At 41.1% G+C, this 112,876-nt stretch overlaps 10 protein-coding genes, 1 long non-coding RNA gene and 3 pseudogenes across 18 annotated transcripts; 8 read left to right on the plus strand and 6 right to left on the minus strand.

The window, feature by feature from the left end:
* Positions 1-3,139: 3,139 nt before the first annotated feature.
* LOC115691636 (PLASMODESMATA CALLOSE-BINDING PROTEIN 3-like) lies at positions 3,140-6,963 on the minus strand (annotated as a pseudogene).
* Positions 6,964-10,856: 3,893 nt separating this feature from the next.
* LOC115691629 (DExH-box ATP-dependent RNA helicase DExH14) lies at positions 10,857-36,954 on the plus strand. Its single transcript, XM_030618332.2, has 50 exons — positions 10,857-11,074; positions 11,214-11,275; positions 11,379-11,565; positions 11,921-12,362; positions 12,492-12,557; positions 13,785-13,889; positions 13,995-14,291; positions 14,829-14,945; positions 15,041-15,100; positions 15,486-15,557; positions 15,722-15,838; positions 15,918-16,079; positions 16,639-16,704; positions 16,798-16,950; positions 17,084-17,167; positions 17,501-17,575; positions 17,667-17,798; positions 17,885-17,950; positions 19,274-19,339; positions 19,423-19,545; positions 20,773-20,922; positions 21,376-21,588; positions 21,844-21,999; positions 22,089-22,313; positions 22,388-22,489; positions 22,967-23,047; positions 23,126-23,206; positions 24,094-24,297; positions 24,440-24,556; positions 24,654-24,776; positions 25,687-25,776; positions 25,855-25,980; positions 26,052-26,114; positions 27,414-27,502; positions 28,616-28,706; positions 29,262-29,411; positions 29,484-29,675; positions 29,813-29,878; positions 30,858-31,013; positions 31,090-31,233; positions 32,247-32,314; positions 32,430-32,595; positions 32,679-32,741; positions 33,900-33,995; positions 34,087-34,254; positions 34,415-34,585; positions 35,127-35,276; positions 35,360-35,491; positions 36,118-36,313; positions 36,587-36,954. The coding sequence occupies exons 1-49, from the start codon at positions 10,965-10,967 to the stop codon at positions 36,199-36,201; spliced, it is 6,279 nt and encodes a 2,092-aa protein (XP_030474192.1). The 5' UTR covers positions 10,857-10,964; the 3' UTR covers positions 36,202-36,313; positions 36,587-36,954.
* A 205-nt stretch (positions 36,955-37,159) lies between these two features.
* LOC115691630 (flavonoid 3'-monooxygenase-like) lies at positions 37,160-40,106 on the minus strand. The gene is made up of 3 exons (XM_030618333.2): positions 39,608-40,106; positions 38,436-38,888; positions 37,160-38,061 (listed from the first exon to the last, which is right to left on the minus strand). The coding sequence occupies exons 1-3, from the start codon at positions 40,049-40,051 to the stop codon at positions 37,414-37,416; spliced, it is 1,545 nt and encodes a 514-aa protein (XP_030474193.1). The 5' UTR covers positions 40,052-40,106; the 3' UTR covers positions 37,160-37,413.
* A 4,374-nt stretch (positions 40,107-44,480) lies between these two features.
* On the minus strand, positions 44,481-47,750 carry LOC115691637 (chaperone protein ClpB1). Its single transcript, XM_030618338.2, is given in 7 exon segments — positions 44,481-44,831; positions 44,916-45,117; positions 45,205-45,484; positions 45,586-46,107; positions 46,109-46,206; positions 46,295-46,476; positions 46,598-47,750. Coding segments are annotated over 7 exon segments (2,763 nt in total). The 3' UTR covers positions 44,481-44,505.
* A 4,299-nt stretch (positions 47,751-52,049) lies between these two features.
* On the minus strand, positions 52,050-54,552 carry LOC115691631 (flavonoid 3'-monooxygenase-like; annotated as a pseudogene).
* A 2,255-nt stretch (positions 54,553-56,807) lies between these two features.
* On the plus strand, positions 56,808-58,790 carry LOC115691634 (UDP-glycosyltransferase 83A1-like). Its single transcript, XM_030618335.2, has 2 exons — positions 56,808-57,600; positions 57,844-58,790. Exons 1-2 carry the CDS (start codon positions 56,925-56,927, stop codon positions 58,740-58,742), a joined length of 1,575 nt encoding a protein of 524 aa, XP_030474195.2. The 5' UTR covers positions 56,808-56,924; the 3' UTR covers positions 58,743-58,790.
* A 463-nt stretch (positions 58,791-59,253) lies between these two features.
* Positions 59,254-62,939, minus strand: LOC115691635 (biotin carboxyl carrier protein of acetyl-CoA carboxylase 2, chloroplastic-like). 2 transcript variants are annotated; one of them, XM_056319386.1, is made up of 7 exons: positions 62,673-62,939; positions 62,435-62,590; positions 62,204-62,313; positions 61,605-61,935; positions 60,455-60,526; positions 59,888-59,953; positions 59,254-59,791 (listed from the first exon to the last, which is right to left on the minus strand). In XM_056319386.1, exons 2-7 carry the CDS (start codon positions 62,525-62,527, stop codon positions 59,768-59,770), a joined length of 696 nt encoding a protein of 231 aa, XP_056175361.1. In that variant the 5' UTR covers positions 62,528-62,590; positions 62,673-62,939; the 3' UTR covers positions 59,254-59,767. The 2 variants fall into 2 exon arrangements, with proteins under 2 accessions (XP_056175361.1, XP_056175362.1); XM_056319387.1 differs by lacking the exon at positions 60,455-60,526.
* A 2,755-nt stretch (positions 62,940-65,694) lies between these two features.
* Positions 65,695-67,587, minus strand: LOC115691633 (UDP-glycosyltransferase 83A1-like; annotated as a pseudogene).
* Positions 67,588-70,174: 2,587 nt separating this feature from the next.
* Positions 70,175-72,117, plus strand: LOC115663785 (40S ribosomal protein S19-3-like). Its single transcript, XM_030585760.2, has 4 exons — positions 70,175-70,343; positions 70,673-70,763; positions 71,087-71,270; positions 71,833-72,117. The coding sequence occupies exons 1-4, from the start codon at positions 70,257-70,259 to the stop codon at positions 71,903-71,905; spliced, it is 435 nt and encodes a 144-aa protein (XP_030441620.1). The 5' UTR covers positions 70,175-70,256; the 3' UTR covers positions 71,906-72,117.
* A 3,971-nt stretch (positions 72,118-76,088) lies between these two features.
* LOC130140320 (uncharacterized) lies at positions 76,089-76,910 on the plus strand. The gene is made up of 2 exons (XR_008818330.1): positions 76,089-76,247; positions 76,604-76,910. It is a non-coding gene; the product is annotated as an uncharacterized LOC130140320 (long non-coding RNA).
* A 6,912-nt stretch (positions 76,911-83,822) lies between these two features.
* Positions 83,823-90,769, plus strand: LOC115663786 (diacylglycerol kinase 1-like). 2 transcript variants are annotated; one of them, XM_030585763.2, is made up of 8 exons: positions 83,823-83,971; positions 84,300-85,695; positions 86,581-86,947; positions 87,731-87,807; positions 88,159-88,278; positions 88,861-89,025; positions 89,501-89,638; positions 90,436-90,769. In XM_030585763.2, exons 2-8 carry the CDS (start codon positions 84,529-84,531, stop codon positions 90,583-90,585), a joined length of 2,184 nt encoding a protein of 727 aa, XP_030441623.1. In that variant the 5' UTR covers positions 83,823-83,971; positions 84,300-84,528; the 3' UTR covers positions 90,586-90,769. The 2 variants fall into 2 exon arrangements, 1 of the variants encoding a protein (XP_030441623.1); XR_008818349.1 differs by lacking the exon at positions 90,436-90,769 and having other exon boundaries at positions 88,896-89,025.
* A 53-nt stretch (positions 90,770-90,822) lies between these two features.
* On the plus strand, positions 90,823-96,373 carry LOC115691653 (uncharacterized). Of its 3 annotated transcripts, XM_056319461.1 has the most exons (5): positions 90,823-90,943; positions 91,033-91,210; positions 91,303-91,712; positions 94,098-94,246; positions 94,623-96,373. In XM_056319461.1, the coding sequence occupies exons 4-5, from the start codon at positions 94,105-94,107 to the stop codon at positions 96,044-96,046; spliced, it is 1,566 nt and encodes a 521-aa protein (XP_056175436.1). In that variant the 5' UTR covers positions 90,823-90,943; positions 91,033-91,210; positions 91,303-91,712; positions 94,098-94,104; the 3' UTR covers positions 96,047-96,373. The 3 variants fall into 3 exon arrangements, with proteins under 3 accessions (XP_056175436.1, XP_056175435.1, XP_030474220.1); XM_056319460.1 differs by having other exon boundaries at positions 91,033-91,712; XM_030618360.2 differs by lacking the exons at positions 90,823-90,943; positions 91,033-91,210; positions 91,303-91,712 and adding an exon at positions 93,263-93,350.
* A 4,788-nt stretch (positions 96,374-101,161) lies between these two features.
* LOC115691617 (zinc finger protein ZAT9-like) lies at positions 101,162-103,859 on the plus strand. 2 transcript variants are annotated; one of them, XM_056319415.1, is made up of 2 exons: positions 101,162-103,487; positions 103,579-103,859. In XM_056319415.1, exon 1 carries the CDS (start codon positions 101,639-101,641, stop codon positions 103,175-103,177), a length of 1,539 nt encoding a protein of 512 aa, XP_056175390.1. In that variant the 5' UTR covers positions 101,162-101,638; the 3' UTR covers positions 103,178-103,487; positions 103,579-103,859. The 2 variants fall into 2 exon arrangements, with proteins under 2 accessions (XP_056175390.1, XP_056175391.1); XM_056319416.1 differs by having other exon boundaries at positions 103,582-103,859.
* Positions 103,860-104,987: 1,128 nt separating this feature from the next.
* Positions 104,988-110,571, plus strand: LOC115691618 (uncharacterized). Of its 3 annotated transcripts, none has more exons than XM_030618318.2 (9): positions 104,988-105,146; positions 106,273-106,378; positions 106,676-106,735; positions 106,836-106,938; positions 107,480-108,083; positions 108,793-108,910; positions 109,182-109,349; positions 109,430-109,554; positions 110,133-110,571. In XM_030618318.2, the coding sequence occupies exons 2-8, from the start codon at positions 106,298-106,300 to the stop codon at positions 109,484-109,486; spliced, it is 1,191 nt and encodes a 396-aa protein (XP_030474178.1). In that variant the 5' UTR covers positions 104,988-105,146; positions 106,273-106,297; the 3' UTR covers positions 109,487-109,554; positions 110,133-110,571. The 3 variants fall into 3 exon arrangements, with proteins under 3 accessions (XP_030474178.1, XP_056175393.1, XP_056175392.1); XM_056319417.1 differs by lacking the exon at positions 104,988-105,146 and adding an exon at positions 105,420-105,441; XM_056319418.1 differs by lacking the exons at positions 109,430-109,554; positions 110,133-110,571 and having other exon boundaries at positions 109,152-109,353.
* The last annotated feature ends 2,305 nt before the right edge of the window (positions 110,572-112,876 follow it).

Genomic DNA, 112,876 nt, shown 5'->3' on the forward strand with positions numbered 1-112,876 from the left:
TGCCTTGATAGACCTCGACTCGAGTGAGCCACTTGGGTTTAGAGCAAGAGTGTTGGCATAGACCTCATGTCCACGGAAGCCGAAACTCCGAACCCAGTGCCCGTGCATGACTTCTTGGAGCCTAGGCTCAGGTCCCTAGAGGCCGGGCCGAAGGCCCTGATGCTCATACTCAAATCCCCCAGGTCCACAAAAGCCCAGCGCGGGACCCTAGTTACCTGGGTCCTCAGCTCTCGGGCTCAAGTCCCCGACACTTAAGCCTCGGTCCATCGAGGCTGGCCCAGGGTTGCCGGTGCAAGTGCTTAGATCCCCAGCAGCCCGGGTCCATAAAGCCGAACGCAGGTTCCTAATGACCTGGGTACACAGCTCTCAAGATCAAGTCCTGACACTCGAGCCTTGGCCCATCGGGCCTAGCCTAAGGACACTGGTGCTCGTGCTTGGGTCCCCGAGGACTAGACCTAGGTCCTTGGTGATCGAGCTCAGTCCTTGGAGGTTGGGCCCTAAAACCTTTGTCGTCGAAACTCGGGCCTGACATAAATGGACACTGCCCTGGGCGCGCGATGTGTCGGGTCTTGCCTTAATGGACCCGAGCACAAGTGCCAAGGTCTCGAGCGTCGGCCTTGTTGGACCTGGGCTCGAGCGTGGGGGATATGAGCACGGGCACCAAGGTCCCTAACCTTGCCTCGATGGACCCAAGCCTAAGCATTGAAGACCTGGGCACCGGCACTGGTCCCGGTCTTCAACTTAATGGACTTGGGCATAGGCACCATGTACCTCGGCCGAGATAGCGAGGACCCAAACATGAACACTAGGGTCGCGGGCTCAGCCTTAACAAATCTGAGTCCAGTGCCGGGGACCCGGTCCTAGATGCTAGGGACCTAGAAATTATCATTAGGGTTCTCGTGCCCAAGCACGAAGTTTCTTGTCCAATCACTAATATATAGTCATGTATTTGAAAAATGATTTCCTTTTTAAAAATAGAAAATCATTTTTCTGAATTTAAGTATAGATTTTTTATTGACTTGTTTTCCTCAGCAATCCAAACATTGGAGAACGAGAAAAAAATTCCCACGAAACAAACAGAGCCCTAATTCAAGTCAATTAGCTGAGTCGAGTTTGAATGCTTAATACAAGAAAGCTTGAGTTTTTATATTTTTGCCTTGATTGCATTTTGTATATTTTTTAATCGTAATATATTTGAATAAAAAATAACGATTTCATTGCATTTTTATTTACTCTCCGGACTTTCGTATTTGAGCTTGAGTTAGAATTGAGCATAACTAGAGTTTAAACTTAAATTCATCGAATAATCAAGTAGAATCAAGTCGAGCTCAAACTAGTTAATAACTTATTTAAGACAGCCTCCGTACAAAACTTATAAAAAATGTTTCGAAATACTAAATTAAATTCCATGCTTGCATTGTTTTTAGACAAAAAGTTATATTCGAATAGGAATGCATAACCGCTCACGCGATCAAGTCGATTTTCTTAACCCCCGTCGATACGATGTTTTATCTTAAATTAGACTAAATAGACCTTTTCGAACAATGCTCAATCGCAGCTACGTCAAAATGAGGCCCCGCGCATATATAGTAGTCCAAGCTTTCCCCGTAAATATTGTTAGAGATATTATCACTCTCAAAACTCATATTAAGTCTCTTCTCAATAGTTGGTAACATTGAACGCGATTGGCGTGTCATTCATTTCAGGAAAAATGACACCAACAGTCTTTGAACTTTAGTCAAATGCGTAATATGATCCATTAAATTTTAATTTATTTAATATGATCACCGAACTTTTAATTTGTTCGATTTTGTCCATGAACTTTTAGTACATGTTCAATTTAGTCCCTGCACTATATGAAAATGTTCAATGTAATCATAACTCCATTGAACATGTACCAATATTGAACAAATTAAAAGTTCGGGGATCGTATTATATATTAAACTAAAATTCATGGATCACATTATACGTTGGGCCAAAGTTCAATAGTCATTTGTGTCGTTAACCTTTCATTTCATATTCATGAAGCATTTTGACTAACCTCAATGACCCGTTAAAAAAAAAAAAGAAAAAGGACCCAAATGTAAAGGGGGCCGAAGAATGTTCTTCAGCACGCATCCCACGTGGCTCTCCATTTTCTCTGAGTTTTTATTTCGTTTTATTTTATTTTAAAAAATTCATCTGATTCCTTTCTCTGATTAAATGAGGGCACTCGCAATAGAAAATTATTTCTATCCCCTGCAATGCACGGTAGACACGAACATTCTCTTAACGCCGCTTTATAGTTGGTAGATCTCAAGTACATATTTAGCATACATCTGCAATGGCATAACATGATTTGGGGATGAGCAAAAGGAATTGTTCAGATCGAACCGTGCCGGTCGGTTCTACCAATTTTCTTTAAATTTTTTAATACCTTAAAAATTTGTAAGAAAACCCTAATTTATCTCTCGTTTTACAAATGAAGGCCTTCAAGGCCGGTGCGGCTACGCATACTTATACACGTAAGTAAGATGATAAGAACAAATCAAACACAACAATAATTGCTCATTCCAACCAAATTGTGTCATAAATTGAAAAAAATTCCGTGAAACCTACAATGTTACACGTAATTTACTAATTATAAAAACACCTCGATTATCAAGAATATATTCGATTTCATCATGAACATTAAAGACAAATTAAAAAAACAAACCGAATATGCCATCGGTTCATCAGCCCACTCGGAGCTAGACTGGACCGAACAAAGGTTCATCTGGTCCTGTTCCAAGGGGCACCAGTCCAGTTCACAATTTTAGAAGCCGGGAACCGGTCCTTTTAGTCTGGTTCTTAGACGGGAACCAGACCGCACAGGAACCAATCACCCCTAAAATGATTCACCAAGAAGAGAAATGCAATCACATCGAATCAGGATGAGTCCCCTTTAATACTTTACCCATCTGAACCATGTTACTCAGGAACTCAAACCGGTTCAAAACGGCAAAAAATAATCCACACGAACCGGGGCTAACGATAGTCATTGATCATGCAGCGCTCACAGAAACAATGTTTTGCAATCACACTCGGTCCACGAATCGCGGTCCGGGCAAGTATTTCCAAACGTATGGAAGGGGAAAAGGTAAATGGAAAACCGTGAAAATGGTCATTCAGAAACAACAGGACAATAAGCTCATACAGATAGTAGTATGCTGCTACAGTCTTACATATAGCTTAGGAACAGGGGGACTGCCAAATCCTCCAGACCTAGAGATCTAACTGATACAGGAATCACATGAGCTGCCCCACCACTTTCCAGGAATCCAAGGTCTTCCCTTCTTGTTTCTTTTTTTTCCTTTTTCCACCGAGTAATATAGAAAAGGAAGGACAAGAAACCCCAAAGAAAGAAGAAAAGTCTGGCAAATTTTCGTCCTTAAAGATGGAATCCTACAAAAAACACAGTAGAGTCACATGCACTGCATAGTCATACCCACATATGCACAAACTATGTGGAGTCTCACTCGTTTCTGACTCACTCCCCCCCCCTACCCCACCTTTTGATCTTCACAGGCTCCACAGTTTCGACCCTTTTGACCCTTCAATTCAGTTCCACAGTGGCATGAGCCATGAGCCAGGAAGAGGCCAAAAGGGCAGTGAAGAAACAAAACCAGCAGCTGCTGGAGAGCCTCCTGAACCCAGCGCCACTGACGTCGGTGTTGATGCCCGTTGGGCTCATGCCCGTGACTCCTCCGACGACTCCTGTCGGGGTGGCCGTGTAGGGGGTGGCCGTGGTGGTCGGGGTCCCGGTGGTTGTCGTGGGAGTGGTGGTGGACGGAGTGGCGGTGGACGGAGTGGTCGTGACTGGAGTTGTGGTAGTGCTACTCGCGCTGAACCAACGACAAACAAAGCGTGAGTGATCAAATGTCCTCAGACCAAGTGTCCAAGAAGAGAGGAGATACTAAATGACTGCACATTCATGTCCAGAGAACAAACAATACCAGCTCCATCAAAGATGAGGCCTATTAAGTATGATCAAACCTCACGAAAGGATCAGTATCGCTAAGTTCACGAAAGTGTTTAAACTAAGCCTCGCTTCGAAAGAACATGTTTTTCTCTTCATATTTCACTACTCTTGAAGACAAAAAAAACACGTCTAAGACAAATTTACACCACCAGTTCTCAACTCAAATGCTATTTGGCTACAATTTCAGATCAAGAGGCTGCAGTATGGCCACTTTATTCCCTGGCGCAATACCAAGAATCACCATGTTCACTTTATAGGGCATCGGTCCTTGTTTAGAGGCTAGAAATCATCTAGAGCCTTGCTCATAAAATCCCAAGACAAATGAAAAAAGTTAAGGGGATGAAAAAAGCTGGCTCGAGCAATGTAAAAAGAACTTTTTTTTGGGTGAGTCGTGCACAGCTTTCTAGAGACCTCAACCTTATAGTCAAAAAGCCGGTTCAAATCTCAAAACAATGGTCTACAGCGTGATAGATTGAGGCTCCTGCTACAATCAGAGAGTCACAGTCATCAATGCAATGGCCCTACCACAAATTAAAGTTGCATTAAAATTGACTCCCTGCTTCTTCTGTAGTTTCCATGTACAAAAAAGCCTTATTGTCCTGTATTTTGGACTGTTTACAAATGGGCATCTTGCTGTCTCTCTCTCTCTCTCTGTTTTTGAATTAAATGAATGCATACGCACTCTTCACCGTGTATTCAAATGGTCTCAGGTGTATTCAAATCTTGGGTTAAAGGCCTTCAGGCCCAATAATTGGGGTGCCTTTATCAAAAGTTTGAAATAAAGTCCCACCCCTCAGAGTTGATGGATTCGAAAGAGAAAAAGATGACAAATGAATGACACGACGAGTCAAGAAACATCATCATGCATCAAATGACAAAAAGAGAACGGTTCAGATTGGATCAAGAAAAGATGAAAAAGCAAAGCAAAGCATCTGACAGAGAATTCCCCTGCATTCAGACTTTGAAAATCATCACCGCGATTAAAGGCACGTGAAAGATAAAGAATGCAGTTGATGGTGAAAAATCTTTAAAATAAGCAGGCAATTTTTTTATATGGAAAAACCAAGATACCCTTTCCACTTGAGCGAAGAATGATCCGGCAAAAAGAAATGCTTTTCATTCAAAACAAGACAAAAAATGTTGCAGCTCAAGGACAGATCACAGCTATTGGTTGGGACTTATTATGAACAATGGAACCTAAGCTGACATCGAATTTTCCTGATCTACTTGACGAGGTACAATATTTTATTAAATGAAGGGTGCACTCTTCTTGAATGGGGAACCCATGTTGCTGAGCCATCAAATAATAGAGAAAAGAGACGAATTGAATCTTTAGCCTGAAGCATGCTGGAATAGCTAACCCCAGCCAATGAATGCCTGATTCCGGTTCAAAAGTGGTTTCTGCTTCCACATCTAAAGATCAAATTGAAACAAGAAGGCATGTTTAGGTTGTTCTAGTCGAAAACCCATCAGGAAAAGATTTTGGAGAATTGAATCTAGCCTGAAGCATGCTGGAATAGCTAACCCCAGCCAATGAATGCCTGATTCCAGTTCAAAAGTGGTTTCTGCTTCCACATCTAAAGATCAAATTGAAACAAGAAGGCATGTTTAGGTTGTTCTAGTCGAAAACCCATCAGGAAAAGATCTGTCAAAAAATTTTAGGGTGGGATAGTTTGTTAGAAGGATAAAAGCTAACATGTGGTTTCCCACTAAAAAGACATAAAAACACTAACGTTTAAAAGCACCCCAAGCGCACACATTTTCTTTTCCAATCTGCACAAGCAGTGGCCCTATACGTATAAACTGCAGAATGCAAACCCTGTTCTTACTCTGTAGAGAAGATGGTGAAGGTGATAAAGATGTCAGAGCTGACAACCCTATAGAAGCTCCACGAGTAAGGGTAGAAAGCTACCATAAAGATTGGCAGTACGCCAATCCTTCAACCCACAAATTAAAGAACGAAGGAAAAATTAACATGGCAACGCGAGTGAAGAGATGAAACACCTGGCACTGGAAGGGTAAACGCAACCACTGGCACCTGCACAAAAACAAAGGCGTAGTGAAGTGAATGTAGCTCGAGAGTGAGACTCTGCAAGAGGGTCGCAGTGAAGTGGGATGGTTATAAGTGAACGTGAGTGGTTGGCTTACTGGGGTCCGAGGTGGAGATAGCGGCGGTGCCGGCGAAGTCGCAGGTGCCCTGAGCCTGGCCCTTCTTCTGGAAGAAACTGTTGACGGCGTAGGAGCAGTGAGTCCTCACCGTGTTGGGCTCGTAACACGCCCCGTTCTGCTTTGTCGGCCCACAGTCAGCTCCTGCTCCACAGGCGTAGTCAAGCGTCTTCTGCAGCACCGCGTCGCTCAGCCCCCCCTTGCACACACACCAAGTCGCACCTAACACGCACACACAGGGAACACACACAGAACCAGCCATTAAAAAATCACCTATATCATCAAAAACAATGCGTCAACGCTCGCATCTTTTCCTTTTTCTAGATCCTTCTTGGTTCTGCTTCGTTATGGGCTGAAGATACGAAAATGGGGTGGCAGAGAGGGGAGGTTCAAGAATATCCAAGAAGCGGAAATTGTTACACAGGAGCAACTTCCGGGTCCTCGTCAGGTCTGCTTGGAGGGTGAGGTTTGGAGGGTGACACGGGAGAGGAAAAAAATCCACGAGGAACCAAGAAGAAACCGTTGTTTATGCACTAACTTCGACCCACGAGGAGCAAAATGCGAAAGCCCAGATCTTTGAAGCGAGCGAAGCTTCTCTGTGGGTGCACAGAGAAGAAGGAACAAGAGAAAAACAGAACAAAGAGTCAGGTACTTACTGGAGTGGCCAGTGGAGGCAAGCAGGAGAACCGCGAACAAGAGGAGCGCCATGTGAGTTGCAGGGCAGCTTCAAGAATGCAGAGATGGGCAGCGAAGTCTCGCTCTTCCGCAGCTTCAAACACAGAGCAAGAGAGAGAGAGATATCGTTGGAGGAGGAGGGAGGAGGGAGGAGGAGGGCGGTGGTGGTGGTGGGATGCGAGCCAGTGGAGTGTTGTTGTGCTGCTGCTGTCTGTCCTGTATTGTACTCTCTGTTTTCTGCTGCGTTTTTTGCCCTTTTCTCTTGTTACCGTTTTCCCTTTCCCTTTCCTCCCCTTCTTTTTTAATTTTAAATTCGAATTCCGAGCTCTTTTATCGAGGAGAGGAAATTCGGGCCTTCATCGGGAGTCGCGAGCGTCGGGGCGAGGTGGCGGAAGCTCTTTGGTCCGGCCGAGGGAACGTGCCTTCTTGTACTGGTTAGGGGCCCATAGGTCTTGTTCGATAGGCCTTGTTCATGTTCTTGTCCGATCGGCCGTCTTTGTTTCTCTTAGGCCCATCACGGTCGCTCGTAGCGAAAGAGGAAATGGTGCGAATGGTCCTTGAGCTTTGCCTCAACTGTGCGGTATTGTTTCCCCAAAATTGCTCCCAACGTGGAGTGTGATCCCCGCGCTTTTGATTGATTTAACGCGATTCTTGAACTTTTAATACTTGTTCAATTTGATCCTTGGACTATGTAAAGATATTCGATATTAATGTTGTGGTCTATGAATTTTTGATTTGTTGAATGTGGCCTTTGAATTTTCTTTACATGTTCAAAAGTTCGAGCCATCACGTTGAATAAATTAAAATCTAGGAACGACATTGCGCATTAGACCAAAGCTCGAAAAACCATTTGTGTAATGTCACTAGTAAAAATGACGGTATTTTCGTCCGGCCCAGATTAAAGACTAGTCCAACCTCCTCCTTTCCTTTCTCTCTCTACCAGTTCAACGATGGCCGCCGTTGAGCTCCAATCCCCTCCACAGCCCTTGACATCTCCGCCATGGGGTCAGTCCAAAACGAGCAAAATCGGCAACCACCGTGACCAAAGCCCCAAGATCCCCCTTGTCAAGGCCAAAACCCGACCTGCATGGCTCTTAATTGCTATTAGACTTGTTAAACTGAGGGGTCAAGTCGAAAATGATCTTATCTAAATTGACCCATTTAGCCTGTTTTGATCCATTTCCATGTAATACAAAAATCTTGTGACCCATGCTCAACTCAACTTATACCTGACTCCCACCCCATATTACCAAAATACTTCTATATTTAATCAAATTTAGGAAAACTCATATACAAACTAAAGTAAAAGCACGAAGTGAGTGAGCGCGAGATCTAATGAGAGCAAGAAAGGGTGAAGAGAGACTTATAGAGCTAGGTTAGATCTAAATAAGTTGTAAACCCATTTAACCCCATATTAAACCCATTTATGACCCATATAGTTGGATCTAAATCCATTCATGACCTATTTACAATAAGTAACTCATACTGTTACCAAACCCATCAAATATGGGTTAAGAAATTAATCTATGACTCATTTGACATGTCTAATCTCTATATATCATTGGCAATGAGGGATGATTGGGTTTAGCCCTAAGGGTACGTTTCTGGTTCCACCCGAGAGTCGACCCATTTTTATGTCTTGGGTAAAAAAAAACCAAATTTTTACGATTGAATATAAAAGTCGCACTATTTTATTACAAATACGTCTGCTGATCAAGCATCCATGTTTTTTTTTTTTTGTGACCCAGGGAACCCCCACACGGCCGACAGCCGGGAGGTAAACTCTGGGGGCGACACGTGCTAGCCACCACACACGTGTACCGGTTAAGTCACCCTGCGGCACCCGGGATTCGAACACTCAACCTTTTGCGAGAGGAAGAGTGCGCGCTCCAGCAGCGCCATCCAGGCGGGTGGTATCAAGCATCCATGTTATTGTGTCTTCATGTCAAAAACCCAGGTGCAACAATATATTTTTTTCTCTCTAAAAGAGAAAAAACCGGCTCAACCTTAAAACAGAACCAGCCGAATCAGTCTTACCGAGAACTAGTTTCGACCTGAAAATTGGAGATCGAACCGATCGCGAGCCAAGGTTCAAGGAATCGGGAAATCGAGCTCGCTCTCCCTACAAGCGGCCTTAAAACCAAATGGTCCAAGTCAGTTCGCTCCAATTCCCGAATTAAACCGGACCCAATAGTCGCCCCTAGCAATGGTGGAACCTAACACACTTTCGAGACAACTTGTTTTTGGGGGACTTGTTGTCTTTGTTATTACTTGGCAAAAGGACACCAGAAGTGCCATAACTTGTGTACGGAGATCACTTTGATGCCATAACTTTTTTTCGGATCACTTTGGTGTCAAGTCGGAGGAAAATATATCACTTTAGTGACTCCGGCCAAAATTCCGGCAAAAAAGCTGACCTGGCATTTATATTAAAAAAAATGATCTAACTTGTACACGTGGAAATTATGTGACTTTTTTTCGAATTTTTTAATATTTTGATTAAAAAAAAAACGTTGCAGTAGCGGTGAGGGAGCCCTCGCATTTGCTGCCGCCAACCCACCACCGCCGAGAAAGACCGGCGGTGGTGGGCGGAGTGGTCGGCGAGGGCTGGATCCGGCGAGGCGAGACCTTGCCGTCGCCTAGGTCGCGACGGCGAGGGTTGTCAGGCCTCAGCCAGGGGCCGACGACCCTCGCCGACCACTCCGCCCACCACCGCCGGCCCTTCCCGGCAGTGGTGGGTTGGCGGCAGCAGCGGCGGCGAGGGCTCCCTCGCCGCTGCTGCAACGTTTTTTTTTTCTATATAATTAAAAAAATTTTTTCTAAAAAAGTACACGTCAGTAGGCTAAACGACGTTGTTTTTGATTTTTAATGCTGACTAGACCTCTCCGGCGAGCCGTGGACCTCTCCGGCGAGCTATGTCAGCGCCACATCGGATTTCCAGCGAGCCACGTCAGCATTGATACTAAAATGATCGTTTTTCAAAAAAGTTGTTACCAAAGTGTTCCGAAAAAAAGTTATGGCATCAAAGTGATCTCCGTACACAAATTGTGGCACTTCTGGGGTGCGCATGAATACCATTATGTGCCCGGGAACTATTTCTGAACAGAAATGATTTTTTTGATTCTGTGCTCGGAAACAATTTCCGAGCATTTAAAGGCATTTGATAAATTGTCCAAAATTTCTATTCCTAGAGTAGAAAAGAACAGAAATGCGTTTGGTAACTACACAAAATTTCTTTTTATTAATAATATTTTAATAATATTTTGAGTTGTTTAATTTTTTTTTTCTTTCTACCCATTTTCTTCTTTGGCCATGGCCGGTCTCCGGTGGCCGGCCACAGCCCAGGGCCGGCGAGGGCGTCACGGCCCTTGCCTCCCGGCGGCGGAGGCGAAGGTCCCCTTTGCAGGCGAGGGCGAAGGTTGGACCCTCGCCGCTTGGGCGAGGCGGCTCGCCGTCGCGACCCACAGTGAAGCCGACCTCGCCGTGGGTCGCGATGGCGAGGCTCGGCCTCGCTAGATCTGGGCGAGGCCGACCTCGCGCCATGACCAGACGGCGAGCCGCCTCGCCCGAGCGGCGAGGGTCCGGCCCTTGCCCTCGCGGCAAGGGGGGACCCTCGCCTCGCCGGTGGCGGCGAGGGCCGTGACGCCCTCGCCGGCCCTGGGCTGTGGTCGGCCGCCGGTCGCGCGCGACCGGCCACAACCCAGGAAAGAGCAACACAAAGAAGAAAAGGAAAAAAGAAAAGAAGAAAAAAACCCGATTCTCAAAATTGTCTTAAAACAAGAAGCAACTTTTTTTTACTTCTTGTTTCTCTTCCAAAACTATTTCTGGGCACAAATTTTTACAAAAATGTGCCTGGGAGCAAAAGGTTTACCTAAAGTATTTCTATTTTCAAATTATTTCTGAAAACAGAAAAACAAAAATTTTCGCTGTTTGACACGTTACCAAACCGGCCCGGCGTCCTTTTGCCGTTATTACTTGGTACCCAAGATCGGCCTACTCAAGAGTCAAGCAGCCTTACTTGCTGTGTCCAAAGCTATATAAACTCTAAAGAAGACCACGCTGCCATCTCTTCGTGTCGTCGTCGAAGGAGGAGAAGAAGAAGCAGAAGAAGGAGAAGAAGAAGATGCTGGTTCAGCTCCCTCGCCTCACGAGCTCTCTCCGGGAGCCTTTCGACGCCGATCAGGCCTACCTCCGCCGCCGAATCCTCCTCCGGAACCGCCGCAAGCCTCCCAAGTAAAGCAAAAAACGAACGAACGAACGAACGAATGAAAAAATGAGTTTTGCTTTGCTTTTACCGTTGCTTTGCTTTCGCTCAAGCGATCGCCAAGTGGGTTTTGTTTCTTAGCGATTGGAGAAATTTCTGTTGCTTCAGCTCTGCGGATTCGGTGGAGGAGTCGGAGCTCGCGCGCAAGATCGTTCATCGGTGGGAGGAAGGTGCGCCGCTTCAGCTGAATTTGACCCGAATTTGAATCGAACTTGCGGCATGCTGTTTTCGGTTTCTGTTTGATCCGTCTTCTTTGTGCCATTTGCGCTGCAGCTTCTGCAGAAGTGAGGCAGGCGTACAAGCAGTTCATCGGCGCTGTGGTGGAGCTGGTGGGTAGGGAGGTGACATCGGAAGAGTTCCGCGAGGCGGCCTTGGGAGTGTATAGTCTTTTCGGAGGGCAGTCGGGTGGTGGGTCTGTAGAGGATGAGGAGGCGGCGAAGCAGAGAATTGCGGAGAAGAAGTAATCTTGTTCTTTACCCGCATTGTTTTTCTTACCTGCATTTCCGCGTTCTGTGGTAATTTGAGAAATGCGGCGAGGGTTGTAAAGGGGGCTCGGTATTTTTATTGCGATGGCAATGCTGTAAGCTGTAGCACATTTTTTTCTGGGCATCTTGAGATAGTGTAAGTCGAGAATTCTTTGTTGGGGGGGGGGGGGGGGGGGTACTTTAGAAGATGAATACAAAGTAAGAGTTCATTTCATAGTCTTCATTCACTTGGACAGGAGCTTGACAATGATTGGATTTTCAATCCTGTTTTTGAGGGGAATATCTAAGTAGGTGTGGTTTTTCATATTAAATTTTGGATATTTTCTACAGGGGAGAAGTGCAAAAACTTGTTGGCCAGGCGGTTTCGGAGACGTGCCTGCAGAAAGTTGCTTCTCAGGCTCAGAGGCTCTCAGGCTTACAGCCAAGAGACCATAGGGTTATGGCAGAAACAAATGGGGATATCGATGACATTGAATTTGGTGCTGACCTTGCATTTCATCCTCCATCGCGTTTTCTGGTCGACATGTCTGTGGAGAATGGTGAATTACTTGATGAGGAGACCTCTACATCTTTCTCATCTGTTCATGCTATATGGCAAGATGAGGTAGACTACAAACATAGTCACAAAGCCGGTGGTGGCAGAAACTACGATTTAAGTTGGTTGAGAGATGCATGTGATGGTATAGTGAAGGGCAATAGTTCATCACTTTCTCGGGATGAACTGGCAATGGCTATTTGTCGTGTGCTTGATTCAGATAAACCTGGTGAGGAGGTAAGTGTTTTAGTCAGTTTTCTGTCACATTTAGTTAATGAAACTTTGGAAGCGGTTGGCCCGCGACAAATTAGATGGAATATCTCAATCTTTATTTTTATCTCTTTTCTTTCTTTTGGCTCGGTGAAGATTGCAGGTGATTTATTGGATCTTGTCGGGGATACTGCATTTGAAACCGTTCAAGATGTCATAATGGTCAGAAGTTGACTCTTTGTCAAGCTTTTTTAAAAATCGTGGTTTCTATTCTTTGTTTCTGTTCTAATAACAATGTAATTAATCTAGTCTCTTACCATCCTTTTGCAATGTCACGTAGAATAGCTAATATGTCTCCTCTGCTTTTCATGTCTTAAAACTAATTTGTTGAGAGTGTGAACTTGCTTAGAAGCGCTCTGTATGGGTTGTTTATTCTTAGTAAATGTAGTTCATGTTTTTTTGAATGCCTCTTAGCCTATATGTATCCGAAGATGCATTTTTGGCTTAATGCATTCTGAACTATATCCTTTGATGTTACTTTTGTGACACGAGTCCAGAATGACAGGTATCATAATTTTTCTCGAGTATGTTCTGTCTTGAAATCTATGTTCTTGAGATCGTCAATGCTATGCCATATTCACAGGTTCAATCTTTTAAACAAGTTTCTTGTTATATATTAACTTATGAGTCATTACTATTTGGTGTTCAAAGGTTTGGGGTGAGCTAATGTGTTTCACTGTTGTGTGAACTAAAAAACCATCATTAGTTACTGTCATAAAATAGTTTCGACATTAGGTCTTCGTGAGATTGATGGTTGTGTGATGAGGTATTTGGGATTATGTTAATAATTATTTAATTTGTCCACCCGAGCCTAAACTAGGATCCTCTGCAATTGGAAGGAGAAAAAAAAAGAGAGAACAGTTGCCAGCAAATTGTTTGCAAGTACTACTGCAATCTGCATTATAGCCTCATAAACATAAAAGAAATAAAGTCACATGTGGCTTATCCCGAGTAGAACTGTGGGATGCAATCATTTCTTTATATACTTTCATATTGAAAACCCAATGCATTGAAGGACTCATCTTTCAAGTCAAGTCATGATTGAGTTGAACAAAATAGCCAAGTGATTGTTAAATACCACCATCTGGAGTTGTCAAACTGGAGTCACTTCCCTAAGTTACTTTATGCTACCAAAATGGTAATTAGATTCCTCACATCTCATTAGTGGATTCGTTAGGGATAATCGTCAATGTGACTGATTTTCTTCATTCTGGCAGCACCAGCTAAATCAGTCATCTTCATAATTTCTTGATTTATGGTATTCTGATGTACTCTTTTAATTTTGCTTTGAACTGTTTTCTTTGGAGAAATGAAATTTTATGCTCAACTGTTTATTTCTTCTTCTTTCTCTTGGAGAGTATAACCACTAAGAGTCTTTAATCCTGTCAGCATCGAGAGGAACTTGTTGATGCTATACGTCACGGCTTGTTGGTTTTGAAGTCTGATAAAACAGCTTCAAATGCACAAGCACGCGTGCCAACTTATGGTACTCAGGTACTCCCCGATGCCTACTGGTTTGACATTATTATACTCATTAGATAATTGGCGACAAGCTTCATCACACGCTTGCTTTTTTTTTTTGTTTCCCCTTTCTCTAAGGTGACGGTGCAAACAGAATCTGAACGGCAAATTGACAAACTTCGGCACAAGGAGGAAAAGCGACATAAGCGGGGACCAGACTATGTGGCTGAAACTGGCTTGTCTGCTGCAAGTTTTTCCTCTTTACTCCAAGCTAGTGAGAAGAAAAATCCTTTTGACGATCTCGTCGGAACTGGCGAACACTTGCTGCCCGTTCGTGAACTTCCTCAGGGAACTATTAGGAAACATCATAAGGGATATGAAGAAGTCATTATTCCACCGACGCCCACAGCAGAAATGAAATTGGGTGAAAAGCTGGTAACTCCTTCACTGCCAAATTACTTTTGCCCTTATCATATGATAGGTTAACTGTTAATATTAAAAATTAATTTTCAGCTTCTTGGCATCACTGGAACAGTCAACATGTCTGGAAATGTTTTCATACTGTAGATCAAGCATATTTCTTACACTGCCTCTTGCACGTAAGCTGGATCTAACATGTGAAACATAGGATCTAGATGTAACCATATTAGACAACAGCGGGAGGACGAATGTGAATAACATGCATAATGACCACAAGAGAGAGTGCCGAGATTCCAAACCATCTTGGTCACTGTTCCTGACAGCTTAAGCTTTTGTGAAAAACAATGTTCTAACAAAACCAATGAAGAAAGAGTGAAAAAAAAGTCTTTTTTGTATGGATACACATCTTTCCTCAGGTGAAATGCTGAGCTATTGTGAATGTACTTTGTGCATGGTTCTGATTGGGAAGTGGGGTTGCATTCTTTGCTTATCATGTTTGCTGTTTGCTTATTTATTCTCTTACTGAACCTTTTCATTCTTATTCTCCATCAGATTGAAATAAAGGAGCTAGATGACTTAGCCCAAGCCGCTTTTCATGGCTATAAAAGCCTCAATCGTATTCAGAGCCGGATATTTGACACTGTTTATCATACAAACGAAAACATATTGGTGAGAATTTTATTCTAGTGGATTTTTAACAATTGAAATTGTATTTCCAAACCATTCAACGAGTATTCTCTGATTTTAATTCTATATACTTGCAGGTTTGTGCTCCGACAGGGGCTGGTAAAACAAACATAGCTATGATTGCTATTTTGCACGAGGTATGCATCTTTAGTAGCCCAAACTTTGGAGTGTGAGTGAAGTTGTTGATTGTATCATTGTAGTCCCAAATCATCGCTTATGGCCGTAGATCGAATTTTCTTCGCCAGTTTATATTGAAAAGATCACTTGGTTGTCATATCATAATATGGCACTTGAAGGCAGACTCTACTGGTGATCAATCATGACCTTATTATGAGTTTATTATGGCATGTGCATCCCTTGGTCTTATCTTTGTCTTTTTCTGGTTTTTTTTTTTTTTGATTCTTAGAGTAATAACTTTAATTGGATTTGTTTAGTGGTTAGTGTAGATCTTATGCAGGACAAAAGTCTAATCTGAGATATGCAATTGGAAATGGACCTTAGTTTCTTGATGATCTTTGGCAGGTTGGCCAGCACTTCAAGGATGGTTACTTGCATAGGGATGAGTTCAAGATTGTTTATGTTGCTCCAATGAAGGTAAGAGCTGCCTTTGCTCCATTACTTTTTCACATGCATTCCCCTGAGACTCTTGCAATTGCAATGACTTCTGTTGCTTAGGCACAAATATTTTCACTTTTCAGTAACGAGTTGTCCTTGATTGGCCTTGGCCCTCTAGTTGATGTGTTCTGCTCCCTTGTTAGGCATTGGCTGCAGAGGTCACATCAACATTTAGTCATCGGTTGGCTCCACTTAATGTTACTGTGAGGGAACTTACTGGAGACATGCAACTTTCCAAATATGAACTTGATGAAACTCAGGTTGTGGGTTCTCTCTTGTGTGTCTCTTTGGTAGCATGTCTATGAACAACAGTGGCTTGACTGTTATGCTTATCATCAGATGATAGTAACTACACCAGAGAAATGGGATGTTATTACACGCAAGAGCAGTGACATGTCACTTTCTATGCTGGTGAAGCTCTTGATCATTGACGAAGTGCATCTGTTGAATGATGATAGAGGCCCTGTAATAGAAGCACTGGTTGCTAGGACTCTTCGCCAGGTACATATCTAAAGCATTATTGTTTCTTTTTGGCTGACAATAGGAACTGAATTGGCAATGAAGAATTAGAATGTTGAATGAAGTTTTACTTTATGCGTTGTGGAAAAATTTGGTATTGGAAGAAAGTACTTCAATGACTCTAAAGTGATCAAATTGGAGGAAATATGTAAATTACAAAATGCAGACTTTATCTTTTTATTACAGTTTCTGTTTTCCTTAGTATGTTACCTTTCATGAGGATATGCAAATTATTCTGACTTGATTAGCTTTTTATTTTGTATGAAATGCGTATGTATCTTTCACTTTGAAGGCACATAATCATTATTAGTGTCACAGTGCAGAGTTTAGGTTAAAGGAACTTAAAACTGTATCCTTAGTTGTGCACGTCCTCTGAGTACATATGTGCTGAACCTTTTTGATAGCAAAGGAGTTTTTGGGCGTTGTAAATTGCAATTGAACATCAGACACTTTTTAATCGACTCTGATGGATTTTTAAGAGACCCAGTTTGCTTCTTCCAAATATGTACCTGGATATGAGTGAATCTGATTATGATGGCAGGTGGAATCAACACAGTCAATGATTCGCATTGTGGGCCTTTCAGCTACCCTACCTAATTATCTCGAGGTGTCGTCCATGAATAAATTTTTAGACTTTGCTTGTTGAGTTCTCTATCTCCGAGGCTTCTTAGCAGATATTGTCTCTTTCTTCACTGTCCAGGTTGCTGAATTTCTGAAAGTGAATGCACAGAAGGGGTTGTTTTTCTTTGATTCTAGCTACCGTCCTGTGCCTCTTGCTCAACAGTACATTGGGATTAGTGAGCACAACTACTTAGCTCGCACCGAGTTGTTGAATGAGATATGCTACAAGAAGGTATTCTCTATTTACCCATCTAGATAATATATTTTCCTTGTTAAATACTTATGCTCCTGAAATATGTGATTTAGTAGAGATCCTTAAATGGTATTTTTCGTGGTTTCAGTTCAGTTGATGCTTTTAATGTCAGGTTGTTGATTCACTAAAGCAAGGTCATCAGGCAATGGTATTTGTGCATTCGCGGAAGGACACTGCAAAAACAGCAGAAAAGTTGGTAAGGCTATTGTAAGAATGAGATTTGTCCATTTCGTTATCCGAGTATAGATGGATTTGTTCTGGTAAATAGTACTTTTGGCTTACGTGTAAATGTTTGCTTCAGTTGAAAATTTGATAAACCACCGAGAGTCAAGTGTAACTTGGGATATTTCTGCCTTTAGGGCATAGCTATGTTCCAATCTCTGAAAGGGAAAATGGATTTTCTGCTGTTGTCTCTCATTTAATCCCAAATATTACAGCAATTAGAACATGTAGCTTGTGCATAAATCTAATTGCTGCAATGACCTCTTTGCATGCTTAGTCATCCTATGCATTTTCGAATGTTGAGTAGGTTGAACTTGCGCGAAAGAATGATGAGCTGGATCTCTTTAGGAATGATGATCATCCTCAATTTTCATTAGTCAAGGTAAGGTGCAAATTATCATAATTGATAAATACTCTAAGGTATTAGTCATGTTTTTTTCGCAAATCACATTCTAGTACTTTATCCTTTTTAGAGGGAAGTCTACAAGTCCAGAAACAAAGATCTTGTTCAACTTTTTGAAGCTGGTGTTGGTGTCCATCATGCTGGAATGCTACGTGCTGACAGGGGGCTGACTGAACGCCTCTTCTCTGATGGATTATTGAAGGTCGAGTATCCAACTTGTAGTGTGATATTCTCTATTTGCGCAGTTATTGTAACTATCTTCTGAGATTCTGCCATGTGCTGTTTTAGGTGCTCGTTTGCACTGCCACTTTGGCGTGGGGAGTAAATCTTCCAGCCCATACAGTTGTCATAAAGGTTGACTTCCAATTCTTTAGTTCCTCTAGTTGTAATCCTAAGAATTTTGTTTGCCGTCTTTATAACAATATTGTTTCACATGGAGCGAATTATAATCTGTGCAACTCAAGCACTTTGCTTCTTCTATGTTCTGAGCATTATGGGTCACAGAATAACTTTCTTCATTTTCTGCTATCTGAAACATTGCCCATAGAGTGAAATGTTCAAGAAATCTTTGTAGCTTTGTTAATAAGCAGAAGCGCTTTTTAGGCCTAAGATGATCGGTTTTCTTTCCTTGGGTTCACTGCTGGTGCAAACATTCCAAGTCCATGTTCGAAGATCGTCATACCAATGTACAGATACTCTGTGCTTTGCATCAAGATGGAAATGAAAGAGATATCCAACTATTTCATTTAACAAAACAGAGGATGATTCTTCTTCAGTAATACATGTTAGAGCTTTTAATATAAAACGACGCTTTCTTAAGCGCTTTTAACTTTTAGTGAGTCAGCAATGGCATCACGATTCTAGATTATATCGGAGCTGGATGTCTGGAGTTCGATTTCTCAAACTTCCCATGGGTCTCCTTTCTTTTTTCGACATAGATTTTCACATACACCTTAATCCACTTGTATCGACTTTGACGCTTCAAGCTTTGGTCGTGCTATCATCATTTGTGTGAGGGAGAGTGTTAAGCGTGTATGTACGTGGGCGTGCGTGCATGCATGCTTGCTGTTTTCTGACATTTTAATCTTTTAAGACATAAGGTCTCGGTTTCACACTCAACTTTAGAATGGTAAAAATGCTGGAAATCCTGTATTGGACTCTCTCCAAGTTTCCGCTTTGCGTAATTTATAGTAAGTTTACATACTTTTGTCTTAGGCAAAACTACTAGCTTACATGCGAGAGCTTTTTGATAGTAAAGCACCCTTTCATCTAATAGCTTCAAGCTTTTCCGAAGATGGCAATGGCTCACAATTCTACCACACGTCATTAGTCTTTCTGAAAGTTGCTAACTACTTTAGAATCGACCTGGAGGTTCATATTGGAATTTTCTTTCCTGGTTGGTAGTTTCAAATGTCTGTTTTTGGTTCTTTAAATATAACTATTTCTTTTTTTTCCCTCTATTCGAAACGTCAAGAAAAGTTTTTCAACTAATTAGTAAAACATAATAATGGCTGCGTGCTGTTGTAATGATTGTTGATTGCATAATTATTTTCGCATTGTATTGTTCATGCTTGGCTCCTAGTTTCACACTTGTATTACAGCTCCTCTTTGCAGGTCACAAATTTCGTATTGACATTATTTTACTTTGTTTGAGCCGATATTTGGTGTTTATCCCAGGGAACCCAATTATATGACCCCAAAGCTGGTGGATGGAAAGACTTGGGCATGCTTGACGTGATGCAAGTAAGATCCAAATTGCCACATGTTAAGTGTGAAATATACATCATTCTATAATTTGACTTTGCTCTATGAAATTATTACTTCAGATATTTGGACGTGCTGGGAGGCCTCAGTTTGATAAAAGCGGTGAAGGAATCATAATTACGTCTCATGACAAATTATCATACTATCTTCGGCTGCTGACAAGTCAGCTTCCCATAGAAAGTCAGGTACAGTGTACTAATGTTTGACTTGACTTCTTTAACAATTTATAGTTTTGTCCTTGTCAAGGTTGTCATTGTTTACTTTCTACTTACTGGATGCTGTCACTTAAAGTGCCTTCCTTGCTGTTCGTCTCTATGTCTCTCCCCCTTTGCGGAGATGGGGTGGGGTGATACCATGTAATGAATCAGATGGAAAAGAATGGCAAAGGAACATTTGTTAAAGTCTCCCATGCTAATATGTAGACAGGATTTTTGTTGAGTTTGTGGTCTTATCTAAGCATGCAGTTAAAGTAGGTTACTTCTAGTTGAGTTAGTTACTAAGTTACATCATGTTTTATGCTTGACGAGCAAACACTTCAATTCAAACTTGAAAGAAGCTAGATCATGTTAAGTGCCTGGGTTATACTTTGAAGTCTTTTCTTGAATATTTGGATTTAATGCGGTAGATCTGACTGGTAAAGGCTATCATTGTTTTGAGATAATGGTGCTTTGAACTGTTTATGATTAAGTGTTCTGCACAACCAATTGGTAGCTAAAACACCAAAGTGGGTTTATAGTTTGCATAGCTTATGAAATAGTGATCATCATCTCCATGGCCTATTTGACAAGATTGATTGATAGAACTAGAGTTTAGGCACACGCAACCTAACAATTTTATGAGATACGCTTACTCATAATTAGGTCAAAATGCTCCCTGTGTGAATACTTCTTAAAGGAAAAAATATGCCAAAATAGATGGCTTTATTTCTTCTCTGTGTAAGCAATGTTTTGCGCATTGCTGGCTATACTGACTGTGTTGCCTTATAACATATTATATATGTTAAGTCTTGTCTTTCTCCTTTCCTTTTGGGCCTGAATTCTTGTTTGCATTGGAAGGCTCCTAAAATGATATTCCAGATCTGCCACTGCCCTAGAGAGTTTGGAATGGACTATCAGACTTTTGTTCGATTGGATTAGATGATTCTCCTTCCTGTCATATATTGTTGAAATTACTCTCTTGGGTTGTCTTATTCTTTGTCATGGCTTTTTTTATAATTTGCGTTGTACCCAATGATCGTTGGTGCTACAATTTATATCACAATCACTGCGGACCAAGAACTTTAGGTGTGGGAGAGAGAGGGGGGAAGGAGGTCCAAAGTTTTGCTAGAAATTTCATGAATGTTGCCACCCGCCACCTGCTTTTGGAATTGGTTGACATGCCTTCTTTACTGATGCTTATGTCATTTTTTGCAGTTTATTAGCTCTCTGAAGGATAACCTAAATGCAGAGGTGGCTCTTGGTACTGTGACTAATGTTAAGGAAGCATGTGCATGGCTTCGATATACCTATCTTGCAGTGAGGATGAGGTTGAACCCTCTGGCTTATGGGATTGGATGGGAGGAGGTACTTTAAGATTTTAGGAAATCTATTTGAATATTTCAGGCTCTTAAAGACAGTTCTGTGGTACTTTGTTTTTCCTTTAAAGAGAGTCAACTTTGTGATAAGAACTGTGAAAGAGGCATTTTGCCTTTCAGTTGAGGTTAACATTTGCTTTGCCCGCTACATAGTGTAGACAAATCCATAATTCTACTTCTTCCATCCCTTCTTTAGTGAAGTAAGAATCGTGGTAGCATGCTGATTGGTTTGCTTGAGCAGCTGAGAATTTAGTTGAACTTTTATGTCGGAAGAATTATGATACACACAGGACTATATTATGCCTGCAATCATATTTCTCAGTAATATAGTAAAACAAAAAAAAGTGTAAGATTTTGTAGTAGTAACATCAAATTCCTGTATATAAAAGGTCATTCAGATGACTTGGATTATTAAAAATATGCTGTTTTACTTGGCCACCAGGTTGTTGCAGATCCTTCTTTAATGTCAAAGCAAAGGGCTCTTGTGACAGATGCTGCTCGTGCACTTGATAAAGCAAAAATGATGCGGTTCGATGAGAAAAGTGGCAATTTTTACTGTACTGAGCTTGGCCGTATTGCAAGCCATTTTTACATCCAATATTCTAGTGTTGAAACGTACAACGAAATGATACGACGCCATATGAATGAGAGTGAGGTTAGTGATAATGAATTATTACTTTAGTCGATGTACTTCAAGATTAGCACAAAGAGATAGGGAGCTATCGTGACCTTGCAATGGGATTTCAAATGATCGCTTGTCTAAAGTGACTGGCAATCTGCTTATCGAGCTCGGGCTTTCATCTGATGTTGTACTTATGGTGCTTGTTGTCTTTTTGGATATTTTAAGTTTCTAACTGGCCATAAGTTGTAAGTCCCGCATGGCGGGGTTGCCTTTTTGTTGGCTTTGTAGGTCATTAACATGGTTGCCCATTCTTCTGAATTTGAGAACATTGTTGTACGAGAGGAAGAGCAGAATGAACTTGAAATGATGGCACGCACATTGTGCCCACTTGAAGTGAAAGGAGGTCCTTCAAACAAACATGGGAAGATATCCATTCTTATTCAGGTTCTCCCTTTTGTCTCTTCTGGCTCTTACTTTATTATAATCTTGGTGACCTGTTTTGATGACTATTTTTTGGATTGCAAAATTTGCAGTTGTACATATCTCGTGGCTGGATTGATACATTTTCATTAGTTTCTGATGCTGCATATATAAGTGCAAGTCTGGCCCGTATCATGCGAGCTTTGTTTGAGATTTGTTTGCGCAAAGGCTGGAGTGAGATGTCTCTTTTCATGTTGGAATATTGCAAGGCTGTGGATCGCCAAATTTGGCCCCATCAACATCCTCTCAGACAGTTTGACAAAGATCTTTCTCTAGAGGTCTGTACAACGGTGGCAAGACTACCACTGTAGTGGTTCTTCACACAGTCTGATAAAATATTCATTTTTGGTAGGTCTTGCGGAAGCTTGAAGAACGGGGTGCTGACTTAGATCACCTGCTGGAGATGGATGAAAAGGATATTGGAGCCCTGATTCGCTATGGGCCTGGAGGGAGGGTATGACTTTTGTGGACATAGAATGTTAAGGATTGTTAATCCCCAACCTATCTACATTCTTAGGTCCTCACTGATGACTCGATTAAAGACTGAAACTAAAACATCGGCACATGATAAGATTAAGCATGTTTAATAACACTAACTAGTTGTGACTGAATAGATAAATAAGTTGAAATTGACTTAATGTGTCAATTAAGGAATGGGTTGCTTAATTGATTTAATGGAAAAAAATCAATGGAAATATAATCTCACCAATTATGTTGTTAAAACCTACTAATAATGCTCAATGTTTGGTAAGAAACTAGTAACATTCAGTGTCTATTTTCGACTATCATCAAACAAAACTTTACTTCCATTTTCAGCACTTTATGTTGTTGACACTTAAAATTTAGAGCTTAAACCTTTCAGTACTTATCTTTGGGTTTATCATTCAATCCCTTACTGCAGCCTATTCTCTTTCAATTGTGTTTTGGACAGTTAATCAAGCAATATCTGGGTTACTTTCCATCGATACAATTGTCAGCAACTGTTAGTCCAATAACCAGAACCGTTTTGAAGGTATTGCAGGACACCATTTGTGCATCATTTGATGGTTTTGGGAAAGCAATGCTGACCTAGTTGCATTTTACTACTCAGGTGGATTTGCTTATTACACCAGACTTCACATGGAAAGAACGATTTCATGGTCAAGCAGAACGTTGGTGGATCCTTGTTGAGGTTCTGGCTTAAAAGCATGCTATTTCTTTCAGTATATGTTTGATAACATTGTTTTGGGATTGTCCCTATGAGTGTTTGATAGGTGAAGTTTTGTTTGAGCAGTTGTTTTTGTGAAGTTCACCTCCTAATTTTTTATTCTAGCAGTCACTTTTTTTGGCTTGTTTTGTGCAAAATGAAAGTAAATCATTCTGTTGTTAGTGAATATATGAATTATGCAAGACTGGCTGGTAAAGATATGTCCTCTCCCAAGTGTCAAAAGGGCTGTGTGCTTTCTCATTGTTTGTTCTTTGTTGGAAAAATGCTATTATTTATTGAGTATGGTGACAATCTGTAGGAATTACATCTGTGTTGGGTATAATTTTGTAGGTTTGGTCTACTTTTCAGGTAAAAGAGTGTTTCACCTCTTTTTTGTGTTAGTTATAGGTATCGGCACGTGCTGTTCAACTCCTTTTGGGAGGAAACGAAGAAAATAACTTTTTTTGTGTTACTTTTTTGCTTTTGCTATGGTTTACTATTATTTTAGAGAAACAAAGGAGCAATCTATGTAATGTGTGTAGTTAGTTTGGTTTGGGCCACACCGGTCAGAATGCAGTTAACTTGAGAGCTGATTCCCCAATTGATATTTTTTAGCAAATAGGCTGAAAAAACAAACTGATTTAGGATCTTACCAAAAAAAAAAACAAACTGATTTAGGACAATGAATAGAACTTTTGGCTTCAGGGCGGTAATTTTCTAGGCCCTTATCTGATGATAGTCTCAAGTATAAAATTCCAGTTCATATGTTCTTTTTTCAGTATGTCATAGCTGTTGGCTCCACATGTATGATACAGCAGTATTTTCTGTTGGTCATCACTCTCACCTAGAGCTTGGTGAATTATTGTCCACAGGATTCGGAGAATGATCACATTTATCATTCAGAGCTGTTCACTCTGACAAAGCGGATGCCTAGAGGTGAACCACAGAAGCTCTCATTTACTGTTCCAATCTTTGAACCTCACCCTCCGCAGTACTACATCCGTGCTGTTTCGGATTCATGGTTGCACGCTGAGGCTTTCTACACTATAACGTTTCACAATCTGCTGCTGCCCGAGGTGTTTGATTTTGTGCTTTTTATTCTGTGGATTAAAAAGTTAATTGCTTTTTATCTTCGTTATGGAGTAGAATGCCTTTTTTATTGACATTAAAGTGGACTATTATTGTTGAGTTTATATTGAAAGCTGCTAATTTTTCCAGGCACGTACTACACATACTGAACTTTTAGATCTAAAGCCTCTACCAGTTACTTCACTTGGAAACCCTATCTATGAAGACTTGTATAAATTCTCGCATTTCAATCCCATTCAAACGCAGGTTTGAGTCATTTTTTATCTTGGTTAACTTGGTTTCTGTCAATCACTTTTCTTACTATCATCTTTATAAAGTGGACTTTCTTCTTGAAAACTGTCAGAGCTTTCACATTCTCTATCACACGGACAACAATGTTCTCTTGGGAGCTCCAACTGGAAGTGGCAAAACGATATCAGCTGAGCTTGCTATGCTTCACCTTTTCAATACTCAGCCTGATATGAAGGTGCGTGTCTAGACTAACTTATTGTGTATTGGCAATGGAGGATGTAAAAAAAGGGCACGTTTGGCTCTCCTGGAATATAAACCGGTGGGTCAGTTCTATCTAATCCATATGAGCATCACTCATTTGATGTTGTGAAAAAACAAAAATAATTGATTGCTAAGAGGAGAAAGCAAAATTTGTAAAACCTATCTTAACCTAGAATACCGGGTGCGATGCTCAACTGTCATTGCAAGTCGAGTACATGTATCCCAGTTGACGACTTTTTAACCTGTTGTACAAGATAGTTTGCTTGACTAGAATGGTAAGTAGTATATGTTATATAAATGCAATGTCACCAATTTTGTTACTTGTGGGAGTTCAGCTGTTGTTTGATTTGTCTCTTGAGTCGATGCAACTGACATAAATATTGAAAAAGAAGTCACTGTAGAATTTGACCTACTTACTGAACACTGTGTAGTTTTTCTTAATGCAAATCGATGACTTATACTGAAATGTGAGAAGTGTTATGGGTGGAACGAAATGTGACGTCTGGGCCTAGTCTCACCGTAGGACCAGATCTCATGAGGATTTGTAGCTTCACGTCTCATATTGGTCTCAATATAAATAATCAGAGTTAAATGGGAAGAAATTAAAAAAACGACACGGCCTATCGGTGCTATGGTGTGGGCAAATGTAATCACATGGACCTTACTATTTTTCAAGTTGTTCTCACTTTGCTAGTCCTATAGCAGTGTTCTATGGGCAAATATGAATCTGATGCAAAGATACTGGACTTAGGAAATAGTTTGATCTTTGGCCCAAAGAAAAGACACTTGTTGATTGCCACCAGTTATTTTTTTCGATTATCTAATTTCCTTTTCATGGCGTATATGAAGCTTCATCATGGTCTAATGTGTTTTTTTATCTTCAGGTTATTTACATAGCACCTTTGAAGGCTATTGTTCGAGAGAGAATGAATGATTGGAAAAAGCGTCTTGTCTCTCAGCTTGGGAAACAGATGGTGATTATATGGTTATTGATTACGATATGATATGTTGAGTGTGACTGTTTTTTAGGTATTTACAATATTTTGTATTAGGTGGAAATGACAGGAGATTATACTCCAGATCTTTTGGCCCTGTTGTCTGCAGACATCATTATAGCTACTCCTGAGAAATGGGATGGTATTAGCCGTAATTGGCAGAGTAGAAGCTATGTTACCAAGGTGAATTTTGTTTAGTCTGTTAAATATATATTCTTTTTACATTCAACACATAATTTGTGTGTAATTAATAGGTTGGACTTATGATTTTGGATGAGATACACTTACTAGGAGCTGATCGTGGCCCAATTCTTGAGGTATGTGTTTTATCAAGTCTTATCTCATGTACATACCTCTGCCTGATCATGCTTATGGAACTCATGACTGTGGTGACTTTTTTCTTTTTTCTATTTTTAAATGGCATGAAAGAAGTGCTGGTAATATTAGGATGAATAGTGCTTGCACTGTTAGGATGTCATTTCATCCAAACAATTGCTGAGTGTGACCTTGCCAGCAACTTTGTTTCATTTGGTGCTTTATACGGTTTTGAAGTTATTGACCATGGCATTGCGAGCAAAAAGGCCTTAAATTTACCAATTATATACAAAACAGAGTGGACTCAATTTGTGGCGCTGCTTTTTAGTACTGATCTAAAACTGTTAAGTCTTTAAGAATTCATGTCTTGGAAATGAAGAAAATCCCTTGGTTCGTAAAGCAGAAATTGCTGCCTATCTCTGATCAGTCTAGTAGTGCAGCTCTTTCAGTAGTATCTTTCTGATAATTTTTGATCTTTTTTCGTGTATTTAGTTTTGAATACGTACCTTGTGCTCTTTTACTATATCTATCTTTATTTCTTCCAGAAAAAAAAAAGCTCAAATCATCAGGTGGAGAGATCAAAGTGAATTAGGACACGCTAAATGTAGTCCTCATCAAAGCATTTCTGACAAATAAAGCTTAAGATCGTGGTTGAGACGTGTAGTTCATAAACCAATATCTATGTCCATCAGTGTAGATCTAGTATAAGCTTGTGGAAGTGTATTTGTTATTATAGGGATTTAGTTGGCAGATAGATATTTAATCAGGTAGTTAGGGTTCTTGTGATAGTCTCCATGCTCTAAATAGAGAGCTCTATTTAATTTTCTGTAAAGCTATTTGAGTAACAATGTAAGCCATTTGAGTAAGGATATAGTCCTTTGGATGTTTCACTCCGCCTTTTTCTTGCAATTCTAAATCTTCACAAGGCTGGCTATGGGCCTAGAAGTATACTGTGAATATGTGCTGTTGGCTTATGACGTGATTAAGGACCTTCTTAGATAAGGAGATTTGTCTTAGCGTATATATTAATTCTAGGCCTAGTACTTTCTCTGGGGATTTTATGAAGAGTGTACAAGTGTGCGGTTGAACTTGAGAAGTCACGGGTGGCATCTTCCAACAAAGGTGTAAATAGGACTGTTAACTAGTGCCATTAAGGACACCCGCTAGGAGAACTCTTTCTTGATTAGTTCTGATATGGATACAGACAGCGAGTCCATTATCGTCTTATTTAAAAAGAAAACTAATCCATGATGATTTGACTGTGAATAATCGAGTATCTGATGGTGATTATTTGACTCCAGGTAATTGTTTCAAGAATGAGATATATCTCATCTCAGACAGATCGAGCTGTGCGGTTTGTTGGCCTTTCTACTGCTCTAGCAAATGCAGGGTATGTGTAGCTCTTGAATATCTCTAGTTTTGTTTGATCTAACATGTAGTTGTTTCTTTCTCTGTAGCTCTTCAATGAGGCTTATCTACACAATTTTTTGTAGATTGGAGTCTATACTTGCTTTTTGGAGTATTGTTCATTGTAACATGAAGCTTTTCTTTAATTATATATTTTTGATTGCTGGGTAGAGTATACCTGCATTCTATTATTTAGTCTATGCAGACTGATAATTCGTGAATGACTTTATTCATTTTGCTTGGGAATCTTGAAAGATTAACAGCAGCAAATTTATATACCTAGCAATGGGCCCCACATATAGAGTTTCAAAATGTTATTTATGTTGATGAACTTGTGCAACAAAGCTGCTTCCTGCCACTGGTTTGATAGGGAGAGGCGAGTAGTTTTCAATTCATTACAATAATTGTTATATGCTAATGCGATGGATAAGTGGAATGATAATATATTATCAATGAAACTGAATTACAGTATTTCTTGTTTGTGCAGGGTTACTATGTATATAGACCGCTTTTGTCTTCTTCATTTTTGAGTTCAGACAAATTTTTTTTAACTTTTTGTCCGTTTTTTTTTGTCGGAACTTTTTGTCCTTTTACTTGGGCAGATATGTAATTATAACCTGTTTAAATGTACTTCAGCTGTAAGTGATTTAATTAGATCAAAATTCGCTCACTTACTGGGAAAGGCTTTGACAATGGTCATTGTTGCTACATCAATCATATTTTGTTCGTTTTCAAATATATATTGTGTACTGTGTGCTAATTTAAACTTTGTTCTTGTGCTTTATCTGCTAAAATTTGCTTTTCTTACTAGTGTAACCTTTGAACAGACAATATCACTTGTTTACGAAGTTCGCCTTTTGTCTTTGAATTTCAAATATTATCCGTAGCTTTATATACTCCTTAATGTTTCAATATTTCACGATGGGGTTAAGTTGCATAGTAGTAAGCCCGACTTCTTTATTCATGGAGATAAGCTTGTGTGAGATACGAAATTCTTTGTTTCTTGATTTGAGATGATTGCTTCTATTAAGAAGATCGGTGAATACAACTGGGAAGCATTCTCTGATCTTTGTTATGATTTTCTTGCCATATTTAGTGATTTGGCTGACTGGCTGGGGGTTGGGGACACTGGACTCTTCAATTTCAAGCCAAGCGTGAGGCCTGTACCTCTTGAAGTTCATATTCAGGCAAGTAGAAGCCATGCTTTGAACCTCTTTCCTTATATTCTTTTTTTTTAAATCTTTGTCATAATTTTTAATCTCTCACTACTTACATTACATATTAAATTTGTCTCTGTTGCTGATATATTGCTCTGTCCTATTTCTTTTAAATTCCAAATAGTGAGAGCAAACAGTCTCTCCATATAGGGTGACAATTCCTTCAAAAGTATCTTAAATAAATAAAAGGGAAGCAATCGAAGGGGAAGATAATTTCTTCAGTTCATACCAATATATATTGCCAAGAAATGACTGGGTAGAGGGCTTTATGTTCGACAATAAGGAACCATATTCTCTTGTAATTTATTATGCCAACAGTTTCGCTCTGATAATCTTACTTTCCACTCTTTTCCTGAATCACATATTTGTGAAACATAAATTATATCAGACCACTTGAGCAAATCATAACTGTAAAAATTAAACATCCTTCAATACATACTAGTTTGATTGTGACAGGATGGGGATGTGTACCCTTTCATGGTTGCAACAGGACAACGGTTTGACTGCTTTTACTTTGTTGAGCAGGGGTATCCCGGAAAATTTTATTGCCCCCGAATGAATAGCATGAATAAACCATCATATGCTGCAATCTGTACTCATTCACCCACAAAGCCAGTTCTTATATTTGTCTCATCACGGCGACAGACACGGCTGACTGCATTGGACCTTATTCAGGTAATATTTGAAATTAGTGGAGACATTACGTTTCTGTGACACTTTACTTATACTCAGTTTTCATATGACCAGTTTGCAGCTTCAGATGAACATCCTAGGCAATTTCTTAACCTGCCTGAAGAAGAGCTGCAGATGGTTCTCTCCCAAATTACGGATCAAAACCTGAGGCACACCTTGCAGTTTGGCATTGGGCTACATCATGCTGGACTCAAGGACAGGGATAGATCCTTGGTTGAGGAACTTTTTGCTAACAACAAGATCCAGGCAACTTTCATAAACCTAGATGAATTCACCTCTCTCTCTCTCTCTCTCTCACACACATACATATATATATATATATATATATATATATATATATGTTGGCTCATCAGACTTACAAGGTCCCCTTCATTCATCAATAGGTATTGATATGCACCAGTACGTTGGCATGGGGTGTGAATCTTCCGGCTCATCTTGTTATAATCAAGGTATGCTGAAATATCAGATGTATGGGAGTCCCATAATGTTTGATCTTAACAAGTATGATTAGACATGTGGCAGTTTTAATATGATTATTTACTAAAAGGATTTTGTCTAAGAAAATATTATCATGAGCAGCATCTGGCTTACTTCATACATCTCATGGAATAGGTTAATACAGCTTTCCTATTTTCAACTTCAAGCTGTTTATAGGCATGGAAGATTATCCTACCAGTTTGGTATCTGCTGGAAGGTCATCTGCATTTAATGAAAGGGTAAAAGGAAGAGAGGAGGAATTAACTTCCGGAAAATAATGAGTTGTTGTTCCTTTTAATTTTCAAATTAACTAAGAAAGTGTATTAGGAAAGGCTAAGTGGATTATAAATTATAACTGTCTCCATTCAATTAACGAAGCCTGCCGTGATTATTCACATGGGGCATCTCTCTGTGGGATTAGTCATAAAATGTGAAAGGAGAAAAGAACTAAGAGGGAAATTATATACTCTTGGATAGCTTTTCTGATGATTCATTGCTTCCTTTACCCAATATGGGAGTCCTCATGTTTTCTGTTGCCTCTGAAACAAGACATGTTAGATTCAACTATATCAGCTAGAAGAGTACCTGAACATGGTTCATTAAGGCATAACAATCTACAGAGAGCACGTTTCTTCCTTGTTCTGTAAATTTCAAAGTTGGTACTGTGGTTGCTGATACTATTGCTGATACTAACCCTTGTGTTAAACTTGTCCCTTTTCTAATAATTGTTTAAAGAAGCAATAGGCAGAGTGGCTATAGTAGATTTTCACGCTTCAATGCTTCATAATTATTCTTACTCATTCACCCATACTTAGAAATTTTGAAATTGCTTCGGTTGTTCTTTTATTCAGAAGTAAGGTTGCTGGTAAATCGTTCACTTTACCTTCACATTTCATATCATGTGCATTACTTTAGTTTGGTTGGGTAATGATTTCTTGGCTTCATTTGCAGGGAACAGAGTATTATGATGGAAAATCGAAGAGGTATGTTGATTTTCCAATCACCGATATCTTGCAAATGATGGGCCGTGCTGGGCGTCCACAATATGATCAACATGGAAAAGCAGTTATCCTCGTCCATGAGCCCAAGAAAAGCTTCTACAAAAAGGTGAAAAAAACTGATTTGTTATTGCTCGTCTGTTCTTTTTAGAGCTGAAATACCCTACCATGTTTATCCTTTGCAGTTTTTGTATGAGCCATTCCCGGTTGAAAGCAGTCTACGAGAGCAATTGCATGATCATATCAATGCAGAGATTGTTTCCCGCACAATTTGCCATAAGGAGGATGCGATTCATTACCTTACTTGGACTTACTTGTTCCGAAGACTGGTAAATCCTTAGCCACTTCTAGAAGCTTGTTCTATAGTTGACTTGACTTTTGTGTCTCAATTGCTCAGTGACATTCTGGCAGTGGATATTTTCTTACATAAAGTAATGAATTTTGGCATATGAGGAACTTCACATGTAAATTGTTGGAAAAAGGGAATTTGAAAAGTTCTCATATCCTGCATTTTAATGCTTTGATAGCTGGAGCTCTCCGAAAGTACGTGAGTTGTTTAAGTTTCTTTAAATGCAGAACTAAGATTCTTCTATTATGCTTGTATTGATTTGCTCATCCAATAAGACTACGAGTGATTCTTATTTGCAATAAGATACCCTGGAATAATCCTCCAAATTGATAAAAGCAATACGTATTCTTTCTTTTATCTTAGTTGTCGCTTGCGGAACTTCTTTTTGGCATCAATTGCGTCATATAGAGCTTTTGCCTTTTTGTCGTTTTAACAATGAAACAGGGTATCATAAGCTTTTTCCTGGGCTAGTGATGGTATTATGAACTTTCTTTTTTCCTTGCGATGGTAAAACCCTAATGTGCTTATGTACTGGAAAATGGGGCTTTTGCTTTTCTATAGCTTTAAGAAATTGACTGTTCATTTTGTTTCAATCAAGCCTTTGGTGTGCACTGCTGCTTAAAAAGTAGTTTCCACGGTGGTTTGATTCATCTGACCTCTGTATAGTCACAAGTTAATTCTCTCAAATCATGTAATTAAGATTATGGACCGTTTTCCACCCATCAAGTTAAGGTACTCTAAATCTTATACGATGGCTTTTCCTTTTCTGCCCTGATTATTGCAGTTTTTTCATGCATTTTTTTGATGCTTTGTAGATTTAGGGATGGCAATTTCTTTCTTCCTATGCCTTATGGGGTTGAGTCTTGAATTTATCTGAGTAGCACATCCAAATGGCATCATCTCTTTCCTATTTCTCTTTCTGTTCACTTGCAAGTTCTGGAAACTAAGTTATCCTGATTTGCTCTAGTTCTAATGAGGCTGTCTTTCTCTCAGACAGTTAATCCTGCTTACTATGGGCTAGATGAGACAGATCCCGAAACTCTCAGTTCTTACTTGTCCAGGTAATCTAGGGATTATGGAATTCAATTAATATCCCGACACTTTTGAACCTCTTTTTCTAGTAAATTACCATTAGCAATCCTTTTACAAATTTGGCTGGTGGTGGTTGTCTTCTAGGTTAGTACAAAATACTTTCGAAGATCTTGAGGATAGTGGATGCATCAAGACGAATGAAGACAGTGTTGAACCAATGATGCTGGGATCAATTGCATCTCAATATTATCTCAGCTACTTGACTGTATCAATGTTTGGATCCAATATAGGACCGGATACGTCACTTGAAGTGAGGAGTTAGTTCCAATAGTGTAGACCGTGAGGTCTTAATTGGTCTACTTTTGTAGCCACTTACACTGTTCCTCATTGCAGGTGTTTCTGCACATATTGTCGGGTGCGTCAGAATATAATGAACTTCCTGTTCGGCATAACGAGGTAATTGCAAACATAGACTATTTGATGACACCTGTGATGATTTAACTCTCCCATGAGCTATATTTCTGAGCCATGTTTTAGTTCTCCGCTCGTTACTTCTTCCAATGATTTCAGTAACAACTAAGATTCTGAATTTGTGGTAATAACTTGTCGATTCCTTGGGACTTTAGTCACCCCCAAAATGTCACAGTGGCAAATTCCTATTCGGATTCTGACCTCTGTACACTTGTGCTATCTAGATGTTTGTCGGAATCTTAACACGAATCTCACAAAAATAATCTTTAAGATGATACTGAATTTCCTATACCATGTCTGATCTATTATGCATGGTAGACATTACTCCGGCATGAGCCTGCTGCTATGTTTTATGCTTTTTTCAAGAGTTTGGTAGTTGTGATTTACTTCTGTTTGCCGTCACTTAATCCAAGATGTGTTTAGAGTCAGACAGCTACCACCAGGTTATGATACCTTCCTACAGCTTCTATTGAAACCAAATTGACGAGCATATGCTGAGACTTTATGTGTTTGCAGCTTTAAAAGATATAGAGTAGTCATGTATCGAAACATAGCTAGGGAATGGCATTATTTTATTTGTTGATAGAGGTATTCCAACTTTTTTTTCTTAGCTTTCCTGCTTTTTTATTTCATATATTCTTGACCAGTCAAGGGATGTTTTCGTCTAGGTTACTCATGGTATGGTTTGAATATTAGTTAGCATTACTATTGAATAAGCTTCTTTAAAGGGAACATCCCTTCTTGTTGAATTCATACTTTTCCTGGGTTTAGATTTAAGTGGAGAGACCTTTGAAGACATAAATTCACAATTAAGGGAATGGCAGGGTCTATTGATGCCATATTTATGGTTCATGAAGCTAATAATGCACTTTCATTCTTTCTACACTGGATTCATATAGAGGTCCACCTCACGGCATGACCGCTTGTCTCCTCTTTCCTTTTGCAGAGTAACATGTCGTCGTTTTTATTCTATTTCAAGTTCTATGAACTTATTAAATCACTTGAAACTCGTAAATTATAGTATGTTCCTAATACTTGGTGTTTGATGCAAAGGCTTTGCATTGCATTTATTCCCTTAAATTGTTATATTAAGATTATTTGTGGAGCTTCTCGGCTTTATATTGTTTTGTCCTTTTCTTCCAGGAGCTTCACAATGCTCAGTTGTCTGAGAAAGTCAGGTATAAGGTTGATAAGAATCGCCTAGATGATCCCCATGTTAAAGCCAACTTGCTATTCCAGGTTCTTTCGTGTTGCTTCTCCCGGCTTGACCAATTCTTTTCTGTTGTTGTTTGTTCCACTATTTATATACCATAAACTTCTTGGGATTCAGGCACATTTTTCACAGTTAGAGTTACCAGTTAGTGACTATGTGACCGACTTGAAGTCGGTGCTGGATCAGAGTATTCGGATCATCCAGGCCATGATAGATATATGTGCAAACAGTGGATGGCTGTCAAGCTCAATTTCTTGCATGCATCTTCTCCAAATGGTTATGCAGGTATGGATGTTTGTGCGATAGATCAAATTCAACTATTCATGATGCAATGTGAAGTGTTTATTTGTTTCAAAATTTGATCTCTTTATGCAGTTGATTTATCATTGAAGCAATTGCCTTTGCCCCTCCATTTCTCTCACCAAAATTCTTAAAACTCGTTTAGGGCTTGTGGTTTGATGAAGACTCTTCCTTGAGGATGTTGCCCAGTATGAATGAAAATCTCGAGGATACCCTTAGAAGAAGAGGAATTGCAACTCTTCAGCAACTACTGGACATTCCAAAGTCGTCCCTGCAGAGTATAATTGGAGATTCTCGCAATCTAAGATTGTTGCAGGTATGGAATATTCTGGACATTGTTTGCATGGTTGGATGCGTTTCTTGTGCAAGTGCATATTCTTCTGTCACCACTTCTTAGGGCAATGAATGTAAATGTCGTTTTGTATCTGATTACAATATTATGGAGTTTGCCATATTAACATTATTAATACACAATAAATCTATGCTTCTGCTAGAAGAGATCTACATTAATTAACTTTTTATATGTCCGACATTTTACTGTTTAAGTAACTTAGCCTTCACCTTTAAGCTGTTCAGACATATAACCATAACGTAAGTGGCTGTGGTAGGTTTTAAAATCACGTAGAAGATTAGACAATTCGGCAAACTGTAATACCGACACGGATTGCAAAAGATTAGGTCCATCATGTAAACAATCTGAAATTTAGAAAGAGGGTTCTATTTATCTAGTGCTCGTCTCCCTAAGGTTAATTCATGAGGTGATATAAAGATATCGATTCATTTCAATTCCTATGTTTTAAGATTGGACTATACATAAGTTTACTCCCTCAGTTTCCTTTTCTATCATGTGTGTTCAGGAACTCGAGTATTTTCCACAAGTCCGGATGAAATTAAGAATTCAGAGGAAGGGCAGCACTGGAGAAAAATCTCCAACTCTGGATATTAGATTGGAGAAGACCAACAGGAGGAGAAGCACATCAAGAGCTTTTGCCCCTCGATTTCCCAAGGTATTATTTCACATCCAGTGCTCTAGTGAAGAACTTTAGGTAAAACAATCTTAATTTGGTTTCTTACATGATTGTTTTGGCAGGTGAAAGATGAAGCATGGTGGTTGGTACTTGGGAATACCTCCTCTTCTGAGTTATATGCAGTGAAGAGAGTTTCTTTCACGGATCACTTAGTCACCCACATGAAGTTGCCCTCAGCACCGACTGATATGCAGGTTCAAATGAATATCCTCCCATCCTAGCCAAACAATTTATTTCCATTTCTTGTGCTGAAAATTTCTTTCTTTCAAAGTTGATGTTCTGCAGTGTCAATAGTCTTTATATATGGTCACAAAAGTATAGTATTTTGGTCAAATGAAAGGATTACCTAAATATTTGGAAGATAAGTGTTGCGTGAGATTGGGAATGATAGCACATTTTGAAGGATTAATTGTGTTATAAGGGTGATATATTCTTATCTGAAACTCTGGATATACTGCAAAAAAGTCGTTTAGTTGTTAGGTAGACATACGAGTCAACTTTGACCTGTTGGTAATTGCCATCGGCGTTTCTTTTTGTCATAATTAGCATTGCGAACTCACCTCGAGTATGTTCTGAAGCTTTTGTTTGATATTATTCTGGGTAGGATAAATTGGTAATACTATGCCCTGAGGACCTAGGAGAGAATTTGCTCTGCTATTGAATGATACGTTTTTCTGATGCTAAGCTATCTTTCGGCTTTATCACTTATTATCATGGGCAAGCAACAATATTCTTCTTCTCTTCCTTGGTTACACTATAGAGTTTGTGTTTTATATTCTGTAAATGTATCGACTTACACAGTTTATTGTTCTTCTGACAGGGGGTCAAATTAATACTCATTTCGGACTGTTATCTTGGGTTTGAACAAGAGTACCCCATTGAAGATCTTCCTTTCAGCACATAAAAATGGACAACAGCTAGACTCAGCATGCTAAGCATCTACGAGTGCATCTAGATTTTCTATGGAAAGGACAACATTTCTTCTTCTCTGAGAACACAACGGAAGATGAAAAGAGGTGAGTGTTGGGTGCAGTTGCTGATCGAACGTCTTTTCTCATCACGAGTTGTTTATAACGTGTAGCTTGTAATGATTCATACAATACAATCAGTTATTTAAGGGAACCATTGCTATCGAATAACTTTCCTTCAAATCATGTAGACTTATCAATATCTGAAAAAGAGTCATTTTCAGTAATATTCTGAGTCCCTCTGCTGTGAAATCTGGATAAAGTTCCTTTGTAAGAGAGATGTTAGGTGCCTTTTCTGAATAATGAATTACTATTCTGCAGTGAGATGAAGGTGATTTTTCACCATTATAAATTGTCCTCTGAAGCTCTCAGAGTACATAGTTCTTCCGTGCTTCATTGGCGAAGACGAACACCTAAGCTTGTTGGTGCGAGATAACCAGGCCCGCGCCGTGCTTTTTTTTTTTTTTTTTTTTCTGTTCATTCATGATATTACGTGAAATATGAGATATCTTAAACAACCAGCAGTTTATTGTACGGAAAACTTACGGGAAACGCTCCAGAGGCTGAACTTCAATCAGCCTAAAATCAAAGCTGAAAATGCTGTCTTTTGTAGATAACAATCGATGAAGTCTGAAATTTGGTCGGATCTAATTAATTTCACAAAAATCAAATGAAGCTTTCTTTCTGCATTTCAGACTTCTTGAAATTTTGATGCAGTTTGGTGCTTTTTGAAGATATTTCGGTGTGAAAGGCGAATACTGATTAATGGCTGCATAAGACAGGTGCCTCTTTGCTGTTCAAATTGAGAATCTCTCGTCTTTGCGATGTCAATTTTGGAGATCCAACGTATGAAATTGGCTCGCCAATGCCAGCTTTGAGCCTGGAGAGCATCCATTGTTGTTCTCAATTAACTCTTTTCATTCAGTTATTGATGAGTTTTATTTGGTTTTTTTACATAACTTTGTGGACCATCTTTGCCAATACCCTGAATCTTTTTCTCATAGAATCACCAGCACACAGATACAACTTGCGACCGAGATGCAAATTGCTCATGAAGAATGTGACCTGAATCTGCATCCATGCAAGTTGCCCTCTCTATTCTATCAGCCAAACGTGTGAAACTGCCAAAAAGGATGTTCGCGAACGCTTCAACTCGAGGCCTTGTAGGCATGTGAGGCGAGTCTCGGTTTCGGGTGGACCAACAAAGGCTCGGCTCGCTGTAAGGTGAGCCCATAAGCTTCATCCATGTTAAGCTTCTCCGGCAAAACTCCGTTGGCCAACTCCCAGTCGAAAGCGTGGGCTAGCGTCGCGGTCATGAATTGGACCATCCTCAAGCCCAAGCTTATTCCTGCGCATATCCTGCGTCCGGCCCCGAATGGAATGACCTCAAAATCGTTACCCCTGACGTCGACATTGGGCTTCTCGCCGCCCGGCAAGAACCTCTCTGGCCGGAACACCAAGGGCTCGGCCCAAGTGTCGGGGTCGCGGGCTATGGCCCACACGTTGACTAGCAGCGTGGCACCTTTGGGGATGTGGTAGCCGTTGATCTCGCAGCTCTCGGCTGCGATCCTCGGGAGGGATAGAGGGGTGGACGGGTGGAGCCGGAAGGTTTCCTTGATCACTGCTTGGAGGTACGTCAGGCGAGGCAGGTCGAGCTCGGTTACGAGGCGGTCTCGCCCGACCACGGAGTCGATCTCTTCCTGGACTCGGGCCAGGATTTTGGGGTGCCGGATGAGCTCCGCGATGGCCCATTCCGTGGTGCTGGAGGAAGTATCGGTGCCAGCCGTGAACATGTTCTGCAACGCAACAACACACGATGAGACAACTTCACTACTTGGAGTTCCCAACTTCATAACAAAACATGAGTTACACCACTTGGTTACACCACACCACCACGTGATGTCCTTTCTTACCCACTTTAGTTAAAGCAATCTACCATGTTAAAGAAATCAAAATTAATGTTTTGCCCCTTCAATGTTCATAACAATTTGCCTACGTCCATACTTGTGCACGAGCAAAAGTTATCGGATCCGATTCGTATCAAACCGACATGTACATAAATCTCGTTTAGACCAATACGTGTTGAATGGGATACGCCTAATCTAACGATCTAGATATGTTATATGAGTACTATTTGAGAGAGAGAGAGAGAGAGAGAGTGAGATTTTACTAGAAGCAATGCTTTGATTTCGGTATCCGTGAGCTTCCCTCCTTCCTCATCGGCAACATCCTGCAGAGAGATCAAAGTACTCAACAAGTCATTGTGCTTGTTCCCGGGTTTGCCCATGTTGGCCTTGTGCTCCTCCAAGATGGCCATCAAGAAGGCATCGAAGCGCTTGTGCAGCTTCTTCATCTTGGCCGCGACCCCTTGGAGGTCGAGCCACTCGAGGGCCGGCACGAAGTCGCCGATGTTGAACACGCCCGCCAGCACCATCACCTCCACCACCATCGACTTGAACTCGTCCGCCTTCGGGTCGCCCCTGCCGCTCCCGTCCCCGAACACCCTCTTCCCCATCATCACCCGCCCCAGGGCATTCACCGTGCACACGTTGAGCAGTTGGGCCAGGTTCGCCGGGGCCGAACCCACACGTGCCAGCGCACTTGTGAGTATCGCGACCTCTTCCTATTACATTGAAATAAATAAGTATATAAATTGTAAGTTTGTGTGATGTTCATGCCAAAGAGAACTTGACATGGTCCAATTTTAAAGAGATGCCGTGGACAAGTTCAAAGTGCGACACATAAATTGCGTTAAATCCACTAAATTCGTGCCCTACGTGACGTGAAAAGAGTAATGATAGATGTAGACGTTGATAACCAAATTCGTCCCCTATTTATTGCTTGAAAATGGTCCCATTCATTGAACAAACCCTCAAAGTCAGTAACTTAATTTTTGGCCAAATCACAAAATTAACAACTTTCTTAATAGTTCTCGGTTTTAGTATAATAATTTTGAGTTCTTCTGAAAATTAAAAAAAAAACTAGAAAAGGGCCCTTTTAATGAAAATTCGACCGAATCTTCTAGGGCATAGATTTGATACGAGTTCAAAAGGTGGGGATCTATTTGGATAACCCAAAAGAGTTGGGGATAAAATTGAAAAAAAAGACAAAAGGTGAGGACTTCTGTTGCAATTTGGCCTTTATTTTCACATAAAGTTCTTTCGTGTGCTCTGGATCCTAGCTTTACTAAAAAGAGAGCGGGCATTTATTTAAGTTATGGGTCCCGCAGAAAGGACTAATTTTTAGTCATGACCCCAAGGAAAAAGTTACTTTATAATAATATTGAGATCGCATCAAATAATTTAGTACTCACATCTATGCTTAGGCATATAAACTGCTCACCTGCCGAACATGTCTATAATCATCTAGAGCCTTGCCGGAGAAGAGGTGGACGGAGCTAATCTTCCTCAGCATCCGCCATCTCGAGCCGTAGGGCGCGAACACCAGGTCCTGGTAGTTGTACGCGATGTGCTTCGCCCCGGAGTTGGGCGGCCGGCTCGAGAAGTTGGCGTCGTGGGTCTTCAGGAACTGGGCGGCCACGGAGGCCGACGCGGCCACCACCACGTCGACGAGCCCGAGCCGCAGGTGCATGAGCGGCCCGTAGGTCCGGGCCAGGGCGGCGATGGAGTGGTGGGGCACGGCGCCGAGGTGGGGCAGGTTCCCGACGAGGGGCCACGGCCTCGGGCCGGGGGGGAGCGGGCGGGCTGGCCGGCGGAGGTAGCCGAGGAGGGAGTAGAGGAAGATGGATATGGCTATGGTGGCCAGGATGAGAGAGAGGGGTGCCATGGCCTTTGAGAGAGAGAGAATGTGTGTGTGTGTTATGATTTAGGATGTGTGTGTCAAGAAGGGTTGGAAATTTTATAGTGGCGTATGTGTGGGTGAGAGTAGATTAGAGGAAGTAGATTAGAGTCCTGTCCATGGTTTTGTGCGTGATAGGTAGGTTAGTATTGGGCATTGGAATGTTAGGAGGCACATGCCTTGAATGGTCGTTGCGTCTCTCTCCCCCACTCTTATTCATCAGCCACGTGACAAACCCCATGAAATTTGAGGCCCTCTTGAACTTTACTCCAATCCATTTTGATTTATGACCCATGAGCAGCAAGCGAGTGATTAGATTACAAAAGGGATGACTGCTCTTCTGCAATTGAGTTTCGAAACTTGTCGTAAAGGTGCGACTGAGTCCCGAAATTTTAAAAATATGTAATCAAGTCCTAAAATTGATCAAGTTGGCGCAATTGAATCTTAAGACTTGTCAGCATTTTTCGTACGATTGAGTTGTAAAACTTTCGAAAAGTGCAATCGAGTCCTGAAACTTATCGCAAAAGTCCTCAAATTTATCAAGTTGGTGCAGTCAAGTCCTAAAACTTGTTAGCATTTTCCGTTGGTCAAGTTGAACGAAGCCAATGAAAGGACTCGATTGCACCAATTTAACATGTTTTAAGATTCGATCGCACTTTATGAAAGTTTTAGGGCTCAGTTACACTTCCGTGACAAGTTTTACGACTTGTTTTTTTGAAAGTCTAAGGACTCAATCGCAATTTTTTTTGACAAGTTTTACGGCTTCCAGTACGCTTATCCCATCAGAAAACTTAACCTTTCCTGACAATAGAAATCTTTCTGCCCCGTGGAATCTCTAATGCCATGTTGTGCGGTGTGGTATCACATGACATTGCAATCTCGGAGGAGGGGCGCTGATTTTGCAGATTCTATGGTCCCTTGCGAAGACACGAAATCCATACAAAATTCAATTCAAGTTTGGTAGGGCACGCGACATTGCTGTGTTGCTCTAACCCCATTTCCACCTAATCTTCTTCACAGTGACATTTGACAACCCCCTATTGACCTATCATCGTTCTTAAGGTTTCTCATGTGTGATGTTGGGAGAGTAGCATTAGGGTAGGAAGTGGCTTAACTTGTAACCCTTGTATGATCATGTGGGGGGAAAGTGTGGGAAGTGAAATGGAAGAGCATCTCAACCTTGTCGTTACTCAAAGGGTTAATATCACAAAAAATCTAAAATTAATATATCTGTGACAAATTTACCCTTCATTAGTTCCCGTTAAATTTTACCGTCAAATTGCTGAGTTTGATGACACGTGACAGTTGACGAGTGTATTGATTTAGGGTTTTACTTCTCAGTTTCATATGTTTATTGGTTTGTAATTTTTTGTGATATTAATCCAATTTAACGGAGGGTAAATTTATTACAAGTGTATCGGTTTGGGGTTTTTGGTGGTCAAAAAATTAGTTTGGGGTAAATTTGTCACATGCGTCCCAATTTGAGGTTTTTCGTGGTATTAACCCTTACTCAAAATAAGGTGAATTCGACTATAGAAAACATCTAGTACGTATTTCGAAGTGCTATATGAGTATAGCATATCCGATTTGTTTCCTCGGTTGAGAGGATCTCGACCCACGTGGGAGAATGTTGGGAATCGAGAGATACGGGCTGGACTCACACGGTGAAAAGCGCGGCGAAGCAACGCCACGGGAAAGTATAAGGTCCACGAATTGCGAGCCTCTTTTCATCTAAAGCGACCGGAGCGGTCTATCATCAGACAAAAGATCTTCTTTCTAAATACGTTCGAGCTAGACATGAAGACAAAGCACAAAAATTGAAAAAAGTTAAAAAAGAATAAAACTCCGCGTGCATTCGTCTATGTGGGTCAAACTCCCAACCCGTTTAAGCAAATTTAGACAAATTAATTGCACATGCTCACGTTCCATTTCTCTTAATATGGCACAAGATCATACACTTTTAGGCACATATTCTCTATGTCCTAACATACTTTTGTAGCTTTTACACATGAAAAATGAAGCTCTTAAATGTGCCGGTGGATAACACAGACTTGCTGATATGTGGGGTGCACATGTTGAAATTTTTTTTTTATATATATATACACCTTTGCATGTGAAATTCGATGTAAGATTTTCCATAAAAATAGCATATATTTCCGAATTAACTAAAAGTGCACGGACAAAAATTTCAAATAGAGAAAATGACACAAACAGTTCCTGAAGTTTAGCCAAATATGCAATTTGGTTCCTGAATTTTTTAATTTGTTCAATTTAGTCCCCGAACTTTAATCTAATATTTAATGTGGTCCCTGGACTGACCACATTGAATATTTTCATATAGTTCAGGGACTAAATTGAACATATACTAAAAGTTCAAGGATCATATTGAACATTAGGTTAAAGTTTAAGGACTATATTGAATAAAATTAAAAGTTCAGGAATCAAATTGCATATTAAGTTAAAGTTTAGAAATTATGTGTATCATTTTCTCTTTAAAATATTATTGGAGGTTCGTACAGTGGGGACGGGACATTAATTTTTCGACCCCACTAATTTAGCGGTCATTCAATTTACGACCCCCACTCAATTGCAATCATGCCCTTTTTGCTCGTTCACTTTTTCAATTTCTTAAAAATATTTTCGGGCCGTTAGACAAATCGGAATCCTCTGCTGAGGTAATCTTACATATGTATGACCGTACTTTTCCGTCTGATAGAGATTTGATATTTCTTTGCAACAATAAAGAACAAACAGAAGGACAACAATAAATATGAAAGAGAAAAAACATAGGATTGGAAAGTCCAATTTAAAGCCCAACAGAGTCCCACGTAACATTAATGCATGACACATCTTATATGATGTGACAACGTGGGTAGCATTATATATATAAATATATATGTATGGTTATGATATTATATTGCGATAACGACATAAATAGTTTATAGATTTTAGCTCAATATGTAATTTGGCTCCTAAACTTTATTCTAATATTTAATGTGGTTTCTGAACTCTAACTTAATGTTCAATGTAGTCCATGGACTTTTGGTACATGTTCAATTTAGTCCCGAACTATATGAAAATGTTCAATGTGGTCCCTGAACTTGAATTGATTGAAGGACTACATTAAACATTTTAGTTCAAAGACTAAATTGAACATGTACCAAAAATCCAGGGACCACATCGAACAAATTAAAAGTTCAGAGACCGTATTGAACATCAGGTTAAAGTTCGGGGACTAAATTGAACAAATTTAAAAGTTCAGGAACCAAATTGCACATTGGACCAAAGTTTAGGGATTGTTTGCTTCATTTTTCCTATTATATTTTCGCTTTAATATCCCGTTTATTTCGAAAAAATAAATAATTAGAAAAATATTTCCTTGAAAATAATTATTTGAAATAATTAGTCAATGAAAAATATTTTCATCATTCACTAAAATACTTAGACATAAATTACCGATGATAATGAAAACATTTTCTGATGACTAATTATTTCAAGCGAAATAAACAATTATTTATATAAAAAATATTTTTTAAATCATTTATTTTTTGCAAAATACATAAAACCTAAAACCTAAATAGACTTATGAGACATTGAAAGATTGGCAAAACCCACCATCCACCTAATAAAAAGAAATTTTAGGCAAATTTAAGACTATTTAAATTTTCAATATTACACTAAACAAAATTTTAGGCAAATTTAAACGCTATTTAAATTTTCAAAAATTACACTAATCATAATTTTCAGCTGCCCTAAGCTATATAATGATAATATTATAAAGACTACCCAACTTATAAAATAATTTACCAATGGTACTAGGGGTGATCGGTTCCCGGTCCGGTCCGGTTCCCAATTTTGGGAACCGTGGACCGGACCGGTTGGTTCTAGGACCGGGAACCGGACTGGACCGCCGGTCCGGTCCAATGGAACCGGTCACTTAGAGTTTAGTTTTTTTTTTTGGGTTAAACATTTAAGGTTTGGTTCACATTTTACTAATTTTTGTCAATGAATTTATGTCAATGAAGTTCACTTACGGTTTAATTCACATTTTACTAATTTTTATCAATGATTTTATGATAACAAAGTTCACTTAGAGTTTAGTTCACATTTTATTAATTTTTTTAAAGAAAAAAATAACAAAAATATATATTAAATAGTCGGTCCGGTCCGGTCCGGTTCCCCCCTTAGAACTGGGAACCGGACCGCCCGGAAACCGGTTCCGCTTTTAGGAACCGGGAACCGGACCGATAGTCCCGAGAACTGGACCAAACGCATCGGTCCGGTCCGGTCTGGTCTGGTCTGGTCCCGGTTTGGGCGGTCCAAGTTGCTCACCCCTAAATGGTACCACACATAGGAAGATAAAACAGTACCAAAAGCATAGGTTGATTTTGACAACATCAAAAGGGCAGAAAAATTCGGCAACACTTTGGCTGAATCTCCAATCACGGATTCAGGTCATCCATTTCTTCATCAGCGTCGATTTCCTCGATCTTGATCTTGTTTACCGGCATGCGAGCCGTGTCATTTTTGGGCCCGTTCGGTACCTGAATGAGTATCTCCGACTTCTGCCCGGTTTCTGGATTGAAAAGTCCTCCATTCTTCTCCACTTGGTACGCCAAGCCGTCAGCGTGTGGCGCGGCGTCTATGTAGACGGTCGAGTTCTCGTCGAGCTCCTCCCTTATGAGCATCCTTGACAGCTCGGTCACGACTCGCTTCTCCAGCCACCTCCTGATAGGTCTAGTACCATAAGCCTGAAAAAAAAGACAAACTGCACACATAAGCATTTCAGATTGAGCACTTGATTGCAAGACAAAACGAACATGTCCAAGACCAAGTGTCTTGATTTATGTACTGAGTGGATCGAAGCTTTCGGCTAAGACGTAGTCCAAAGCTGTGTCGGTCGCTGCCAAAGCGATGCCTCTCTCGGCAAGCCGACCAGCCACTTCTTTCATCTGCAACCTGGCAACTTTCCTCAGTTGATCGCGTGACAGTGGATTGAACACAACGATCTCATCGAGCCGGTTAAGCAACTCTGGCCTGAAATGCTTCCTCACCTGCCAAAGGAGAACACAGCATAATTTCTACTATCTGATCCTGAATCCTAGTAGTTGAACTGCGTATGTGAGAGTCACATCACTCACCTCTTGCATGACTTGATCGCGAGCAACTTCGATCGAGCACTTGCCTGTAAGTGCCAACAGGAGGTGCTCTGCCCCGAGGTTTGAGGTCATGATGATTACGGTATTTCGAAAGTTGACCGTGCGGCCCCGGCCATCAGTAAGTCTTCCATCGTCCAAAACTTGAAGAAGGGTGTTGTAGATAGATACACAAGCTTTCTCAACCTCGTCGAATAGCACAATGCTGTAAGGTCTCCGCCTCACGGCCTCGGTTAGTTGCCCACCCTCCTCATGTCCGACATATCTGCAAACGCATTATATGATGTTTTGGTAATGCCGTCTAGTCATCTAATGATTAATTTCATTGATGGAGGCGTGGCGTTTGAAACTTATTAACATGCTTACCCGGGAGGCGCACCAATCAGACGTGCGACCGAATGTTTCTCCATGTACTCGGACATGTCGATTCTTACAATTTGGTTTTCATCATCAAAGAGCTGCTCGGAGAGAGCCTTTGCGAGCTCTGTCTTGCCGACTCCAGATGGACCCAGGAATAGGAATGATCCAGTTGGTTGCTGTGGTCTTCCTAACCCGGCTCTCGACCTCAACATAGCATCGGCAACAGCATCGACCGCTTGATTTTGTCCGACAACTCTCTGATGCAATCTCTCTGCGAGCCTGACCAACCTCTCTTTCTCGTTCTGGCTGAGCCTTGTAACAGGTATGCCTGTCCAGCGGCTCACTACCTCTGCTATATGCTCTGGCCCGACGGTCTCGGTCAAAATCAAGTTCCCTTCGGCATTTCCTTCGAGCTCCGCAATAGCATTTTCCACTTCCGGGATCGCCCCATACCACAAATCAGCAGCTCTAGCCAAGTCATATCCTCTTTCGGCCTCTTGGGCAGCAAAGAGGAGCTCCTCTCTTTTGCTTGAGCTGCCGAATCTCGTCGATTCTTTGTTTTTCCTTTTTGTACTTCATTATCAGAGGCTGAAACTTGTCTCTCAAGTCATCGTGCTCCTTATGAACCTAGCATCAAATTAATGCCGAACAGTACAAGGAATTGTCGAGACAAATTTTAGCCAGGCATTTGCGCACATCATATCATATTTCTTACCTCCACTAATCGAGCTTTGCTTGCCTTATCCTTTTCTTTCTCGAGAGCATGTATCTCGATTTCCAATTGCACTCTCTTCCTTTCAAGGTTGTCAATTTCCTCCGGCTGGCTATCCGGCTGGACTCGCACATTCGCACAGGCCTCGTCGACCAGATCTATGGCCTTGTCGGGCAGACGACGACCTAACACGAATGAAAAAAGTTAAAGTCACAGCCACATAATCACCTTAAATTAAGCAACAAGAATACGAGAATTTTGTCACGTTGCAGAAAAAGTGGGAAAACAGTCATATTGCCACCATACCAGTTATGTATCTGCTCGACAATTGTGCAGCGACCACAAGTGCTCGGTCTTGAATCCGAACACCATGATGCCCTTCATACTTCTCTTTCAGCCCTCGCAGAATGCTAATTGTGTCAGCAACGCTCGGCTCCGCCACATAAACCTGTTGGAACCTCCTCTCAAAGGCCGCGTCTTTCTCGACATACTTCCTGTACTCATCGAGGGTTGTGGCGCCGATGCACCTGAGCTGACCCCTAGCGAGCATGGGCTTAAACAGATTTGCAGCATCCATGGACGACCCTTTGATTTGCCCGGCACCGAGAACAAGGTGAATTTCATCAATGAACAAAGTCACTTTCCCTTGGTTCTCTTCCACTTCCTTCAAAACTGCCTTGACACGCTCCTCGAAGTCCCCTCTATACTTCGTGTCCGCGACCAGAGCGCCCATGTTCAATGCCACGACTTTCACGTCAGCTAAGTTGCTTGGCACATCGCCTTTCACTATCCTCTGAGCCAAGCCTTCTACCACGGCAGTTTTACCCACTCCGGCTTCTCCAATAAGAACTGGGTTGTTTTTAGTCCTCCTTGAGAGGATTCTCACAACCCTCCCAATCTCCTCGTCGCGACCGATGACAGGGTCCAACTTACCAGCCTCCTCGACCAGGTCTCTTCCGTAAGTCTTCAATGCCTGGAAATTGGTGTCTCCCGAGGCACTTTCCACTCTCCTCCCTTCTTTACCGTGCAGCTTCTCGACCTCGGACTTCACTCTTGCCGGATCAACCCCGGCTTCTTTAAGCAGCTCCCTGATTTGGGAGTCCTCGAGGAGGCCTAAGACGAGCTGATTGACGGCCAGATGAGAGTCCCCCTGCGCCTTCTGAGTGGCCTGAGCCTGCCTTATCGTCTTAATCAAACTTAAACTCGCGGCAACTTTGTCTGGCGGCGGGCTCCGCGAGGGAAGCGTCCTCAGGGCTTGCTTCAGGACCCTCTCTGCCGCTTTCGCGGCATTTTCGCCGCCGACGCTGGTGATCGCCTGATTGAAGATCCCGGTTGAGTCCGAGATCAAGGCGACGGCGAGATGGAGAGGAGTGAACTGCGGATGGCCGGCGCTCGCCGCCAGGTTGCTAGCACTGACTAGCGCCTCGTTTGTCTTGTGGGCGAACTTCTCAGGAGTCATTATGATGCCTCCCAGAGACTTAAAAACAGCAATGCCAATGTCAGATGGCCAGAGAAAAACATATAATCATCCACTGACTGACTGAAGATCAAAGACTAGTGAATCATGAACCCCCCCCACCAAACGAGTAACAACCGTAGACAGTGATCACAACAAGTGACAACCCAATATTACTCTAACCCTCAAACCACTGGATTTGCAGCGAAACTTAAAGAAAATTCTTTCAGCAAAAGATGGAAAAATCATTCCTTGCAATCGACAACAAGCACAGTCACACACACACACACACACACACACAATTGGCATAAGCAACGAAGCAGGCAGACAGACAGACGTGAAGAGCACAAGATGAAGCTTTCATCAGTCAGCATGCATTACCTCACGAAATCTGTGTCGAGAAGGCTCAAATTTGATCTGGGGTTCGCCTGAATTCCGCTTCTTGATGCTTGGCTTCCTCGAGTGTGATGGAAGCGCGAAAAGGTGGCGGTGCTTCGGTGAAGGAAGAGCGAGAGCGAGAGACGACTAAGGGCGCGTTTGGTAACGTTTCTGTTTCTGGAAATAATTTCTTTTTAGAAATAGTTTTTTCTATTTCTATTTCTTGGATGAGTTTTTGAGCAAAAGAATGTGTTTGGTAACTGCACAAAATTTCTATTCCTGGAATAGAAAAAGAACAGAAATGCGTTTGGTACAACCAAAAAAATTTCTATTCCCAATTTTTTGCATTCAAATCTATATCTTTTATTTAACTATAAGTACAAATTATAAGTGAAAAAAAATCAATAAGCATGGTTTATTGGTTTGTCTAATCCTTTTTAGGGGTTTAAAACCCCTTTTAATCCCTAAACTAAGGAATCTTCAAAAATACCACTTGGACACCTAAAAAAATTTACATTTCACTCAAAGTGGGTGGCCACAGGTATTCTAAGCCATTTTCTGAATTTTATTTTTATTTTTTTGGGGTAAAATTTATTAAATTTTTTTACTTTCCCTAAATCTGTTTCTTTTTATTTTCCAGAAACTTTTTTACGATTTTTTTTTAATTTTTTCAATTTCGGAATTTTGCAAATTTTTATGGGTTTTCTGAGTTTTTCTTATTTTTATGGATTTGAGAATTTTTATGATTTTTATGAATTTTTGGAATTTTTTAATTTTCTAATTTTTTTAGGGATTTTTCTGAAATTTTTCTAATTTTTATGAATTTTCGGAATTTTTTAATTTATTCTAAGCCATTTTGTGATTTTGTGATTTTTTATTTTTTTTTGGGGAAAAGTTTATTAAAATTTTTTGCTTTCCCAAAATCTATCTCTTTTTATTTTCTAGAAAATTTTTATGGATTTTTTTTAATTTTTTCAGTTTCAGAATTTTGCAAATTTTTATGGGTTTTCTGAGTTTTCCTGATTTTTATGGATTTTCTGAGAATTTTTCTGATTTTTATGAATTTTTGGAATTTTTTAATTTTTTTATGAATTTTTTTTTATTATTCCCGCCGGGAATGGACCGGACCGGTGCTTTGAGACGGTCTACAGACGACGGAGGATGGAGGAGGAGCTGAGGCCGCGGCTAGAGGATCGGACCTTTCTATTTCTTTTTTTGTTTCTGGGAACAAAGAAGTAGAAAAAATCTACTTCTTATTTCTGTTCCAAATCTATTTCTTGGCCATTTTTCTATTCCAGGAAATAGAAAAATAAAATGCGTTACCAAACAGATTTCTATTCTTTTTTTGTTCTAGGGAACAGAAAAACAGAAAAATAGATAAGTAGAAACGTTACTAAACGCGCCGTAAGCGTAGAAACTTTTAGAAACACGTTGCCCTTTGCCGACGCGTGTCATTGCCACGTAGGACTGCTCACGGGGACTCGACGGCGGAGTGGGCCCACCCTTGTTAGTGGGCCTGGACAAGCTAAGTGGGCCGTGGGGCCCGACCCGTTCATAAAATTCCTAATCCTAACCATATGACCAAGAAAACGAGGAGGAAAACAGAAGGCGAGACGATCCACATCGACAAGAAAGGGCGGTGTGTCTATCTTAGGTAGACCTATCAAATGGGTGGGTCGGATCGGGTTTGGGTCGGGTCATAAATGGTCCGACCCAAATTGACCCATTAACCCGTTTATGACTCATTTATGCGCAATGCAATTTTCTTGACCCATACCTGACCTGACCCGACCCATACCCAACCCATACCCGATTAGACCTGTATTGCTAAAACACTTCCATATTTAATTAAATATAGGAAAATTCATACCCAAGCTGAAATGAGAGCGCGGAATGAGTGAGTGCAAGATTGAGTGAGGGCGAGAGAAATGCGTTAAGTTTAAATCAGTTGTAAATTCATTTGCGACCCATTTACAACCCATTTAACACCAATATAAGACTTCTACCCATTTATGACCCATTTACTGAATATAACTAACCCATTTATGACCCATTTACTAATATATGGGTTAAGAAATGGGTTTATGACCCATTTTGACAGGTCTAATCTTAGGGATAATGACCCAAATAATCCCTGAACTTTAGCTGAATATGTAATGTAGTCCCTAGACTTTTAATTTATTTTGCGTAGTCTCCGAACTTTAGCCTAATGTTTAATGTGGTCCCTAAACTTTTAATTTGTTTAATGTGATCGCTGAACTTTTGGTACATGTTCAATTTCATCCCCGAACTATATGAAAATGTTGAATATAGTCCATGCTATTAAATTAATGGATGAACTACATTAAACATTTTCATACAGTTCAAGACTAAATTGAACATGTACCAAAAGTTTATGGATGATATTGAACAAATTAAAAGTTTAAGGACTACATTGCGCATTTGATTAAAGTTCAGGGACAACATTGAAACAAATTAAAAGTTTCAGGGACCATTTTGTAAATTAGATGAAAGTTTAGGGACTCTTTGCGTCATTTTTCCTTTATCTTATCATCTAGATCAATTCTAGAAGCTTAGAGACTGATGGATCATGTCGCGTTGTCGCCCGGCGGACCTCGTGGGCCGACAGGCGGCAACGTTGCCGCCGACTTGTAAATGCATGGAATGCGTGTCGAGCCCGACCTGCTTAGGTCTTAGGCTCGAATGAATCGACCGGATCGAGCTGAGCTCCTATATTCTCACGGTAAAATAGTTTAGCTTCCCAAAGTGAGATATGCCTCGACCGTTCAGACTCGTAAAGAAAGCCATCTGCTCGAATTTGACCCGCCTAAAGCATAGTCTGTTTGGACTTGTCGCTCGTATCGCTTGGCTCGGGATCGGATATATTTTGACCAAAGGGTTTTTTGCGCTTGAAAAGAGAGAATTGTCTGTTGGGACCAGCGGCATATATACACCATAGGTAAGATAAAAGATTGGGACCAACTTTGGTGATTCTTTGTTGAGATGAATCACGAGACGAAAATCATAAGACTTTATTTGACATTGTCACATCTCCGATATTGAATAATAAAAATCTCAAACCGATACACATGTGTCATATTTACCTCATGAGAGGTGCAACGAGCTGTAAAAATGTGTCAGTCTCTCGTCTATCAATTGATCACAGACCCATTAAGCATGTGCAATGTTATGTACGAAATCGAGAGACATCCTTTATAATGAACTGGAAAAAGTATCTTTAAAAAGACGATGATATGAATTTCATATCTTCAAAGATTAAGAAAACAATAATTTGATGTATTCTCTAAGAATATCACTACTATTCCATCTGTTCTTAATCTTCCTTTTTCCTTCTTTTCCCTTGACAAAAGTTTCTCACCATTTCCGTCACAAAAGAAAGGACATTGAAGAAACTTCTCACTGGTGTCTAACTTGGGCTGTTAGCCTTGCACAGAACTTCATCTTCCTTCGCCTCAGCCATTCGAGCATGTATTCATGTCGCTGTAGCTTGACACGACGGAGAATTGAATCAAACTCCCTTCATGTGGACTCATCAGGCTCACGGGTCGTTCCTTAACAGGTGTTGATAGCACGTTGGCATGGGGTGTGGATCTTCCAGCAGTCCAGCTCGTCTTGTCATAACCAAGGTATGCAGAGATATCAGGTGTATGAAATCGGCACGCCGGTGCAACTTGAGCCTGGAAAGCCTCCATTCCTGTTCCCAGTTACTCTTTTCCTTTAGTTACAGATGAGTTTTGATGTTAGATATGCAGCTCGCAACTCGGATGGAAAAATGTAACCTGAATCTGCACGCGTATTCACCTCGTTATCCGTAGCTTCCACTCTTTTAACTGTCAAATTACAAGTAGATACGGTCGATGTTCGCGCGGATCGCGCCCACATTATCTGTCGACCAAAAACTGCTTAAATGATGTTCACTAGGTCTTCAACTCAATGCCTTGTGGACATGTGAGGCGAGTCTCGGTTTCGGGTGGACTAACAAACGCTCGGCTCGTTGTATGGTGGGCCTGTAAGCTTCATCCATGTTAAGCTTCTCCGGCGAAACCCCGTCGGCCAACTCCCGGTCGAAAGCGTGGGCCAACGTCGCGGTCATGAACTGGACCATCCTCAAGCCCAAGCTCATTCCCACGCATATCCTGTGCCCGGCCCCGAATGGAACGACATCGAAATGGTTACCCTTGACATCGGCATCGGGCTTCTTGCCGCCTCGCAAGAACTTCTCCGGCCGGAACACTAAGGGCTCGGCCCAAGCGTCGGGGTCGCGGGCTATGGCCCACACGTTGACTAGCAGCGTGGCTCCTTTGGGGATGAGGTAGCCGTTGATCTCGCAGCTCTCGGCCGCGATTCGTGCGAGGGATAGAGGGGTGGAAGGGTGGAGCCGGAAGGCTTCCTTGACCATGGCTTGGAGGTACGTCAGGCGGGGCAGGTCGAGCTCGGTCACGAGGCGGTCTCATCCCACCACGGAGTCGATTTCTTCCTGGACTCGGGCCAGGATTCTGGGTTGCCGGATGAGCTTGGCGATGGCCCATTCCGTAGTGTAGTGCTAGAGGAAGTGTCGGTGCCCGCCGCGAACATGTTCTACAAAACAACACACGATGAAACAAGTTCAAAATTGGTTTGAACTTGCCCCTTAGGTTTTAATACCAATTTGCCTACGTCCATACTTGTGCATGAGCAAAATCATCGAATCTGATTCGTCCAATCGTATGCGTATTAAGTGAGATACACCTAATCTAATGATCTAGTTATGTTATAGAAGTACTCTTTTAGCGAGAGAGAGAGATTGTACTTGAAGCAATGCTTTGATTTCGGTATCCGTGAGATTCCGTCCTTCCTTATCGGCAATATCCTGCAAAGAGATCAAAGTACTCAAGAAGTCATTGTGCTTATTCCCACATTGCCCATGTTGGCCTTGTGCTCCTCCACGATGGCCGTCAAGAAAGCGTTGAAGCGCCGGTGCAGCATCTTCATCTTGGCCGCGACCCGTTGGAGGTCGAGCCACTCGAGGGCCGGCACGAAGTCGCGGATGTTGAACACGCCCGCCAGCATCATTGCCTCCACCACCATCGACTTGAACTCGTCCGCCTTTGGGTCGGCCCCGCCCTTACTGTCCCTGAATACCCTCTTCCCCAGCATCACCCGCCCCAGCGCGTTCGCCGTGCACACATTGAGCAGTTGGGATAGGTTCGCCGAGGCCGAGCCCACATGTGCCAGCGCACGCGTGAGTATCCCAACCTCTTCCTGTTACATTGAAATAAATAAGTAAAATAAACAGCGAGTCCTTCCTTCACGAGATGAAATTGCAACGCAGAATTTGTATAACGTCCATTGAATAAGACCCTACGTGATGCGGAAAGAACAATCATAGAGATGTAGAGGTTGATTACAGAATTGGTCTATGACGATCCTTATCAATTGCTTGAAAATGATCCATTCATTGAACAAACACGGAGAGTTATTCATTTTATTTTTGGCCAAATTACAAAATAAATCCCAAACTTTTCAGTAGTTTTTAATTTTATCCCGATCGACCTTTCAGATCTGTTTTAATTCTACCTAAAACCCTTTAGCATCTATTCCTAAGAGGGAATAATTCATTGAACAACCACTTAAAATACCCTTTAGCATCTATTCCTAAGAGGGAATAATTCATTGAACAACCACTTAAAATACCATGTATGGTAAATTCTCTATGCATACATTTATATAAATTTGAATTCATATCGGAATTCAAGCACAATTACCCGTGTGTATACATGTCCATGTATATTTACGTACTCGCGTCTATATGTATGCATATACGTAGATGAACTGGATCGGAGCTCACTAAACGGCTCACCTGGCGTACATGTCTATGATCGTCAAGAGCCTTGCTGGAGAAGAGGTGGACGGAGCTTATCTTCCTTAGCATCTGCCACCTCGGGCCGTATGGCGCGGACACCATGTCCTGGTAGTTGTACCCGAGGTGCTTCGATGCAGAGTGAGGCGGCCGGCTCAAGAAGTTGGCATCATGGGTCTTCAGGAACTGGGCTGCCACGGAGCCCGATGCGGTCACTACCACGTCAACAAGCCCGAGCCGCAGGTGCAGGAGCGGCCCGTAGGCCTGGGCTAGGGCCGCCATGGAGTGGTGGTGACATGGGGTCGAGATGGGGTAGGTTCCCGATGAGGGGCCATGGCTTTGGGCCGGGCGGGAGTGCGCGGGCAGGCCGGGCGAGGTTGCTGAGGAGGGAGTGGAGGAAGATGAATATGGCTATTGTGGCTAGAATGAAAGAGAGAGGCGTCATGGCCTTAGAAGAGAGAGTGTTATTATTTGGATTAGTGTTGCTAATTAGATGTGTGTTCAAAGGATTGGAGAATTATTGGGGTGGGTTAGCTACAATAGAAATGAGGAGAGAGTAGGTTTGAGGCTTGTGTATGTGTGTTATAAGTGAAGTGGTTGTGTGAACAAAGTGTTAGGTAATGTTACTATCGGATAGAGAGCATACGCTTTGAATGGTTGTTGCATCTCTCTCGCTCTATATATCACCATTTGCCAAAGCCCACAGCTTGCCTTTCAGCCATTTTTGTCTTTGTTGTTTTCTATACAAACAAAGGTCTTGACGATTCAAAAAAGCCACCCGTTGTAATTTCCCAAGATTAAATTTTTTTTGAAGTTTTCATTTTGACAAGAAGGTACTTCGCAGAGAATTTGCTTTGATATAGGGAAAGTCATAGTCATTGTGTAGTCCTCATGAGAACATCTAACTTGAAAGTTTAAACCAGTGAGGCGAGATCACATGCACTAACGTGAATAACACATGGAATTTGAGAAATGGGGGGTCGCACGCGACAAAATAAACTGAGACATAACCCGGCTCTAGTACCATATTAGAATGTTCAATCCAAAAACTTAAGCTGATAGATAGTGGGAGATCACATGCATACAAATAACTTATAAACTTCGTAGACAAATGGTTTCCCAATGTCACCGTTTATCTTGGGCTTTCTTTCTTGATCACAAGTTGAACACCCCTTTGTCTCTTCCATATACATATAATTGCTTAAGTGACCCACGTTGAATTGGTCAAAATAAAGTTTCCTGTGCTAATGCGTTACCCATGAAATCCGGTTTCAAATGAATCCTGTTTCCCTCACTCATCAATATGCAGCACATTCTAGGTCCTTTTCAAAACAAAATGCAACACTAACTCTCCAGATTCGGCTAATCTATATTGTATAAAGTGAAGAGGACCTCCTGCTTTTAAGGGATCACTATCCTTATCTTTCTTCTCCAAAAAATCTGTCTATTAAGGGGATAATTGTAAAAAAAAGTCCTAAACTTATTGTACGACGGTCACTTCAATTCTAAACCTTTAAAAGATTTAACAATTTAGTCTTAAACCTTTCAATTGTGGCAATTTCGTCCTAAATCTATTGAAAACTTGCCAATTTAGTCCTAAATTAATTATTTGGATAATTGGCCAAAAGCACTACATCGGCAAATCGTCAGAAGATTTAGGACTAAATTGGTACAATTGAAAAGTTTTTGTCTAAATTGGCAAATCGTCAAAAATTTTAGGACTAAATTGATACATTTGAAAGGTTTAGGACTAAATTGGTCACTGTACAAAAGGTTTAGGACTTTTTAGATAATTTTCTCGTCTGTTCATTATTTTATAAATATTCTATCAATAGACAAACTCGTAAATTAATAATTTTCTTTCATTTCTCGTGGATTTCAATCTTCAAATGGCGAACATTTTTTTTTTATCTTACAAACGGCATTGCCAAAAAAAAAAAGGTTTAAATCTTAAAATATTTTTCTCTTTCCATATATGGGTACAATTTCTTCATATTTTATAAAAAGAATTTGAGGGAGGATATTGTCGCACCCTCTTTCATAGATGGATCCCTATCCCTTCGTGCACTTCACGATGGGGAACCTTGCGCTAAAGATTTCCGTCGCTATCAAGCCCGCCTGGTGGTTTTTGGATTGAAATCCATTACAATCCACAGCATTCACCTTGGTATCATATAAATCCAGAATGATCACGTAAACGTGATTCTTGCTCAATTCAAAAATGTTTCTGAATTAGATCCAAAGTGATGTCCTCTAACTTTTGCATCAGCCTTTTCCCATAATGTTTCCAACTTGGAGGCAATTTTGCAATGCTCCAATTTCAAAGGGTTCTAGAATGTCAATTTTGAGGGCACGAATTTTGTTGAGAAGCACTTGCAATTCATAGACTTGCTCCAACAAAGGTTTAGTATCAATAAACTTAAAACGAAAATACTTTGCGATTAAAATATTTATTTGCACTTTGCTCCTCTACCTTGTACTTGAATTCGAGTGCATTCTATATGTCTCTAGCAGATTTCATCTCAGTGAATAAATCATACAATCGATGGGATAGTGTGTTCAAGATATGCCCCCGACAGAGCTATTCGTCCTCTTCATGTTTCTTCCTCTCCTTGTTGACCCCTTCAACAGCTTTTGCACTTGGCTATCCTCCTTCGGTGGTAGCTTTGGATCCTCTGTAGACATCAAATTGGGATCCAGAATGTAGAAAATCTTCAAGGCAGAGAGAAGAAAAAAACGAAAGTAGAATTTAGACAATCTTGCCTTGCATTTGATTTGCTTCTCGTCTCGTGAGCAATTGAGCTTTTTTGAGTGTCGAGCAAGGGTCAATGGTACTGGTCTGTTGAAAAGGCTTTTTGACATCATCTGATGACATAGACGATTAATGAATACCTTTCAGTTTTTCTAATCCAAGTTGAGGGGAACCTTTCATTATTCATATGCTGACAGACAGAAAGACCAACTCAGATGATGCACGAACTTGTCCATTCCCAACACAACTTTGGTCCAGTGATAGCTCATATATAGTTTTCTGTTGGACCAATATAGAACAACATTACTGTCTCGCACACCCGCCCACACTTACCCACACACACACGCAGGGCAGTCATCTATCGGCGGTGCCGGAAAGTATGGAAAGGCGGCCACACGTTCTAGCGATAGCCTTCCCAGCACAAGGCCACGTGGGGCCTCTCATGAAGCTGTCGAGCCAAGTCGCTCGTCGCGGGATCAGGGTGACGTTCGTAAACACGAAGTCTGTTCATACTCGAATGCTCGAAGCATCGGAGGACAATGATCATCGTCAGGATGGGATTGAGATAGCAACCATTCCGGACGGGATGGAAGAGATTAAGGACATGAGGGACATAGAGAAAGTTGCTGAGATGAGGGTGAAGGTCATGTCCCGTCATTTCGAGGAGCTGTTGACGAAGATGAATTCGTCTCCGGATGAAAAGGTTACCTGTGTCATAGCCGATGGGACTATCGGATGGGCTTTCGAGGTTGCCGAGAAAATGGGGATCAAGAGGGCCATGTTTTGGCCTACTGTTGTACCAGGCCTGGTCTTATCGCTCTTCGTCCCACGTCTCGTTGAGGCCGGCGTAATCGACAACTGTGGTATGTATCTTTCGACTTGTTTTAGCTTTGAAAAGGATAGCACAAGGAGTCTCTTTGAGCATGTGATTTTCCAATGTTGTGCTTTCACCACCTGTTTTAAGTATATATAAGCACACATTTGGGACAGTCAAAATCGAAACAACCTTAGAAAAGGCAAACTATCACCTGTCACACAGGCAAAGTTGAAAGCATAATTAGAGGAAGATAAAGTGAAAATGAAATCCTCACCAGATTTCTCTGTAGGATCTGCTTCTTCGGACACTGTGATCCAGTTCTCGCCGAAACTTCCTGCCGTGAAGACCATGGATTTCCTGTGGCGCTGTCCAGGTGACCAAAGAAGGCAGGAGATCATGTTCAGACATGCTATGACCGTGAACAAGACTGCCCGAATCTCGAACTGGCTCCTCTGCAACTCTTTCTATGAGCTCGATCACGCCGCTTGCGGATTGATCCCCGAACTACTACCTGTTGGCCCATTAAGTTCTACGGATTGCCTCGGAAACTTTTGGGCTGAGGACCTCACTTGCCTGAACTGGCTTGACCTGCAACCTCGCAAGTCAGTCATATATGTAGCCTTTGGAAGTCTAGCGGCTTTCAGCCAAAACCAATTCGAAGAACTAGCCCTGGGACTCGAGCTCTCAGGGCATCCATTCTTGTGGGTAGTGAGGTCAGGCTTGACTAACGTGGAAGAGATCAAGTACCCAGATGGGTTCTTGGAGAGGGTATCGGATAGAGGAAAAATAGTGTCATGGGTACCGCAAGAAAAGGTCCTTGCTCATCCCTCGGTTTCTTGTTTCGTGACGCACTGCGGTTGGAACTCGACCATGGAGGGCATAAGTAACGGCGTACCCTTCCTTTGTTGGCCCTGCTTTGCAGATCAGTTCTATAACAGGAGTTACATATGCGACACTTTGAAGGTGGGTTTAGACCTGAAGGCAGAGGAGGCAGAGATCGTCTCCAGGCACAAAATACAAGCACAACTAGAACAGCTACTCTCTGATTTGCAGATAAACGAAAACGCAGAGAGGCTCAGAGGAATGGCCAAAAGGAGTGTTTCTGAAGGGGGATCGTCCTCTACAAACATCCAGCATTTTGTTGAACAGCTGAAATGTTGTTCAGAAGCTGTCTATCACTGTGTATAAATAGCGCAAGTGTCAAAAGTGATCAATTTCATGGGATTAGTAATATGAAATGGGCCTCACACCAGTAATCTCTCGTGGTGGTAAATGACAGTACTGAAAAAATGAGCGTATTAACATGCATTTTCTGAACCAATTTGGTCCTAAGAGCGAAGGAAAATAAGTCCCGTTTGGATGCCTAAGCCGCAATATAGCAGACATAGTATGCATACACTTTTGAAATCATTCGGTTAGTCAGCAAAAGTCGTACTTGAACTCTGAAAATTACTCGGTCCCCCATTGCACGAGTTCAATAAAAAAATCTGTCGTTTGTGATAACAACTAGGAGCAGATGTATTCTCTTTAAATCGCAGAAAGGAAGAGGTAAACCACAGTTATATATTCTCCATCATCTGCCAAGATTTTCCAAGCAGTCGATACTTTAGATTTTCTTTCAAAGAACAAACCAAACAATGCTATGGCTGAATCAAATTCCCAGGTACTCCATCTCAAATTCAAATTAGGACCCAAACACTCTTGAGACAGTCGATGTCTAACAAGATGAAAGGGAAGACGCATAGTATAGGGTGGTCTGGTGCTGAGTCTTCTGGACTACTACTGCCTCTAGAATATCCATAAAGGCGACTTTTTTGCACTGTTACCAAGAAAATTTCTTCACTATTTCCTAAGCCATCTGTTAAGAGGCAACTTGCAAGAAAATCCTTTTATTTCATAGCGTAATCGAATTCCGAAAATGATATGAAAAAGCATCTCAAGTCTCAAGTGGCTAATATAGACACTGGCAGTGTCTTTTGCAAACAGTCACTTGAATAAAAAGCGAGCTGCTACTTCAACATGCTTATAGAAGTTTTTCTTTTTGTCTTTTCAGATGCTCTATGACAAAGTGTTGCATGGATTGGTTCATCTGTTGGGAAACTATCAGTGAAACATCTAAGTGACTAGTCTGCTGCATTCTTCTGCTTGACAGTTCAGTTGCTTCAAGAGATTCCACCGGAGAACAACAGGCTCAGATTTTAGGATAGGGTACTTTAAGGTGCAATGATAAACAAAGGCTGCAAGAAAGATAAAAATCAGCAGGACATTACATATATCAGATACCGGGATGACAAAGCAGAGAGAGAGAGAGAGAGAGAGAGAGAGAAGTTTACTGTGTCCAAGCTAACTGGTTTTGCATCCTCTACAAGTATCTCAACCACAGTTCCACTTTGATCAGCCTGACATAAAAGAAGGAGCTATGGTTGGTGTTGAAGAATTTAGCCATCATGTATTATACGATCTCTATTTATTATTGAAGGTAATAAATAATGTTCATATCTTTGCTTCAAAACCTTCAGATGAAATATGCAGGACAGGCAAATAAGTTATCAAAAGAAGCCACGTTCCAGTTAGGAATGCTCAACTGAACAAATGACTTTTCATTAGATTCGCCATGGAACAACTGAAATCAATTAAAGCACTCAAAAACACCTTAAAAGAAGAACCTAATTAATATTCCAACTCATTGTTTTTTCCCATCTTCTCTATTATGAAGATTCGCACTTTGGCTTTCTAGAAAGAAAAAGGTTGCCTGACTGAAATCTCTACTTCTAACTGACAATTCCTGTAGGTGCTCAGTATAATCTCTTCACAACAGACATCAAATGACCTGGATAACAGGAAGAAAGAAGTACATGCAAACAAAACAGGTTAACCAAATACTAGATATAGACACTTACTTCAATCTCATTCATCAACTTCATGGCCTCAATGATGCATACAACCTGACCCTTTTGAACCTTGTCTCCAACCTGAGGAACAAGAAGAAAACATGATATTGGAGAAGCCAGTTAAGGAACACTCCAATTGGAGAATGATAGAGTCGGACCTCCTTGGGTTAAACCCTGAGGTCCTAGAAGGTCGATTCTTAATCTGTGGTCCTTGGAGAAGTTTATCACATCACGATAATTGCCCCACAACATATGTTGACTTCAGGGTATTGTATAGTCAAACTTCTGACACCAAGTACTCAAAAGCACTACACTTAAAGATCGAGCATTGAACTAAACTAGAGGAATTGTAGGCATAAACATACAAGAACATTGAACGAGGTTCATCATTGGCATGCAAGAAAGAAACTGGATTGAATTTGCATAGCATCACTCAAAAGCCAAAACTGTATGCAAATGGGAAAATGACACAAACAGTCCTTGAACTTTGGCCAAATGTGCAATTTGATCCCTGAACTTTTAATTTGTTCAATGTGGTCCCTGAACTTTAACTGGGACTAAATTGAACATGTACTGAAAGTCCATGAACCACATCGAACAAATTAAAAGTTTAGGGACCACATTGCGCATTGGGTTGAAGTTCATGGACCACATTGAACAAATTAAAAGTTCAGGGACCAAATTGCACATTTGCCCAAAGTTCAATTAAGGACTGTTTGTGTCATTATCCCGTATGTAAATTCATAATTTGGGTTTTAGTCTGTTTAAAGTGACTCTTAAGGTTTCCTACTATCTAAAAACAGTTGACACTTCTGCAAAATCTTCATGACCATATATTATCACATCATGCAAAAGAAGATTTGGAGTCCCACCTATACCAAATCTGAGTGGACGTAGTCAAGGAGGCTACCATCTAACTTGATATTTATGGTCAGGGAAGTCTTGTAAAAGAAACTGTGGATGCATACCCATACCCATATATCAGAACTCTTCTTAATCTTTCAAATGCATAAGCAAGCACAACGAACTTCTAAAATCTGTTGTGACTCAGCCCTCTCCTCTCCCACAATGCATGAATTGGGGCAAGTTGTATGCTTACACCAGAATATGCAGGAGCATAAACATATGGCCACAAAGATTAAACGACATGGGAGTTTACCTTGACAAAAGGTGGTGCGCCCGGAGCAGGAGATCGATAAAATGTTCCAGCCATGGGGCATTTGAGTGGCGGATGTGATGGTGTGCTTGGCTTAGCAGCAGGAGCTGCCGGAGTGGAACTAGGGGTCGAAGGAACTGAATTAGAAGCAGCAGGAGCGAGAACTGGTGTCGCAGGGGGTTGTGGAGGAAGCATGGCTTGCGGAGAAGGGGGTGGCCCCACATAAACGGGAGCCGCAACAGGCAGCTGTTGGAGAGAATCCTTTTTCCTGATGGTGACCTCACAGTCCGTCTGCTTTAGTTGCAGCTCAACAACATCTCGTGAATCAACTAACCTGTCGACCAATGTGATGGATGAACTCAGAAACAGCACAAACAAATGAAATTTACTTCTTCTTTTCTTGATTAGGCGACATGGGTGAAGTGGTTAATGAGACTCAATACGGGCTATCGCTAGGGGAAGCATGTCTTTTGTCAACAGCACAAACCCTTGGTCTTGAAAATTATCTTCGTCATATAAACGGCCATGTGAAAAAAAAAAAAGAATACACACATAGCTAAGAATGTGGTTTCGAGAGTACAGTAGAACGAGTTTAAACATACTCAACAAGGTTTGCCACTTGATTCATGAAAGCCGAAATGGACGACACATCAGGCAGGCGAATTTCCTTCTTCGCCGCATCTGCATCTGTTTCACTGCCTGCTACAGAAACCTGCGATCGTACAAGGTTGTCAAGAAGCGAAGAGCTGATCGAGATATATACCTGGACATGTACCGAAGATGACTGGATGGGAAACCAGGCCATCAGTCATGATTTACTACTCAGTGCTTACCTCATTGAAAAGAGCATTCACTCTCGAAACCCGAGATCGGCATCGACTAGAGCCGCTAGACTGCTGCGCGAACTTCACGAGCACAAGCACCATCAGCACAAAGAAAACGGGGAATTCAAATTATTTCATTTCCATGCATCCATCTCCAAATTATGCCTATCTATGATTTCAAAGGAGACAATCAAATTAGCTCTATAAATGCACATCGGTAATCATGAATGCGTGCACATTGGCTTACCTGGAGATTCGAACGAGCTTGCGGCGATGCACCGAAGAATCCGCCCCCTAGCTTCGAGGCCGATCGGAGCCGGTTGGGGCGGCGGGTCCGGATCGAAGGCGGAGAGGAACAGAGAGAGGCGGAGGAACTGGGGCAGTGGATCGAGAAGGGCGCCATGGAACAGAGCTCGAAGGGAACGTTGCTTCTCGGTCGGAGGAAGTGGCGAGCGGATGGGAAAGATGCAAAAGGACTTTTGGACTGAGAAATCGAGGAGAGAGAGAGAGAGAGTGCGGGCGGCCATAGCTGGCGGGCGATGCCCGCGAGGTCTCTCTCTCGGTTCGCGCCAACGGTTTCCAACTACCCCGGACGATTTCGCACTCATAGCCGTTGGGGGGATTTCTTTTAATTTGGGATAATGATCCAAATGATTCTTGAATTTTAGTATAATATGTAATGCGGTGGTCCTTAAATTGTAGCTCAATATGTAATGTAGTCCATGAACTTTTAGTTTATTTGGTATGGTCCCTCGACTTTTGGTAACGTGTTCAACTTAGTCCCTGACCTGTGTGAAAATGGTCAATATTATTCTTCCATTAATTCAAGTTTAGGGGAAACAATGAACATTTTCATATAGTTAAGAGACTAAATTGAACATGTACCAAAAGTCCAAAAACCACATTGAACAAATTAAAAATTCGGGAACCATATCAATTAAATTAAAAGTTGCGGGACTATATTACACATTGGGTTAAAGTTCAGAAATCATTTATATCATTTTCCCTTTTAATTTTTTTCCTTATGAACAACTATGCTTTTTCATGAGACAACAAAAGTTTCGGCTAGAATTGAAAGCCGACCTAAAATTGGAATTTTTTAAAGAATTACGACTTAGACCTAAAGATCAATTTCAAGAAACTTTTGAAAAGAGTCGCCGAGAAAAAAGAGTAGAAAAACAAAACTGCACGAAGCCATTTACGCTTACAACTTTGGGAACGGAAAATATCAGGCCTTCGTGGCATGGAGCAATGCAAGGTAAGGCAAACCTGGTGCCGCCAAGGAATGACTAATTTTCTCTGTTTTTCTATTTTTTCGGGAATATATTTATAACAGAAATTCGTTTGGTAATGTAATTGTAAAAATTTTATACCTTTTTGTTCTTGGAACAAAAAGATAAATAAAGAAATTCGTTTGGTAATGTAATTGTAAAAATTTTATACCTTTTTGTTCTTGGAACAAAAAGATAAATAAAAACTCTTCTCGTCGCTCGCCTTCGCCTCCCGCCCACCACAGGCCACCGCCACCCCTCTTTGGCTGCCACCTTCCGCCATTGCCTGTCGATGAATGGAAAAGAGTGTAAGAGAGAGAAATTTTGTGTCGTTATCAAATAAATTTTTGTTATGGGAAGAAAAATTTTATGTCGTTATCAAACGTGTATCTCTTTTGAGAAACTCGTACATATAATAGAAATAGAAAAATCTATTTCTAGCAAAAAATCTAATTTTGAAATAGAATGATTATTGTTCGCGTCCTAAGGCTCCGTAATCCTCATTTCCTGGTGTTTAGTTCGCTTAGAAAAATGAGTCAACGGAAAATGTTTTCCTAGACAACGAAATCTAATCTTAAATTAGGAAAATTATTCACTCTTTAAAAAATCGAAAAACATTTTTTAAAATATGACTAGGTGTCAGCACTTCAACTGAAACTCAATGCTTGAGCATGAAAGCCATGGTTCCCGGCATCTAGGAACAAATCTCTGGGGCTCGGGACTGAGTCCATTAAGGCTGAGCCTGTGAACTTGGTGCCACTGCCTGAATCCCCGATGCCCGTGCCTGGGTCGATCGAGGCTGAGCTTAGGACCCCCGTGCCCATATCGTGGCCCCTAGGTACATCGAGATAGGGCCCAAAGCCTCAGTGCTCGTGCCTGATGCCCTGGCGCCCTTGCCTGGGTCCATCGAGGCTGAGCTCGGGACTCGGGTACATTGAGGTTGGGCCCAAAGCCACAATGTCCATTCCTGATGCGTCGGCACCAGGGCCCGAGTCCATAAAGGCCAAGCACGGGATCCTAGTACCCAAGCTCGAATCCCTAACACCTGGGCTCATGTCCACAAAAGGTCGTGCCCGGGTCCCCATTGAAGCTGAACTCGGAACCCCATTATCCGCGCTCGGGTCCATCAAGGTTGATGCCCATGCCTTGATCCCTGACACCCTAGTGGAGGTCCATCAAGGTTGAACCCGAGACTCTAGTGCCAGTACCTGGTTTCCCGGCTGCCCATGGGAGCATCGAATGGTATACGACTTCCTGGAAAACATTTTTCAAAAATGTCATATTTTTCGCGAAACAAACTGAGTCTTAAACGGAGATTTCGGTTTGAGATTTTGTGATAGGGATTACTATGAATTGCAACTTCGACGTGAAAATTATAGCAAAGTGAGCTTTTTGATTATGGAAGGCTCCTTAATGACAGATGCAGAACTGCTGGAGAAATAGAGTGAGTTGGGAAAAGGGCCATGGATGGCTATTGACGTCGCCTCAAGCAGTGACAAAGAGGGTGACCTCAAGCAGCGCAAATAATCCGAAACACTAGGCTCTTAAATGAGCAAGATCCTGTGTTTTGGCTAGGGAAAATGTACTTGAAGTGTGTGGTAGATATGCATGTCTGCATGTCATCTTTAAGGCATCTCTTTGGTGGAATTAGATATTCTGTCTTTTTACGTATGCCTGTAATTGTAGGGTATGTCTTATTTTATCTTTCTTGCAGCCTTTGTTTATGATCGCGCCTGAAAGTACCGTGGCCTAAAATCTAAGCACGTTGTTCTCCAGCGGGACCTCTTGAAGCACATGAACTGCCGTGAAGAAGAATGCAGCAGATTAGTCGCGTAGATGTTACAGTCATAGTTTCCAGACGAAGGAACCAATCCGCGCAACACAACGTCTTTGAACATCCGAAAGGACCAAAAGAAATTACTTTTAATAAGCATGTTGCAAGTAGCAGCTTGCTTCTGATTCAAGTAACTGTTTGCAAGACACTGCCGGTGTAGTTTTATCAGCTCTATCTGTCATTCACCACCATGAGAGTTCACTGATGTAAGTTTCCCTTTTTTTTATTAATCCCAGGAGATTGATTACTCGACACTTGCATCATTTAGTCACTGTAATGGACAGCTTCTGAGCAACGCTTCAGCTGGTAAACAAAATGCTGGATGTTTATAGAAGACGATCCCCCTTCAGAAACACTCCTTTTGGCCATTCCTCGGAGCATCTCTGCATTTTCCTTTATTTGCACATCGGAGAGGAGCTGTTCTAGTCGTGCTTGTATTTTGTACCTGGAGACGATCTCTGCCTCCTCTGCCTTCAAGTCTAATCCCACCTTCAGCGTGTCGCATCTGTAGCTCCTGTTATAGAACTGATCTGCGAAGTAGGGCCAGCAAAGGAAGGGCACGCCGTTGCTTGTGCCCTCCATGGTCGAGTTCCAGCCACAGTGCGTCACGAAGCAAGAAACCGAAGGATGAGAGAGGACCTTTTCTTGCGGCACCCACGAAACAATTTTGCCTCTATCTGATACCCTCTCCGAGAACCCAACTGGGTATTTGATCTCGTCCTCGTTTGTGAAGCCTGACCTCACTACCCACAAGAATGGATGCCCTGAAGCTCGAGTCCCAGGGCTGGTTCTTTGAATTTGTTTTGGCTGAAAGCAGCTATGCTTCCAAAGGCTACATATGTGACTAACTTGGGAGGTCGCCGATCGAGCCAGTTCAGGCGAGGTCCTCGGCCCAAAAGTTCCCGAAGCGATCGGCAGAAGTTAATGGTCCAACAGGCAGTAGTTCAAGGATCAAGCCGCAAGTGGCGTGATCGAGCTCGTAGAAAGAGTTGCAGAGGAGCCAGTTCAAAATTCGGACATTTTTGTTCACGCTCATGCAATATCTGAATATGATAGCCTGCCTTCTTAGGTCACCGGGACAGCGCCATAACAAATCCGCAATTTTCATGGGGGGAAGTTCCGGAGAGAGCTGGATGGCCGTGTCCTTCGAAGTAGAACCTACAGAGAAATCTGGTGGGGATTTCATTTTCACTTATTCTTCCTCGAAATTTGCTTTCAACTTTGCCTTTGTGACAGGTCGTGATATTTGCGTTTTTCTTAGGTTGTTTTGATTTCAGACTGTTCCAAACGTGTGCTTATATAGACTTAAAACAGGTGGTGAAAGCAGAACACTGGAGAATCACATGCTCGAAGAAATTCGTTGTGCTATCCTCGTCGAGCTAAAGCAAGTTGAAAGATATGTACCGCAGTTGTCAATTACGCCGGTCTCGACGAGACAGCGGATGGAGAGCGATAAGATTAAGCCTGGTACAACAGTAGGCCAAAACATTGCCCTCTTGATCCCCAAGTTCTCGGCAACCTCGAAAGCCCATCCAATAGTTGCATCGGCTGCGACACAAGTGACCCTTCTGTCCTGAGATGAGTTCATCTTCCTGAACAGCTCCTCGAAATGACGGGACATGACCCTCGCCCTCGTCTCAGCAACTTCCTCTTTGTCCCCCATGTCCTCAACCTCTTCCATTCCTTCCGGAACAGCTGCTATCTCAATCCCATCCCAATGATGATCCTTGTCCCCCCGATGCTTCGAGCATCCGAGCATGAATCCACTCCATTCTCACGAACGTCACCTTGATCCCATGACAAGCGATTTGGCACGACAGCTTCATGAGAGGCCCCACGTGGCCTTGTGCTGGGAAGGCTATTGCTACAACGTGCGGCTGCCTCTCCATACTTTCCAACATCGCCAATGAATGGACCGCCCTGAGTGTCTGCATGCGCCGGGTGTGAGAATTAATAGTACTATTCTCCATGGATCCGACGGATATCCATGTGAGCTGTCATCTGACCAAAGTTGTGCTGGGAATCAACCGGTTTGTGCAACATCTGGATTGGTTTTTCATTGGTTTTTCTGTCTGTCAGCATATGAACATGAAAGGTTCCTCTCGACATCAGAATTAGAGTGACATAAATGTCGGCAGTGAAGGATGAATGGGGGCCATAAGAACTAGAGTGACGAGAATAATCAAGAAATCCAAGATCAATGATCAGCTTTTAAACGTGGACCGCTTATTTCTTGATGAATCTGTGAAATCTTCCTTTCTTTTCATATCAAAGCAATGAAGAATTTTCCAATCACTCTCCCGGGGAAAGCAAAGTGAAGATGTTGACTTCAACGGGGTTCCAAAGCCAAAGCCAAGTCATCATCATTGTCACGTCGACAACCTTGAAAGAGGTCAATGGTAAGATTAATCAAATTTTGATACACGACATTCATATGTATTATAAAAATATAAATGTACATATCTGTCTATTTCAGATCAAATTTACCTTTCATCTACAAGAACAACAAAAGTATGGAAAAGTGTGAGAAAAGCCCTACACTTAGTGCATTGATGCCAATTTAATCCTTCCAACTTTTGGCCGTATATTACTGACATGGACGTCGGTCGGCCTGTGTGGCACCGCTAGCACTGAAGTGGACAAATTTTTAACAATATTTTAGTATTTTTTTCATTTTCCCGATTCTATTTCTTTCTTTTCTTTTTTTCTTTCTTTCTTCTTTAGTCGGTGACCGACCACTGACCATAGACGATGGCCGGCCATTGGCCAGATGAAGCCTAGCTACGATTGGTCTCACCTAGGCCAGATCTAGCAAGATCGATCCTCACCTAGGCCAAGCCGACTCTCGCTTAGATCAGTTCGGCGAGGCCCTGTGTTCTAAGTGAGGGTTAGCCTTGCCTGATTTGGCCTAGGAGGGCCTCGCCTGGCCGGTCGACGGCTAACCTCACCCAGGCGAGACCAGCCCCTCGGCCATCGTCTGTAGCTAGTGGCCGGTCACCAGTAAAAGGACGAAAAAAGAAAAAACAAAGAAAAGAAAAGAAATAAGAAAATAATAAAAAATCAAAAAAATAATTAAAATATTATTAGAAATTGTTAAACACCGGCGGTGCCACATAAGCCGGCTGACGTCCACGTTAGCAATATTCGGCCAAAATTAGCCGGAAGGACTGAATTGGCACTAGGTTTATGACTAAATTGTCACCAAAAAGAGGTTTATAACTAAATTGACACCAATGTAATAGGTTTATGACTTTTTTGACATTTTTTCCAACAAAAGTATATATAAATCAAAAGTTACCATAGGTAGATCACTAATTTTTTGCTAGGGTTTTGTTTCTATCAATATGTCCTTGCAATACTTTCTTACTGATCCTATTATTCTAATACTGTCTCATCAATATAACTCTAGTTTGTAGGAAAAGTGGTGATTGCGGGAAGGACCCGGATCGGATCCTTAGTCCATGCTTGACTCATCACCCTTTTCCGTCCCTAGCTCGAGTTCAAATAGGCCGAGGCACGCCTCATAACTAATCATCTTCTCCCGATTACTCTACTTTTCTATATGTAAATTTACTACTAATGACATGAGATCGTAAAAGCATTGTCAGGTCAAAACTCAAAACTTGCTTGCTGCTAACCACCTAAAGAAAATGTATTTATCTTTTCGGCTCCATTAATTTCGCGAAAAATCAACAATTTAAAAAATATTTTGCTAATTTTGATTGCCCATATTGTACAGGAAAATGAGCCAACAGAAAATGCTTCCATTGTTAACAAAAGGGTCCAAACCTAAACTATTGTTGACAGTTTCGACCAAAAAAAATTATGGTTGATAGTGAAAATATCTTCCGTAAACTCATTTTTACAAGCGAGACAAACGATCGAATTAGAAAATTATTTTCTATGGCTCCGTTCGTTTGGCGGAAAATATTCTCCCGGAAAATATTTTCCGGGTTTTCCGGTTTTCGGGGGGCGGAAAACGTTTTCCGTGGGAAAATATTTTCCTTCCCCCCCTCACAAAATAGCCTAAGTCTACGGAAAATGACTTCCGCTTTTTAAAAAACGGAAATTATTTTTCGGAGCTTCTTCTTCTTCTTCTTCACTAAGGTCGTCGGCCGCCGCGGCCACCGGTCGCCGCGGCCACCGGCCACCTCCGCCCGGTCGCCGCCGCCGTTGCCGCCGCCTCTGCCCGCCCGGTCGCCCGCCGCCACCGGACGCCGGACGTTGGCCGTCGGTTGCCGGCCGCCCTTGATCGCCGCCGCCGCCGGACGCTGCATGCCGCTACTTGATCCACGGCGAAAAATATTTTCCGAAACTTTTTCATATTGGTTGCCGAACACCGGAAAATTATGTTCCGGGAAAACATTTTCCAGGAAAATGACTTCCGGGAAAATATTTTCCAAAAGGAGAATATTTTCCGCCAAACGAACGGAACCTAAATCGCTAATTTTTCCGCGGACAAAGAATAGGCTCCGAAAGGCCCAACCAGGCCCAATTAGTTCCATGCCGGGCCCGAAATTACGGGCCTCCGTGAACAGCCCGACCCGCTAAAATCGGCCCACGAGCCCGAGCTTTCCGGGACTCGGAGCGTTGAATCAGAACCCTAAAACCCTAATTCCCTTCTCTCTCTCGCTCGCGCACGCACACAGAAGCACATCCACTCTCTCCGCCGATCTCCGCCGCCCCAGTGACGCAGCGAGAAGAGGTCGAGCGATCGGAAGCGGCGATGGCGACGGCGGCGAGGACGGTGAAGGACGTCTCGCCTCACGAGTTCGTCAAGGCGTACGCCGGTCATCTCAAGCGGTCCGGCAAGGTCTCTTTCGATTTCGCGCATCTTGCCTTCTGTCTTTTTTCGTCGGTGATCGTCTTTGGCTTGATCGAACTTCGAGTGCGTGTTGGATCGATAACGTTTCGCGGATTGTCGGATCGAAGTTAGCATTTTGTGTCCCGAGAGATGGTTTCAATCTGTTTGCAATCTCCGGTTTTGCCCTGCCCTGTGAATTATGCGGCAAACCCAGTGTGGTGCATTGCTTTGGAACTTCTGAGTTTAAGGTTTTGGTTGGTTGGTCTGTTCGGACACGGGATTGTGCTGTTTAGGTTCTTGTTGTTCTCACGGTTGTTTCCCCTTTTGACTATGGTTAGATTGAACTTCCTCACTGGACTGATATAGTGAAGACCGCCACGTTCAAGGAGCTCGCTCCATACGACCCTGATTGGTACTTCATCAGAGCCGGTACGTATGCTTCGGAACACAGTCAGTTACTAAGGGTCTGTTTGTTTCGGCCAAATTGGATGATTTGGAAAATATTTTCCTAAGAAGATGGTTTGTATAGCTTGAAATAATTAGTCAATGAAAAAAGTTTTTACTGTCTAAACATTTTCGCAAAGGATGAAAATATTTTTTGTTCATTCTTTTTTGTAAGCGATATAAGCGATTATTTTTAAGAAAATATTTTTCAAATCATTTATTTTTTTCGAAACAAACGGAGCCTATGTAATATGGCGGACTTGTAAATTAATCATGGATATAATTGATATATCTTCTCTGGATTACAGCTTCCATGGCCAGGAAGATTTATTTGAGGGGAGGTCTCGGTGTCGGTGCGTTCCGTAGAATCTATGGCGGAAGCAAGAGGAATGGCAGTCGTCCACCGCATTTTTGCAAGAGCAGCGGCTCTGTAGCTCGCCACATTCTTCAGCAATTGGAGAGTATGAACATCATCGACGTCGACCCTAGAGGGTGAACTTTCTTGGCCAATTCACATTTCATTATTGGACTGTAGAATTATATTTCGGGTTTTGGTTGTCATGATAAATGGCATTTATACCGGTCCTTTTGCGTTTGGCGGGCAAAGTTGTTTCTTTTGCTCATGGGAGAGAAAGATTCTATTGGAAAGTATGCCGTGGAAGTGCATCGCATTGGTTACTAACTTCGAAGATTAAAGCATTCACGTCTTTTTGCAAGAAGCGCCTTTGTTGATTAACTAGTGAATTTCTTTCCTTCTTCATGTATTGGATGTTATGGCTCGTGAAGCTATCGGCTTGATTCTCAGGCAGTTATATTTTTTATTAAATGACGTAATGAGATGGCGCTTGTGACTTGGAATGGATAAACCGCCCCTTGCTGTATGAACCAAGGTATCTCGGTATGCCTATGCCAATGCCTGCGGAAAATTTTGAAAATCTGCAGTCCGAAAATGTTCAATTGGAACATGAAAAACATAACCGAAATGGTCCCAGTCGCTCTTCAGGACAGATGTCTGTTTAACTTTCGTCAACGTTGTAATTTTTTTGTTTGCCAGCGGAAGGAGAATCACATCCAGTGGCCGGCGGGATTTGGATCAAGTTGCCGGAAGGATCGTCGTAGCCCAATGACGGATTCAAGGCCGAGCATGCCTGTGGCAATGACGCTGATATTTGGTTATCCCCTTTTGGTTTCTCTTTGTTCTTTCAAAAGAACTGCTGTGTTTGTCTGAACAGAGGGGATCTGTATGCTGTATGGACCTCTTGTTCTTCTTGTTCCATCATTCATTTCTCTTTGAACGCTACCCCAATTTTTGTTGCTGTGGAGTATGATTGTTTCTCAAGCTCTTGGATCTGGAACATCAGCAACTTGATTTGGTAGGGCAGATCTGTTATGTTTGCTATTTTTAATTATTTTATAATTTTTAAAAATGTGCTTAAATCGATTAGAAGGGAGTTTAGTAACCAATGAAAATAACACCAATTTGCATTTGATGTCAATGGTTTTATTTATAAAAAAAAATGGAAATCTATCTCTTTGATGTATTAAATTGTTGTCAATATTTATATTTTTACATGATTTCGAGGGGAAATTAACGGTAATTTCTTCTATGGATTATTCGAATTTCAGGTGGACGATCACCCTTATTATATATCATATCTAGGAAATTTGTAATATGTGTATCTTTAGTAATTTTACTCCATTTACTAACCTAAATACGGCTAATTTAGATTATTTGGTTATATTAAGATTTTTTTATCAAATTATGAGGGGAAAATTGGCCTAATCTCCAAATAAACACCAAATTTAAGGTCCAATCCAAATTCTACTCCGAACTTTAGCTCCGACGAACTTTTTCTTGTCTAAAAAAAGTCCAAAATGTGTTCCGGGCTTATTTTTGTTTGAAAAAATGAGTAACTTTAATTTTAGTGCTAAATTTGCCTTGAATATTTTTTGTTTTAAAAAAATCATCAACTTTTAATCCAGTCTCAAATTTGCCTCCACGAATCCTCCATTAAAAAATCGCATTAGTTATTTGATGTTGTATTTTCCTGTCAGTAACAAATTCACATCAGCCAAAAAAAAAAACCACACGTGAAAATTATTTCCAAAGCGGAACTATTTTTTTATAAGAAAATAGGGAAATTAGGGATGACAAGCTACAATTTTTGGACAAAGGGTTAGCGGGGTAGATTTAGACCTAAAGTTAAAGTTTAGGATAGATTTAAAACTGAACTTAAAGTTGGAAGTCTTTTTATTTTATTATTTTAAAAACTGTTCGGGGCATATTTGGTTTGGACTTAAAGTTATGGGTTTTTTGTTAGGCAAAAACAAAATTCATGACAGAATAGTGCTGGACCTAAAACTGGTTAAGAAATCAGGCTACGGAAAATATCCTTTTTACTTTACTATAACTTGCATCTATACAATTAATTTGTCAATTATTTCGCGTACCAGCTTAAATTTCTGATGGAAACAATTATAGCGTGTTTAAACTTTTTTTCCCGTTGATCATATGTCTGTAATACACTGTATGTCCCATAATATGTCCCATTCTTTCTCTTAAAAAGTCAAGCAAAACAATATACTAATTTACAATTATTTATCTATGCGAAATTGAAAAATTGGCAACCAGATTTAGTTATAAATAAATAAAAAATTGTTTCCACGAGGAAGCTCGTGTGCTCCACAACGTAACCAGATTAGAAAGTGATGAGTCATAAATGGGTGGGAAAATATTAGTTAGGCCAATCTTGCCAAATTAGCAATAAAACACTTCATTCAATGCATGACACGTGTTCATCGGATCCCACTTATCAAATTTTTTTTGAAACTCACTTTTTCCTCACTCTCCCTTAGCTGTCCCCGTTCTATCTCTCTCCTCTCGAGAAATTATTCATTGCTTCGGGAGCGCCACGCAACAACTGACGTGGCATATGTTATTTACTCTTAACCAATTACAAACCGACACGTATATATGTTGACGTGGATATAAGAGAATATATTAAAAATTTCTCAATCCAACTGGATTTCTCCCATCCTCCTCTTCCATCTCCAGCCACGGCTCCAACCTACCCCCGCTCCTACCGCCGCGGCCACCGGCGGAGTCACCAACGCTGCTGTTCAGCTTGGTCTCCTCCGCCTGGTGCCTTTACTTCCAGATATGGCGGCGAGGGATTGAATTTGGTCGGAAGAGAATCCATGGTTGAAAATGTGCACGCCTTTTCCGTCGCGCGATGCGACCAAAACATAAAACAGTTGTTCACGAGTGATGACGGCTCGTTCACACACGACGAGTCGGCACTCAATGGAACCAGTTCCATCTGTGCCGGATTTAGCCTTGGCCACGAGCGATGATGGCTCATTCACACACGACGACGGAAGGGGAGACGCGTAGGTTGGTGAACTTCCAGTTCCGGAACCGTCGTACCTCACGGCCATGGCTCCAGATTAGGAGACTTGGCAGCGACCGATGATGGGACACGTTCACGAACGATTGAAGGGGTGGACGCGAAGGTCGGCGCTCAGATCTGTGGATGAGAGGCCGTCCATGGCTGACTACTACTCCGCTTCTCCATATATGAAGAGGAGCGCTCGCGGCCAAGGCTCAGCCACTGGGACAATAAAGCGGGTGCACGTGGAGGTCGACCTGGACATGATCGACCATCGCTCAACAGCCAGATCTGGTATACTGCTCAACAGCTTTGAGCTCGAGTCTTGGCTCGTCTATGGTTGCCGGCGACGAGCTCAACACCTTTGCATTTGACCGTGGTGGCCATGGTGGGGCGAATGCTCAAGGATGGTGGTAACTTCACATTCTCTTGTTTTTTTTCTCAGGAATTTCGAAGAACAAAGGTGTCTCTCTTCGCAACCAAACAAGCAGCCGCCTCCGCCATCGCCTCCAGAAGCACAATCGCCGGCTCCGGTTCGTTGTCTTCGTATGACAAGCGAAAACTTGTTAGACGTTAGGGTTTTCCTCCTCTTGCTATTAGTAACTTGTGTCGTGCAGCTTATATCTCTGGCAAGGAACAAATGGGAATTGAGGCCCTGTCACTGTTCATGAAGAGAGGGGAGGCTGGGAGAGTTCCCCAATAGCCTGGTTTCGAAAAAAGCTTATTTTGTTGGCGATATCTATAGAAGTAACAGTGAGGCACGTCGCATTGTCGACAAGGAAGGGAACGGATCATTTGTGAACTATTTATGCTCATTAATATATTAATATCCTCATAGTTATCCAGTTTTACTTATAACGACCATGGAACCTACATGATATTGTTATTCTTGACTTATATCATTCATAACCCTACCATAGAGAGACAAATGAAATGAAAGTTTTTGATAACTTTTTAACAACCATGGAGAATTGCTTGTTTTTCTTGAAAGCTCGTTGCCTGTCCTGTATGAATGCCGCTATCATTTTGAGATATTCGGAATTCACAATCATGAATCCCATCATTAAAAAGATATCAAAAAGTCTTATTTCATTTATCTCTCTATGATATTGTTACGAATGATATGTCAAGAATAAATATATTATATAGGTTTTATGGTCATTATTAATGTATAACTGGATAACTACGAGAGGAGTTTGATAAATTAATGAGCATAAATAGTTCATAAATGATTTGATCGCTTCCTTTTCAATAATGTGACCCGCCTCGTTGCTACTTGTATAGATATCGCCAACAAAATAAGCTTTCTTTGGAACCAGGCTATTGAGGGACTCTCCCGATCTCTCTTCATAAACAGCGACACGGCCTCGATTTCCATTTGTTCCACGTCAGAGATATAAGCTGCATGTCGCAAGTTACACATAGAAAGAGGAGGAAAACCCTAACCTCTAACAGAGTCTCTCTCCCTCGCTCGCTCTGGATCATCGCTATGTTTTGGCTCTTTCGCTCTCGGGGCCTGCATCTGTAAATCTGTCATTTCCATAGTATTGTGTGCTTACGTTCGTCGTTTTTTTAGCTGTCTCACAATTAGGCGCACTCGTGCAAATCAATGGCCTCCTAACTGGAAATGCTCGATCCTTTACATGCTCGATCCTGGATTTCCGTTTTTCTAAATGCATTCTCTTTTTTGGCGATCGCGAGGAACGTTGTCCTCGAAAGCTTGCAATGGGATCTAGTTGGTTTTAGTCTGTTTTTAGAGGGTATTCAGGAGGAAATCGTGACTCTGGCTCTTTGTATGGCTAGTTTTAAGTAAAAATTTAGGAGCTGGGGGGGTTTTGTCATTTGAAAAGTTCCGCCAGAACTGAGGAGCTTGAAGTCGACATGATCGTATCTTTCTTGCGCGTTTCTTTCTCAGGTCTGTTTACTGTATTGGCGTGATCAAGGCTTTGGAGTTCATTTGTTGCTTGTAAGGGCTGTCACTGGTTGTTTTAGCGCATTTTTGCAAGAGCGGCGGCTCTATAGCTCGCCACATTCTACAGAAACTGGAGAATATGAACATCATCGACGTCGACCCTAGGGGGTGAGCTTTCTTGGCCAATTCACATTTCATTGTTGGATTGCAGAATTAATCTCGGGTTTTGGATGTTATGGCTGGTGAAGCTATGAGCTTGATTCTCAGGCATTGATATATTTTATTAAATGACGAAATGAGATGGCCCTTGTGACTTGGAATGGATAAACCGCTCCTTACTGTATGAACCGAGGTGTAGCGGTATGCCTATGCCTGTGGAAAATTCCGAAATTCTGCAGATCGAAAATGTTCGAGAGGAACATGGAAACGTAACCGAAATGTTACGGTCCTAGTGTCTCTTCGGGACAGAGTCTGTTTAACTTTTGTGATCAATTGCTCAACGTTCTAATTCTTTTGTTTGCCAGCGGAAGGAGAGTCACATCCAGCATCCTGCGGGATTTGGATCAAGTTGCCGGGAGGATCATCGTAGCCCCATGACGGATTCAAGTCCCGGCATGCCTGTGGAAATGATGCTGATATTTGGTTATCCCCGTTTGGTTTCTCTCTGTTCTTTCGAAAGAACTGCTGTTTTTGTCTGAACAGAGGGGTTCTCTATGCTGGATGGACCCTCTTGTTCTTCTTGTTCCATCATTCATTTCTCTTTGAACGCTACCCCAATTTTTGTTGCTGTGGAGTATGATTGTTTCTCAAGCTCTTGGATCTGGAACATCAGCAACTTGATTTGGTAGGGCAGATCTGCAAATTTTTCCTATTTTTAATTATTTTCTAATGTTAAAAAGTGTGCTTAAATCTATAAGAAGGGAGTTTGGTAACCAATGAAAATGACACAAATTTGCATTTGACGTCCATGGATTTAGTGAAAAAAAAATGGAAATATATCTCTTTGATGTATAAAATTGCAGTCAATATTTGCAATTTTTACATGATTTCAAGCGAAAATGAACCACAATTTCTTCTACGGATTATTCGAATTTCGGGGGGATAACATCACTTTTTCCCTTATTATATATTCCGCCAGGAAGTTGGTGTGCGAGAAATGAGTGAGAAAGTATTAGTTGGGATGGTCAAGTCGGTAAAAAGACACTTCGTTCAGAGTACGGCACGTGTCTATCGGGTCCCATCTGTCAGAAATTTTTGAAACTCCCTCTTTTCTCTCTCTCCCTTGTTTCTCCTTAGATGTCCACAGTATCTCTACTTCAGAGAAAATATTCAACAGCTGATGTGGCGTGTGTTATTTACTCTTAACCAATTACAAATTGACAACGCATATACGATGACATGGATATAGAGAAATATATTATAAATTTCCCAATCCAACTGGATTTCTCACATTCTCCTCTTCCATCTCCAGCCACGACTCCAAACTCCCCCGCCCCCTACCGCCATGGCCACCGGCGGAGTCACCGGCGCTACATCTGTTCAGCTTGGTCATCTCCTCCGCTCAGTGCCTCACTTCCAGATCTGGCGGCAAAGGCATTGAATTTGGTCGGAAGAGAATCCATGATTAAAAATTTGCACCTTTTTTTCCTGTCGCGCCATGCGACCAAAACAGAAAACGATTGTTCACGAGCGACAAGTCGGCACTCAACAAAACCAGTTCCATTTGTGCCAGATTGAGCCTTGGCCTCGAGGGACGACGGGTCATTCACACATGACGACGGAGGGGAGACGCGGGAGGTTGGTGAACTTCCAGATTCGGAACCGTCGTCGCTCACGGCCATGGCTCCAGATGAGGAATCCTGGCCGCGAGCGATGATGGGACGTTCACGACGATGGTGGGGGTGGACGTGGAGGACGGCACTCAGATTTGTGGACGAGAGGCCGTACACGGCCGATCATCGCTTCGCTTCTCCGTATCTGTGGACGAACCCTCTTGCGGCCAACGGTCGGCATCGGGGACAACCAAGAGGGTGGACGCGGAGGTCGGCCTGGACGAAACGATCAACCATCGCTCAACAGCCAGATCTGGTTTGTTGCTCAATAGCTTTGAGCACGAGCCTTGGCTCGTTCGTGGTTGCTAGCGACGAGCTCAACAACTTTGCCGCTGACCGAGGTGGGCATGGTGGGACGGTTGCTCAAGAAAGGTGGTAAGCGGTGGAGATAACCAAGTCCAGGCGAAGAGGTGGGTGTAGATGGAGGAGGAAGAGAGAGAAAAAAAAAATTTGTAAAATTTTCAAGTCAATTTCCATGCGTCGAGATGTATTTAGATATTAGTAAATAAGCGCATGCCATCAGGCATGGCACTCGCAAATCACTGAATATTTTCTCCTATCTCGCTCCGTCTTCGCTTCACAACCTGTGCTCTCTCTCTCTTTTTCTCCCTCCCCTCTTTGCGATCAAAAGCTCCCTCTTTTCATTTTCAATCCAGAATTTTGTCACTCTCAGAATCGCAATAACTTCTCTTCCTGTTCTCATTTTCTCAGGAATTTCAAGGAAGGAAGACATGTCTCTTCGAATGTGTATCTCTTCACGACCAAACAAGCAGCCGCCTCCGCCGTCGCCTCCAAAAGCCCAGTCGGCGGCTCTGGTTCGTTGTCTCCGTCCGACGAGCGAAGATCTATTGGAGGTTAGGGTTTTCCTCCACCTTCGCGCTCATATTCGTGTGTGTCTATTGTAGAGACTAATGTTTATCCCTATTTGCAAAATCGAAACGAGGTTAAATGGTCTCTCATCTCTGCTCGAAATCGAAAACTCAATCGGGAGATCAAGTTCTTATAGAATCGGTAGATGTACGCTAAAATGATCTCGCAAAGTGTTAAACGTCAGATTCACGTGCTACTGCATCCATTGAGCGTAAATGGATTGTTTGATTGCCTGAAATTATGTCTAACTATTGTCGGATTTGCTTGATTAGCATGACAACATCCTTAACTGCTGCATGCTGATGCATTTTTAAATGGCTTTTTTCCAATTACTGTAAATGCGTTATGCTTCTTTTTACTTTTTTTAAGCATATTTTTCGGAAATTCTTTATTTCAATACGTCAATTGTTCGGAGCAGTGTCCTCATTGATTATAGCTTCAGCTGCAATTATGTGAATGCACTTTTTTGTGCAAGTTAGCTATTATTTGTTTGAAAATCGATTGCGGCAATAAATTGTGTCCATCTTTTCAACTTCCTTTTTCGTAATTGTCTTCAATGGCTACTAAACTTCTTTATGCTTGAATGCTTAATTTGATAATAAAGGTTTTCCCCAAGTCTGTCCTTTGTGTTTAGGTTCTAGTTGCCGTGCACTCCGGAGGTTTGGCCTTGCTGCTTTCTAAAATCCCCAATCGCAAATTAGTTACCCCATTTGTCACGTTGACAGTTGCAAAGTGATGATTTATTTATGAATTTCTTTCTTATAACTTTTAAGTAAGATCATTTGTCTATTCTGAAATGTCATCGTTTCGTTTCCTTTGCCTCTCCACGCAAAATGAGTTTTATTGCACTGAATTGGGAGTAATGAGCGAACGTTGTGCCGATAAATACGTGGTTAGCCCAAATGGATAGAATCGTGTTATTCGATGGTTAGGGAAAATCTATTATGCTAATAGGATACGCGATAAAGTACAATATTCACCTTTTTCGCTGCTCAAGTTGCGTGTTAAAGTGAGTCCTCTTTGTCATGTTGTTGATAGATTGCTTTCTTCAACTCATTTCTATTTGTAACTTGCGTTGTGTACTTATATCTCTAGCGAGGAACAAATAGGAGTAAAGGCCGTGAGATTGAGAGAGTCCCTCAATAGCCTATTCTAAAGAAAGCTTACTTTGTTGGCGATATCATTACAAGTAGCAGCGACGCAAGTCGCATTGTCGAAAACGAAACAATCGCATCATTTATGAAGTATTTATGCTCACTAATTTATCAGTATCCACGTAGTTATCCAGTATGACCATGGAACCTGCTTGATAAAATTATTCTTTTACTTATCATTCATAATAGTACATTAGACAGAAATGAAATAAAACTTTTCGATATCATTTTAACGACGGCATTCATTGTCAAGAATAGTGTATGATTATCATTTTGAGATACATGGAGAATTGCTTGTTTTTCTTGAAAGCTCGTTGCCTATCCTGAATGAATACCGTTATCATTTTGAGATGCACGGAATTCACAACAATGTTGTCGTTAAAAAGATATTGAAAAGTATTATGTCATTTGTCTCTCAGTGATACTGTTAAGAATGATAGGTCAAGTATAACTATATCATACAAGTTCCATGGTGGTTATTTATTTATAACTGGATAATTACAAGGATTTTGATAAATTAATGAGCATAAATAGTTCATAAATGATTGATTGCTTCCTTTTCGACAATGCGACCCGCCTCACTGCTACTTGTATAGATATCGCCAATAAAATAAGCTTTCTTTAGAACCCAGAGGCTATTGAGGGACTCTCCCAATCTGTAACAGTGACACGGCCTCTACTCCCATTTGTTCCTTGCCAGAGATATAAGCTGCACAAGGCAAGTTACAATTCGAAAGAGTTGAAGAAAGCAATCTATCAACAACATGACAAAGAGAACTCATGAAACTTGAGCAACAAAAAAAAGGTGAAAATTCTACTTTATCGCATATCCTATTAGCATAACCAAATTTCCCCTAACCATCGAATAGCACGACTCTATCCATTTAAGCTAACCACATATCCAACGGCTGAAGGTTCCCTCATAGCTCCTAATCATTGCAATAAAACTCACTTTGCGCCAAAAGGCAATGGAAAGGAAACAAAGACATTTCAGGATAGACAGATAGTCTTGCTTAAAAGTTAGAAGAATGGAATTCTTATATAAATCATCACTTTGCGGGTATTTGATTCTTAGAAACTTCCAACGCGAGAAATGGCGAGGCTCGACCTCGCCAGATCCGGCGCCCTCGCCGGGCGAGGCCGCCCTCGCCAGTGGTCGGCAAGGTCGAGCTCGCCGGCCAGAGGAAGGAGGGAGAGACCAAAAAAAAAAAGCGGAAAAAAAAGAAAAAAAAGGAAAAAAAATAAAAATTCAAAAAAATATTAAAATATTATTAAAGTTGTCCACGTCGGCGCCGGTGACCGGCCGGCAGGCGTCCACGTCGGCAAATTCTGGTCAAAATTGGCCGGAAGGACTAAATTGGCACAAAAACAAAAGGTTTAGGACTGAATTGGCACCAATTTAAAAGGTTTAGGATTGAATTGGCACCGAAAAAAGGTTTAGGACTAAATTGGCACAAATGCAAAAGGTTTAGGACTGAATTGGCACCAAAAAAAGGTTTAGGACTAAATTGGCACTAATGTAAAATGTTTAGGATTTTTTTGGCACTTTTCCCGAAAATGAAAGGCCTTGGCAAAAACCTTTATCCTCAAAGCACACAAGCAGAAAAGTTTAGCAACCATAGAAGACGACTTTAATAAAGGAAGTTGAAAAGATGGACACAATTTACAGTTGATTTTCAAGCAAATGAAAGCTTAATTTGCACAAAAAGTGCATTAACATGATTGCAGGTGAAGCTATAATTAATGCGGACACACTAATTGATATGCTGAGGTAAAGAATTTCCAAAAAAATATGCTTAAAATAGTAAAAAGAAGCATAATGCACGTACTGTAATTTGAAAAGGCCATTTAGAAATGCGTAGTAGTCAAGGATGTTGTCATGGCAATCAAGCAAATCGGTTAAGACAAATTTCAGACAATGAAACGACCAATTTACACGCAACAGATGCAGTAATAGGCATGAATGATGTTTTAACACTCTGCATGATCCATCGAGCATACATCTAATGATTCAATAAGAACTTTATCTCCCGACTGAGTTTCCATTTTTGACTCATTTTTTTATGACTGTCTATCCAACTTGCCATTGAACAAAAAAGCTACCGCAAAGTAAAACTGACGCAGCATCTCGAGAACTCCTAGTAATCAAAATGCATATCGTGCAAACAGCTTCATGCCATACGTGTCAAGTTAGTAAATACAAACTCTTATACAAGCAAGGTGAGCAAGAAGCGACAATATGTGTGTCAAGTTCGTTCTTTTGAGTAGGCCAACAGAATAAATGTAAAAAGCCCCGGCTAGGACAAGCGACTACTTCTATTTCTTAGACCCAAATTAAATCCAAGAGGGTTAAGAAGTTGCTAAGCTTAAATCGAGCAATAATTTCTATTTCCCAGATCCAATTTCAATGTAGAGAGTTAATAAAAATTGGCCTCGAAGCTCATTAAGCAAAAGCGTGAGCTGAGCTTTTCGTCCAAACATTGTATTAAAACTAAGGAAACCCAAATTAAGAAATCCTCAAAAACCATAACTTGACCTTTGATCCAACAAAGTATTTAACTTTGAAGATTAGTCTTTACAAGTAGACTCCCACGAACATAAGTGTGAAAGAAGAGGAAAACCCTAACGTGGATTTTGCTCATCGGGCGGAGACAACAAACCGGATCCGCCGATGGAGCTCGCAGAGGCAACGGTGGATGCTTGTTTGGTCGCGAAGAGAGACACCTTCAGAGTTTCATTTGTTGAAATTCCCGAGAAAATGAGAAGAGAAAGTGAAATTGTTGCTATTATGAAAAAGATATAAATTCTAAGGGTGTGTTTGTTTCGGGAAAAGTATTTTCCGGGAATCCATTTTCCGGACTTTCATGTCGAAAATTATTAGTCAATTGAAAATACTTTCCGATCAAGAAAAATATTTATGTATAAAATTAGGAAAGTAAATTCCCTAATCTAAGAAGGAAGCAAAATTAAAATACCGGATGTAAGAAGTCCAGTATTCTTCTGGAAAAATTTTTGTGTCAAAAATCGAAGCACTAGCTCTAGTATCTAAAAGGATTATAAGAGAAATGGGTTTAGCATATTTTGAAAAATAGATTTTGATGGGAAACGGAATTGCTTCCCTTGACTTTTTTACTATTTTATTCTTTTCTTTCTTTTTTTTTTCTTTTTTATTTTTAAAAATAAAAATATTTAAAAATTCGAAAATTATTTTTTTTGCCAGAGATAAAATCATGGGATTGAAATCATTTTTCAAATGAAATCCATATATCAAAAAATATTTTCGATCATATATCACCAAACAAAAGAAAATTAATTATTTTCCTAGAAAATGATTTTTCGGAAAATATTTTTTAAAAACATTACATTTTTCGTGAAATAAACGCACCCAAAATTAAAAATGAAAAGGGTTTTGGTCATCATGAGGGCGGGCAAAATAGCATAGACAGCTAATGGAGAAAGTAACGGAGAGAGGAAAATGAGGGCTTCAAAAATTTTTGGCAAGAGAGACTCGATGGACACATGTCGCACACCGAATGGAAGGTCTTATTATTGACTTGGCAATATTGTCCAACCCTAATATTTTCACGAGAGGGGTCGGTCCATGTGGATGGATTAAGTTCCACGTCATCGCCGACGTGGGCCCGATTGTTGTCATCAGAGCCCTCCCGCGGCGCCACCTGGAAAGCCGGGGACAAGATTCCGCGTCCCCCGAACCATCCAGAACCGCCACGTCATCGGCGGCAACGGCGGAGATGAGAGCGCGAGGAATCTCTCGGAACGTTAAATTAAAGGCAAAGGCACAAAAGCAAAAAGGTAAAAAGAAAAAGAAAAAGAAAAAGAAAAAGAGATTTAATTTAAAAACGAAGAACAAAGGCGAAGAAAAAGAGCTAATTCCAAGCACTAGCAGGAGTGATGTTCTCGCTGTAACTGTCGAAAGCGCAAGCTTCTGTCGCCGGAGAAGATTCGGAGCTGCGAGAAGCTCCTCCTCCCTCCGTCGCCGGAATCGGAGCCTCTCTCGCCTCCGCCGCCTGCATCGGTAAGTCGGTCATTTCCACGGCGCTTGCCGTGCGGTTGCGTTCGTCGTCTTCGCCCGCCGTCTCGCGCGGTGCGCGCGCGCCTCGAGCAAATCAGTGGCGTTCTGGCCGGAAAAATGCTCGATCGTTTTGCCTGCGTGATCCCGCAGAAGGATTCTGTGTTTTTTTCTAAGTGCGTTAACGTTGTCCTCGAGAGCTCGCAGCGGAATCTAGTTGGTTTTAGTCTGTTTTTAGGGGGCCCGGGGGGGTTTGTCGCTTGGAAAGCTCCGCCGGAACCGAGGAACTTTGAAGTCGAGGTGACGATGTCTTTCTTGCGTGTTTCTTTTTCAGGTCTGTTTACTGTAATGGCGCGATCAAGGCTTCGGAGTTCATCTGTGGCTTATAAAGGCTGTCGCTAGTTGTTGCGGCTCGTGATAAGGGTTGAATTTTGGGGATTCGGTGGTGATTTTCTATTAAGGATAGGGGAGAGTGGGTTTTGAGCTGCAGTGATCGTGTTTATTGCTTTATAGAGTTGGGTATTGTTGTCAATGGAAGAGGAATTAAGTGTGTAGTTGGAGTCATGGATGATGATAAAGAAATTGATACGTGGTTTTCCATGCAAAACAGTAAGAGCCCCTCAGAATTGGCCGAGTCTCGTCTCTTTGTTATCTCTTGTTTCGCGGCTGCCTTTGTGGGAATAGTCACTATATTCTACACGGCCTTCCAATGGAGACGAAATATCAATTTAAGTTGGATGAAAGCCATAGCCCGGTCGAAGAAAAATCCCAAGGCAAGGCACAAGGTTCCTGTGGCGCCTCATTCTTGGGAGCTGGAGTTTGGGTCGCGTGGCAAGAACCTAAATTGCTGTGTGTGCTTGAAGTCTGCGTCGCCTTCTCAAACCCTTGGTTCTGCGGTCACTTCAGATATCTATCGATGCAGCATTTGCGGTGCAGTAGCTCACATTAAGTGTTCCTCAAGTGCTCAGAAGGATTGCAATTGTGTATCTATGTTTGGAAATGATAAGGTCGTGCATCAGTGGACTGTTCGTTGGACAGAGATCACTGATCTGCCTGATGAAACTTCTTTCTGTAGCTCCTGTGAAGAGCCGTGTAGTGGATCATTTCTTGGTGGTTCCCCTATATGGTGTTGCTTGTGGTGTCAACGAATGGTTCATGTAGATTGCCATACTAATATGTCTAACGAAACAGGCGATATTTGTGATTTAGGCCCCCTCAGAAGGTTGATCCTATCACCGCTTTTTGTCAAGGAGTTGAACCGTAGTCCTGCAGGTGCATTTTTGAGCTCTATCACACAGGGAGCTAATGAAATTGCTTCATCGGTGCGTGCTACTATCCGGAGTCAAAGCAAGAAATACAAACAGGGATCTGAAACTTCTGCTGACAGTAGGAACAGCGGAAACGCTGATACATCCACAGAGAACACTGCAGAGTCAAATCCAGCAGTGAATGGTTCTTGCCAATTGGATGAGAATTGCAATGGAGAGTTCAGTATGGGGGTTTCCCATAATGATGCAGCTGGGGATAACAAGACTGAATCGAACGCTGGATTGAAAAGAAGTGGATCAATCAATCAGAAGGATGATTCTTTACGGATGAAACAAAGATATGAATTGGTTGATTTGCCTCCAGATGCAAGGCCGTTGTTGGTTTTTATTAATAAGAAAAGTGGAGCTCGTCGAGGGGACTCTCTCAAGCAACAGATGAATATCCTTCTGAATCCTGTTCAGGTGATTTCACATTAGCAAGACATTCATCTCAGGATGCATCTCACACATGCCTCTTTTATTGTTTACATCTCTTGTTGGGTACGGTCATCGACCAAAGCATCCTTTCAATTAAGGATAGAGAATTTATTGATTAACGATGTTTCAAGAAATACATACCTGATAATTTTTGGTTAACTAACTCAAGAATTTGGTAGAGATTCAGTTCAGGATGATGTGTCTTTCTTTGTTTGCTCATTTACTCCTGCTGGGTATTGTTAATGACCAAAGCATAATTTTAATAAAATTAGAGAAGTTCATTGAGTGCCATAGCTTCAAGACCTGCACAACTGACGTTCTTGGCAAAACTCTGGAGAAAGCTGTGGGATGTTTGACACTCTGCTACTGCATTAAATTTGGGCTTCACTCATGTAGGTTTACTTGAATGTGATGTTAGAAGTGGGTACAATCCGTTAATCAGACTATTGTTGCGATTTACTTTTCAGTTCAGATCATAAGCCGGAGTGTATCTGGGCACCTTGTGGCGTTAGTCTGTATCTGAGATTTAGTGGGCTGTATTCTAGATTGAAGTGGGATGGACAGAAATGAAGATAAGGTGTACATGAATGGATCCATAAGTCGGATTTGTGATTGATACACTATTATCAACTGCATCTAATAAAACTCAGAACCTTGTAATAAGAAATGATTAGTTGGATTTGTGAATTTCTGTGGAAACTATCCTTATGAATTATAGCATCTGGTATTTAGCTTTTGTTCTTGTAGATTTTATAGCGAATAGACTTGCATCATATATGAGGATTTAGTTCACCCGTGCTCACATTAGGTGTTGTTGCAGCATCCATTGGTTCTTTTCCTAATGAGAATAGCATCCGTTTCTCCTTGCAGGTATTTGAGTTGAGTTCAGCACAAGGCCCAGAGGTGGGTCTTTATTTATTTAGAAAGGTGCCTCACTTTAGAGTTCTCGTATGTGGAGGAGATGGTACTGTGGGGTGGGTTCTGAATGCCATAGACAAGCAAAATTTTGTTTCTCCTCCCCCTGTCGCTATTCTTCCTGCTGGAACTGGAAATGATCTTGCCAGAGTTTTGTCCTGGGGTGGTGGGATGGGTGCACTGGAGAAACAGGGAGGCCTATTTGCTTATTTACACCAGATAGAGCATGCTGCTGTGACCATTCTTGACCGGTGGAAGGTTACAATCGTGAACAATCAGGGCAAACCGCTCCTGCAGCCAAAGTTTATGAACAATTATCTTGGTACAAACAAGAGCATCTCTCATAACTTTGCAAGATTTCTTTAGATTGATGCATGTAAAAGCTTGTTATATGGTGCGTTCCATCGCTTATTTTTTCTCCCTATTTATTTTTATCCCAATCGGCCCAGTGTTAATCTAGGCCGACTTTATTCTAGGACTTAGGTTATGCATTTATTATCTCTTGTGCTCTTGTTACATGAAGTTAACAAAAACAGAAAGTTCCGCAAGCCAAACAAGTGGAAAGCCAATCAGGAGAGGCTTCTTGGTCTTGACCCTTTTCAGCTGAGTTCCGATAATAGTGTTCACACCTCAATTTAATTGAAGAAGTCTTAATCATGTGCAAATAAACATGACTATATAAAGCGTCTTACAATGACTGCTTTTAGATATTTCACAGTAAAAAAAGATAGTTTCCTATCCTTTAAAGCTTCAAACTCGAAATAGCTGCAGAAGTCATCCCTAATAGCAGAAGCTCACCAATACTTTCAACCTTCTACTTGAAGAATTTATGTCTTTCGAGCATACACTCGGCTGTCTTTCTGCACTTTTATGAAAGATCTCACCAGTTATCATTTGTTATTAATTTATGCATGCGTAGCTTGATATCAGTTGCATGCCAATTTTGTGCATTTGATCAGTCTGTTCGTGGCTATACTTATTATTAGAGCAGTATAGCTTCGTATTAGTTGCATACCAATTTTGTGCATTTGCTCGGTCTGTTTGAGACTATACTTATTATTAGAGCAGTATATTGGAGTTACCAGACTTGCATATGTTATTTCAGGAATTGGGTGTGATGCGAAGGTTGCTCTGGACATTCATAATCTACGAGAGGAGAATCCAGAGTTGTTCTACAGTCAGGTGATTTTGTTGAGTTTTTATTTGCAATTACCATATCCTAGTTTTTTTAGGGCGTTTGGAGAAGTTTCGGTCAGATATTGTCCTGACATTAATGAAACGGTTTGTAGAATTAGATGTCTGGGAGTAAATTAGTGCGGCTTAAGTTTGTAAAACTTTTCATCAGAATACATATTATCTACATTCAGTCTTTTAGTGGATCTTGGTTACTGCAGAAGTATGAAGATTAACAAGTTGGGGAATATCATAACAAAATTGTACCTAGTGGCCATTAATTTTAGTGATGGTGTCACTAAAGCAGTTGCCTCCTAAAACAATACACCTGATAGCCTTTTGATCCTCCATCATTTGCAGTTCATGAATAAAGTGCTTTATGCTCGAGAAGGTGCGAAAAGTATAATGGATAGAACTTTTGCTGATTTTCCTTGGCAAGTTCGTGTGGTAGTAGATGGTCTGGAGATAGAGGTCCCTGAGGTGAGTATGCTGATTACTTTGTGTATGTTTTGTCATGGAGCTGCAGCATCTAATTTTTAGATCAAAATTCGTGACCCTGGCACTTCTTTCGTCTATTGCCAATTTGCTTGCTTCTTTCATTGTTGTCGGAAACTTGATACAGAATGATGTGCCATATAAGCTGACCCACTTATCCATGCTAATGCTACTGTTTTCATTGTTGTGGTCATCATCTTTGTCGTTCTATTATTTCTTTGATGGCTCCCTATTCTTTGAAAGATTTTAAGCTTTTGCTCTATGATATTGGTTCTCTTTATACCTTTTTATCTGTGCCTAATAGATTAGATAGGAGAAAAGAAGGAAACTTATGTACTACTTTTTGTCTCATTATTGGCTTTCATGAATGGGTTAATGTTTTAATATCTGTCTAATTGTAATAGATTTAGAAAAGAGAAAAAATGTTATACCTTTTGTTTGTTATCCTTTCGCTGTCATAATTTTTAGCCATCATGATGTATCTTCTTCTTGACAGAAATTGCTTTTGACATTTTTTCTTGTACAAATTATAGTCTAACTGTTTCTTAGCCTATTTAATGACCATAGGATGCTGAAGGTGTCCTTGTTGCAAACATTGGTAGCTACATGGGTGGTGTAGATCTATGGCAAAATGAGGACGAGACCTACGATAATTTCGATCCACAATTAATGCATGATAAGATACTTGAAGTCGTAAGCATATCCGGGACATGGCATCTTGGGAAGCTTCAGGTAATGTGGAATTTGTGGTACTACTGTTACTGAGGTTGTGTGATGTGGTATTAGTCTAGATCAGTGAAATTTTCTCAAAATGTGTGACTGTGTAAAACACTCGTGACGTGACTATTCTCCATCCTACTTACGCTTGATCTTTGCATAGAATCTTATTAAGTAAGTTGAGATAGTGGTTTAAATTCTGTGGTGTGATTATTCTCCATTTCTAATCATGCTTGCTCTTTGCATAGCAATCTCATTAAGTTATTCGAGAATGGGTCAAATTACGTGAACCTGTGTCGCATTATCTCACATGATTGCCTAATGCGCATACTTATCTTGCATTCTGCCTATGAACCTTTAGTGTCAGAAAACCAATAATAGATTCTCTCCTTAAGGAAAAAGAGCAGAACTCGTGGTTTTAGCCGTTAACTAGAAATTCATCAAAAAGATTGTTATCAATCCATGTTTAATATATAATTTGGTACAATAGGTGGGGCTTTCTCGTGCTCGAAGGCTTGCTCAAGGGCAGTCTATTAAAATACAGCTCTTTGCTGCGCTGCCTGTTCACATCGATGGGGAGCCCTGGTATCAGCAACCGTGTACATTTTCAATAACGCACCATGGCCAGGTTCTCTCTCTCTCTCTCTCTCTCTCTCTCTCTCATAGAAGAATGCCTATGCATGGTCCCCACATGCTTTGGAATGTTCAGTGACAATGCATACAAATGTATAAAGATGCAAAAGCGTTATGAGAGCAGTGTGCATGTGGTGATCTAAAAACTCTTTTGTCTGTGTACAAGCAGTTCTATTGTAGGTTCTTTAATCTTGTGTATTCTATAACCGTATCATGTTTGGTAGTGGTGTAATAGGAAACTATTGATCATTTATTTCCTACTACCAGTGCAAGGAGATCCATGATTGATCGCTAGCTGTCAAGTTTGTGGAACATACTGATTTTTTTCTGCTGGATATGTGTATTGATATACAAATTCGTCTCCTTGAAAAAATTTATTTTTTATTTGGGCATCCTGAAATTTAGTGAAAGAAAGATATGCCGAGTTTCTTCAGTTGGATATTTACCATTCATGGACAAAAGTCTTTCCCTTGTTTTGGTGGAATCTTTCATTGCACTCGAGCTCGGTTGCCAATAGAGCATGCCGAGACAAACCTACAAGTTTGTAAAGTTCAGGATTGTTTAAGAGGACATGTCGTCCTTTTTGAGACCTTATTGATACCACTACGCCTGTTTTTGAATGCTTCCTGTCAGCTCCAGGCACTCAGATAGAGGTCTGGTTGTGATGTGTGTGTGTGTTGGGGGGGGGGGGGGGGGGGGGGATGTAGAACCTATAAAATGTTGATTGGAGTGTGATTTTCATCTTATGTATTTTTTTCCCGGTAGTTCTGCTAATTTATCTTGCTTGCTTAGGCATTCATGTTGAAGAAAGCAGTCGAGGAATCTCTGGGTCATGCTGCTGCGATTATAACCGATGTGCTTGAGAATGCTGAAACAAACCATGTAATCAATGCATTGCAAAAACGTGCTCTTCTCCAAGAAATGGCACTCCGGCTATCCTAAGAGACCTGCATTTGACAGCAATAAAAGATGTTTATGCATTGCAAGTTTGCGCAGCTGCCTTGAAGAATATTTTCTCAGTCTGAGCCCAGTGCCTTCTGCAAAGAAAACTTGTATAGAATTGCATTAATTACCAGAAAATTTTGCTTTTTGATGAGAAATGAGAGGTGCTACATATTTTGGTTCAGTTACCTGTCTCTCTCCCTCTCCTCTCCCCCTCCCCCCACCCCCCGCCCCCCCCTCTCTCTCCAGGATTAAAAGTTTTGGCATGGCATGGCATGGCATGGCTAAAGAAAGCGTTCCATTACAGAAGGATGGAGAAAGTTAAAACTTTTACATTCCTGGACCGCTGTTGCTCACAGTAAGGTGCTGTTGTCTCTATTTCGGAGGATATCGGAGTTGGAGGTAAGACAGCGCTGATTACCGTTAACCTTTCATTATTCTGTACAGATACGGTTTTGCGCTCTTCAATTGGGAAGATCGGGAGCAGTTTTGGTACTCCCAGTTCCATGCCTGTTGTTCAACCACCCTTGTCTTATCTTCTTCCACAGCCTTGTCATAAGCCCTCTGCCACCATCTGCTCTCGGCTTCTGCTCAAGTTTGGTGGGACGGCCGCCGAACTGCGAAGGTGCGATCCTTCTGGGAGATTTTGTGCTCTCTTTATGCATGCTTTTCAAGTGTCGGCGGTAGACCGGGGATGATTTCAGGTGATGCACATAGGGCGGGGAGGACGCGTGCGGACCTTGGATCGCCTTGTTGAGCTGGCGCGTCACAGCGTGGAGCTCGTATGAATCGTAGAGGGTGCTCCCGTTGCCACCATTTCCAGGGCTCGCCCTCCAGATTGGATTCATTTTCTGGAAGTGCGTGTAGCGGAGCGGACCGGCGAAGTCGCCGGTCGACATTCTTCTTCTGCCCTGACCTCCATGAGCGAGGGGGAGGCGTTTTGCTTGGCATTATATATGCCAATGGGATGCGGTCTTGGGAAGGTCTTGGGAAGTGTCGTATTTGCTTATGCGCTCGATGTTACACTGCATTGTTTCCTTCGTTGAACATGATCTTCTCTCGTCTCTTCTTGTAGTGACATGGACGATATGGTCATCTTTTTGCCCACGCTATTAGAATTTGTGGAGGTAAGTTCTTCGATAACTCTACTTTATTGACTTCTATTATATTCACGGTTAGATCTAAGATACATGTCGATAATTCAAATCGAAATGTCGAGTTACCATGTGTTCGCCCGCTTTGGTACGTGCATGTTATTATCTATGTCGATGTGACCAAATTTTTTTTTGGAGTGTCTCTCATGTTCTTGTATGTCGCCGAATAATAACCATTTTGCGATTACGCCGCAAATTCTCCCCCGCTTTTGAGCATATGGACATATACTCAATTTCTAAATACCGCGTCCTGAACAATAATGCTTTAATAACAGTGAGAGGAAGTACTTTCAGGGATGATTTCATAAAAAATTCTAAACTATATTCACTGCGACACTAATATTTCAATTTTTTTTTATTTTGTCTAAAAAAATCTTAAATTATGTTCACTGCTACACTAATACATCAAATTATGTTTTTTGTCGTAAATATAACTATACCCACTGTAATACTAATAATTTGGACTTTTTTTATTACATTTGTACAAATTCGGGATTTTAGTGACAAAAAACAATTTGGGGTATCAGTGCATATATATATAGGCGTAATTTCGGGTTTTTTGGTGAAATTTTCCCCGCTTGCTAAGCCTTTCATTGCTACATAAATGTGCATTTTTTTTTTCTAATTTCTTTCATAACTAAAAGATGCCGGAGCCAAAATAGTCTTCCAACAAAAACAGGCGGATACTTTCCGTCCGTATATTTTTTTCCCCATTTTTCTACAGAGAAATTCGAAAAAAAAAGAAAAAAAAAAGCAAATTAAAAACATTTGCAACTCGCGCCCCCCCTCTCCCTGTTTCCGCCCCTCCCCGCGCCCAACCGGATCCCGCCACGTGTCCCGGCTGCTTCTCCCGCCTCCCCCCCGGGGGTCCCCACACTTCGTCCTATTTGCACAATGGCCCCTCCCCCCGCCCCCTCCTCTTTTTCCGCCGCCTCGTCTTCGCTATTCCCGGCCCATTTTATCTACAAAACAGGCGAACCCTAGCCTTTTGCTTTTCCGTCGGTAAATTAAAAAAATAAAAAAATAAAAATAAAAATTATCCCTCCCCCCCTCGTGCTTCGATCCCCGATCATTTCTTTCTCGATTCGTCGTCGAAATCCTCCATGAGCTCTTAATCGATCCCCCCGTTCAATCTATCCTCGCTTTCCTCTATCGATTCATACCCTTTTCGGCCCGATCCGTGCCCGGATCTCGATTCTAGGGTTTCGCTCTTCCGATCCGTCGCCGGAAGCGTCGCGGATCTGGGAATCTCCCCCCCCCCCCCTTTTACGATAATCTTCTTCGATTCTTTGGATTTGGCTTCTGTGACTCTGTAGGTTTTCCGATTCGGGGGTACTTTTTGGTCCGATCGCTAGATCGGCCGAGTTTTTGGGGTGCGATTGTCGGACGGCTGTGTCGATCCCTCGTTCCGGCGGTTTGGTGGGGGAATTTGAAGATCTAGGGTTAGGTCTCGGTGGAGATTGGGGGATTTTCCGGCTTCCGGGCCCAGACCGATTTGGGGGGAAAGCTTCGGTGCCCCGACAAATTTTTCGGTGCCCCGACGAATTTTTGGTGGGTTCGGTTCGCCGTTTCGCGATCTGCTTTCGTGCCTGAAGAGGACGTATTTTCGAGGTAAAGGAGGCTGCTTTTTTTTAAGTATGAAAAGCGTATCTCGTAGGTAATTCGGTTAATTCTGTCCGCGTATAATTTACGTATTTTTTTTTGTATGCTCTGTTATGTTTTTTTAATGGGCGGAGAAATTGTTGTGCTCCCTTATGTGTAAGATTAATTTAAAAGTATCTTCATTTGACTTGAAGCATTAGTATTTTCTGTTGCCCTGAATTTACCGAGTCGCCGTGCATGGAGTCTGTTTTAAGTTGATGTTAATAAATCATGAAGTTCAGCTACGGGCTAGGAAGCTAAATGCGACTAGAATTCGGAGAAAAATGTATGTTTCTTGGATTAGCGCTTGTCCTCCATGTGCATTGCGTATATGGCAGTTAACATCCTTATACGGGGTGCTGCATATTGGACAATATCAGTGATGTGGGGGATTAATTGTTGGAGTAGATGAGAATATGCTGATTTTTTGAAAAGTTAGTAAATTGGTTTTTTCTTGGCCATGTTGCATAATGCCTTTTCTGTTGTTTTATATGTTTCGCATACTTGCTTTGTCCTCTGATTTAGAATTTGTTGGCTCTGAACACGCATTGGAAGCCTCCAATGCGATCTTTGCCTTGACTAAAAGCCAATAAGAACACTTTGCATGTGTGGGTTTAGACATATGGTGTGTTGTATATAGTACGAGGTTATAATCTTCGCTAGGATGAGGCCTTTTATGATAATGGTTTCTGAATATTTTTAAAATGTTTACTGCAGTTAAAACATGGTACATAAACGGCCTTTTGATGGTGAGGGACAGCATGAAGTAACTTCGAAGCTTCCAAGACAAGAACACTGTGATCGGCCAGCTTTGTTTTCTGAGTTTGGTTCCTTTGGAGACACTCCTAAAGTACCTGATGGATCAGGTTAGAGAGGATACTCTCTTTTACCACATTCATGCATGAGCTGCAACATGGAGTCAATGCTTCCCCCTTTATGTTAGCATTTTGTGAAGTATATGTAGATATAGGTAGTCTGAGAGAAGTCAATCACAAATGAGCAGGCAACTTATGGTGCATTTCTATCATGTCTTAGAAGCAAAGTTATGACGTACTTCAATGTGAATGAATCATTTGGAACTACAAAAGTAGTACATGTTGAGCCTTTGAAGCCCCATGCAGCCTTGTCACTCATTTTCCTCGAATCACATTGGTTGTGGAATGACAGAAACCAATTAGAAAGTGAATTAACAATTTCCATTTCCTTTATCCTCACCCTGTTTTCGATCTATGATTGGTGAAGGTGAGGCAGGCTTCGCAGTAAACAAAGTTGAACAGGAGCTTGGTGGGGAGAAAGAGACAAAACCTCCTATAAGCAATGAGGAGGAAGCAGATTGCAGTCTTCCTGGATGCTATTCTGTCTCTTCGTGGGGCACCAGTAGTACCAGTGAAGAAGATATCTGGTCAGAGGCACCCTTCCATGGATCTTTTTTTCCAGATTATTTTTATCCTCAGCGTCCAGTGAGGACTTTGCCGCGATATGAGGACATCTATTCTTTACTTTTAGAAAACCCCCCACAAAAACCAATTCCCATTGGACCAGATCATCAAGCTGACATTCCAGCATTGAGAGAGCAGGCTTTTGAAGATGTCTCAAGTTATTCAGCATCAATTGAAGCAAATCCTAATTCTGACAGACAACAGCTTAAGCAAGTGACCGGAGACAAAGATGAAGGACATCCAGGTGGGATCTGTGTCATTCCAATGCCCAATTGTGAACAATTTGGTAACAGTGATGACAAAATTGGGAATGGTAGAACAAACTGTTGTTGTGGGGATAGGGGTTCCTTTGGATGTGTCCAAAAGCATGTTGTGGAAGCAAGAGATAAACTTAAAAGAGTCCTTGGGCCTGAGACTTTTGCAGAGTTGGGTTTCTTTGACATGGGAGAGCATGTTGCTGAGAAATGGACTGATGAAGAAGAGAAGATATTTCATGAGATTGTTTTTTCTAATCCAGCTTCGATTGGCAAGAATTTCTGGAATAATCTTTCTGCTGCCTTCCCTTCACGTATGAAAGGGGAAATAGTGAGTTATTACTTTAATGTATTTATGCTCCGGAAGAGGGCTGAGCAAAACAGGTGTGATCCAATGAACATAGACAGTGATAATGATGAATGGCTGGCGAATGAAGAGGAGGATGATTCTGTTGTTGAATCCCCTGTACATGGGGTTGATCCTGCTGACAGAGATCATGTCAGTGAATATGATGAGGATGATGATGATGATGATGTTGCAGATGAACCTTGTGACGATGACAGAAATGCGAGTTTCAAAAGTCACAAGGCGATGGTTGATGTACCAGAAGGATGGCCTGGAAAGATTAATTACCAGGAAAACCCTACATTTCAGTTGGAGGAGAAAACTTGGGATGACAGGGTAGATCAAGGTGCACAGGATGATTCGTGTACATCTTCTGACACAGTAGCTGTTTCGCAGGGGACCCATGGGAAGGGCTACGACGGTTGCCGGAATGTTTTCTTTGACAGGTTGAATGGCGACAGAAGCCACGATAATGAGACAGAGCTTTGTAGTGGGAAAGTGTGGAGTGCTGGGTGTATGGCTTGTCCAAAAAGGGAAGTTGACTTTTTGCCCACATTCAGTATGATTGAAGAGGTTTTTGGACACGATTCTTCAAACTGCAAGCCGGATAGGAAGGATCTTGGCTAGTGGCATTAGTCATTCTACCAAAGATGCAGTTGTGTGAAGATAGAGACCGGTCAAGTTGGGCAAAATTTGCCTGAAAGACTTTAAAATGGAAAGTGAGATGCTCTATTTAGAAAAGAGTATCAACAAAGAGATGCTTCCGGTTTTCCTTTGTAAATGTGGTTGGAGTGGAAGATGGAAGTCTTGCCTTTTTCCTGTAAAACTTCATTACCGTTTTAGAAGGTTATTAATTTTTCAGTGTTGAGGCAGCCTCAACAGTTGGTACTCTTTTTAGTTTTAAGATCCCCCTTGTACACCTTTTCGAGGGAATAAGATTGTTTGTTCTGAGTTCTCGTTGGGGAGGAAATGGTTAAGGGAAGATTGTAGGGTGAAGGCACGAGTGTACCAATATATTCGACAGTGTAACTTTCTGTTGCTTCTCGATAGAAAAATGCTGTAGAAGTCTCTTTTTTCCTCATAAATTATGATAGTCATGCGAAGTGCGAAAGATATTGCATCTGCTCAGGCAGCTTTTCGGACACAATCTCCTGTTTGAATTGTTGGAGTATATTTTTTGTAATTGGATGCCCTGATCTTTTGGGGCTCGTTATTTTTGCCTTTCGGGATAGTTTCCTCCCCATTGTTCTATGCATCTTTGCTAATGATATTTATAGAAGAGGCAAGGAAAAGAAGCAACAGCCACTAGCCCAAGTACTGTCTTGAAGGAAGTCATTATTGAATATTCTTCCGCTAGATCAAGTGATCCTATATCGAGAAATAATTGTGCATTGTGAAATGTATAGACTATCTCCACTTATGGGGAATCCGAGTTGGTTTTGGTGGCAGTTGTGCCTTGTCGTTAGATGTCAACGTCCTGACCTCGAAATGACCAAGAAGCTGAGACCTTTTAGAGATGAGAACAGGTAATCGATTGTGATGTCCTTTGTCAAGTAGTCACCTTGATTAGTTCACTTGTCTCGTGGGCTAGCGTCTTGCTAATGCTCAGTGCACCTGTGATTAGAATATGTTTTTTTTTGTCACAACTTAATTTAGCCTTGCTCTTCAGTTTGAAAGGAGCAAGAAACAACTTCTGCTTGGGAACTTCAGCCAATTTCTACCAAATCCATAAAGCAGGGAAGTTAGCAATACTTCGGTTTATATATCGACGTTGTTAGATTTTATGGTGCTGAAAGTAGTGTTTGTCAGTCCTCGGATCCGGAGGATCACATGCTCGATCAACTTATTTCCAAGGTCTTGCATTTTCTGCCTCATCCCGTGCCTTGTGGTCGTAGCCGGGTAGGAGTTTGGCCACTAGTTGTAGGGGTTTCGATTTCGATCCACAGCAATGGGAAAAAAAAATTCAGAAAGAACACAACACTGCCAAAGTAGAAATGGCAAAAATGGATATTTATGCCGTTGTGCCTCTTGCCTCAGCTAACTAGTGAGATGCAATATGGAATTCCTTTGTGTGGCTTTATGTGTTTATGGTCGGGTGGGTTGGAAACCTATCATGTCTTTTATGTGAATTGGTCGTCGAAGTTTACATCAGTCATTGCACTTTGTTTTTAGGAGGTGCTACCATGCAAAATATCTATTGCTTAGAGAACCAAAAGGAAAGAATAAAGAAAAGATTGACACTAGGAGCAAGTATTTCTCTCTCTCTCTCTCTCTCTCTCTCTCTCTCACACACACACACACACACACACACAGTTTATTATAGTCCTCCTTTTCCGAATCCATTTGACTCTCTTTTGAGTACAGTCCAAGAGTTGCTAGTAAGAACTACTGCTGACACATGCAGCATCATTGTTATCCACATGATGGGGACACATGCTCACCTCTACTTCACTTCTCTGTTCCTCCCAAGTTCATAAAAAGCAAGTTGGACATGTATGTGAGTTACAGCAATCAATACCCATCTGCTATTTTTTTTTTTTTTTTGCACGCGAACTGAGAAGTGAAACAATCAAAATCTCAGGCAAATTGTAACTTCAAAATTCTTACCGAGACATTGTAAATGTTCTAGATGCGTTTGTATGGAGTATGCAGCGCACTTTTAGCATGGGAGATGCTTGAGTGAAAAAATTAGAAGTTGACAGAGCATCCGTGTTGCATAATTAAAGTGACGACATATTGCAGTTAGCTTAGCTCATTTTTAATGATGATATAACTGAGGGGTCTACTGCGATATCCTCTCATTATGATAAAGTTAAACTGGTCATTGACCCTTTAGCTTGCTGCCGAAAGAAGTTGAGTAAGAATATCCCAATTGTCAAAAACTGTAGGCTGTAATCGTAATTACACCTTTAACATGCTTATTGTTGATGCAAAAGCCCATCATTCTGCATTTATTTTTTAATCACTCGCAGCCTGTCGGCTTTATTGTCACTGAGAAATTAAGAAAGAATGAATTCTCGTCAAGCAATATGAAACTTAACATGACAAAGAGGTTTGCTAATTGATGCAGTGAAGCAAACCCACATGGCCATATTAATTATCTTAAATAAATAGTTATGTAGGAGGAAGAGCCAGACCCAAAATAAAGTCAAAAGTTAGGCATCTTGTATCTCAGCCTCTCAGTTTCACTTTGCAAGTTATGGCTGAACACAAGGGTGTGGTCCAAGGATTTCTGGGAAATGTCTGGTACTTGTCTTGAATCACTTTTTTGGAGTACCAACTCTTAAACCTCAAGTGAAGTTTCTTCAAGCAATGAATAAGTGGTACATGTCAGTATACCACACCAATGCGTAGTTGTATATATATGCAACAATCTGTTTCTTCCATGGTGAATAGAAAATCTGATTATCTATTTTCCCAATTTAGTAATTTAGTATAGCAAGTACGTACTATATTAAACTAAAGAAAGAGAAAATGGCCAATGCTGGTATCTATGACGACATGACAAGATCCAGCTCATATTACAAGGCAAGGAACTTTGGGGAACATTCATGGGGTTGACTCTCCAAAATTTCCTCTTTTGATGAGATTTTTTTGTCAAAAAGTGAAATTCATAGCACATTGTAATCGTTACCTTCTTCGCTAGTATAGGTGGTGGTATCAAGAATGATGAGCTTAGATCTCCAATTGATTCATGATATAAAGTGGCAAAAGGGGGAATAGTTGGGCAACTCTTCTGAACCTCACGCACCAGATCCTTTGCAAGTTTCTTGAGGATTGCCATCGCTTCAAAGCAATTTCCACTGAACCCACACATGATATTTAGTTCATTGGAATAGAAGTCGGATCACCATTCTCTGCAGCCACTTTGCAGTGAATTTGGATCGGGTAAGATAATCGCGCAAATGGTATTACCTTTTTAAATTGTAATATATAAGGGTTGACCCATGAGTTTTGGTTCTTGTACTGCATGATTCTTTTCCAAATCTTCACTGTCCAAACCACAACCTGTACAATGCACCAACTCCTTGTCAAGTTATTCCTTTTTAAACTATCAGAAAAGTAGATGAGAGCTAACGAGATGTGACCAATGTCTGTTTACATGGAGTTATTTTGTGCATCACAAACTAAATTTGGAAACAAGAATCTTGTTTAGCACAATATTATTGAAAGCCAAAACAAGAAGCAAGATGAATTGACTAATTTTCTTAGCCATCACATAAACAAACAAACGGATTAAATTAAGGGTATGCAATCCGATGACAGCCAAACAGTTTACTAAGCGCCGGCCAAAAAGGGGGCACAAGAAAGCTGGATCCATTTCGCCGGAAGTTTGTGATTATCATCTTCTAACGAGACAATCATGCCGAGGTTTATCCAACAGAAGCCGGCTGAGCCTGGCCGGCACAGTCATCGATTGTGAGCTCTCTAGTTAGCCTTGTTGATTAGAAGAAAGCGACATTGCAATACTCCACTACGGCATCCGAAAAGCTTGGCTTCTCACTGCTTTGATCTTTACTATACATGGTGCAGCATAAGATTTGGTGAAGAAGATGCTTAGCAAGTGAATAAATATTCTGTTTATCACTTTTTCAAACTCTCTTCAGCAATGCTTTTGTCTGTATAAGCTTGTACTGTACCCATTGTTGGGTCTCCTAGTCTTTTCCTGTGCTCAAAAAAATCAAATTCCACCCACAAGTTGCATCTGAAGTAAAGCACACAACCTTCTCGGATCTCCCAATCAACAATTCAGTGGCCAATCCCAAATATAAGTATAATTCCTTCCAAATATTTCCCTTTCGAAAAATTTGCTTCTGTTCACGCTAAAGCACCCATAATGCACTTTAAGATTTTCTATAATTTCATTACTGGATATAGGGATAATGACACAAATTGTCACTGAACTTTGATCCGATGTACAATGCGACTCCTGAACTTTAAATGTGTTCAATGTGGTGCATGAACTTTAGCCCAATATGCATTATCATCCCTTGACTTTTAATTTGTTCAATATAGTTCATGAATTTTTTGCACATGTTCAATTTAGTCCCCAAACTATATGAAAATTTTCAATATTGTCCCTGAACTTAAATTAATGGGAGGACTACATTGAACATTTTCATACAGTCCAAGGATTATATTGAATATGACAAAAAGTCCAGAGATCATATTGAACAAATTAAAAGTTCGAGAACGACAATTCATATTAGGCCAAAGTTTAGGAATTACTTTGAACAAATTTAAAGTTCAAGGACCAGATTATACATTAAGCCAAAGTTCAGGGATAATTTGTATCATTAACCCCTGAATATAAGTGGAGTCACTCGATCGAACCACATCCGATCATTCCTTAAACACATTGGACCGACAAGCTCTTGGGAGAATTTATCAAACATCCTATTTCCTTGGCCAAGTTGAGCAAATGGTCTAAAAGACTATCCTAACAAGAATAACGGCCGGAGAGAGAGAGAGAGAGTGGGAAGCTTTTTTACTAGTGTTGAGTGTTGTGTGTAGCAAGACAAAGGAAAGAATAGTTGGGGACAGACATAGCTTTTGCAGCAAATTGGGATGTCCCGTGGACCAATCGCAGCCGTCGGATCCAAGCTGGCGCGGGAGTCTCAGTTGGGTACACGTGTCCCCATCCTCCCTTTTCCTCGTCTTTATCTTTGCTTCCATGCATGGATTTCTCCTCCCCGGTCTTAAAATAGTCAGTGCTCTCACTTTAGTTGGGGAGAGAGAGAGAGAGAGAGAGAGACGGAGCACTCTCACACTAAACCAACACTCTTCGCTTCCAAATTTCTTCATTGGCTTGTTCGCCATCATTAGCAAGCAAAGTGCCCAAAAGATTCATTCGTTTGCTCAATGCATCGCTTTTCTTGATATTTCAACTAACCCAAGAAGCAGCTACTTGGCAGAAAAGCAGAGTTCTTCATATTGATAACTGGGTCCTACATAGTTTGGTGATCAGATCTTCTTCTTACTGAGGTGGGTGCTACTTTTGCAGTTCAAGGGACAAAATCTTGATCGGATTTTGTCTCCTTTCTTAAATTCTTGGTCTGGGTTTTCTGCTTTGCTTGGTGGGTTGCTCTGTTTCTTCACTCTTGCTCTTGAGCAATTGCATCAGCATAGAGCATCATCAGAATAAATCCTGTGTTCAGATTTGAGCTTGGTTTGGTTCTTGCTGTGCTTTATTTCATTTGGGTTTGTGAGAGAAAAAAAATGGAAGAAGATCAAGAATTACAGCATGTGTGCAAGATATGTAGCAAGAACTTCCTCTGTGGCAGATCCTTGGGGGGCCACATGAGGTCTCATCTGATCGACAATGAACTAGTTGAGACTGATGAGAATCTCAATCTCAACACAAGCAAGCTCTTGTCGATGAATACCGGTTATGGGCTCAGGGAAAATCCAAAGAAGACATGGAAAGGAGCAGACTTTTGTGAGGAGACTTCTGTTTCAGTTTCGGTCCAAGAGAGGTTTTGCAGAGAATGTGGCAAAGGGTTCCAGTCGTGGAAGGCTTTGTTCGGCCACATGAAACGCCACTCAGAGAAAGAAAAAGTTTCTGGTAGCTTGGGAGGCCAAGACGGTTATGACCAGAAGCAGCTTTCGAGAGATGGCCAATCCAAAGGCAAAGAAGCGACGATTCTCAATAGGAGAAGGAGATCAGAAAGAAGAAAAAGACTCGTGGCAAGTGCAGCTGCAACTAATTCTTCTTCTTTGTCGTTTGCAACTGCTTCCTCTTCTGCTTCTGAGATTGATCAGCAAGAGCAAGAGGAAGTGGCCATGTGCTTGATTATGCTCTCTAGGGATGTGAAAATCAGTAGTTCTCTGTGGGGATGCGAAAAGGAAGCGAAGATGAAAATGAAGGATCTCGAGGAAAAGAATAATTTAGAGACACGAACTTCAGAATTTGATGATTCCCAAGTTGATAGTAGAATTGCCGATTTTTTTTGTGATCTGGCAAATTCAGGGCATTGGGACAAGATGAATCTGTTGGCTGACAGCAAGCAGTTCAAGAAAGAAGTCCCATCCCAATCGGAGTTTTCAAAGATTATTTCAGGGAAGAATCGGATTGAGGAAGCTGTGGCCGATCATGCCGGTCATCAGTTAGGCAAGACTGATTCAAGCAAGAGGAAGTTGATCAGTTCATATGATCCAGAATTGAAAGTAAATCTCCTGAAAAAATGGGATGCCGATATTTCAAACTCCGAAATTTTGCATAGTCCTGTCAAGAGAAGCAGATTCCAGTGTACTAGTTGCAACAAGACATTTCACTCTTACCAAGCTCTAGGTGGTCATAGAGCTAGTCACAAGAAAGCAATGCCTTCCCTCGCGTCAGAAATCGAGAGCAATGACAATAGCATCGAAACCACGATCTCTCCTGATCAAACAGTGGATATGAAGCCCTTGAAATTGCGCAAACCCGAGAGCACTTCCAATCTCGACAAGGCAGTCGTGTTCAGAAATGACTTGAAGATCAAGAGTAAGGAGCATGAGTGCCCAATTTGCTTTAAGGTCTTTCTATCAGGGCAAGCTTTGGGTGGTCACAAAAGATCTCACTTACTACGCGAACCCAGGACAAGAAAGGAAGAACCCATCTCCAGCATTCGGAATCCAATCCCAAAGATTCGGGAATTCTTGGATCTCAATCTTCCTGCTCCTCTTGATGAAGAAGAGAGAGGACATGTTGACTTCACTCCATGGTGGTTGGAGAGAAACTGCAACCCTGAAGCCCTGATTGGTCTCGTCTCTAACTGAGCTCACTCACACTGGTCTGGTATGGTTTTGAAGATCCAAGACTTCTTTGTTTCTGTTTTCTTTTCTTTTCATTTTTTTCGGAGCTGAAGATCCAAGAAATCACAGATTCTCTGGACATCATTTCATTGATTTTTTCCTTTCCTCCTCCTTACAGATTCTAAAGTTTTCCCTTCAGATTTTGATACTAATTCACTGGCCCTCAAACTAGGCCACCCTCAAGGTTGATAATATTTTTAAGTTTCTGTCAACTTCTAAGAAGTTTCTGTGAACTCTCTTCCACTAACGTTTCAGAGCTTGTGAAGTGAGCAAGGTAAATCAGTGACGCTACTGAAATGTATTGAGTGAATTCTCTAATTGTTTTAGTGCAGTTGGACTAAGATTAATTGACTATTAATTAACAGCAGAGCATATCATTGATTGCTTAAAGCGATTATTCTTTCTTGGCATCAAATAGACATGAATGAGGTGCTGAAATTGTTGAGGTTGAGTCATGAGATGCAAAAAGCCAATATTGTAACTGGGGGGAAGAAGGACCAAGAACCATGTCAGGTGAGCTCAAGGTGGTTGCTCTGTCACCTACCATCAAAACATGACAGCCCATCTCACTTCCTATTCATTTAATTATGGAGTTTAGAATATATATACTAAGCCATGTCAACACATGCTTTATCTTAGAGAGGGTGTGCACTTGGACTTGGTCTATAAAGCGTGCACGCGTGCGCACCCGTGAATGTATACGAAGTATATGGTATGCTTTACAGTGCGGTTTGCCTTCACCTACAGAGGAAAAACGGACTCAACTGATCATGACCTGATGAAAAGGAGCTATGTTTGCTCGTCTTTTATTGATTACGAGAGTCGTGCTAATTAATTCGTCGGCAATCTTTTGAATGATCAAAGTTACAAAAGTGGGCAACGATTTTGCTTTCGCTCCAATTCGATCACGCCAGGCGTCAATAAAAACGTGATTTTTCGAGGTGCGAGGTTGATCATCATCATGTGATGATAATTGATGTCGATGAAACGCGATACCAAACCCAAAAAAAAATAGAAATCACAATAAAACAACAAATTAATTCTTTCAAATATCGGCAAGTTTCATTTCAAGTAACATGTCATTAATCTTCGAAGGTAAAGAAAACATTACTCGGTAAGTCAAGATTATAATGGCTTAACAAAGTGATATAATGACATAAATGATCCACGAACTTTTAATATGTTCAATGTGGTCCATAAACTTTAGCCCAATGTGCAATGTCGTCCTTAAATATTTAAATTGTTCAATGTGGTCCCTATAATTTTGGTACATGTTCAATTTAGTTCCCAAACTATATGGAACTGTTCAATGTTGTCATTCCATTAATTCAAGTTTAAGGACAACATTGAACATTTTCCATATAATCCAGGGATTAAATTGAACATATATCAGAAGTCCAAGAACCACAGTGAACAATTTAAAAGTTCAGGGACGATATTGCACATTGGGTTAAAATTTAGGGACTGCATTGAACAGATTAAAAGTTCAGGAATCATATTATACATTGGGCCAAAGTTCGGAGACCATTTGTGTTATTTTTCCTAACAAAATTGGGCCGAGCATGGGCCCGGGTGGCCGAACTATGGGCCCGTTAATCAGCGGCCGGCCCAAATGCACGCGCTGGTAGGTGTTACTTCGGCCCGTCCCGAGCCCAAGTTTTCCGCCAGCTTGAAAACGCAGCGGAGGCTGAGCTGGCGACCAAAACATAGAAAGAAAGGCGAAAGCTGTCGCATCGTCAGGCAAGACTGTCTGAAATCGCAAGGAGTCTTCTTCATCGGTTCGGAGCGATTCGCCTTTCGATTTCAAAGCAAGCGCGCGCTCTCTCTCTCTCTGTCTCTCTGCCTCTCTCTCCTGTCGCATCCCTCCTTGATCATCAAGCCTTCGATTGACAGGGTCCGGTCGACGTTTCCATCCTGAAGAAACCCTTTCAAGGTCTCTCTCTCTCTCTCTCTCTCTCTCTCTCTCTGTGTAGGAATTCGTGGGGAAAATGAATAAGGCGGCGTTGCTACGGGCGTCAAGAACGATTTGGGTGCGGGTTTTCTTTGCGGGATTCGGGCGACTTCGTTTGGGAAAGAGCTTAACGATTTCTGGGTATTTGTCTGTTCTTGCAATGGGGGTGTGTGTTTCCTGACGAGGGTATCGTCTTTTCGTTAGTTTTAGTGCAAAAGGTCCCTCCCTTCAGTTTCTCTGAACGCGAAACGCGAGAAATGCATTCGGTTCAGCACAGGTGGTCATGCTGCATAGAAAAGTACCTTTTTTTTTTACCTCATTCTGTGGAAGTTGGAGATTAATCGACATGCTTTTTGGGGACTGCTTATAAATGATGCTATATGTTCCTTCAATCTATCTTCTGATTGGCGAGTCATGAGTTGTCCACGGTTGTAACCCACGGGTCATAAGGGTGGTTGGAGGGAAACATGACCCCTTTCTTTTTTTAAATTTACCAGAGTCGATATGGAGATATGGAGAGGTAAAGTCTCTTTCGATGGATATAGGATTTCTTCGCATGAAGTTATATGTCTGGGGGCACTGTCAAATTTTCTGTGGAATAAGGAAGTAAATAAAAGTGCAGATTGGAAATATTGTGGTGAATTTAGAATCTGTGCCCCACGGATACTTGCTTCCATGAGTTCATGCTGTATAATAGTTTACTTAAGAGAAAACCGATTATTATTAGGGGCAGAAGTTTGAGAAGTTTGGATGAAGCAAGTGCAGGTTCAAGGTACCTGGGTGAAGCAAAAGTATATTGGTAACTTTAAGTGCCATGGTAGCAGCGGCACACCCGTGTAACTTTTTGTGCGAGGTTTTTAGGGGAAAGAAACTTCCGTATTGGTTGTATCAATGTGAAGCTCGAAACTGGAAAGCATCACATAGAACATCATCAATTCTCAGCATTCAGCATTTTCTTTCTGCTCTGCAACATTTTATAGAATTCTTTGAACATCAGAGCACATGCCACTCATGTTTTATGCCAAGTCCCTTATTTTTGTCAAATTGTTCTTTCACGAGATCAAAGTTTTAAAATGACTTGAATCAATTCACCAAATTTTCCTTGCAGGTCCTTATTGGCATTTCAGACATAAATGTCAGGTGGAACCATGAGCGAGAGTGATAATTCTTTTGATGCTGGGGAACTCCTAGAAATTGGCACAAGATGTAGAGAGGTTATTGCCGTCCCTTTGGATTTTCAAATACTCTTTTTTAGCTTATATGAAAACATGCTTTTATTTCGGAAAATTTTAAGTCGAGATTAATGTCATGCATTTGTAGGGTGTGTGTGGTTATTCACTGAGGTGCTTTGTATGCATAAGCAACATAATTATTTCTTAAGAACTGCTATTTGGCTAAATGCTCAGGAGAGTTGAACTGTCCTTGAAATGATAGTTTTCAAGTAATCAGATAATCGATGGAGTTGATTATTTTGTTGTTGACTACTGAAGTCATCGTCAATCTCCATGCAGCTTGGAAAAGAAAGGGATATGTTAAGAGAATCACAATCTCGAAGCTTTGAACTAATCAAGGTAGTATATGGCACCGATTTTACTGGTTAAAAGATATGATTCTTCTTGGTTAAGTCAAATGTTAAGATCGTTATACAATTTAAGGTGGTTGTTCTTGCAGAAACTAGAACATCACGTAAATTCCTTGTCTGATGCTCGTGCAAAAGATGAGAAGTACATCCGACAGTTGGAAAAAGAGTTGATGAACTGCTCTCAAGAGATTGGTAATGATTCTTATCGAATTTCTTTTTCGACGTCCCATTGTCATTGTCCTCGCTTATCCTTGTTTGTGAGGCTTGTCCTTTGTTTGTGTCCAGTACCATATGACGCCTTTTATGCATGTGCTGTCTATAATTGGGTACAAGCTAACATCTCCACATACCTTGAGTTATAAAAATTATCGGCCCCTTGAGGTTTGCTGTTCTGTTAATGCATGTGATATGTCAGTCGTTTCGTAAACTCGTCACAATAAGCTATTTTGCATGCTGAAGTTGATTTTGCAGTTTTTGGAAGAATAAGTCTGGTTCCATTGCTTGCAAGTTCTTTGTCCAGGGGTCCATTCAAGTTGCAGTTGGATTATATACATACAGAGAAAGTTCTTTTATTATTTGATCCCCTTGGTATCACGCAACTTGACTGCTTTATGTGACCAGTTAACTGTGATCACGACGTGATAATTTTTGTCTCACTCTTAGATATTGTTTAATTTATCTATTTCCTTGAGGTTTGATGAATGAATTATAAGATTTGACATAATCACCACAGACTATCTGCAGGATCAGATAGGTATGAGGACTGCTGAGGTAAAATTGCTCGAAGAGCAGGTGCTCATGCTAGAATTGAAATTAGAGGACATGGAAACCTTAGAACAGAAGGTTGGCATATTGAGTGAAGAACTGAGGAGGTCTGATTCAGTGAGGGAGTTCTTGATACAGGAACTAGAGACAAAAGAAGTGGAACTTATTAGATCCACTTTATGCATTGAGAAGCTAGAGGAGTCTATTTCTTCTGCAGGATTAGAGTCACAATGTGAAATAGAGAGTATGAAGCTTGATTTAATGGCCTTGGAGGAGAACTATTTTGAAGCTAAGAAAGGTCAGGATGAAGTGACACAAGAAAAGGAAAGGATAAGCAGGTTGATGGAAGAGGTTGAGGTTCAGTTCAAGGGCGCAAAGGGAGTTGTGGATTGTTTAGAAAAGGAAAATAAAGAATTGAGGGAGAAGCTTGATTTATCTGAAACAAATGTGCGAGAGTTCTGTCGAAAGATCGAAGAATATTTTGAAGAACTGCTGGATGACAACAAAAGGTCAAAACTTCATTTCTTCAAGGGAGAAAATGGGTGTGACCTCACTTTTCAGAGGGACATGGGGTATGTGGCGGATAACAACTTCTACATTCTAATATCTGCTTTTGCTCTATTCTCTGGTTGAAACCTTTGTTTCATCGTTCTGGAAGTCACTTTGATCTGCATTTTGACATATGTAAGCAATAACAAGTCATTTTGAATGGAAGTAGGGTATTCCAAAGGTGGTCTCCATTGTATGTCAATTTTTACTTATTACCCGTCACCAAACATTTTAAACATCATACTTTCATTGTATCGATATATTAATTTATATGATGTGATGTTGACATACCGCCACATTTAATCATAATTTTGTGTGGTTAAGATGGTCACCAGTTCGACCAAAAAAAAAAGAAGATGGTCACCGGAGTTTGCTGAACCTCGTCATCATCTTACTGAGATGGTTCGGTAACCTTATTGCATTGTCATATTGTTTAAGTGTTCTCTCTTGCTTCATGCTTTCATTTGTTGAAGTTGGTGGCACTCAATGTCGTCAACTTGTTTTTGGTGCAACTCCTCGATACTTCCACATTTACTTATGATTTTTCCTGCAACATATGAAAATTGGGAAAATAATTTAAGTTCGCGAAAATTATGAAAAAATTATACAGTCAGGAAAAAGGTAAGTATTTCCTGTTTAATAAATGTCAAAGCGTGAACACCGCGATATTTACAAAAAGTCAAAAGTCAAAGTAGATTACTCAAATAGGGTTAATTCTGAAACTTATTGCAGGGAAACCTTTGTTCAACTTCTCTCCGAAATAAATGCTCCAGATGCAGTAACAAAAGAAAAGATGAAGAAGATGTCCCTCCAGATACTTGAATATGAACTTCTCGTGAAGCGGCTTAAGGTATGAGCATCAACACAGACATAAGTTTTACGTTGTTCCTGAATTCCTCTCACATAAAATTTATGTGTCGAGAACATTGAGGCCACAACTTAAGATGCACGAGAAAACATTCAGAGGCAATTGTAGCATTGTGTCATCAATCATCATATCCTTGTCAAAACATTTTCACTCTAAAAGACGATTGACCTAATTGTCAATATTGTTTTAGAGAAATTCTCTTCATTAATTGTTTAGTTTTCAGGTAGAAACTTGATGTGCCATTTGTTGATAGGAAGAATTGAGGGAGGAAAAGTTGAAGGCAAAGGATGAGGCAGAGGACATGGCTCAAGAGATGGCCGAACTAAGGTACCAAATTACTGGTTTACTTGAAGAAGAACGCAAGCGCCGTGCTAGTATCGAACAAGCGTCACTTCAAAGGATAGCTGAGTTAGAAGCACAGGTACCGATGCTGGTTTTTATTAATATTTAATTTCTCCGGCAACTTACATGGAATGAAGAGTTTAATTTCAAATTTTCTAGGTTCAAAAAGAACAGGGAAGATCATCTACTACCTTGAGCATCTCCAACATCCAGTGAGCAGTAAATAGAAGACTCTAATCAGGAATATGGAAGCTAGTTGCTTGACGATAATAGTTGAAAGAAAGGTTTGTCCTCTGAAAGACCCTAAATGATTCTCTACAATGATTTTAGTTCGTGACTGTTGTAGAAGATGCATGCCTCCTCTTTTCTCCTTACCGACTCAACTGTCAAGAATATGCACATGCTCATCTTTGGCTCAGCTAACTAACTTGCTCAGACCTTGTTTCTAGTCTTGTGTAAGTACTGCATTTGTGTGTAGTGCAACCAATCTATTGTACTATAGCTATTGCTTTGTGTTGTATTACTGTTAGAGAACCAGTATCTCCAAGAGATGCGGTTTATATTATTCAAGCTTAATGCATATGTTTTATGCTTTTCCTAAGTTTTGGGGGTCACAATGGGTGCATTTTAATCAATTAAAATACAAATGTGGCCTTTGTCTATGACCCAAATCGATGCGAGAGTAGTCAAAGTGAAACCCAGGTGGTTAACAATGAAATTGTAGCCTCTCATTTCTTTGATCAATTGAAACTGGATACTCCCATCATTTTTGGTTCGTCTGTGAATGTTTGTTGACAAAAATCAATCATTAAATTGTTACTCGTGATTGTTTAGTGCATAATCTGATACAAATTTTTCTTAGGTATTATATGACGTGGCCTGTCCAGATCATGAGTTTTCTCTGTGGAGATGAAGAAGAAAGCTACAACCAGGAGGAACTTGCTTGTAATCTTTGGAGCATTGGTTTTCTCATGGTAAGCCGTGACCTCCCGATGTGCATCATTGTCTGGTGAGTAGGACCGTCATGATTCAAGCAAATTCTCAGAGGTCAGGTTTACATACTACGGCGTCGAAGAGTTTGTTTGAATCCCGATGGTCTTAATTACTGGGTGAATGGTGCGCATGAGAGGTCGGGGTTTACCATAAGGGAACCATCGGGTTCGGGTGTTGCATGTCATTTTGCGCGCTTCTACAAAGCGCCATGTTTTCTGTACTCGTGCAAAATGTGTGTAAGCCTTTGAGATTGCAATGAGTGGGACAATGCTTTGACTGGTCTTCAATTACAAGGTATTCTTTTGGAAGATTTCTTTGTGCCTCTGATAGAAATCAAAAGCTGTTTAGCCTGCAGGTTGCTTAAAATGGACATTGTGACAACTACTCCAATTGATGGTAACCTAACTCGGACAAACTAAACCTTCACTGGGATGCTGGGTCACCATTATTAAGTCGTTCTTGGCCAAGTAGGTGGCGTTCTTTTGGAGAGGACCAGATGGAGATATGTCTATAGTGACACGCAAGCACAGGTTTGATCTTACGGAAATTCGGACGATTAGTTGTGGCTGCTACAGGTTAAAGATCTAAGTAATTTAGATCAAGAAATAGGGTGAACACATGAGAATCAAGCGTAATTTAGTATTCTAGACGCTGTCGGAATCCTCCCACAATGAGCACAGAGATAGGACTGGGCGTTCTCTCCTCTCTTACTTCACTCTTGATAGACAATGATTAGTTTAGTAAGTTAGAGATGTTCTTACCCTACTTGGACCATTTCATTCGAGATGTCCTCGTGGTTTATCGAATTGACGCGACATAAGAGTAGGAAGTCTCATCCGTATTGACACTTTCAAACTTGAATGTTGGGTTGCCCTTTCTTTATCATGGCTTAGTAGGAGGGTTCATGGTTGGATTGACTTGTAACTAAACAAATGGTCCCTTCGACATCATGAAACGCATCAACCCTTATTCTAGCCTTTCTGGAAACAGATATCTGATATGTTTTCTACTTATTTACTCGGTCCGTACCTGCCCGGCACAACATAAAATACTCCCGTGGATGCGGGTCCTTGCGAACTTTGGTTCCACAAGTCATTAGATCAAGTGAGTCCTAAATAAAACCCATGGTTCATGGTGAATCGATCAAATCAATGAGCGCTAGGGCTCATGAAGGAACTTACGACGCATCAGTTTGAGTTTTTTAAGTTGATATGAAGCGAAATTTTTCTCACCCTCCCTCATGAGATTTTTTTTAAATTTTTGGGTTTTCAACTTCGAATCCACATCAAAAGACATGATATTTATCGAAATGTGAGCTTATAGAGCTCAAATTGTTTTAGTTCCAAAGGCTTAAAAAATTGAGTAAGTCGTGAATAGCCACCAAACTTGGAATGCACTTTGGACATGAATTTGGATGGCGCCTAAGCGTTATCATTTGAAGAAGTATTAATACCATATAAGACACTTAAACATGCGGTTTGATTACACATAATCCTTGTGAACTTTGGGGATGGTATAAGCTTGTCCCCGAGCTTTTCAATGGCTCCGTAATAACTTTCTGAACATTCATTTCGTTACAACTTTTGACACTCTATTATTTTTTCCGGTTAGCATGTGCAAATGCCGTGATTTTTAAAGGATAAAAGTATATTTTCATCTCATTTCTAAGGAAAACTATTTTTGCCCTTAATTGCCGAAAAAAAAAATGAAAAAACAACCTCCGCCTGCTGTGGCGGTGGCCACCGGCAAGGGTGAGGGCTTGTTTCCTTTTTTTTTTTACTTGGTTTTTAGAAAAAAAAAATTATTCCTTTTTAAATTATTTAATCTAATTTAAGTAAAATTTGAAAAAGAAAATAATGAAAAATATGATGTATGAGAGAGGAAGTGATAAAAAAAATACCACGTTAACATTTTCCGTTTGTTAAGTTGGACGAAGTTAATAGAATGACTGTATTGCACAAACCTGACAAGATTAGGACTTGATTACACTTTTTGAGAGCTTTTAAGATTTAATTGCGCTTTTGTAATAATAAGTTTTAGAACTTCTAGTGTACTTATTCCTTAAAGTTGTGTTTGACAGTCTGGATTTGAGTCCGGATAAGATAATTTGTTATCCCATCCGATGTCTGATGACGTTCTTTGGACCGGATGAACCCGGATAGAGTGGAATGAGTGCATGCACAAAGATTTTAAAATGCCGGATTTCTTATTCGGCATAGGAATGGGATAAACTCGGATTGAATATAAAATTTTAAAAATTAACTTAACAATTCTTGTTGTCTTGTAACGATGGAGTGATGGAGTACACATTTGGATATTACTTCGCTGGCCAAAGCACAAGGACCACCACCCAGATTGCCGATCATGGTCACTTTTAGTCACTAGACGATCGCCGTCGCCTCCAACCATGCTGGTCGCCATCGCCGGCCGGCAATCATTCCGACGAGTGACGGTGAAATGGAGTCTAGAGACTATGGTCGTGCAAGGTTTCAATCCTATGTTTACACAAAGATTGAAAATCCCATCATAATGATATAGTTTGACAATTCGAAGAATATCGAGAGGATTTTAAATCTCCTTTATTCTATTGTATCCCAATCTGAATCCGAACAA

The sequence above is a fragment of the Syzygium oleosum genome, unplaced genomic scaffold (assembly GCF_021117445.2).
Source record: "Syzygium oleosum isolate NSW1041296 unplaced genomic scaffold, Sole_v2.1 Sole_v2.17, whole genome shotgun sequence".
In the NCBI taxonomy this organism is placed as follows: Eukaryota; Viridiplantae; Streptophyta; class Magnoliopsida; order Myrtales; family Myrtaceae; genus Syzygium; species Syzygium oleosum.

Coding starts and splice junctions, on each gene's coding strand:
- LOC115691634 (XM_030618335.2), top strand. CDS start 56,925: ATGCTGACAGACAGAAAGACCAACTCAGATGATGCACGAACTTGTCCA. Junction 57,601..57,843: donor CGGCGTAATCGACAACTGTG/GTATGTATCTTT, acceptor ATTTCTCTGTAG/GATCTGCTTCTTCGGACACT.
- LOC115691653 (XM_056319460.1), top strand. CDS start 94,105: ATGGTACATAAACGGCCTTTTGATGGTGAGGGACAGCATGAAGTAACT. Junction 94,247..94,622: donor TAAAGTACCTGATGGATCAG/GTTAGAGAGGAT, acceptor TGATTGGTGAAG/GTGAGGCAGGCTTCGCAGTA.
- LOC115663785 (XM_030585760.2), top strand. CDS start 70,257: ATGGCGACGGCGGCGAGGACGGTGAAGGACGTCTCGCCTCACGAGTTC. Junction 70,344..70,672: donor ATCTCAAGCGGTCCGGCAAG/GTCTCTTTCGAT, acceptor GACTATGGTTAG/ATTGAACTTCCTCACTGGAC. Junction 70,764..71,086: donor TTGGTACTTCATCAGAGCCG/GTACGTATGCTT, acceptor TCTGGATTACAG/CTTCCATGGCCAGGAAGATT.
- LOC115691635 (XM_056319386.1), bottom strand. CDS start 62,527: ATGGTGCTTGTGCTCGTGAAGTTCGCGCAGCAGTCTAGCGGCTCTAGT. Junction 62,314..62,434: donor TGAATGCTCTTTTCAATGAG/GTAAGCACTGAG, acceptor GTACGATCGCAG/GTTTCTGTAGCAGGCAGTGA. Junction 61,936..62,203: donor CAAGTGGCAAACCTTGTTGA/GTATGTTTAAAC, acceptor ATTGGTCGACAG/GTTAGTTGATTCACGAGATG.
- LOC115691618 (XM_030618318.2), top strand. CDS start 106,298: ATGTCAGGTGGAACCATGAGCGAGAGTGATAATTCTTTTGATGCTGGG. Junction 106,379..106,675: donor TTGGCACAAGATGTAGAGAG/GTTATTGCCGTC, acceptor ATCTCCATGCAG/CTTGGAAAAGAAAGGGATAT. Junction 108,084..108,792: donor ACTTTTCAGAGGGACATGGG/GTATGTGGCGGA, acceptor AACTTATTGCAG/GGAAACCTTTGTTCAACTTC.
- LOC115663786 (XM_030585763.2), top strand. CDS start 84,529: ATGGATGATGATAAAGAAATTGATACGTGGTTTTCCATGCAAAACAGT. Junction 85,696..86,580: donor TCCTTCTGAATCCTGTTCAG/GTGATTTCACAT, acceptor TTCTCCTTGCAG/GTATTTGAGTTGAGTTCAGC. Junction 89,639..90,435: donor CAATAACGCACCATGGCCAG/GTTCTCTCTCTC, acceptor TTGCTTGCTTAG/GCATTCATGTTGAAGAAAGC.
- LOC115691617 (XM_056319415.1), top strand. CDS start 101,639: ATGGAAGAAGATCAAGAATTACAGCATGTGTGCAAGATATGTAGCAAG.
- LOC115691629 (XM_030618332.2), top strand. CDS start 10,965: ATGCTGGTTCAGCTCCCTCGCCTCACGAGCTCTCTCCGGGAGCCTTTC. Junction 14,292..14,828: donor TGAAATTGGGTGAAAAGCTG/GTAACTCCTTCA, acceptor ATTCTCCATCAG/ATTGAAATAAAGGAGCTAGA. Junction 15,839..15,917: donor ATGAACTTGATGAAACTCAG/GTTGTGGGTTCT, acceptor GCTTATCATCAG/ATGATAGTAACTACACCAGA.
- LOC115691630 (XM_030618333.2), bottom strand. CDS start 40,051: ATGGCACCCCTCTCTCTCATCCTGGCCACCATAGCCATATCCATCTTC. Junction 38,889..39,607: donor ATTATAGACATGTTCGGCAG/GTGAGCAGTTTA, acceptor TCAATGTAATAG/GAAGAGGTCGCGATACTCAC. Junction 38,062..38,435: donor AAATCAAAGCATTGCTTCTA/GTAAAATCTCAC, acceptor GTTGCGTTGCAG/AACATGTTCACGGCTGGCAC.